The sequence below is a fragment of the Acomys minous genome (genome assembly GCF_964271855.1).
Source record: "Acomys minous genome assembly, chromosome: 5".
Lineage (NCBI taxonomy): Eukaryota > Metazoa > Chordata > Mammalia > Rodentia > Muridae > Acomys > Acomys minous.
In genome coordinates, this window is record NC_140494.1 from 27,024,342 (window position 1) to 27,168,520 (window position 144,179).

General features: G+C 45.1%; 3 protein-coding genes and 1 long non-coding RNA gene across 8 annotated transcripts in view; 2 read left to right on the forward strand and 2 right to left on the reverse strand.

The window, feature by feature from the left end:
- Positions 1 to 8,746: 8,746 nt before the first annotated feature.
- Positions 8,747 to 92,256, reverse strand: LOC311598045. Its single transcript, XR_014779456.1, has 4 exons — positions 92,032 to 92,256; positions 51,492 to 51,657; positions 10,289 to 10,402; positions 8,747 to 9,192 (listed from the first exon to the last, which is right to left on the reverse strand). It is a non-coding gene; the product is annotated as an uncharacterized lncRNA (long non-coding RNA).
- LOC311598044 (large ribosomal subunit protein uL30-like) lies at positions 14,747 to 15,610 on the forward strand. Its single transcript, XM_084782836.1, has one exon. The coding sequence runs from the start codon at positions 14,877 to 14,879 to the stop codon at positions 15,531 to 15,533; it is 657 nt and encodes a 218-aa protein (XP_084638962.1). The 5' UTR covers positions 14,747 to 14,876; the 3' UTR covers positions 15,534 to 15,610.
- A 7,645-nt stretch (positions 92,257 to 99,901) lies between the features above and the next one.
- On the reverse strand, positions 99,902 to 119,694 carry MTPAP (mitochondrial poly(A) polymerase). Of its 2 annotated transcripts, none has more exons than XM_084781515.1 (9): positions 119,503 to 119,694; positions 115,602 to 115,774; positions 114,599 to 114,832; positions 112,137 to 112,361; positions 108,222 to 108,433; positions 105,657 to 105,883; positions 101,945 to 102,037; positions 101,788 to 101,861; positions 99,902 to 101,122 (listed from the first exon to the last, which is right to left on the reverse strand). In XM_084781515.1, the coding sequence occupies exons 1-9, from the start codon at positions 119,654 to 119,656 to the stop codon at positions 100,760 to 100,762; spliced, it is 1,755 nt and encodes a 584-aa protein (XP_084637641.1). In that variant the 5' UTR covers positions 119,657 to 119,694; the 3' UTR covers positions 99,902 to 100,759. The 2 variants fall into 2 exon arrangements, with proteins under 2 accessions (XP_084637641.1, XP_084637640.1); XM_084781514.1 differs by having other exon boundaries at positions 119,491 to 119,694.
- Positions 119,695 to 140,107: 20,413 nt separating this feature from the next.
- MAP3K8 (mitogen-activated protein kinase kinase kinase 8) overlaps positions 140,108 to 144,179 on the forward strand; it is a 24,620-nt gene continuing 20,548 nt past the window's right edge. Inside the window, exon 1 of one of the 4 annotated variants that reach the window (XM_084783683.1) lies at positions 140,108 to 140,179. The gene's annotated coding sequence lies outside the window, so the exon portion shown is untranslated. Of the gene's footprint in view, positions 140,180 to 143,029; positions 143,255 to 143,339; positions 143,975 to 144,143 lie in introns of those variants that run through there. The other 3 variants (XM_084783684.1, XM_084783682.1, XM_084783685.1) reach the window with 3 other exon arrangements.

The window sequence follows — 144,179 nt, forward strand, 5'->3', positions numbered from 1 at the left end:
GGACGGAAGATGGCACTGTCACTTACATCAACAACTGAGCAAGGGTAGCAAGGACCCTAACCCTGAGACATGGCCACAGTGCTGACCCAGTCCTAGATTCATCCAAACATCATGCTGCCCAGAAAGACATTTTTATGATTTGAAAAATCAGGTCATTGTACTAAAAGGGGCAAAGTGCCATGGAAGGCCATGTGTGGTGGTGTTGTGCCCTGCCTGCCTGGCTATGATGCCAGAGTGGCCTTGACTGTGAGATAAGGGTAGGATGGAAAGCACCCATGGGTGCACCACAGATGACTCAGTCAGAAGAAAGAGTATGCTGTGAACATCTCAGACAGCCACGGAACAAAGGTCATTCATAGCCGAACAAAGTCCAGGGTCATTCGCAGCCAAGGGAAGCCCGGGCAGCTCTGTGAGGGGGATGGCGAGAGCAGCCAGAGAGCTGGTGTCGGCCAGGCACCTGTTCACAGCAGTAAGGAAAAGGCACATGCAGATGGATTTCTGGATTTGGAAAAGGAATTGACAAACTGTATTCTGCCTTTTTCCTTTTAAAAATAAGTGTGTTATTTTAGTAGCCTTCCTGAAAAACCAGTGCAAATATAGTGCAGAGTCCCATATGCCTGCACCCAGCAGCTCCTGATGTGAATACTGGTCACATGTTGCAAGACAATACTGACATGTCACCAGTTTTTACCTGATGTCCTTCTCTTCCAGGATCCCACCAGTGAGCCCTCTGTGGTATCCAGTCCTCAGGTCTCTCTGGGCTCCTGTTCACTGTGGTGGTGATTCCTCCGGCTTTGCATGCCTGTCCCCCACAGGATCTTGACAGAGCTGAGGTGCCTCCAGCAAGCGTTTCACAGCACAGCCTCCGCACTGATTCTGCCCAGTGGTAGGAGGCGGAGGCTGTCGGCTTGGGGAGGCTAACCACAGAGGTAAGTATCCTGCTCATGACATCTCCTCTTTTGAGAGAGGCTCTCAGGATGTGGACCAGGCTTCATCCCCACAGCACCCCTCTCCCTGCAGGGACTTTCTCTTGCCCCACTCTGTTTTCAATCTTTTAAAAAGACTAGATCATGTTTATTTACAAAATCAGGGTTTGCAGCAGAAGCAGTCTTAAGCCTGCTCTGTAGCCAAGATTGGAGCAAAGTGTGCAGGATAATTTACTTACCCCACCATGCAGTCAATTGCTATTTTTCATTGACTACAGCTTTATGGTCTCAAGAGCGAATCTCATGGTGGTAAAACTTTTATGACTTACATTAATTCAGTGTCCTCAGCTGCCACGTTTCTCAACTTGCTGTCAAGTCACAGAACTATATTTTTAGGATATTCCTAAGTGAAGCAGTATGCAGACTCACTGGGAAAAATTTACAGCAAAACTTCCTGAGAAACTAAAGCAGGTACATTTACACACACACACACACACACACACAGAGACACACAGACACACACACCACAAGCACATACACACATGTATGCATACATACACACTAGTATGAACACTCATACACTTACATACTCACATCCACACACATCCACACACATACATGTACATACAACCTTACATGTAAGAAACTGGGAGACAAACACTTTAAGAAAGTGGCCAAGAACAGGAAGTGTCCTGTCTGTGGCTCAGTGGCCATCACTCAGTGGCAGAGACAAGCATGACCAAGCAGCAGTGATGTAACGGGGTTGGATCTGAGTCTTGATCACAGACGCCAGGGTCTCCAGGTTCTCATGTGTCTTTAGAGTGAATTGTACAGGTGATGGGATTGTTCAGAGGGGAAGATACAGAGAAGCCTGGAGGTGTGTCATCTCTTGCCTGGCACACAGAGGGCAAACATGCTGAGGCAAAGTCCACAGTAACTTTTATGGGTCATTAGTGTAGTGACACCTCTCCCAGTTGTTGGCAGAACATGCTTTCCCTCTACGCATCATCAGCCCCTGGATTTTGACTCCTCCACCGTTTCCTATTTTTCTGCTTCACTAAGGCAGGAAAGCAGGAGGCAGGAGGAGGTGGGGGAGGAAGAAAGGCAAAGGCAAAGATGGAAAGCAAGGCGAGTGAAGAGGGCTGAGGAGAACAGGAATGGGAAGCTTTGTCTTGGGTTGCCCAAGGTAGGTCCTAGGCCAGCTCCATCACCGCCATTTCCCCACCCACGGGTGTGTGACAAGCAGCCACAGGTGGCTGACCAGGGCGACTTACAGAAAGAGTAAGGAAGCCCAAAATACTTCCCCCCCCAAGCAGCAGATAGGCTCTGCTGGCACTAGATAAAAAGAGGCAAAGAAGAAGGAAAGAAGAAATAGTCATGTCTTTCTGAGCCTGACTCAGAAAAGCAAACAAAGCCAGCAAAACCTTATTGTGGCTCCTAGGGACTGGGCAAGAGGGTGGGAATTCTGGAAAGGAAAAGTACATTATCTCATTAAAGGGACAACTATCCCACCCGCCTCTTTAGCATGGGCTAAGGAGGGACCAGTCCTAGGGCCATCATGACCAGGTGACTGCTCTATCTAATGAGTCAACTCACTCACACCTTCAGTAGCCTGGAATGTTGGTTCTCTGCCCAGGCCAGAGGGGTCAACCTCTTGACCAGAAGAAATTGGTTTCCCCTTAATGAGCCTTTAGTCTTCCCGGGTCACTAGGAAATTTTAAGAAGCCAGAGCAAGACCTCCATTGCTGATGGCTTCTTTCAATGTGACTTATATTTGTTTTATTTATTTATTTTCTCATCCTGAATAACATTTTCTGCCTCTAACACACTGTCACCTGATCACTGAGAGGTGTCGAACTTTATTTCTGTGTTAGTCACTCAACTTCAACTTCTTAGGTACTCTCTTCATGCAGAGATATTTGTATTTGCGGGTTATGTTTGTATAAAGGTAAATATATTAATATTATATTCTAAAACAATGTCTTTTCTGATTGTAAAAGAAACCAAGGCACTGTGTATGAGAGTGTGTGTGTGTGTGTGTGTGTGTGTGTGTGTGTGTGTCCTTTAAAATAACATGGCCTGTACACACATCCAATGAGCCAATCCAGATGACTCAGAAGACTCCCTGTGTCCGTTGATAAGTGCAGCTCGCATGAGTCACTGTGTGATTGCTGAGCTCTGGCCGGATTACTGGAGCAGAGCCGGATGGAAGCTGTGGGTGACCCTGGGTCATCTTTGCAGAGTTAAGTGACAATGCTGACTCCATTCCTTAAGGTCGCACCTCTCATATCAGTGGAAAGCTCTTTGTGCTATGTTGCGAAGTTAAAAGCAGTCCCATGTGACAGAAGCCGGGAATGTCCATGGCGAAGTTTATAGCATAGCTTTATCCTGTGCACCCAAATGCAGTGCTTGGAGGCAGAACAGAGTGACCCAGGATGATAAGCAATCGGGAGGGAGAAGCCAATAGCGGGTCTGTGGGCATTGGGCATGCGTGAAAAAAAAGTAAGATAAGCGAAGCAGAGGCCAGTTCCCAACACTGGAGATTATCACATTGTCTTTCAAAAACTCTCAGCCTGTGGCTACCAACACAGGCGTGCATTTTCCAAACTGATCTAGGATGAAACTAGGGTTTGTATTTTTATAAACCACAGCTCTGTGGAGAAGCTTCCCAGGACAATTAAGATGACTCACTCACCTTCTGATGAGCTACCCATCCGGCTCCACTCCAGAGCTGTGGGACAGGAGGGACTGTGTACTGTGTCCCCATTGAGGGACCATTTCTGTGACCAACGTCAAAGACAGTGACATCCATTTAAGCTCCCTGAGAACAGACAACAGACACGTTCTGTTCGGTGCTGAACTTCCAGGGTCTGAAATAGCCTTGGCACGTGTGGGTTATTGACTGGGCAGTGAACTCAAAGCCTTCTTCCAGAGATCACCAGTAACTAACAACTGTATAGCCATGGAAGATAACAAGGATTAGTTACTGGGACACAGCGTGTTGGAGTGAAGACACTACTGGGAGGATCGGAAGGCACAGATTTCTGCTGGCAGAGTGAGATGTGTGTGTGTGTGTGAGGGGGGAATTCCCGCTAAGGGGGGGGGGGGAATTCCGGCTAATTCCGGTTCCTAAGGCCTCAGACCACCATTCTCATTGAAGGTATCTTGTGGCCAGATAGGATGCAGAATGTAGTGTGTGTTGCCTTACATAAAGCCCACAGAACTGGCATGTGAGGAAATCTGTCCGCAAAGAGGAAGGTTGGGGCATCCCAGCCGCCATCACCCACCACACACACTTCAGACTGTCGGGTGCTGTTCTGTGACTCATTATCATACCGAAATGCACACCCGTGGTGGTGATTTAAGATGCAAGGGACGTGTTCAATGCCCGAAGTGACAAAAGACCTAGCACTGTGATGTAAAAGCCAAAGACCTTTGTGCACTGGGCTGCTGACCTTCCAAACTTTCTCCGGGCTCTTCCTCTTCTTCTCTTGGAAGGCGCCTTCTGACACAGTCTCTCCTTCTACAATTAGCCACTTGGCCTCTGTCCACTTCCTTGTTCAGGGATCTGGGAGCCTGGAAATTGCAGCTCATACCCTCCAAGCCTAATATCCACAAATATCAATATGAAAATCAAACAGGAAAGCAAGCAGTCACCTTCCCTAAGATGAATCACAGTGCGCCTGTCTGCTCTTACTCAGCAGAGCCTTATCAAGATCACCTGACACCGAAGCTGATCTGCCTGCAGAGCCACAGGCTCCAGCTCTGGTTTCTGGCCTCCAGGCTGGCAAACACGCAGAAAGCTGCACGTACGGAAGAAAAGCTCACCTCTGCTCAGCATCTCCCATCCTGCACTGCTTTCCCATTATGTAGAAGGAGCTTAGATGGTTTGCCTGGGGTCACACAGCTAATAAGAGCAAAGTACGGCTGTGATTTTAGGTCATCTGATGCCTAACATTTAATTAAAGGACAAGATTTGCACTGGCCCTACTTGAGACCCATCCCATGGGAGAGAACCAATCCCTGACACTATTAATGTTACTCTGCTATGTTTGTAGATAGGAGACTAGCACAACTCCTGATGGAAAACCCACAGCCAAACATGAGACAGAGGTGTCACATGGAAGAGTTGGAGGAAGGATAAAGGGAACCGGATGAGTCAAGGATCAACAAGAAGACCAATAGAATCAACTAACCCAGGCTCATGGGGGGCTCACAGAGACTGAACCACCAACCAAAGAGCATCATGGACTGGTCCTAGGCACCCTGCACATATGTAGCAGAAATGAAGCTTGGTCTTATTGAGGGTCTCCCAACAACTGGAACAGGGGTCCTCTCTGACTCTGATGCCTCCCTTTGGATCCCATTTCCCTAACCGGGCTGCCTTGTCCCATCCTTAGTGGGAGAGGATGCACCTAGTTCTGTAGGGACTTAATGTGCAAGGACAGTTTGGTACCCATGGGAGACCTCCCCCTTCTCTGAGGAGGAGAGGGAAGAATGGGGAGGGGTATGTGAGGAGGGCACTGGTAGGAGAGGAGAGATGTAATCAGGATGTAAAGTGAATAAATAAATTAATTAAAACACACAATTGCTAACTACCAGTGGTTAGTCCATGACGTTATGAAAGTGTATCATAATTACTAAGATAAATGATAGAGGATGTCAGGACAGATGCTTAGTTGTGAGTGTAAATATAGATACATCTAAGAAATACATATAGTTGTAGAATATCTATGTTATATATACTTGTGAACAGATGCAGATATTAACTGTCTAATGTACAGTATTCCATATAGTATACTTTCACATATAGATATTAAAACATGTAACAAAAACTTTCTGGGGAATGAAAAAAAGGACAATCTTTGGAAGCTAGAGAGATGGCTCAGTGGGTGAAGGTTCTGGCCACACGGACCTGGGGACCTGAGTTTGATCCCCAGACTCACACGGAGATAGAAGGAGATAGCTGACTCCACAAAGTTGTCCTTTGATCTCCACACATGATCTCCATGGGACATACACCCACATTTACACACACATAAAGGAGAAGAAGAAATAGAAGAAGAAGAAGAAGAGGAGGAGAGAAGGAGGAGGAGGAGAAGGAGGAGGAGGAGAAGGAGAAGAAGAAGAGGAAGAAGAGGAGGAGGAAGAAGAAGAAGAGGAGGAAGAAGAAGAGGAAGAAGAAGAAGAGGAAGAAGAAGAAGAAGAAGAAGAAGAAGAAGAAGAAGAAGGAGAAGAAGAAGAAGAAGAAGGGGTCGGAGGGGGAGAAGGAGAAGGAGAAGAAAATAACAAGAAGAAGAAGGCAGCTTTGAGCTCTTGAACTATGATGGACTCTTAACTTAATATTTTTTAATTTTATTTTACTCTGTGTGTGTTAAGTACTTTTATTCACTGAGATATCTTATTGGCTCTTAATTATAAAATATTTTAAAGATTCATTTTATTTTACATGTACGCTTGTTTTGTCAACATGTATACATGTACACCACATGTGTGCCTGATGCCCACAGAGGCCACCAGAGGAGGCCACCAGATCCCCTGGAACTGGAGCTACAGATGGTTGTGGTCACCATGTAGTTGCTGGGACCTGAACCTGGGTCCTCTGAAGAGCAACCAATATTCTTAATTGCTGAACCATCTCTTCAACATTAGAATTTAATTTAAATTTTTTTTATTTGTGCTGTTTGTTTTGTCTTGTCTTTCAAGACAGTGTTTCAGTATATAGTCCGAGCTGAGCAGGAACTGACTCTATAGAGCTGAGCTTGTGCTCAGAGATCTGCCTGCCCCTGCCTTCTGAGTGCTGGGATTAAAGGCCTGTGCCACCACTGCCCTGCTAGAATTTAATTTTAAAATAGAGAATAAGTTCAAAAGTTATATTTGGGGGCCTGGAGAGGTGGCTCAGCAGTTAGGAACACTGACTATTTTGCCAGAGGACCTGTGTTTGATTCCTAGCACCCACGTGACAACCCACAACTATCTATAACTCCACTTTCAGGGGCTCCTATTCCCTTTCCTGGCTTCTACCATTACCAAGCATTCACATGGTGCACACACATATATGCAGACAGAACAGCCATACACATAATATAAAAATAAAATAAATATTTAAAAATTATATATAGGATGTATACGAATGATATAGTGAAATTTAAAAAAAAAAAATCAGCTCTTCCTTTTTCCTCTCCAGATTTAAATATCGTCCCTAACTGAGACTCTCAGCATGAGCTGGATTTTGGAAAAGTGTTAGTTGAGAACATAGTATAGGCATGAGAGGTGCAGGACAACTGCCCAGCCCTCCCATCTTTCTTTGTTATGTTTTTCATCATCTGCCCCAGCCAGCTGCACTTCTAAGTTTACTTTTTTATTAGGTTGTTGTTGTTTGACTAGGTAATATTTACAGATGGTACAAAAGTCAAACAGTCAGGAAGGAGGTTGAGGTAAGATGCTCCCACAGCCCCATCCTAGCCATCCAGGCCTTCTCCCCAAGAAAGCACACTTTGATATCAAACTGTCCTGTAAATAAAAAGAACTACATCACAAGAAAGGAAGGAGGAAAGGAGGAAGGAAGGAAGGAAGGAAGGAAGGAAGGAAGGAGAGGGGGAGGGTGGAGGGAGGGAAGGGCTGAATTCTAGACGCAGAACCTTGTATCCCCATTGCCCATTCAAGTAGAATCAAGCCACCAACAGCCCTGGGATGGAGGGATGGTTCTGCAGGTAGAGATGTCTGCTGCTGGGGCTGAGGTTGAAAGGAGAGAACTGACTCCTGCAAATGGTTCCCCAAGTTGTTCTGTGACCTCCATATGGGCATCATGGCACACTCAACAGCCCTCCTATGTCCCCAACCCCCTGCACTAAAGAAATAATGTAATTTAAAAGTTTATGGGACTGAAAAGATGGCTTGGCAGTTAAAAGCACATACTGCTCCTGCAAAGGATGCTAGCTTGCTTTCCAGCAACTGGGTTAGGAGTCGCCCACATCTAGACATTAACAACTGTTTGTAACCATAGTGTTGGGCATCTGAGGCCTCTGCCTCTGAAGGCACCTGCATTCAAATGCACATACCCCTACAAAGACCCGTATTCATATGTATAATTTTAAATAAAAATAGATCTTTAAAATTACACACACACACACACACACACACACACAGAGAGAGAGAGAGAGAGAGAGAGAGAGAGAGAGAGAGAGAGAGAGAGAGAGAGAGAGACAGACGCATATTTAAAAGATGCCTATTGGTGCTAGGAGTTGAGCATAGAACCATACATGTCCTAGATAATACAGCCACTGAGGTGTGTTTCCAACCTCTCCACAAAACGTTTTTAAAAGAACAATCTCTTCTCAGTAAATGCCAGCGCCCCAGATGTTGCATCACTGCCCCTTGCAGATGTGTAACTCATTTATAAGGATTTCTGGATGGACTTAAAAGATGAAGACTCCTAAAACATTACTAAAATCAATAATATCTCAATCAATAGTCACTGTACAAGTTTCCAATGACTCCAGATAAGTCTGTCTTTGTTTGTTTGCTTGCTTACCTACTTCTTTCCTTACTTATTGAGGCGGTCTTATAAAATACCCCAAGCTACTCGCAGTCCCGGTACCTAGGCTTCCCTAGAGCTAGGATTGCAGTGGGAGCAGCTGTGCTGGGCCAATGTGTTTATCTGAGTCCTGATTTTAAGAAGGCTGTTAACTCTCTCTCTCTCTCTCTCTCTCTCTCTCTCTCTCTCTCTCTCTCTCTCTCTCAACACACACACACATATGTATATGTTTACTGTGAAATCACTTTGTTGAAGAAATCATCAGTCCTATATCATTTCCAAGAGTCTGTATTCTGAAAAGCAAAGCCCCTTGTACCTTCTGTGGATACTCTATTCACAGACACTAACCGAGGGAAGCCACTGTTCTAAAGCCTGGGAGAAAACAAGAACCACAGACAGACAGACGGAATCCCGTGCTGCGCGGGCTGTGTCGGAGTGGGTGTCTCCACGCCTCGGCTTTACGGAAAAATGTAACATTCCCCTTGAAAGGGCAGATTCTGCACAGTAAACAAATTCCTGGTAGTCGATTGCCAGGGTGGATGGTAACACTCACTTCATAGGTAGATACAATTCCAGTACAAGTAAGTCACACCCACTTCCACTCCCAGCAGCCCCCTGGAGGAGGTCTGGCTCTTCACTCTCTCACCTAGGGGGTGGGGCGGTGAGGCCTTCTGCCCTGTTACGTGGAGAAGGCGAGTAACGTTCAGTGGAGTTTTCACGTCCGTTTACCTGGTGAGTGAGACAAAGGCAACATTTTCAAATCTTCGGGACACATTAGAGTTCCTCTCACACACATTTACTGTTTCTGTTTTTTTCTGTGAGCCTTTGGTCTAGACCATGGGCACACCAGGGGCAAGCTCCTTGTCAGCACGGTCCAAGCATTTTCCTTGCTTATCCTTTGCCTCCTACTCTGTCTGTCTTACTCTGACTTTCACCATTTTTTAAAAAGTGTGTAGTCTCATTCAGTGTGCAGGCACAGAGGCCACCACAGGATGCATCTAGAAGTCAGGAGACAACTTTTAAAAGTTGCTTCTCCTTTTTCACAGAGTGGGGCTCGGGGACTAAATTCAGGCCATGAGGCTTGGTAGCAAATGCCTTTGCCCTTTGAGACATCTTGCTGGCCTAAGAATGTAGTCAAATGTATAAAAGCAGATCGTGGTGCACATGTGTCCTATGCTTGGAGGACTGAGACAGGAGCATCACTGCAAGCTCAAGACCCATCTGGTCTACATAATGAGCTTCAGCCCAGCTGAGGTTACACAGTAAGACCCTGAGGAGGAAGAGGAGGAATAATAATAATAATAATAATAATAATAATAATAATAATAATAAGTTATTATTATTATTATTAATGAAAAAGTAGATTAAACTCATAGAACTTTGGCCTCTAAGAGTTGTGTCACAAATTTAAAAAAGCTCACGTTGCTACTCATTGGTCAAGTCCACAGTTATTCTACAGCAGTAAAAAACCCCAGAAATGCCTGTTTGTACCCAAAGCCAGCTTCTTGTTTGCAGACTGTGTCTCATTCAGACCTGCAGAGCCTCCTTTCATTGGGAGACCTCAGCTCCAGCAGCCCCTTGACATAGAAAAGGGATCCTGGAAAAATCTCACAGCCAGCCACACGGGTACTTCCACTCACGTTCCTTCAGGCAAAGCAAGTCTTATAGCGTGTGTGGCGGGGGGGTTGAAGGGGGCTTACAGTCCTGGAGAAAGGGGGCAATGTGTGCGAGCCTCCTTCCCATGAGCCCTCCCTTATGGTCTTCCTACACTACAAGCCAAGTACTGGAATCCAGCTCAGGACCTCTCTCTGCATGGACTGTGTACCTGACTGGAGAGCGATTGAGTGAGATGTTCAAAGAGACGCGGTGTTTCCTCAGACATGACCCTGTGGCCTTCCATGCCTCATCCTTCAGTGCGGGAATCTTCATTCTCCAGGGACTAGAAGAGCCAAGAAGACATAGTCACCCAAGGAAAGGTTAGCTTAGCATTTGTGGGGCACAACATCTGGAAAGATGCATAATTTAATGTTGGTCTTTTGTATAGAAAAACAAATAGTCTGTATCCTACAGATCAAATGAAAGGTGTGGATTGTTTACATAATGGGTCTTCTCGGGTTTTGCAGAGTCAATGGATCTTGGAACTTTCAACATAAACAATGAGAAAATTCAAACAAATCTTCATGGAGCGTAAGAGACAGGAACATTTACTTTAGCATGAATCATGAGTTAATTATGGTTCCTACAAACACAAGCTGAATTCACTGTTGCCCACTCAGCAGAGAACAGGAGGAAGCCAGCTCTAGATCTGCTCTCGGACACAGCATGGTGGTAGGTTAGAGGTGGATGCATCTCTTCTGCCTCTGTCCAGAGGTTTCAGGTAACTGAGGGTCCCTCTTGAGGGGGAAGAGAAGTAAGGACCTGGAAGACACTTGCACATGGAAGACATTTAACTCCCTGGCAGCAGTGGAAAAAGAAAGCCCATGTAAGGAACCCCCTAGTGGCTAGGGTGGAGGCTCTCTGCACAGAGCCCAGGGGAACAGGGGGCTCAAGAAGCGGTGCTCATGTCCTGGTGGTGTGGTCAGTAGCAAGGACTTCCTTTGTGTCCTGAGATAGGATGCTCACAATTCATGATGGGAGATAGGGAGGGAGCTGATCAAATCTTGGTTGTCTTTTGGGCACCAAGTGATATACTTGCTGAAGAAGCCAGGACCGTAAGGACAACTAACAAACTGAAGCATGAGAAAAACAAATCTCAGGCTTGGACTGGCAAATGTAAAGTTTATAATATTTATTTATTAAAGATAGGTGTGGCCTACATGCGCGCGCGTGTGTGTGTGTGTGTGTGTGTGTGTGTGTGTGTGTGTGTGTGTGTTGTGTTTGCCTCTGCATACAGGTATCCATAGAGTTCAGAAGAGAACATTGGATTCCCTGGAGCTGGAGTTACAGTCTGTTGTGAGCCACTCCATATGGGTGCTGGGAATGTAACTTAGGCCTTTGCAAGAACAACAAAGCCGTTCCTTCCTTTTTGACACAGTCTCACTGTGTAGCCTTGACTAACCTGAAACTCAGTATATAGACCAGGCTGCCCTCTAACTCATAGAGATCCACCTACCTCTGCCTCCCAAGTGCAGGAATCAAAAGTGTGCACCATCATGCCTGGTCTAGAGCAGCAAATGCTCTTAACCACCGAACCATCTCTCCAGCCCCATGAAGTTTTGTTTTGTCTTAAAGCAACCACAGTAGACAGTATTATTTATTCCAAACATTTGTTATTTCTTCCTACATTCCAGGGCCTCTCCCTGCAGCCCTGCCTCACTGGCAGAGTACACGTCCATCTGGGCACTGCACAGAAAGTGACTTTCTCTGTTTCTGAGTGCATGCTTGTTCTCTCTGACATGAGAGCAATAGCTGCTCCTTTAGCTTGGTTTACAAAAGGAAAACTGCAGAGCTGGGCTAGAGGGGTTGCTCAGCGATTAGGAGCACTAGCTGCTATTATTACAGGGCACCCAAGCCTCGTTTGATTCCTACCATCCACATTGGGCCACTCACAACTTCATGATGTAGTAACTCCAGTTTCAGTGGCTCTGATTTCTACTTTTGGCCTCTCAGCACACTTGTGCACACTCAATGCATTTCTCTGATGAGTAAGGACTTTGAACATTTCTTTAAGTGTTTCTCAGCCATTTGATATTCCTCTTTTGAGAGTTCCCTGTTTAGCTCTGAACTCCATTTCTTAATTGGGTTATTTGGTTTGGTGGTGTTTAATTTCTTGAGTTCTTTACATATTTTGGATATTAGCCCTTTGTCAGACGTAGGGTTGGTGAAGATCTTTTCCCAGTGTGTAGGCTGTTGCTTTGTTCTGTTGACAGTGTCTCCTGCCTTACAGAAGCTTCTCAGTCTCATGAGGTCCCATTTATTAATTGTTGACCTTAGAGCCTGGGCTATTGGTATTCTGTTCAGGAAGTTGTCTCCTGTGTCATTGAGTTCAAGGCTCTTCCCCACTTTTTCTTCTAACCGATTTAGTGTCTCTGGTTTTATGTTGAGGTCTTTAATCCACTTGGACATGAGTTTTGTGGATGATGATAAATATGGGTCTACTTGCATTTTTCTACATGTAGACATCCAGGTATACCAGCACCATTTGTTGAAGATGCTATTCCTTTTCCATTGTATAAATTTGGATTCTTTGTCAAAAATCAAGTATCTATAAATGTGTGGATTTATTTCTGGGTCTTCTATTCAATTCCTTGGTCAACCAGCTTCTTGCTATGCCAGTACCATGCTATTTTAATTACTGTTGCTCTATAGTATAGCTTTAGATCAGGGATGGAGACTCCTCCAGAGGATCTTTTATTGTATAGGATTGTTTTAGCTATTCTGGGTTTTTTGTTTTTCCATATGAAGTTGAGAATTGATCTTTCCAAGTCTTAAAAAAATGTGTAAGTGTTTTGATAGAGATTACAGAGAATCTGTAGATTGCTTTTGGTAAGATGGCCACTTTGTAAATCAGTCTGGTGTTTTCTCAGAAAATTGGGAATAGGACTACCTCAAGACCCAGCTATTCTACTCCTTGGAATATACCCGAAAGATGTTCCACCACACAACAAGGACATTTGCTCAACTGTGTTCATAGCAGCCTTATTCGTGATAGCCAGAATCTATAAACAGCCGAAATGTCCCTCAGTTGAAGAATGGATAAAGAAACTGTTGTACATTTACACTATAGAATACTACTCAGCTATTAAAAACAAAGAAATCTTGACATTTGCAGGCAAATGAATGGAACTAGAAACGATCATCCTGAGTGAGTTAACCCAGACCCAGAAAGATACACATGGTATATACTCACTTATAATTGGATACTAGCCCACCATGGATGTCCTCTGAGAGTCATCACTCAGCAGGGAATTGGGACAGATGCTGGGACTTGTTATTGGGACTCCAGGTGAGAGAGGTATGGAAGAATGGGAAAACAGAAGGATCTAATGGCTCCTGAAACTCTACAATAAGACCATCAAGGCTGGTGTATCTGGACCCAGGGACATACACAAACTACTGTGTCAAACAAGGACAATGCATGCAGTAAACCTAGACCCCCTATTCAGATCTAGCTATGGACAGTGCATTCTCCACAGTTGGGTAGAGAGTGGGAACTGACTCTGACATGAGCTCTGGTGTCCCCTGTTTGACCACTTCCCCTTGGTGGGGAAGCCTAGTGGCACTCAGAGGAAGGAGAAGCAAACTAGCCAGATAAGACCTGACAGGCCATCATCATATGGTGGCGGGGAGGTCCCCTTCTGTCACAGGCCTAGGGGAGCGGAAAGGATGAAAGAGGGAGGGAGGGACAAAAGGGAAGATACAAGTGAGGAGACAACAATTAAGATGTAATCTGAATAAATTATTTAAATAAAAATTTTTAATTAAAAAAAAGAAAAAAGACTTGTTAGGACCTCAAAAAATTGTATCTTCTGAGAAAGCTTTCTCAAGAAGCCAAGAAAAAAAAGATTCTACCAAATTAAGAGAGTAAGTGAAGAAAGAAGACTTGCAGATTATGCTGAAAACTGGCACACAGGAAGAGACAAAGGGTGTCCTTGGTGTGACGAGGGTTAACAATGACCACAGAGGGCACAGAGTCCAGAGATGTGCTGCCTTAGCTAAGGTTCTATTGCTGTGAAGAGAGACCATGACCACAGCAGTTCTTGTAAAGGAAAACATTTCATTGGGGCTGGTTTACCGGTTCAGAGACTTAGTCCATTATCATCATGGAGAGAGACATGGTGGCATGCAAGCAGACATGGTGCTGGAGAAGGAGCTGAGAGTTCTACATCTGGATCACCAGGCAGCAGAAGGAGACTGTGTGGCACACTGGGCATAGTTTGAACATATAAGACCTCAAAACCCACCTCCACAGTGACACACTTCCTCCAACAAGGCCACACCTACTCCAAAAAGGCGATTCCTCCTGATAGTGCCACGCCCTATGGGCCGAGCATTAAAAAATGAATCTATGGAGGGCACTCTTAGTCAAACCACCACATTGCCTAGAGGGTTGCGAGCAGGACTCTTCCCCTGGACATACTTATTTTTTTAATTCATCTTTTTCATACATTATATTTTGATCATGTTTCTCCCTTCCTCAACTTCTCTGAGACCCTCTCTACCTACCTACTCACCCAATTTTATGTTCTTCCTCCCTCTTAAACAAAACAAAGCAGAAACTCAAGAAGTGAGGAAGCATCACAAAAACACCAAAACAAACAAACAGAAGGCCAATAAGACAATAAAAAGAATGCTAAAAGGCTTCCTCTCTTTTTCCGGCTGGAACCATGGAGGCTGTACCAGAGAAGAAGAGGAAGGTCCCTGCTGTGCCAGAAACCCTTAAGAAAAAGTGAAGGAATTTCGCAGAGTTGAAGATGAAGCGCCTGCAGAAGTTTGCCCTGAAGACACTGCGAAAGGCGAAGAGGAAGCTCATCTACGAGAAAGCCAAGTACTATCTCAAGGAGTACAGGCAGATGTACCGGACTGAGATTCACATGGCTAGGATGTCGAGGAAAGCCGAGAACTTCTACGTGCCTGCAGAACCAAAATTGGCGTTTGTCATCAGAATCCGAGGTATCAATGGTGTAAGCCCAAAGGTCCGCAAAGTACTGCAGCTTCTTCGCCTTCGACAGATCTTCAATGGCACCTTTGTTAAGCTCAACAAGGCTTCCATTAACATGCTAAGGATTGTGGAACCTTACATTGCATGGGGGTACCCCAACCTGAAGTCTGTAAATGAGCTCATCTACAAGCGAGGCTATGGGAAAATCAATAAGAAGCGAATTGCCTTGACAGACAATTCCTTGATTGCTCGGTCTCTTGGTAAATTTGGCATCATCTGCATGGAGGATCTAATTCATGAGATCTTCACAGTTGGAAAACACTTGAAGGAAGCAAATAACTTCCTGTGGCCCTTCAAACTGTCTTCTCCACGAGGTGGAATGAAGAAAAAGACAACTCACTTTGTGGAAGGTGGAGATGCTGGCAACAGGGAAGACCAGATAAACAGGCTTATCAGATGGATGAACTAAGGTGTTGCCCATGGTATTTTTGTAATCTGGTCAATTAATAAACAGTCACAGCTTGGCAAAAAAAAAAAAAAAAAAAAAGCTAAAAACCAAACAAAAGTCCACAAAAATAGCACTGACTTTGTTTTGTTTTGGCCGGCTACTCTCTGCATGGAGCATGCCCTGGACTGTGGTTGATATATCCAGTTACACTCCAATAGAGAAAACAGATTTTGCCCTTTGCCAGCAGGAATCAACTGCAAATCACTTCTTGATTACAGGTGGGAACCCATGCCCATGTCTCCGTCTTGGTGCTGGGATCCCATTGGTCTTAAACCTGTGCAGGTCTTGTGCAGGCTGCCATCGTCTCTTTGAGTTTATGTATGTACCAGTCCTTTTGTGTCTTGAAGACACTGTTTACTTCTTGCTCTTAAGGTCTTTCTGCCTAGATCCCTGAGCCTTGACAGGAGGGGTTTGATGAAAATATCCCTTCCAGGGTTGAGTGCGCCAAGACCTCCTATTCTCTACATATTGTCCAGTTATGGGTCTCTGTGTTAATTACCATTTACTGCAACAAGACGCTTCTCTGATGTTGGCTGGGTGAGGTGCTGACCTGTGGGTATAGAGATATGTCATTGGGAGTCATTTTAGTGCTCTGTTCCCTTAGGAGAGTAATAGTATTGAGTTTTCTCCTAGGCCTATGGCCTATTTAGTCTCAAGTTCCTGTCTGCTTTAGCTGTATCAGGTATGGATTTCATCTCATAGAGTGGGCATTAAATGCATTTTCTAAAAAGTGGTTGATTACTCCCACAATGTTTATGCCATTACACCAGTGTATCTTGTAGGAGGGTCGCTGTGCAGGTTACAGGGTTCGTAGCTGAGTTGATGATTATCTTTCACCTGCGGCAGCAGGAAGAACACCTTCTAGCACCACGAACACTAGTCAATAGAGGTGAAGCTTCTAGTCAGGCACCAGCTTGACTTCTTCACGTTCCATTACACAGGTAAATGTCCTCAGCACTAGGGCTTTACCATCAGATTGTGAAGAGCAGCCAGTAACCTTAGCAATAGCCTTTGAATTTTAGAGAGCTCCATGGGACCTCTTTGGCCAATGACTCAGGTTCCGTACATAATTTTTAATTTATACCCCCTGCTCTTCTTCCTACCCCTCCTCCAGAGCCTCTTCTCCCTTGTATTCACTTCTAACTGTTATATATTTATATTACCATGTGATGTTTTGCTACATGTATACATTTTGTAGTGTTCACATGAAATTTAGGGGTTGAAAACATTCCAGGTCCTTCCTTGTAGCCTTCTGAAGTGTACGGTGCCTTGTCATCTGCGGTCACTCTGCTGTCAGAAGCAAACCAGCATCCAGGTTGCCCTGTCCTTGTAACCTGACACCCGCTTGCCAGACTTTTCCCAACACACCTCCCCCTTGCTCTCCCTAGCCTAGTTTTCTTCTAATTATGTATAAATATTTTATATTGTTATACATGATCTGCTTCATAAGAACTTATTCTTTTAATTTGAAAAGGAGTCAAACAATTGCGAATGCAAAGAAGCTCTGTGTACTGGTGTAAACTGGTCCCTAATGGTTGGGTAGAGATGAGGGGAACACACTGAGCACTGTGTGCACGGTGCCTGTGTTCAGCCCCTGGAGACCCAAACAAGCAAGCAAACCCACCAGCCAATCACAAGTCCAAGGTATTTTGTGAGGTGAAAAGAAGGGGACCAGGAACAAAAGTGTATGTATAACACAATACTTGGGAAATCAAAAGGGACATACACACACATACACCCATACATATGAACACATAAACTCACACATGTGTGCACACTCACACACACTTTCCTGTATAAATATGAACTCATGGGAGGAAACATCAGGAACTGAAAATGCCCAGCTGGAAATGGGTGCCTCAGGTGGGACACCACACTCCACCCTTTTAGAGTTTTGAATTTGGGAGCCCTTAAAATGTCTTCCTATTCACAAACCTTGTCCTATAGCAGTGGTTCTCAACCTGTGGGTCATGACCCCTTCAGGGGTCATCTAAGACCATCAGAGAACACATTACAATTCATAACTGCAGCAAAATTAGAGTTATGAAATAGCAACAAAAACAATGTTATGGTTGGTGGGGGAGGGGGAGTTGTCACCACAACATGAGGAACTGTATTTAAGATCTTCAGCATTAGGAAAGCTGAGAGCCACTGCTCTAAAGGGAGAGGCCTGGGAACAGAGAGTCAAATGCTGTGCAGGATGCCGGGCCATGTACTGCTGAAAAGGCAAGGTGGGAGTGCCTGCTGCAGCCACTCTGTGAGGAAGACTGCTTCCTCCAAGCATGCTGTGACACTCGGGGAGAAAAGGAGAAGGGAAGTGACCTGAAAGCCCTCAAACAGAAGTCTGAAGACGTTCTGGTTCATTCTAAAGCAGAGGAAATGGACCAGCCCAGGCCAAACACCTACACGGAGTGACTTGGCCACGGGGAAAATCTTTTTCAACACCCCCTCCTCGCCCCCTGAATCAGCTCCTTTGGTCACTGTCCTTGAGTCCTCTGATTCTGCATATGTGGCAGGTAGAGACTGCTCACCTTATGGTGGACAAGAAGAGGAAAAAGGAAGCAAGTGATGGAAGGCCAGGCCTCCTTCAAGGCACAAACCCAGTATCCTGCTCCTTGCAGTGAGGTCCACCTCCCACATGGCAGTCAGAAAACAATTCCTTTATGTGGGGTTTGGGAACTAAACTCGGGTTTTAAGACTCATGCAGCAAACACTTTAGCCACTGAGATAAGGCCCTTGTTTTTAAAGAGGAAACAGAGACCCAGGGTGCTAAGAGAGCTGCTTAAGGCCCTTGGACAGATGTCCTGGCGTGGACCACAATCTCCTGGCCCCTGACCCAGGCCTTTGTACTGCACACACTACTCTTATCAGGGAACAAACAGTTTTTTCCCCAAGAAGGTGAGTTTCTGGCAAAGGCATTAGCTGGGCTCTAGTTTGGGCACCATACCAGGAGCCTTTGGTACTGCCAACTATGAGAACAGGATTTCCTGGGTGGGACAAACGGAAGAACATGGGGCTCAGAAGTGACTACAGCGGCACTCTGGGGGATGCAGACAGTGCTGCTACCCAACAGACCACCCACCACAAACACTGCAGCTTTCTAAGAGCACAGGGAGTGTCAGCAAAGTGTAGTGGGGCACGTCCAAGGCCACGTGGGATGCCTGTGGGGCAGTGGCTTAGAAGAGCAGTGGGGAGCATGCATTGGGTGTCCAGCTTGGGTGAGTCCTGGCCCAGCTAGTGACTATGCGCTCCTAGAGTCCAACACAGTGAGTGGTCAGTGGTGAGTATGGCTTTGCTTATGCTCTGAGGAGAGAAAAAGCACTCACTTCCAGCACTTAAAAACAAGGCTATTCTGAGTGAGAGGACAAGGCACTTATCACTGGGCTCAGTCCTAAAGTCATATGTTGCAAATTCAAGGTCAGAGAGGCGTCTTCACAGCTTTCTCGAACAAAGCTTGTGGGTTTGCAGTCTCCCATCCCTCAGCCCAGCTTCTTGGAGGCCAGCAGGAAGGCAGAGGACATAAAATAAGGCAGCTCACTGGGAAGCCACCTTAGGGCACCTTCAGCACTTGGCACAGCAGGCAAGCAGCAGGCAAGGATCCATTTTCTCTGAGGCAGCTCTTGGAAGGCCCAGCACTTTCCACCACCCCCTCTGAGGGCTCTGTGAGGTTTGTGGTGAGAACAGTATACACGAAGCGGTATGAAGAATCAAATTTAAGCACCATGCTTAAAAAGAAGGAGACCCCAAAAGAGCGGGTGGGCATCAAGACTCAGGGTACAGAAGAGCTGTTGAGCCTGTGGGCCTTTGAAAGCGTTGGGTCCTTTCCCCATATCCCCACTTCCCATTACTTGCCTGTTTCCCAAACACCATCTTCGGCCTAGACTTCATGAGAAAGCTCCTTTCCGGTTCTCTGTGAAGCTCAGGATTGCTAGGTGTCTGGTCGTCATTCATAGAAAACCCACTATAGGGTGGTGACTGGCTTTCCTGAATGAGGCAGGAGAGAATTCGATTAGGAACTCAATCCTAACAGCACAGGGTGGGGTGGAAATAAGCTCCAAGATGCTCTGAGAAGCTTGAGGTGACAAGTATGTGGCCTCTCCTCCACCCCCGGAGCCGTGTTGGCAGTGAGGGCACTGGGGACCTGTGCTCACTGAGCCTTGCCACCAGCGGAGGCTCAACACTGTTCCCTAGCCCACCTGCTGAGGAGCAGTTCCAAAGTATTGATGCTTTAGGTCAGGGATTATTCCTGATTTGTTAGTGACTCTTCTACCTGCTTCCTGTGCCCCGACAATCAGCACTCCTTACCGGACCCCAACCCTCTGCCCCTTTCTGCACTAGCAAACTGATCCAGTCTTACGGCACCATGGCACCATGGCCCCCTGTTGGCCTCTGTCATGGAGTCAAAGCTGTTGCTCTGGACTCTAGTTTCATAAGTGTATTTCCTCCCAAGATATATTCTGTGTGTGTGTGTGTGTGTGTGTGTGTGTGTGTGTGTGTGTGTGTGTGTAACTGAAGTTGCAGCTGGTTGTCAGCCACCCAACATAGGAGCTGGGAACTGGACTCTGAGGTCCTGGGCAAGAGCAGCAAGCCCTCTTAACTCCTGAGCCATCTTTGCAGGCTTGGGCGTTTGTTTGTCGTACATACATGGGTGTGGTGTGTATGCATGTGTGTGTATGGGGTTGGATGGGTGCACATGCATGCTACCTGTGGGGATGGAGCCAGAGGCTGCTGCTAGTTGTCTGCTTTCATGTCTATTTGCTGAGGCAGGTTCTCTCGCGGAAGCCAGAGCTTACGGATTGGACTAGTCTTGCTATCCAGTTTGACGCAGAGAGCTGCTCCGTTTCCCTAAAGCTGGAGTTGCAGGTGTGTTGCCATCCCACCTGTCCTGACACTACGACACAGGTGTGCGGTCTCCGCAGATCCGGATGATGCCATGTATGTATACAACGCACTCCAACGGTTCTCACCTACAACCATCTCCTATATCCCTCCCACCTCTACCAAACCTCCTTCTCCTGACCTGTGACCTTCCTAGAGTCAGGGCATTTGCTTTGGCTTGATGACCCATTTAGTTTAACTAGGTCCAGCTGTGTGACCACTGAATTGGGACTAGCCACTGGAGCCTGGACGGTCAACAGTAGGTATATGCCTGAAGGCAAAGGCTCTCCACTTCCCTGAATTGATTTCCCTGATGAAGAAATAGCTCACCGGTGAAGGGTAGGGCTTCCTGGGCCTCTCCTCCGTCCCTGCCTGGCTCTTGACCTGCCTGTTTTTCTGCATACCGAGTGCTGTTAGCCTGTTGTTGAGAGTTCATGATTGCATTGACTGTGTTATACCCCCAAATGGCATTTCACAGCCTTTCTCTCTGTCTTCTGGCTCTTAGACTATTTCGATGCCATCTTCCACAGTGTGTCCTGAGCCTTGGAGGAAATGGCAAAAATTGTCTCGCTGAAGGCTAAGCCCTCGGCCCTTCACTTACTCCCAGCAGCTGTGCAGCTGTGAGTCTTTGCGTTCACTACAGTTCCCTGAAAGAGGCTTCTCTGACTAAGGCTGAGTGAGGTAGTTGTCAATGGGTATAAACATACACACACATACACACACACACACACACAGAGAGAGAGAGAGAGAGAGAGAGAGAGAGAGAGAGAGAGAGAGAGAGAGAGAGAGAGACAGAGAGAGAGAGACAGAGAGAGACAGAGAGAGACAGAGACAGAGACAGAGACAGAGACAGAGACAGAGACAGAGACAGAGAATTTAGCTAAAGAGCAATATTAAGTGTCCCCTAGGACTTATGACCTTCCCCAGTGGACTTTCCACAAGGTATATAGTGCCAGATATGGTTGGGGAGCAGCCCACCTTTATCTCTTTTGATTGTATATTCATTATATAAAAGAATGGGTGTCATTGCATCTTTATACATGTATATCATGTGCTTTGCTCATATATATGCCCTGTTACCCTCTGTGCTTTCGCCACCTCTCACTAGTCACTGTCCTTACCCAAATGGCCTTTCTCTTCTCATATCATAAATATTATGCTAAATATATTACATATACGGTTTAATATGTTTCTATCTAGATTCTGCATATGACAGAAAACATAATATTTTCCCTTCTGAGCCTGGCTTATTTTGTTTCCCATGGTGAGTCCCAGTTCCATCCATCCCTTGCGTACAGTGGCCTCTGCTGTGCAGTACACCTGGGAGCTTGCAGCAGGAACAGAATCTAGGCCGCACTCTGAGAGTTCTGGCTATGGCTTCTCTGATCCCCTGCATGAGACATTTGCATACTGCAGGGCTGTGGTGAGATCCTGGGGTGCTAGCAGGACATCTGCTTGCCACCCCAGGACCCTGTGGGGACAGCTGCTTGCCGGGCAGCCTAGGGAAGCAGTGAGCTCTTGTCTTCCTTTTTTGGAAATGGAGCGATTGAGTTTGTGTTCTTGGAAAGATATGGTGGAGAATATGCTTTTCATTACGTCCTCAGAGGCAGATGAGAAGAAAGGTCAAGCTCCGGTCTGTAAAGCTGAGGCTTTAGCACCAATTTCCTTTGGAGGGCAGCTCCTTCTCTTGCCCTTGCTGCTTTCCTAAGAATCTGACACTGCAAGACTGGGACCTGGGAATGGGAGACTTGGAACAGGGCTCATCTCTTCTGTTGGCTTGGTGTTTTCCTCTCATCTTTTAAGCTCTTCTTTAGCCATTATTTCTATTTTCCATCCTCCTCAGCATCCAGCTTCCTGGCCTCATCTTCAGGGCCTAGAGCCCTGGCCTTGTCTGTGCCCACTTGTCCAGAAGGCTGACAAGTCGGAGGCATCTCAGCCCTGGCGCCTCTCCTTGCACATGGAAGGACGCTTTTGCCATCTGCTTTCAATGAAGTGTAGATTTCAGTACATATTATGGAAACAGAAACGGAAAAACCATCGGGGTCCCTCCTGCAAAAACAATCATTATCCCCTGAAATGAGCACTGGGGAACTTCCGGGAGTGAAGCCCATCACTATTAATGAAGAAGAATTCAGACAGGAATTCTGGCAGGGTAGGACGGAGGAGAGGGAAGGAAAGATGGAATGCTTTGACTCGCCCAGAGTTGAGAAGAGTCCCTTAACAGAGGGAGCAGACCAGTCCCACAGCCAAGGCTATGGAATCTGACACCCGTCTGGTTTCTCTCTGACTCAAGAATGGGAGCTTGCTGGCCCCAGAGCTGAGGCGGTGGGCTAAAGTACAGAAGCCAGACCCGGAACTCAGCCGAGCAGTGGTGGAGGCCAGGGTGGAAAACCGTAGGGGTGGCAGCGCTGACCAGGGCCTTCCTAAAGAGTATGCTGCCCTTTTCTTCTGACAACCCGAGTGCTGGGGGTTGTCTGAGAAAAAAGACACTCCAAGTCTATGGTTCATCTAGCAAGAAAAAGGAGCATCGTGTACTCTGTCCTGGGCAGGGAGGAGTAAGTGCCTCTTTACCACAGCAAGTTTCATCCCTGAGACGCACACAGTAGAAGAAAAGAACAGATCCCACGAGTAAATTCTTAAAAAGAAACAGGAAAGGACTGTGTCCATTTGCTCTAGCACACAGCAAAGATACAAAAGGGAGGACTCGCCACAATGTCGTTGGTTCCGTCCCTCCTCAGAGCAAAGCTAGCACCACCATTGCCAGAGCGCAGTGTAGATTTGCAATTTATGATAATTTACCACAGAACGTGGCATGTGTGCATGCATGTGTGTACTTGTCTGTGAAAATCTCATTTTTCTCACCGATGCCTGCAATTCTCTGCCTACGTCCCATCCCCAGCCTTCCTTTTGGGATGCTACCATTATCTCAGAGAGACTAAAGCTGGCAGTTTTATCAGGAAGCTGCACTGTCACCGCAAGTGGCTCTCAGCATCCCAGCCTCTCCTAGGAAGAGCAGGCTGAACCCCAAGTGCTGATTGGCTCTGAAGCTCCTTGAAGCAGAAACGTGGTTGTGAAGAGGGCTAGGCTCAGCTCCACAGTTTGTTTGGTGACCCACATCAGGTTTGTACTTCTAGAAATAAGTTTGGAGGTCACAAAGAATAAGACCATCACTCCAACGGAAGCGTTTCAATGAGGTAAGCTTTATTCTTTGTCAAGAGGGCGTGTGGCTCACAAAAGCGGGAGAGTACATTGGTTTTTATTCTAGTACAGGGCCGGCTGTGTCTTTTCCCCAGTGGCTGGGCTCTGCCCTCACAACTTTCACCGCTGCCTACTTTTAAAAGGCACAAAGGAAACAACGGCAAGCCAGAAGGTCCAAGAATGCAGCAGGTCCTTTGGGTAAAGAGCGAGGCTACCAGGTCTATGAATGAACGGTAAAAACATCTGCTCAATGTTTTTACAAGATGGAGGATATAAAAGGATTTGAACTCCTCTCTTCATACACACACACACACACACACACACACACACACACACACACACACACCCCTGTGCAGAGTTTGACAGAAAAGATTACTATTTAGTGCTTCTTCTTTGTGCAGCTTGAGAGCAGGGCAGGGGGTGAGCACAGGAGAAACTGCCCTCATCCCAGAAACCACCAATCCCATGTCCGTGCTTATTCAAGGGACCCCTCCGTTGTAAGGCGCTGGCTTTCCAAGCCTGAATGTCTTGTATGTAGGTCCTGCTCTCCTTTTGCTCCATTTCCATGACTATAACAAAACACCAGAGACGGTGTGGCTTGTAACAGAATTTTTAGTTGGATCATCCCGGAGGTTAGCACTAGTTTTTGCTTGGTTTCTTGCTGCTAAAGACCTTCTTCCTGCATGGTGAGGGAGCAAGTGTGCTGTGTTTGCTCAAGTCTCCCTCTTTTGATGAAGCTACCAATGACACCATGGGGCCTGACCTCGTGACCTCATCTAGACTGAATTATTTACCAAAGGCTCCAGCTCCACATACTGCTAACTTATGCGCTGGGAGACACAGGAATTGGCGGGGAGGGGGGGGAACTTACTCAACCCACAGCGATGCCCCACTCCCCAAACCACACTTCCTAGTCACAGGCATTTCAATGTGTCTGGAGCATTTTCTCCTTAACTGTTCTCGGTGTGCTTCTGCGTGATGTTTTTCATAGGGCCCCACCATCACGCTGACACCTGGGGTCACAAGTGAGACAAGGCATGAGTAGGCCCAGCCCCGCCACCCTTTCCCCAGGCTTCATCCACAATGGCACAGCACCCACATACCTGCCTCTGTGTCACCACATCCCAGAACATAGTGTGCAGGAAGGAGCCAACAATGTGGATTCCTGGGAATAGGTGACCCAGATGTGACACTGAGATCACAACCTGGAAGACCAGCCCCAGAAGCAACCAGGCCCTGGCTACTGAACAGTTTCAAGAGCAGGCACACATTAGCCCAGTGTGTGCTGTGTGACAATATCCATCTCCTCCATTGTGAGTGAGGACGCCTGCAGTGTGGGGCTATTGCCACTCACCCCTCCCAACACAGGAAGGATTGCCTGTTCTCCCCCCCCCCCTTTGGCAGTGCCAGTGAAGGAAATGGTTGGGGGACTGGAGGCTTCAGGGAAGGAGTGCTAGATAATTCTACGTCAATTTGACACAAGCAAAAAATCATCTTAGAGGGGGGACATTTTAATTAAGAAAATGCCTCCAGAAGATCAGGCTGTGGGCCAGCCTGTAGGACATTTTCTTAGTGATTGATGGGCGAGGCCCAGCCCATTGTGGGTGGTGTCACTGTGGGCTGATGGATGGTTCTGGCTTCTATAAGAAAGCAGGCTGAGCAAGAGGTGGGGAGCAAGCCAGTAAGCAGCACCCCTCCGTGGCCTCTGCATCAGCTCCTGCCTCCAGGTTCCTGCCCTGTTTGGGTTCCTGTCTTGACGTCCTTTAATGATGAACAGCGAGGTGGAAGTCTAAGCTAAGTAAGCACTTGGCTGTCCACTTTGCTTTTGGTTGTGGTGTTTCATCACAGCACTGGGAACCGTGACTAGGACAGAGGGTAAGGCAAGGACCCGGCTCCTTATTTACTCTGCTTAAGGAAAGCAGAGCCTGGTACCGCAAGTTCACGGAAACAGGGCAGCTTGTCCAAGCCAGGTCTCCATGACTGCAGAGGCATGATGTGCAAGCCTATGCAGAGAGTCTAAGAACCCCGTGCTACAGCCAGTCAGTCCAACAAAGACAAGGGGTATTGCAAACCAATGAGGGAGCCCCCAACAAGTTACCACAGAGCCTCGGAACTCCATGTGACTTGATAAATTGGGAGAGCTAAGCAGTTCCCTGCCACACATGCCCCTCCCTCCCTTTTATCTCCGTACTGAGCATTTGTTTTGACACTTAGAGTTAATCTTGTTGTTTGGAACATGCTAAACATGGACTATAATTTTCATTTTAAAAGATTTTTTAAAAATTATGTGTGGGTCTATGTATAGTTTGTGTATATGAGTGTCCGTGTGTACAGAGGCAGATATCATGGTTCCCTGGAGTTGGAGTTACAAGTGGTTGTGAGCTGCTTCCCAACATGGGTGTGGAGAGCTGAACTCAGGCCCTCAGCAAGATCACTACAAGGTATTTAGTTATATTTACGTGGCTTGGTGCATTGCCTATGTGCATGCCTGGCACCCTCAGAGGCTAGAATAAGGCATGGATCCCCTCAACATGGAATGACAGATGGTTGTTGGTCCTGGATGTCAACCCAGGGTCCTTTGGAAGAGCAGCCGGTGCTCTCTTAACTGCTGAGCCATCTCTCCAGCCCTTCCTTCTCATTTTTTTTAAAAAAAACATAAACGCCAGCAGTTTGTTGAGGATGCTGTGTGCTCATTAGGCCATGTGCATCATTGTGCGTGAGTGTGCCAATCGAGATCATCCAAGGCTGATAGGGAAATGTATGGCTCTCAAACACAGTGCTGTCTTTCTGCCAAAAGATTCTTCTTGTCTTTGGAGGTGTAGTCAACTCGCTCAGAAGCTTAGGCAGTTTGGCAAATCTGCTTCCAATGGGTTAAAGGTCAGCAGGAACTAAGGGAGCCATGTGGCTTTCTGTGGATCCCAGTGGCTGCTCATATGACTGAGGAACAAGGCCGGGTTAATTATTTCAGTTTAGTGACCTGGCCATCCACCACAGAAAAAAAGACTGTAAGTTATACACAGTAATATAAACGACTCACATTTAACTAGGGGCCACCCTGCACCAAGCGTTATTCTAAGCATGTCCACGTCCTGTATGCTCACTGACTCCATCCTCCAAACAAAGGGATGAGGTAAGAAGTGCTATTATTACTTCCACTGTACACGTAAGAAGACTGGGCCGTGAGGGAGCTGCTCTCCTCAAACCAGTGCCCCTATAGTGGGACCTCTTACAGACCCCCAGGAAGCAAGGCCCTGTGCTGTGCTCAGCATCTGAAACTGTCCATATTGTGTATCAATGCGCTCTGATCAATTTAAGCCTCTGATTCACCGTGGCTGGATGTGTGCTGCCACCCTGAGGAGGATTCACAGCCCAGCTGGATCAGTGAGAACAGTAAGAAACCAGGAAAGCCAGAGAGAATGTGCCGCACTAGGTCTGTGCCTGCTGAAGGAGCTAGCGGTAAAGAGGGTGGCCCTTCAGTTCTCTCTCTGCCACAGTGGCCATGAGCCAGGTCAAGGGGAGGGACAGGCCATCTGTACTCTGATGGCCTGAGACCTCAGACAGGAGACTGAGCACTGGGTCTAGCCCAAGGGCTAAACTATAAAGGCTGACTAGCTGGCTGGTTCACCTGTCCTAAAAAGAAGAGCTGGGCGATAAGAATGTGAGTGTGAGGGAGAGGATTTTTGCTTTTGTTTTTGTTTTTGTTTTGTTTTGTTTTGTTTTGTAGCCTTGATTGTTCTGGACTCACCTTGTATACCAGGCTGGCCTCGAACTCACAGTGATCTGCCTGCCTCTGCCTCCCAAGTGCTGGGATTAAAGGTGCCACCACTGCCCAGTGAGGGGAGGGCTTTTAAAGTGAGGAACCTGAAGAGCAGGCAAAGCTGGGGACAACTCTAGCACCAATCTGCTGAGGCCAGTCAGTATAACAAGTTGGCTGTCACAGGAAACCATCAAATCCGGAAGGTTCCTGGGACAGTAAGGTTCGCTTTCTTCTCCACACTCCTGGTTTGGCCAGGCAGGCCCAGTTCTGAAGCATGCATGTGGAAGTCTGAAAACAGCATTTGGGATTTAGTTCTTGCCTTCTACTATGTGGGTTCTGGGGCTCGAACTCAGGTCATCAGCCTTGGTAGCAAGCACCTTTGCAAGCCAAGACATCTCGAGGCCCCGTTATATCTTCTTGACCCCCTCCCTCACTTTACTTTTTGCTTCAGCATGACGAGCCACCATGGATGTCTATTCCAAATAAACACGACGAAGCTAAGCTACTTGGTTTCCAAGTCAAGTGTCTTAATCTTATGAACCACTCATGAAGAGGCCTTGAGCGGATCAGGGCTGCCAACATGGGGCTGTCCTCTCATCCTTCCTGGCTGCCCCCCACCATGGGCCTGGACAGATCACCTGCTGTGTGGCCAGCCACTTTGCATGACACTGCTTAAGCTGCTGTCTTTTAAACTATCTCTTCAAAAGTCTTTTTTCATGTGACAAGTACTTCCTTAGTGGGTTAATGGCAGAGTGGGGTCTCACATGTGGCCACCAAGATCCTAAAACTCTGGGAGCCCCAGTGGAGCTAGGCTTTTCCCCATGGAGTGGCCCCAGCCTCTACCCAGTTTCTTTTCATCAACGAGGAACGGCTGAAACAACTGGCAAAGCTGGACACCGAGACCCAGCTCAGGCAGCCCTGCGGAGCCAGGTGCAGCCTCGGCTAACAAAGGAAAACGTCGGGAGCCTGGTTTTCCCAGCTGCCAGAGAGGGGGAAAGGAAGTTATAGCTCTGTGAGTCATACAATGCCATGCGAACAATTCAAGGAAGGAACTGCTTAAAGGAAGTGACCAAAATAGCCCAGAGAACCACTGCCTGCTGAGGGAACAGAGAACGTGGAAGCCCATATCGCTACCACCTGGGGCCAGGACACATTTCAAAAAGCAAAGAAGAGTTTTCCCAGAGAGGGGAAACTGCTGCTTGTAAATGTTTACTGACATGGAGTTGTCTGTTAACAGGCAGGCCCAGAATGGAACAGTTCTGGAGGGGCAGATAGAGCATCGGTACCGGGAGTTGCCTGGCTTGACGTGAGTGCTGCCTCAGTCCTTGGCTGTATTCACTAGGGAGTGGGGGGTGGGGGGTGATAGGAAGCTTGGTGCAGAGTATGACAGGCAGGTGATGCCCAAGAAGTGAGCGAGTGCCTCGCACTCTCTAACAGGTAGCAGCACACCACGGGGCAGGGGCAGAGACTAGGAAGGCAGGTGCTCGCCAACAGGAGGACGGTGGACTGCAGCCCGGACTGTGCAGCACTCCAGAGGAAGGTGCCTGTTTGCCTTCTGAGGATTTGTTTTCCCTCTCCCTCCACCTAGTGGAGTCAGTTCTAAAAATCTCTCCGCACAGTAGGAGTTTTAAAGACCACAAGAGCTAGTTAACTCAACACAGAGCCCAGGAGAGGCTAAACAGCCTTCTCTATCACACCATTATTCTTGGCTTCAAAGGACTCAGACGTGTTTACAAAAAGAACACGAGATCCTCTGTGTTTATTTGGAAATACAGACTTTAATAAACAGGCTCTTTTTTTTTTTTAAAAGGATTCCAAACAACACACGGGGGAAACAACCTCCTTTCTTTGTTTTCGGCATCAGTCAAAACATAGCACGCCCCTTGGCTTCGGCTTAAATGAGTTTTATTTCTTCACCGAAGTTCACCGTTTATAAAATACACTCGAGTACTGACTTTGATCTCCCCACTGGCGCAGCTTGAGGTTGGTTCAAAGTTCTGTAGCGTTAAACACAACCACATGTGACCGGGGCGGCTCGTGTGTACCAGCTGCCAATGGCTGCTAGGCAAGAGCAGCACTGGGAATTGGAGAGGTAGGAGAGGCCAAGATTAAGGGTGTGCCCTAGCTCCCAGGCTCCGGCCAGAGTCTCACTCCTGACGGCCCATTCCTGGTCAGGCATTTTTGCCCGGGCAGAGTTGGGTAAGCTCTGCCCAGCTCCGCATACTGTCTAGAGGGTAGTAAAGGGTCTCATTCTCCCCAGCACCACTCTCCAGAATCTTCCCTGACACGGACACATTGATGGCAGTACAAATCTTTGCAGGAAATAATAAAACAGAGCCGGAGAGACTACATGCAGAGAGAAGGGTTTGCTACACAATACTGACAGCCTCTGCTGAATCCTGAAATCCATGGTAGGAGAAAACTGACTCCTCCTGAACGTTGTCCTGTGCCCTGCACATGTCAGCTATGACATACACGTGCCTACACACACACACACACACACACACATACACACACACACACACACACACCACCATACACATACCAACATACACAAACTAAATAAATTAAAGATTTAAAGATAATACAATAAAAAAAAAAAATGGAGCCAATACCATGGCATACACTAATAATCTTAGTTGGGAGCTCCCAGAGTTCAAGGCCATGTTTAACTATAAAGTGAGTTTCAGGCCAGCCTGGGCTACATGACTCTGTCTCAAAAATCCCAAAATAAGCAAAAATTACAAACATAAAATCAATCAGATTAAAATAATTTAAAAAGCAAAATCTCATATTCCATAGTTACAAGAAGCTGAAAGTAGAAGCATTTAAAATATGTGTGCACATTCACTCATGTGTTCATAAGTATAGACAGGAAGTCAACTGGGCTGAGAAAAGGATGGAGATAGATAAGCATAACTTCAAACTCAACCTAAAATAGATGAATAAATTTAAAAGTCTGGCTTGAAAAAATAAAAATGAAAATGAAAACTCAGGCTTGGGGGTGCACTCCTGGAACCTAGCATGAAAGAGGCAGGCACAGGAAGATGAGGCATTGGGTCTTGGCTACCTAGCAAAGCTCTGCCTTAATATAAGTAAATAAGCACATAAATAAATGAAGTAAACAATGCCAAGACTGATTCCGTTAAGAGAATTATTTCACCTCTGTAGCTATGGAGGTGCCTGCCTGGCAGCCATGGCCACCTTTCTTCACTCTGAAAGAGCCTGAATCAAAGTCCTGTGTTCTGTCCCCTGCCTGAGACACCTTGACTCACCGTTAAGATGACAGATTAGCTTGGAAACAGCCTAGAAAGTTTTCTCTCAAATTGGGGTAGCAGGGGTGCATATAAAGGAAGTCTTATTGACTATGGCAATACATGTGTGGAACCCCAGCACTTGAGAAACTGAAGCGTGAGAATTGGGAGTTTGAGGCTAGCCTGGGCCTTGACTCAATAGAACAGTATCAAAAAGGTACTCTCCCTTATCTCTCCTCAGAGCTTCTAAAGATGATGCTACTGTGGTACAACCAAGAGGGCAGCTATTGAGTATGAAGAGGCAGAAACAGATGGGATCCTGGATGACATAATTCACCCATTGGTCACTGAGTTCACCCATTGGTAACTGAGTTCACCCATTGATAACCAAGTTCACCCATTGGTCACTGAATTCACTCATTGGTAACTGAGTTCACCTATTGGTAACTGAATTCACCCATTGGTCACTGAGTTCACCTATTGATCACTGAGCTCACCCATTGGTCACTGAGTTTACCCATTGGTCACTGAGTTCACCCATTGGTCACTGAGTTCACCTATTGATCACTGAGCTCACCCATTGGTCACTGAGTTTACCCATTGGTCACTGAGGTCACCCATTGGTAACTGAGGTCACCCATTGGTAACTGAATTTACCCACTGGTAACTGAATTCACCCATTGGTCACCCACTCACTTCACACTTCCTGGGACTGGAGAAACAATTTCTCTTGTTATTCAAGTAAGGATGTTTGGTGACAGCTTAATTATAAAACAATCATTTATTCCATAATTCACCCATTCAGAGTGAACCATGTCGTGGCTTTTAGACTATTTTCAGGATTCTGCAATCATCCCCACAAATTGCTTTTCCACATTTGTACCACCTGCAAACAAAACAAAACAAAACAAAAAAACCCACAAAACTTTAGCTCTCAATCCTGTTACTGCTCATTACTGTGAGGAAACATCCAACAGAAGCATCTCGAAGGAGGAATGGTTTGCTTGGGCTGACAGTTTAAGAAGGGACACAGCCCTGCAATAGAGAAGGCAGTGGCAACAGGAACATGAGTCAGCTGGTCACAGTGTATCTGTGGTAGGTAGTGGGCTGAGCTGTAAGACCTCAAGATAGCCCACTCCTTCCAATAAGCTCCACGCTACAGGCTCTGCAGCCTCTCACTGTACCAGCTAGAGGCTGACCAAGTGTTCAGATACATGAGCCCGTGAGTGGTATGCCACATTAAAACCATAATTCTCATTCTCCCATTCACTCTGTCTCTGAAACACACACATTTCTCTCTTCATGGAATTGTCTATCTTTGAAAGTGGAATCAGAATACACTGGTCTTTTCTGGTTTGTTTCCTAATGTTTTTCAAGCTTATACATATTGTAGTATGCATCACTTATTTACTCCTCCTTAATACTCTGTCTACACCATATTTTGCTCATTTGTTTCATTAGTTGCTGACTATTTGATTGTCATAAATAATTACCTCATGAATATTCATGTGTACAGTTTTGCATAGTCATATTTTTTTCATGTCTCTAGAGTATATAGCTCAGAGTGGAATTGCTGGAATATTTGGATGATTATGAATTGGAAAGTCTGTTACCGGCAGCTAAAAGCATCCTGATACGTACCTAAATGTGTTAGTTTGCTTTTTGTTGCTATGATAAAACACCATGACCAAAAGCACCATGGAGAAAAGGGGGTTCGTTTTACCCTGGAGCTTATAATTTATCATTTGAGGATGTAGGTAGGCAGTAACACAAAGCCTGAGGTCAGGAACTGAAGGGGGGGGTCATGAAGGAATGCTGCCTGCTTTCTTATATACCCCAGAACCCTCTACTTAAGGGGCCACACCACCCATTATGAACTGGGCCCTCTCACATAAATGAGGAAAATGCCCTCAAGGCTTTCCAACAGGTCAATGAATAGAACCTGGTTTCCCATAGAGGCTCCATACTGTCAGATAAGTCGAACATGGATCAAGTTGAAAAAAACTTAACCAGAACACAAAGCAAGCAATACAAATGGTGCCTTGATATCTACACAAGGCCTGTTCTGTCCTTGTTGTTACTAAAAAGAGTTATTTTGCATCAGACCTATCAAGAGTCACTTACGTCGTTTGCCTTTTGTAATACCTGGTGGGACGTGCTAACTATATCAGAATCCTGAGGAAATATGATGGGACCAAGAGTAGGACAGTGCAGCCTCTCCATAGTAATCACGTATCATTCAATTGCCACACTTTGATGATTCCCTTTGTGCATGAGAACTTTTGGTAGCCTCAGAAATATTTTTTAAAATATCAGTTATTCCAAAATGGGTCAGTTCTAGATTCTTTCTCCACAAGCTTTTATCTCTTATTAAGTTTAGAAGTGACTGTCAGGAAAAGGCTAATGATGTAGAAGGGATGATACCCAATATTCTGGAGGCTAGGGATGAAGGAATAAAGAAGCAAGAAGAGATGAGGAAAAGACACAAGACACCTTTTTAGGACCCATAGAAAAGGACCCATGGAAAACTATCCCTGATTTTTTTTTTCAATCCTGGGGCCAGGGAGGGGGTCATCTTTTTCTACCCTTGTTGATTAGATTGAGATAGTTTTAAATAAAAATTTTTGTTTTCCCTTAAGTGTGTGTGTATGTGTGTGTGTGTGTGTGTGTGTGTGTGTGTGTGTGAGAGAGAGAGAGAGAGAGAGAGAGAGAGAGAGAGAGAGAGAGAGAGAGAGAGAGAGAATGTACATATGAATTCAATTACCATGGAGCCATGGAGACCAGGTGAGACTATCAGACCCCTGTGTAGCTGAAGTTACAGATAGTTGAGCCCCACCTGATGTGGGGGGTAAGACTCAAACCTGGGTCCTCTGGGAGACAGCAAGCACTCTTAACCTTAGACATCTCTCCACCACTAGATTGGGATACCTTTCATAGGTGGAAAGACGGCTGATAGATTGATGATGGGTAGATGGGATGGATGGATGGGTGGGTACATGGATGGATGGATGGAAGGATGGATGGATGGATGGGTGGGTGGGTTCCTATTCTAGTAGGAAAAGGAACTATAATAGTAAAGTCCATCTGGAAAACTATGTCATATTAGACAAAGAAACAGGGTTTAATAACATAGGGACTTAGTTACACTGACATACAGATTCTTGAGTACCTCAGAAATTAAAAACATATAAGCAGAGGGAGAGTCTAGGCTCAAGTGTAGCTCAGTGATAGAGAACATGTCTAGTATGCATGAGGCATACTGGAAGGCACGGTGTTACCAAAGATGAGATGACACGAGCAGCCCCCAGGGCTGTTGCTTGACCGCCGGAGGAAAGGCTCAACCCACTAACGTCAGAGACGTGGTATCTGGAGCCTACTGTTTGCACAAGTTGAAGCACTGAGGAGGAACCAGTCGATGGTAAAGAAGTCCACTGAAGGTCTGTACTCCACTGTCTAATTCTCCATCAATGCTATTGGCTGAGAGCCCTAATGGGAAGCTGGCAAAGGAGACTGGAAAATGTAGTTTTCTGTCCCAGGGCCAAAGTCACAGAGCAGGGGATGGGGTTGTCTTCTTACTCATCCTCACAACAAACGGTGGTTAAGTAACAAGCTGTCTGGTCAACATCACGTACAAACTACATTTCCTTCACATTCCACACAGCAGTAACAACTTATTCCTGGGCTATGGCACATAACAAGTTTTCCTACAGATGAAGAGAATCCAAAAGGCAAGAAAGAGAGTCCCCATGGTCCTGTCCCCAGCTCAGATTGCTGCCAATTCTTCTCCCACCTTCCCTCACAATACCACTGTGTTTCTGTAAGCCAGGCACGAAATCATAAAGTTAGTTACCAACAATGAAGCTCCTACAAAACAATGGTTCATCAGGCCATTCCAGAATTCTATTAAGCCAGATGCACCACTTCTTTTGCTATGAAATAAAGTCTATAGCCAGAACTCACGGCCACAGCTAAGATAGTCCAGGTGTTCACAAACAGCAATGCTGGGGAGCCACAGCCATTCCCATCCAGGGTAAGGGTGTGTCCCATTGTTCTGACAGCTCCTAACCTTCAGGAAAGGGTCCAGTGGACTTCCCCTTCCTGCAGGTGCTTTTACAGTTAGTTCTCAATGCCATGTCTCTGCGAGCAACAGAGTAAGGCATTCTGTGTGCTACAGCTTTCTTTACTTTGGCGAGGAAGAGGTCATATCTGGAGCAATGTATGGGGAGCCAACATGGACATATTGCACAAAGGCCGTTGGATAAGGAGCAGAGAGGGTGGAGGGGCAATGTTATCTGCTTACAAGCAGAGTGCACCCTTTATTCATCTGCTTATTGAGAGCATGCTGGAAATGTCACCTCGTGAATAAGCACATGGGGTAGAAATATCTTCACATGCAAAGCCCTTTCTGAGACACCCACCCACCCTGACAGCATGTCTCCAATTTCCAGGGCCTCCAGAGATGGAGAAAATGCCACGCATTTCATTTCCAAAGCAAAAGAGAAGTTGTTGCACCTTGCACCTCCCACCATTGGAATATCTATAGATTCTGAACATGTATAGATCCCGAATGTGTTGAGTTAGTCCACCAATACGCTAGAGCAGAGGCTTTAAAGGCCTGAGCTTGTCATTTTCCATCTGTAAGGTCCCCCATGAGTCAGAGTCAACCTTCCATCTATCACAATGAGCAATGTGGGCACTTGGCTGCAGGCCAGCACAGGTAATGGTCAGTTCTGCTCCCCCTACACTTGACAAAGCTTGGGGTCCTATCTGGATCTCAGTATCCATTTTAACATAGAGACAGGCAGGTCGACACCATACTGATTCCTAAGACATGTTTTATCTCCAGCACCCTGATAAAACAGACTTTGGCAGGGATGACGATATTCTGTAGGCACGTGTGTGTTCATCACTATGAACCCTAAGAAGCCGGAAATTCCTCCCCTCTGAACCTTGTGCTAAGAGACAAAGTCCAAATCCCTGGCTAGCCAGAGAGGGCGTTTTTCTCCTGGAAAGAGATTGACAATTTAACAGACCACCTTACAAATGGTGGGCAGGACCAAGCCTTGACTGGGGACTGCTTAAATATGCATAACTCTGACCTTCTACTTAGATGTCACCCTCAGCTCAGGAGCCCAAAGGTGGGTTGGGGGAGGGCCACTAGATTCTCTATCTCTTCCCAGTGGGAACACATTGAAAAAAAATCTCCTATTTCTGTTTACCACTATAATTTGGCCTTTTAAGTTAGCTTATCGGGGCTGGAGGAGGTGCCCTCCTCCCAGACCTTGGTGGTGGTTGTGATGACAGGGGACCCTATGCAGCTCAGGCTCCACTGCCAATGGCCAGAAACTGTCAGCAAAGCAGAGACAGTGCGATTCTGCATGTACCTGGGCCTAAAGGGGCGAGGGCATTCACAGGCTGAGTCTGTGCTCAGTTAGGACTTCAGGTTGCTGGGCTTTTGTTCCTTAGGGAAGGAGGCCTGGGCATGACTTACTGTAATTTTCATATCATAAGATGCACTTTCCTCCCAAGAGTGTATGTGTGTGTTGGGGGGGGGGGTGGAATTAGGGTGTGCCTTATGGTCTGATTGCTGTTTTTTTCTGTTTTTCTTGTTTTACTGCTCCAAAAACTGGGTGCGTTTTATGGTCAGGTGCGTCTTATAGTCTGAAAAATACGGTAGATCTTGGAGGTAGAAATCAGCTCAGAGAGTATTCAGATCCCCAATGAGGTGGAGGTGTGCCTGACAGATATAAAGTGCCCAGAGGTATCTCAGGGTATGAAAGAGAGAAGAGACCACAGCCTGCTGCACAGCCACAGAGGCACTCCAGCACGGCTGCTGCCACCACCTCTAGACAAGCGCAGCATGGCCTGGGCAACAGCAATTAAGTGGGCAGCCGGGCACTCTTCCTTGGCTGCCAGCCATACTGGGTGGCACTGGAAACCAGGAAAGCTGCCCACCCTGTCTTCTCCAAGTGCCAGCTGGCAAGGAAGTCTGAGAAGGAAAGTGTGGAGAGATTCTCCGGCCTCCAGCAGGGAAAGGCACAGAGATGAGAGACAGCAGGGAGAGTGGAGACACAGCCCATGCCGGCTCTCACACTCACAAAGTGACAAGAGGCTACTTGGCCTTCCTTGTGAGTTTGCTTAATTTAAAGAGGCAGGCAGCATTATTGGCCTTAATAGGTAGTTCTAGACTAGCCAAAGAGTTTGGCCAGGAAAGTGCTTGTGGTACAAGGGTGAAGGCCTATCAGGACTGCCACTGAGTTGAAAAAGCAGCAACAATTTCTGTAGAAGCAATGCCTTTGCCATCTTCAGCAAGTGACTTACTCACTTTTTTTTTTTCAGGACAGGGTTTCTCTGTGTGTCCTGGAACTTGTTCTGTAGACCAGGCTGGCCTCAAACTCACAGTGATCCGCCTGCTTCTGCCTCCTAAGTGCTGAGACGAAAGACTTATTCACTTTTGAAGGATCACTGCTCCTTAACTAACCCAGGCAAGGCATCATGTGCTATGCCTACTGCTCCTTGTCCAGGGGCAGCGAGGGGGAGTGTGATTCAAGCTAGCTTGTCCCCATCCATCCCACTGCTTATTGTAATTGGCTGGTAACTTACTTCAGGGCAGTGGGTGCCAACTAGAAAGTAGGTCTGTGGCTTCATAAGACTCCTGGCCTGGGCTACCAACAAAAAAAGGCAAAAATGTTCTAGTGGATTCCCAAAACACAGTCAAGAATTATCAAACCATTAAAAATTCTGTTCCACCAGATGGAAGCAGATGCTGAGACTCAGAGCCAAACATTGGATGGAGCTCAGGGAACCTTATGGAAGAGTTGGGGGATAGAAGGACCCAAACAGAAAAGGAGCTCCACAAGGAGACCATCAGAGCCAACTAACCTGGGCCCAGGGGGCTTCAGAGGCTGAAACAGCAACCTAGAGAACCATGTATGGAGTGAACCTAGGCCCCCTACACATATGTATCATATGGGCAGCGTGGTCTTCATGTGGGTCCCCTAGTAAATGGAAGCAGGGGCTGTCTCTGACATGGACTTTCTAGCATGCTTTTCAATCACTTTTCCCTGTCAGGGCTCCTTGTCAGGCCACAGTGGTAGAGGATGCACTCAGTCCTGATGCTACTTGAGATTCTGGGATGGGTTGGGGGGGATCCCCTTTTCTGAGGGGTAGGAGAGGGGGACATGGGGAGGAGGGAGGAAGGATAGGACTTGGAAGAGGGGGAGGGGCTACAATTAGCATATAAAGTGAATAAATAAATTAATTAATCTAAAGAAAGAAAATTCCATCCCACTAAATACATCCTTTAAGATAACAGAAGGAGATGAGATCACTCAGTGGTTAGAACCCTCACTGCCTTTGAAGAGGCCATGTTTAGTTCCCAGCACTCACATAGGGCGGCTCATTGTAACTGCCTATAACTCAAGCTCTGGGAGAATCCAAATGCCCTATTCTGTTCTCTGAGGGCACCTGCATGCAAATGAACTTACAGACAAGCAGGCACACATACACAGAAAATAAAGCAAACAAATGAATCTTTAAGACAATGGAGGGAATTTTTGTTTGTGAGACAGTGTTTCATTATGTAATCTACACTGGCCTGAAACTTACTAAGCAGCTCAGGATGACCTTGAACTCATGATTCTCCTGCCTCAGCCTCCTGAGCATACACCACTACAGCTAGCATCCATGGAGGAATTCTGAAAACAGTCACTAGCCACAGTTGCTTCTCACCCTGAATAAACAAAGCAAACCCAGGAGTTTATAAGCCATAAGCTTCGTTGCCTAAACTCTGAACAATCCCACAAATGAGCTCTCACACTCACTCTTTTTACTCCGAGACTGCATGTGCATATAAGAGTGTGCCAGATAGAAGCAACTGGGTGGTTTCAGACAGAGGAGTTGGATGGTGCCCTCGGAGGGAGGGATGCTGGAAGAGAGATGATAGAGCAAGTGGGCTTTTACTCACCTGTCCTTCCAAAAGCCCAGTGCGGTGACAAGGACCAGCATTTTATGGATAGAGAGATGGCTCAGAAAGTAAGAGCGCTTGGTGCTTTTGCGGAAGACCTGATTATAGATGTACTTTTAAAATCTATTTTTATCTTGGTTTCTCATATCTCTCCCTTCTCCACCTCAATCCCTTCCAACACCCCAACACCAGTTAGGAGAGGAAGAAAGTTTAGTGGGGAGAAGGGGTGTTATTCTCTTTGGCTACTTCCTGCTGTTTAAGGTCATTGAGTTCTTTGGGGGCAATACTGATCTCTGTCATCAGAATATTCAGCCAGCAACAGCAAATGCAACAGCAGCCTTCTCTTCCTCTTCTCTTCTCTTCCTCCTCCAACTGCCTCCTCTAAGCATTCTTCTCTCAACCTTCTCACATTTATGTTTGCTATACCTTTTGGCAATTCACTTATAAGTATTTCAACTAATACCCCTATATTTCAGCAGGACTCCTAAATGGCTACAAAACCTCTGTCATACTTAAAATAATCTAAAATATTTTATAAGATTACCTGAGCCTTAATGCCTTTTTCAAATCCTCCCACCCCCCAACTATCCATTATAACTTTTGTTCTGGCCTGGATCCGTTCTAGATTAATGTACTGCATTTGGCTTTGCATCTATTGGTCTCTGTTTGCTGTAGAAATAAAGAGTCTACCCAAGTGTCTGTTGTTAATGGCTTAGTGTTTGACACGTCTGGCCAAGATATTGTCTAGAATGTGTGACACTATGGAGCTCTCTCTCTATTCCATCCCTGGTACCACTTAACTTCCCTGTTTAATTCCAGTGTGTCCGAGGCTGTAATTTTAATCTAGGGGCTAGTTTATTTTCAAGGTACACATTTCTGGCAAGACTAACAAAATAAAATGCTCATGGGGTGAGTGGACTCAGTACAGTAAATAGCTGCTTTCAACCTTTAGACTAAGGCCCACTCCCCTAGCATCATAGCGTTGCACATTTCTGCCCAAATTGCTGGTTTCTCTACATCACAGCCGCTCTGTACTTCCTTCTTCTCTCTTGTTTTAACATTTTTTATTTCATTTATTCATTTCCTTATTTTACATCCCTATCGCAGTCTCCTCCCTCCTCTCCTCCCAGTCCCAACCTCCCACTCTCTTTCCCCCTCCTCTTTTCCTCAGAAAAGGGGAGCCCCCCATTACAGACCCACCCCAGCACATCAAGTCACATCAGGACTAAGCACTTCCTCTTCCACTGAGGTCAGACAAGGCAGCCCAGCTGAGATAAAGTGATCCAAAAACAGGCAGCAGAGTTCACGCCAGATACGACCCCCTCCCCTTTTGCTAGGGGACCCACATGAAGACCAAGCTACCCCAACAGTTACCTATGTGTCATGGGCCTAGGACCAGTCCACGCATGGTCTTTGGTTGGTGATTCAGTCTCTGTAAACCGCTGTGGGCCCAGTTTAGTTGTCATTGTTGGCGTTCTTGAGGAGTTCTTGTCCCCTTGGTGACCTTCTTTCTTTCCCCCCCACTCCTTCACAAGACTCCCCAAGCTCTGCCTGATGTTTGGCTGTGGGTTCTCAGCATATCTTGTGATCAGCTGCTGGGCTGAGGCTTTCAGGGGGCAGTCATGCTAGGCTTCTGTGTACAGGCACAGCAGAGTATCATTAATAGTTTCAGGGGTTGGCTTTCTCCTATGGCGTGGGTCTCAGGTTGGGCCAGTCATTGATTGGCCATTCCCTCAATCTCTGCTCCATCTTTATCCCTGCACATCCTGTAGGGTAAATTTTGGCTCGAAGGTTTTGTGGGTGCCTTGTTCTCCCCCTCCCTCCCTCTACTAGAAGTGCTGCCTGGCCAGGAGTAGCCACTTCAGTCTCCATGTTTCTTGATGCCGGAAATCTCAGCTAGAGTCACCCCCTTTCCTCCCAGGAGCCTACTCTGTCACGAGTCTCCAGCTTGTCACAGAGACGTCCTCCCCACTTGGTTACCCTTCTCTCTCCAAAACCTCTCACCTCCCACACCCCACACCCCCTCACTCCCCACAAACAATCCCCATCCTAGTCCCCCTTCCCAGCCCTTCTCCTGTTTTCTTGTAAGTGTTTTACCATTTTTGTTTGCGTCTTCTTGGCTGCTGAGGAGGTTCATGACCCGGAGGGCTGTCCATTTCTGTGGAATTATATTTCTGTGTTCTGTATTTGAAGAATGTAATTCCATTTAAAAAAAATAATAATAAAGCTCATGTTCTCTGGGGATAAGAATAATAGCAGTTTCTTTTTCGTGCTTGGGACAGTATGATGGGGATGCGTGACAGGCAGGCGATGACGTGAGCACGTGGCTCTGACTGTCTTGAGCTCTTCCTTCCTTGTGCTTCCCAAAGGTGGTGGAAAAGGCAGCACCCTCACCGTAGCCTCCTCGACCCTGGCAACAGCAGTCATTTCCATTACTGAGGCAGTCACGTGACACCATTAGATGGTTTCTGGTTGGACAATCACTGTCTGGAAGGGGCAGGAGAATCCATATCCATCTCTGCTGCTTCCCTATGGCCTTGCTTGTCTTCTCCTGTCCTACAGACAGGAGTTCTGTGTATATGGGAAGGTTTGGCATTCCTATGCACTACATTGCACTACATTTTTGTGACTCTATGTGTTATGTTGAGATTCTATTTAGTATCTTTTGCTACACACTTTAAAAATTCTTATTCAGATAAATTATGTATACCTAGATACTTGCACATATAGGCAAACATGAAATACATACACATAAACATCTAAAATTACAGCATATACTTTCCATTATATTATAGATTTTTCTTTCATTTATTGATTTTGTGTTTTGTTTTATATTTTGAAACAAGGTCTCACATCACCCATGCTGGCCTGGAACTTGCTATGTAGTTGAGGCTGGCCTTGCACTCCTGGTTTTTCTGCATCTACCACCTAAGTGTTGAGACTACAGGGGTGCATTGGCATACTTGAACCTCTTTTTTCTCCTTACCTTACTAAGAAGTTACTCCTAAAGTTTTGCAAATAACATTGAAATTTTTCTTCTAGAGTTTCTATTACTTAACTTTCTGCACCTTAATCTACATGGGCTTTTTTTGTGTGTGTGTTTTTATTTATGTAATACAGATTAAATTCTAGGTTTGTTTCCCTCAACTTTGATAGCACTTTGTTCTCACTAGTTATTAACTAAGCTACCTTTTCTGAGCTGTAGGGCCACTGTTTATATGTTGCTTTGACATTTCCAGATATTCATGAATCTAATTTCAAACTCCATTTTCATCCACTAACTTTAAACATTTACTTTGCTACATAAATTATGAAATGTTATTTATATTTATCTCTAAGAAAATAGGAAGATCATCAAAACTTCACTAAAATGACTTTGAATAACTGACAAGTTTTTCAAATGAAATCTTCCCATATAAGAGTGTGGACCATTTCTCCATTTGCTAATGTTTTTTGATACCAAGAATATTTAACAGCTATAGTCATAAGCATGATGAATATTCTGATAAATTTACTTATTTCTATGTTACAATTTGTTACATGCAAATGAAGTTTACACTTTAAACATTTTTTTTTAGTTTATTCATTCTGTGTGTGAGTGTGTGGGTGCACATGGAGAGGCCAGAGGACACCTCGAAGAAAAGGTGTTTACTTCCTTCTGACATTTTCTAAAGGTTGCATGGTAGGGTTTTCTGTTTATCTGCATGTGCGATGAAACAGCTCTTCCTTCTGCTCCAAAGCCACAAAGCCAGTCAAACTCATTTCCTTCCAGAATGTTCCCTCCTCTAGCACAGTCACCAAAAAATGAATTTTTTTATATTTTTAATTTTTATTAAATAATTTATTCACATAGCATCTCAATTGTTATCCCGTACTTGTACCTTCCCGTTCTCCCCTCCCTCCGTCTTTCACACTATTCCCCCTCCTCTAGGCCTGTCACAGAAGGGGACCTCCTCTCCCACCATATGACCACAGCCTATCAGGTCTCATCTGGATAGCCTGCTTTCCCTTCCTCTGTGTGCCCGCCAGGCCTGCCCACCAAGGGGAAGTGGTCAAATATGGGAGGCAGCAGAGTTTATGTCAGAGTCAGTCCCCGCTCTCCACACAATAGCGTTGGACCAGCCTCTGAGGAATGAAGGAACCTCATGGAAAGAAGTTCATTTTAGTTACTATTTTATTGCTGTGGAGCGACACCATGACCAAGGTAATTCTTATTTTTTTTAAAAAAAAGTACTTAACTGACGGCTGCCTACATTGTCAGAGGCTTCGTCCATGATCATCGTGGTGGCTGCAGACATGCGTGGAGCTGAGCAGCAGCTGACCGCTTTACACTCTGATCTTCGAACAGCAATCAGAGAGTGGGGAGGCTGTAGTGGACTTCTTACACCTCAGAGTCCTCACCCAGTGAAACATCTCCTAATCCTTTCTAGGCAGTTCCTCAACTTGGGATCAGGCATGCGGATAAACGAGCCTATGGGGCTGTTCTCTTTCAAACCACCACTTTCCACTCCCTCGTCCCCATAGGCTTGCAGCCACATCAGTCATGGTGACACGAGCCTGGAATCTCATCACTAGGGAAGGCAAAAGGTAAAGGTTTGAGGTCACAGGGCTACACAAGGAGACCACACTGAAAGAGGAAGGAAGGTAGAAGAGGGAAGCAGAGGAAAAGGAAGGGGGAAGAGAAAGGAAGAGGAGAAGAGAAGGGAGGGGAGGGGAAAGGAGGGGAAGGAGAGAAGATAGGAGAGGTGAGGTGAGAAGAGAAGAGGAGTGCGGGGAGAGGAGAGGGGAAGTGAGAAGAAGAAAGGAGAAGAAGGAGAGGAGAGAAGAAGAAGGGAGGAGAGGAGAGAAAGGGAGGGGAGGTTTGTAGGGGAGGTTATTAGAGGTGCTCAAGGTTACCGGAATTATGCAAGGTGGACACTGGATCATAGTTGTTGAAAGGAAAAGGCTGAGGACATCATGGTCCATCGTCAACTGCTCTTGAAAATGAGAGATAGGTAGACAGGTGAGGTAGAAAAGGTTGGTCTGGGACAAGCATGCAACTGGCCTCTAGAGGATAGATGGTGGCTTTAGCAAATACTGGCTTTTTACACTCTAAAAACAACATCCACATGGAGAGTTGAAAATCGAGCCTCAAATCTCTGGGGATAAACTCTAAATTCACACACTTGGCTCAAATCTGGACATGAGAGAGCATAATATCACCAAGGACGAGAGAACATCTCTAGAGGAAAAAGAGACCCTTGATGAGTGCTCTTTATGTCTACGTAATACTACTTCGGGGAGGATAATTGAACCAGAAAGAGGGAAAGCAGGATAGTGGACAGACATACAGAGCAGAAGGGATGCTATGCTAATGCTTGGAGGTTGGGTGGAGAAGGGTTCAGTGGCTTTGGTGCCTAAAGGATTTAATTGATTCGTACATCAAGGTGCATAAAAAACTGGATTGCGAAGGCCAGAGCAAAGCGCATGTAGCGAGGCTGCACTAGCAAAATGAAGAGCAGCGCAGTGGGGCTCCGGTCCACAGCTTGGCTGAAGAAGGCAGAGCTGCTGGAGAACTCAACTGTACCAAAGATGAAAGAAGGGGAGCCATCTAGGGATGGAGGGAAGGCCCGGAAGTCAAGTGAGAACAGAAGAGTGAGCAAGTGCAGCCGTGGCTCGCCAGTGCAGGCGTGGGGGGTGGGGATGGGGGTGGGGGGGGTGGGAGGGGGTGTGTGGAGGTTTGAGGGGGTGGGGAGGGTGGGAGGCGTGTCTCCTCCACACTTCAGAAAGTATCTTCCCTGGACGCCTGCTCCTTCCCGACTGCCCAGTTTTCCCTGGCTGTGCTTGCTAGCTTCAGGGTGAGACAAGGCAGACACCTTGAAGGTGTTCTCTTGTTCTGCCCTTTAGTGTATCAATAATTCTTCTTTCAAGGAGACCCTGGGCAGGTACTGTTCTACCACTCGCAAAGCCAGAATATCAAAGTCAGGAAAGGTCCTGTGTTCCTGCTGTTCCCAGCATAGATTGGCACTGCTCTGTGAGCCCGTTAATACCACTTAGTTCCTGGGACTGAGAGGGAGAAGCTTTCACAGAAGGCTAACTGTTCCAAGCAAACTTGCTTGAGCTCTTCTCCGTTGCTTGCATCTGACCTTGATGTGTTTCCTTGAAAATGAAGCACAGTTAACTAGCTCCGAGGAGCAGGGGAAAGAGTGGGATGAGCACACAGGTAAGCGGTCTTTGTTTTGTTTTAATTCGGAGACGGCGTCAGCTATGTGGCCCTGGCTGGCCTAGGACTCACAATGTAGAACAAAATACCCTCCAATCACAGAGGCCACCTGTCTCAGGCTACCTGTGCTGGGGCCAATGATGGGTGCCACCACTCCCAGCTGAGGTAAAGGATGTTGGATGTTCTAAGAAGTATTTCTAAACCTTGGGGTATCCAGACATCCCCAAATGTGGGGAAGCTGCCAGTAGTGGACATGAGGGGGGCTGTGCTCCAGCTGAAGCTGATAAAGTCTTACTGTAAGCCTGGGGCTGCTCTGGGCACTTTGTCCACACTCTCTCACCTGATCCTAATTCCGTTCCTATAGGGAAGGCAGAGCAATCCCTCCTTACTCACAGACCGGGAGACAGGTTTATAGATGCTCAGAAGCTGGCCTGCATCTTAAAGGGGAAGGAAAGGAGTGAAGCTAAGATTCAAACTTAAACATCTCCCACCAGAGTCACTATGTGAGGCAGTCTCTGCTTGGGCCACATCAGGTTTTTTGTTTGTTTGTTTGTTTTTGGTTTTGGTGTTTTTTTTTTTTCATCGTAATGGACAAGCAGAAAAAAATCATTTGAATGCTGTACTTTTATAAAGCTAGGTTAACATATGGTTAAGAAACGTTTGTGGTTTTTAAAAGATTACTGTTTCTAAAAGAAAAGATTTGTTATATCTTCTTAATACTTGGTGTAGAATAGTGTAGGTAAGTCATGTAGGTCAAAGAATTAACTCAGTGACCCTCCTGGTGTGGTACCACCATTCCTGACCTTGGTACAGGTGAAGGGTTCAAAGGGATGGGCATTGGGCTTAGAGGTAACATGTGGAAGGCCTTGAAGAGGGAGGGAAGGAGGGAGGGAGGCAGAGAGGGAGGGAGGCAGAGAGGGAGGGAGGGAGGGAGGCAGAGAGGGAAGGAGGGAGGGAGGGAGGGAGGGAAGGAGGGAAGAAGAACAAAACCTGCATGTGATCAAAGCAAAATAGTACAGCCACCATTCATATCTGTTGCTTCTAGCCTGTGGCTACTAAACAGGGTGGTGGACTCCTGGGTCCTAGAGAAGGCTGGTCTCTGAGTCACGGCTGTAAAGGTGCATTCTGGGGACCTGCTCATTTGAGATTCTTCTTTAAAATGCAACCCTGCCCTGCTGACTGCTCAAATCTCTAGTGTTGGGAGGGAGAAGATGCAAGCAGAAGGTATCAATGGTGGAAGCCAAGTAACTTCAGGGCTTTGGCTCCGAGCAGGTTTGAGTGTCCTACAGAAGGCTCATGTGTTCAATGCTCCACTTGACCAAGCCCTGGGTCGCCAGTGGTGAAAGGGCTGAGAGTTCTACATCTGGATCGGCAGGCAGCAGGAAGAGACACTGAGCCACTAGGCCTGCCCCAATGACACATTTCCTCCAACAAGGCCACACCTAATCCTTTCAAATAGTGCTGCTCCTTCATTATTCAGACAGTTGAACCAATGGGCAGCATTCTTAATTCAAACCATCATAAATTCCAGTGGACAAAAAAGTATTTCCCAGGTGTTTTGAGAGGTTCCAGCATCTACAAGCTCTTAGGGTCCCTTTGATTCCCTCAAGCCTATTTCTACCCTTGTGAGGATTTTATGCTGAGCACTTCAGTTGTCCATATCTGTCCTAGAGACTCAGCCCTACTCACAAGGGGGGTACTGAGCTGCAAGGTGACCTTTCTCTGAAGACCTTTCCCACAGCCACACCTCCCACACAGCTAGTAACTTTCTCTTCTTTTCTTCTTTCTTTCTTTCTTTTTTTTTTTTTTTGTGGTTTTTGTTTGTTTGGTTTTTTTTTTCAGTTATGTGTTTGTTTGGGTAGGTAGGTTTTTAAATATTTATCATAGTTTATTCATATTACATCCCAATTGTTATCCCGTCCCTCTTATCTTCCCATTCCCACTCTCCCTTCCTCTTCTGACCTACTCCCGTACCCCCTAGACCTCTGACAAAAGGGGACCTCCTCCCCCTCCATATGACCACAGCCTATCAAGTCTCATCCAGATAGCCTGCATCCTCTTCTTCCGTGTGCCTGCATGGCCTCCCCACCAAGGGGAAGTGTCCAAATCACAGGCACCAGAAGTTTATGTCAGAGGCAGTCCCCAATCCCTCCACAACCATGGAGAATGAGCTGTCCATTGGCTAGATCTGAAGAGGGGGTCTAGGTTCACTGCATAAATTGTACTTGGTTGGTGAAATACTTTTTGCAGGCCCCCTGAGTCCATAACCACTGGCCTTGATGGTCTCCTTGTGAGGTTGCTGAACCCTCTGGGTCCTTCCATCCCCCCACTCTTCCATACTACCCTCAGTGCTCCACCCAGAGTCTGGCCACTAGTCCCAGAATCTGTCCCATTCCCCTACTGGGTACAATCTCTCAGAGGACATCTATGTTGAGCTAATATCCACTTCTTTTTTTTTTTTTCGAGACAGGGTTTCTCTGTGTAGCCTTGGCCATCCTGGACTTGCTTTGTAGACTAGGCTGGCCTCAAACTCACAGCGATCCACCTGCCTCTGCCTCCCGAGTGCTGGGATTAAAGGCATATGCCACCAAGCCCGGATCTAATATCCACTTCTAAGTGAGTATATAGCATATGTGTCTTTCTGGGTCTGGGTTACTTCATTCAAGATGATCATTTTTAGTTCCACCCATTTGCCTGCAAATGTTAAGGTTTCTTTGTTTTTAATGGCTGAATAGTATTCCATTGTGTAAATGTACCACAGTTTCTTTATCCATTCTTTGAGTGAGAGACATATAGGTTGTTTCCAAATTCTGGCTATTATGAATAAAGCTGCTAAGAACATAGTTGAGCAAATGTTCTTGTAGTATGGTGGAGCATCTTTTGGGTATCTGGCCAGGAGTAGTATGGCTGGGTCTTGTAGTAGCACTATTCCCAGTTGATTGATTCACAAAGTGGTTGTACAAGTTTGCACTTCTACCAGCAAGGGAGGAATGTTCCTCTTTCTCCATATCCTCGCCAGCATGTGCTGCTACATGAGTTTTTAATCTTAGCCATTCCGGTAAGTGCAAGATAGAATCTCAGAATTGTTTTGATTTGCATTTTCCTGATAATTAAGGCCTTTGAGCATTTCTTTGTGTTTCTTGGCCATTCTATGTTCCTCTGTTGAGAATTCTGTTTAATTCTGTACCCCATTTTTAAAAATTGGATAATTTGTTTTGGTGGTGTTTAATTTCTTGAGTTCTTTAAATACTTTGGATGTTAGCCCTTTGTCAGATGTAGGGTTGATGAAGATCTTTTCCCATTCTGTGACCTGTCATATTGTTGTATTGACAGTGTCCTCTGCCTCTGCTTCAGTTTCATGAGGTCCCATTTATCAATTGTTGATCTTAGAACCTGAACTATTTGTGTTATGTTCAGGAAGTTATCTCCTGTGCCAATGAGTTAAGGTTCTTCCCCATTTTTTCTTTTAACAGATTTAGTGTGTCTGGTTTTATGCTGAGGTCTTTAATCCACTTAGACTTTGTTGTTGTTGTTGTTTTACCTATTTGCATTTTTCTACATGTAGACATCAAGTTAGACCAGCACCATTTGTTGAAGATGCTATCTTTTTTCCATTATATGATTTTGACTTCTTTGTCAAAAATCAAGTGTCAATAGGTATGTAGGTTTATTTCTGAGTCTTCAATTCCATTATTAACCAGCCTATTTATATGCCAGTTCCATGCTGTTTTTATTACTGTTGCGCTATAGTACAGCTTGAGATAAGGAATGAAGATTCCTCTGGAAGATCTTTTATTGTACAGGATTGTTTTAGCTCTTCTGGGTTTTTTGTTTTTCCATAAGAAGTTGAGAATTGATTTTTCAAAGTCTGTAAAGAATTGTGTAGGTAGTTTTATAGAGATTGCATTGAATCTGTAGATTCCTTTTGGTAAGATGAGCATTTTTACTATGTTGATGCTCCCAATCCATGAGCATGGAATATCTTTCCATCTTCTGATGTCTTCTTCAATTTCCTTCTTCAGAGACTTGAAGTTATTTTCATAAAGTCTTTCACTTGCTTGGTTAGAGTTACACCAAGATACTTTATATTATTTGTGGCTATTGTAAAGGGTGTAGTTTCCGTAATTTCTTTCTCAGCACATTTGTCATTTATATACAGGAAGACTACTGATTTTTTAAATTAATCTTGTATCCAGCCACTTTGCTGAAGGTATTTATCAGCTGTAGGAGTTCTCTGGTGGAATTGTGGCAGTTAGTTATGTATACCATCATATTATCTGTGAATAGTGATTCTTTGACTTCCTCCTTTCTGATGTGGATCCTCTTGATCTCCTTTTGTTGTCTTATTGTTCTAGCTAGAACTTCAAGTTCTATATTAAAGAGATGTGGAGAGAGTGGGCACCCTTGTCTACTATTTTAGTGGAATTTCTTTGAGTTTCTCTCCATTTAATTTGATGTTGGCTATCAGCTTGCTTATATAGCCTTTATTAGGTTTAGGTATGTGCCTTGTATTCCTAATCTCTCCAAGACCTTAAACATGAATGGGTGTTAGATTTTGTCAAATGCTTTTTCAGCATCTGAGGAGATGACCGTGTGGGTTTTTTTCCCTTCAGTTTGTTTATATGGTGGATTACATTTATGGATTTCTGTATATTGAACCATCTCTGCATGCCTGGGATCAAGCCTACTTGGTCATGGTGAATGATATCTTTGATGTGTTCTTGGATTCAGTTTTCAAGTATTTTATTGAGAATTTTTGCATCAATGTTCATAAGAGAAATTAGTCTGAAATTATCTTTGTTTGTTGGTCTTTGTGTGGTTTAGGAATCAAGGTGACTATGGCCTCATAGAATGAGTTTGGTAATGTTCCTTCCATTTCTATTTTGTGGAATAATTTGAAGAATACTGGTATTAGTTCTTCTTTGAAGGTCTGCTAGAATTCTGCATTGAAACCATCTGGCCTTGGGCTCTTTGTGGTTGGGAGACTTTTTATGACTGCTTCTATTTCCTTGGGGCATATAGAATTATTTAATTTGTTTGTCTGACTTTGATTCAACTTTGGTTATCTATCTATCAAGAGAAATTGTCCATTTCATTTAGATTTTCAAGTTTTGTAGTGTATAGGCTTTTGAGGTAAGACCTAATGATTCTTTGGATTTCTTCCTTGTATGTTGTTATGTCTCCCTTCCCATTTACGATTTTGTTGATTTGGATATTGTCTCTCTGTCTTTTAGTTAGTTTGTCTAAGGGTTTGTCTGTCTTGTTGATTTTCTCAAAGAATCAGCTCTTGGTTGCATTGATTCTTTGAATTTTTCTCTTTGTGTTTATTGATTTCCACCCTGAGTTTGATTATTTCCAGCAATCTACTCCTCTTGGGTGTGCCTGCTTCTTTTTTTCCTAGGGCTTCCAGATGTGCCCTTAAGTTGCTTGTATGTTTCCAATCTCTTTATGAGGGCACCTAGTGCTAATGAACATTCCTATTAGCACTGCTTTCATTGTGTCCCATGAATTTGTGTATGTTGTACTTTCATTTTCCTTGAATTTTAGGAAGTCCCTAATTTATTTCTTTATTTCTTCTCTGACCTAGTTATGATTGAATAGAGAGTTGTTCAGTTTCTGTGTGTGTTGGCTTTTTGTTATTTCTGTTGTTGTTGGGGTCCACCTTTAGTTCAAGGTGGTCTGATAATATATAAGATATTATTTCAGTTTTCTTGTATCTGTTGAGGCTTGCTTTGAAGAAGGTTCCATGAGGTTCTGAGAAGAAGGTATTATCTTTTGTGTTTGGGTGAAAAGTTCTGTAGCTATCTGTTAGGTTCATTTGATTCATGATATCTGTTAGTATAATTATTTCTAGGTTCAGTTTCTGTTTCATTGACCTATCCTTTGGTGAAAAGGGGGTGTTGAAGTGTCCTACTATTAATGTGTAGTTTAAGCTTTATTAATGTTACTTCTACAAATGTGAGTGCCCTTGTATTGGAGGCAGTTGCTCAGAATTGTGATACTATCTTGGTTGAGTTTTCCTTTAATGAGTATGAAGTGTCCTTCCTCATCTTTTTTGATTAATTTTGGTAGAAAGTCTATTTTATTAGATATTAGAATCACAATTCCAGCTTGCTTGTGTCCATTTGCTTGGAAGACCTTCTTCCCGCCCTTTACTCTCAGGTAATGCTGTCTTTGTGGCTGAGGTGTGTTAGGCTTGGCACCAGGCATCTATGACCACTGAGCTATCTTGTCAGCCCACTGAGTTATTTTTTGTTGCTATTTTTTTGAGATAGGGTTTCTCTGTGTAGCCTTGGCTGTTTTGGAGTCATATTGTAGACCAGGCTGGCCTCAAACTCACAGAGATCTGCCTGCCTCTGCCTCCCAGAGTGCAGGGACTACAGGTATGTGCCGCTGTGCCTGGCCTCCACTGTGTTCTTTTAAAAACTAGTCTGGCCCCATTGTCATTTCTACTCTGTACCTGTAAACATGCCTGCAACAGGATATTCTATTTAGCCTAAGAAATATGAGTGGCCAAAGTGGAACACCTCAGCGAGCAAAACACAGGGCACAGATGCTCCTGGAGGCCATGTTTGTCACACTCTCCTCTTCAGGAGTCTTGTCAGAGTACATCTTGACATACAGACAGACTTACAGACACACAGGGACAGGCACATCTCCTCACCTCCAGGGTGTGGTAAGGGGAGCACCTTCCTGGTAATGCAGCTATAACACTATAGTAAAGCCTCTTGTCTGTTGAGTAGACAAAGAAAATGCCTCCTGATGTGCTGCATCTGCCCTCCAGGTCCATCCTCAAAGGAAGTGCTCAACTTCAAGAGGAAGTATGTTTCCTAGAGTGGAAAAAAGTAATGAAATGGTGAAAGTCAAACTAACAAGGTTCAAACACTTCTAGTAAACTAAATTTAAGGGCATTCGTGTGAATATTCATACAAATTTAGTTAAATTAGTTCAATGTTTATCAATCAACAACTATAATAAAATAGAAAGATTATAACGTACTGTAAAAAAAGTTAAGTGCGGGTGGTCTATCTCAGAGTATCTTACTATACTGAACTTACTCTTTCTGTGGTGGCATGAGGCACCTACTTGGCAAGATGAAGGAGAGCAACGTTCACTGTAACATCACGTTAGGCCCCTAACTAAAGGTACTTGAACACAAGCACTGTGGTGTCACAGCAAACATTCTGATAACTGAGATGAGCACTAGGTAACTGAGGGGTGGGTAGCACATACTATGTGGATACAGTGGTTGGGGCGATGGATGATGCCTGGTGAGCGAAAAGGAACAAGACAGTTGTGAATAAAGACAGTCCTGAAAGACACAGAAGTGTAATTACAGATTGTTCCATAATAAACTAGAGAGTGCTGACAACCTCTGCAATGTTCTAACCTTAATAGGCTCTTGAGCTAGTGATCCTAATATCATTCAGATAATAACAAAGGAATGGCAACTGTGTAAGATGGAGTAATGACAGTGTTATTAGTGACACTGACTGTGGCTGTGATGTTCACTGTGTAAGAAGCATCCTTTCCATGAGTCTGTAGCCAAGGTGACCTCCAACTTGTGATCTGCCTTCCTCTGCCTCTCAATCCATATACACACATATGTGCACACACACGCAAATGAGAAAGACCACAGAAAGGAAAAAGACACAAGAATACAGAGGAGAGAAAACCAACAAACAGGATCAAATTAGTGAATTTAACAGATAATACAAGCTTCATTTTATTAGTCATTTCTTTTTTTTTTTTTTCATGTTTGAAAATTACCAAAATAGGAAATTGGGGGCAGAGTTGCTAGTTGGGGGAATTTGGTTGAAGTTTGCTGCAAGGAAGAGAGAGAGATGATTGATTACACGTGGGAGATAAGAATAGCAGCATTCTCCTCCGCTGGAACAGGCACCTGTCACTGCGGAGGACTGCACTGGGACTCGGAGTGTGCAAAACTGTGCCGAGCTCACCCAGGTGCTCATTACACTAGTTTCTAGGATGGCCAGGTATTCCAGGTGACACAGCCTGAGGGATGAGGGATCTTACCCTTACCCTTGGCATTAAAAGGTAAAGAGCAAAACATCAGGCACCCAGAAGGGAAGAGAAAGGAGCTAAGAGAGTAAAGACACAGAGATGCACAGCTGGAGGGCCCTGTACTCACCTGTGCATGTGGCGCCACTGTTCCCCGGCTCCTGCCTATTACCTTGACTACTTGTAGAAGACCCCGTGTGGCCCTTCGATTCGTTTTGGCTCCTTCACTTGCCTCTATCACTTAATACTTCCCAGACCTCTACTCATAATCATAAACTTTGTATTATGAACCAAATGACATCTTTTTCCAAGTTTTCTTTCACATTGTATTTTGACTTGCTACCAAAAATAAAACCAAACCAGAAACCTCAGCAACTCTTTGAAAGTATATGATCAAAACTGGCTGGGTTAAGTGATATACATGTGCTGCCCTCCCTTTAAGGTAGAGATGCCCGCACTCTGTCTGTGCCGTGGGATGGATTGGAAGTTTGTATGTAAAGTGAGTTGACGCCAGTCAAGCAGAGAGAACAATCCAGAAACAGAAGGACTGGGCCAGGGAACTCTGATGTGTCATTTCTTCCCATGAAATATGTCCCAAATATCAACTGTGGCTTTCCTAAATGAACTTTCTTTTAAGGTCGGCTTATAAAGACCACTGAGTTCAGGGACAAGATGGTTGCTGTTCCATAGGCCAGCAAGTGCTTTATCCAGAAGAGCCTGAAGTGTGTGACGGGTTCTACGAGAGAGAGAGAGAGAGAGAGAGAGAGAGAAAGAGAGAGAGAGGGAGAGAGAGAGAGAGAGAGAGAGAGAGAGAGAGAGAGAGAGAGAGGAAGAGAGAGAGAGAGAGAGAGAGAGAGAGAGAGAGAGAGAGAGAGAGAGAGAGAGGCTGACACAACCTAAGAAGCTCTGTGTTCCTTGGTTGACTGCTTCCTGAGTGCTATCACAAGCTGGCTAAATCAGCTTCCCTTTTAGGCTGGCTACTAACAGGTTCAGGCTTGCATCAGATTCACACCTGGGACAAAGTCATGTGCCCTGCACCGGGGCTTCTTTTGCATCCTTGCGACAAGGTCTCATGTTGCCTGGGTTTGGCCCCAAGCTTGGTATTTAGTTGAGGATGTACTTGAACTTCCTGCTCCTCCTACCTCTACCTCCGTCTTACCGGGATTACACGCATGTTGCCCCATGCCCAGCCCAGCTTGTGACTTCTTATTCTATGTCAGTTGTCATTCTGTATGCGACATTGACACCTCAGGATGAGGAGGCGTGGGAGTCAGAAACTCCTCAAGGCTGTTCTGCCAGCAGGCTATTCTCAGGCTGCACATGAGCCAGCAGACCCCGGGGTGCTTCCGGATGTAATATGCTGCAGACCACCTGACCCGAGCCCAGATTTCAAGCTAAGAAAGGCAAGCTTACAGAGAGTGCTCTTAGCTGGCAAGGCCAATGCGGTGGAGCTGCCATGTGGGCATTGTGTGATGTGTAGATGGCATGAAGAAAGAGTGTGCTGCTGCAATGCACCGCCTGCCCAAGTGTCACACCTATGTGACTTTTCATGACACATATGCTGAACCCCAAGACCTTGCATTGTAGACCTACTGTCCATTGATGTCTTAATGTATGACAATTCTGCAACAGACATTATTCATTTTCTTCTGCATGTGTGTGGGGGGTTATGTGTATGTGTGTGCAAGTGTAAGTACATATGCACATGCGTGCTTATATCTACCGAAAGCAAGGTCAGCTTGAGTGTTATTCTTTGTCTTCTGAGGCAAGATCTCTCTTGGCCTGTAGCCCTCCAATTAGGTAAGTAGGACAAGGCAGTGAGGCCCTGAGATTCCTCTGACTGTGCCTAGCCCAGCACAGGGGTCATAAGCATGCTCCACCATGCCTGTCTTTTTAAAGTGGGGACTGAACTCAGATCCTCAGCACTAAACTGGGCGGTCCACTTCCCAGCCCCACTGTTCCATTCTGTATATGAAGAAACAAAGGGTCTTAGAAAGTAAGTTGCCTGCAGTCAAGTGGCTACAAGGAAACAGAGAGTGAGATATCATAAGGCATCTGATCCAGGGGCCTGGCTTCCTCCAGCATGCCTGCCATGCCCACTGCTTCTCCGGCCTCTGCTTCCCCATGTGTCTTGCACCTACATGTCACTTTTCTTTTCTTTTCTCCCCCTGGGTAAAAGTGCTGCATAGTCTATAAAACACTTTATTTCTTCAGAGGGGAGGAGCCTTGAAAACATAAAGCCACATGGAATAAAGCAAAGGACTCAATAGGCGATTGTCCAGTTGGATTGAGGGTCCTCGAGAGATTCAGGCAGCAAATGTCAGAGAACAGATGTTGCACCAGAGAGGCACCCAAGAATGTCACAAAAGTTTGTGGAGACAGTAGTTCCTGGAGAACTGTCAGGCTAGGTGACACTTGTAACCCCAACATTTAAATGCTGCTTTGGGGCTGACTGGCATGGAGGGCACACTTTAAAGTCAGCCTGACAAAGAACCCCTGTGAGCAGGTACAGCAGCAGGGTACTGAGAGCTCTCTCCACTCACTGGCCTCTCTTCAGGACCAGCCAGGACCGCCGATGCTTGGGAAGCTAAGCAGTGCCACCAGGAGCATCCGCAACACTCTAAGCTCCCCTGGGAACAGCTCAGCACTTCAGACCACACACCTCCACATCAGAGCAAACACAAGCGTGATGGTCTGAAATATTTATCTTTCCCACTAAGTGAAAAAGCTCCAGTCGCTTTGGTTTTCCAGCATTCTCCTCCACTCCCCCTCCTGAACGGATATGACAGGCAGTGGTTTCCTAGGTTGTCTACTCTTGTTCTTTTCATCACCAAGCCTTGGCACAGGCTAGGCCTTCAACACTGCCTTCCCAAGGTCCCCTCATTGGCCTCTGTCTTCAGGTTCCTTTAATTTAGTAAAGTCATCATTTCTGGGAAGGTTCACGGATGATCGTAGGCATGTAGGTAACTGATATCGGGTTGTCATGCCTTGTGATTTTTTTTTTTAAACTCGCATTTCTGAATTCATCATCAGTCTCTCAGTGACCCCTGGGCTGTGTGAGGATCAGAGCTACATCTCTACTGGTCACTCTGCTGTCTAAATGAGGCCTGCCATAGATCGAGTGTCCTAGAAATGCAGAGGCAGATGCATGTGTGCATGCATGGTTGGGAGATGCGTGCCTGCATATATAGATGGGTGATAAACGGAAGTACGGAAACATAGCTGGTAGATGTGTGGGAGCATGAATATGTGAATAAGTAGATTTATGGATTCCTGATAGATAGACAGATGGTTAGTGGTGAACCTCTCTTCAAGAATGAAAATATAGCTGGGTGGTGGTGGTGCACACCTTTAATCCCAGAACTTAGGAGGCAGAGGCAGGTGGATATCTGCGGGTTCAAAGCCAGCCTGGCCTACAGAGCAAGTTCCAGGACAGCTTGAGCTGTGACGCAGAGAAACCCTGCCTCAAAAAACAAAAACAAAACAAAACAAAAAACAAAGAAGAAGAAGAAGAAGAAGAAGAAGAAGAAGAAGAAGAATAAGAATATAAATTGGTTCAATACTGTGGCAATAACAATAATGAAATAACCTCAAATAGGCCATTCCTAAAAAAAATTTTTAAAAGCATATTCATTGCCTAAGGTGTAGCTCAGAGTCAGGTCACCTCCCTAGAATTCTCAGCATGGGCTTAATCCACAGCACTTCAAAACAGCAATTTATCTTCACATAGACCTATAACCCATCAACAGACATTTTTATTTATAACAAGTCTTGTCCTCTCATCTTATTAGCTTTGCTTTGGAAGGAGCAAGCCATGTCCCCCTTCCTGTCCCTTGTCCCTTGTCCCCTGTCCCTTGGGCAACAACCTTTAGATGTTTTATGGAAGATATCCTGTTTCAAAGTCAAAGAGTTCTCATGAGGCTGATCTCACATCCGGGGAAAAATAAGACCACACGATGGTCAACGTGGACCCACGTGGAGGCTGAGCCCCAGTGTCTTGCTAGAAGACCACATTCGCAGTTAATAACTGTGTGGCTCCTTATTTGCAGACTTCATGCATAAATGAGGTTTCCTTTGCTCAGTCTGGGAAGGTGACACTTAGCAGGCCCTGGTGAGACCTTAGGAATGCAACGCCTACAGCAAGAGCTCACTGATATCACTATATTAATGGACCATTGGAGAGCTGAGGCTAATTCCACCCTCAGTCAGACTCATGCCCCCACATGACAGGAGCATGTTAAATCAGAGGCTCCTCAGAGTTCATGGCACCACACAGATAACATCTTTAAAACCCCGACTGTCAACAGAGGCAGAACTGACAAGAATGAGCGGCGCAGTTGGAACTGTCCTTGGGCAGCCCTGACGAGGTGACTGATTTCAGTAGGGTTGCCTATGGAAAGTGCCATTTTGTGTCCCCAAAGAAACTAGAAACATGGTTTTAACATGGAGATGGAACCGAGATCATCCTAAAAGCAGCTCCCTGAACCACGAGTGGCTGGTTTAGTCATTCTTAGATTGATTTAAAACCTAGGCCAGAATTGCAGTAGAGTTCAGATTCCCCACAAGTGGACCCTCTCCCACCTCCTCTAGCATGGGTCCTTCTTGCAACAGCAAAGAATGCTGGCTCCTTACATGTGACTTTGTCACACCTGCTCACCCAGAGGCAGGGTCACCAGTGACACCCTGAACCCACTCTCTAGTTTCTTCTCCTTAAGTGAAGACAGCCAATGATGGACTAATGCCATCTTCAGCTGCCTGCCACCCTTACGTGGGTCAGCAAGTAAGTCATCGACATTGCAGAGATGGCACCTGAGTGTCATGGTTTAAGAAACTGTCAAGGGTGGCCATGCTTCCTTCTTTTTTTTTTTGAGACTCTATCAAAACAGTAAGGAGAATAAGGAGTAGAAGCACAGCCGTAGACAACTGTCCCTTGAGTCCCAGCTGGGAGGAAGTGTTACCAAGAGCAGCAAAACTCCGAGAGAGGCATGATGCTCCAATGGGCATCACTGAACACAGACTCCCCAGCCAAAATGGCAGCTGAGCTTCTGAGAGCTCGGAGCCCATTCCCAGGGAACACAGCTCTGTCATGGCCTGGAGTTTCAGGAGGCAAAGAAAGCAGCACTGAAGGAGACTAGTGAGAACAGGGCTTCGTGAGATTCAAGCATCCTCCCTTGGGCCTTCCTTGCTATTTATCTTCTTTGGGCCTGTGAATTGTAGTATGATTGTCCTGTGCTATATGGCTTATATCCACTTACAAGTGAGTACATATCTTGTGTGTCTTTCTGGGGCTGGGTCACCTCACTCAGGGTCATTTTTCTAGTTCCATCCATTTGCCTGCAAATTTCAGGATTTCCTTGTATTTAATAGCTGAGTGGTATTCCATAGTGTAACCGTACCACAGTTTCTTTATGCATTCTTCAGTTGAGGGACATCTAGGTTGTTTCTAGGTTCTGGCTATTATGAATAAGGCCGCTATCAACATAATTGAGCATATGTCCTTATGTGGTGGAACATCTTTTGTGTATATTCCAAGGAGTGGAATAGCTGGGTCTTGAGGTAGCCCTATTCCCAGTTTTCTGAGAAAGTGCCAGATTGATTTCCAAAGTGGCTGTATAAGGTTGCACTCCCACCAGCAATGGAGGAGTGTTCCCCTTTCTCCACATCCTCACCAGAAGGTGCTGTCACTTGGGAAATTATTAAAATAGACAATGGAAGTGGTTGAAGAGAGGAAAAAAAGGTAGGAGAAGAAGTGCCGGGAGAAATGAGGATTGACATAAGACCTGTGGGGAGCAGGAGCAAGAGAACAGAGGCCCTGAGGAGAGGAGAGGAACTGTGGGTGGAGGCATCTCTGTGACAAGCGGAGACCTGTGGTGGAGCAGGCTTCTGGGGGTATGTGGGAGTGACTCTAGCTGAGACTCCTAGTAGCAGGGGGTCATAGAGACTCAAAAGGAAGCCCTCTAATTAGACAGGCCTCCCAGTGGAGGAAGAGGAACACCAACCCACTCACAAGAACTTTGACCCAAAATTTACCCTGCCTACTGTCGGCGCCGCACCGTCCAGCGGAAACAAGACACCAACAACCAGACTTCTTCTCGAGATCTTTACTCAGGATTAAGTTTAGTGGGAATGGCCCCGAAGAAGGGAAGGGCCAAGCTTAAGTACAACTCAAGGGCCAATCAGCTCATGCCAGGTGCCACCTCCTCATAGGTCCGCATCAGAGCAGGACTGCTCGTCATCAGATCACCAGTTACCCTTGCACAGCTTTTTGCCATATAAGGACTTGTTTCAGCCTGCGCCTTGTTAAGGTGCGGCACCTCGCAGCTCTCCACAGCCTACAAGACGTGCAGGTTTAAAGATGAAGCAGAGATTGAAGAAATCTCCAAACAATGCCTGACCCAACCTGAGACCCAACCCCATGGGAGACCCACCCCTGACACTATTAACAACACTCCGCTATGCTTACAGATGGGGAGCCTAGCATAGCTGTCCTCTGCGAGGCTCTACCCAGCAGTGGATCAAAACAGATGCTGAGACTCACAGCCAAACATTCGGCAAAGCGTAGGGAGTCTTCTGGAAGAGTGGGGGGATGGATAGAAGGACCTGGAGGTGACAGGAGCTCCGCAAGACCAACAGAGCCAACTAACCAGGGCCCAGACGGCCTTCCAGAGACTGAAACACCAACCAAGGACCATGCAAGGGCTGGACCTAGGCCCCCTACACAGATGTAGCTGATGGGCAGCTCAGGCTTCATATGGGTCCCCTAGTAAGGGGAGCAGGGGCTGTCTCTGACACGGACTCTGTTGCCTGCTTTGTTATCACTTCCCCCAGGTGGGGCCCCCTGGGGGACCCCCCCCCATGTCTCACCAGGCCACAGGGGAAGAGGAGGTGCTCAGTCCTAATGCAACTTAATATGATGGGTTAGGGGTGGGGGCTCCCCTTCTCTAAGGAATAGGGAGGGGATAAGGGGGAAAGGGAAGAACGGGCTACACTCAGGAGGTAAAGTGAATAAATAAATTAATAATTAATTATAAAAAGAAATAACCAAAAATAAACAAACGAAATAGGGTTTCAGGAAGAGTTCACATGGCACATAAACTCAGCATTCCTATTGGCCTGGATCAGGACTCCATCATCCTAGAACTACGTGGGCCCCAGAAAACTCACCCTACCCAGAAATATAACAAAGAAAGGACCTGCCCAGCAATCACACTGGAGAAGCCGGTCCCAGCTCCTCTGACCTGAGGTGAGGCCCTGCCTCCAGCTTTGCTCCTGACCTCTCAGGGAGTGACCTGGCACCAGGATCGCTGTGTGCACCCATAGGGCTGTGGCTCCAGGCCAAGGAAAGCAGAGGCAGCTTTGCTCTGCGTGGAGCGCTTGAATGCATCCCTGGAACTCACTGAGACCACTTATTGGGAGCTCATTATCGCGTTCACTGTAGTAAGGATTTTGTACTCACAGCCAGAAGCATAGGAACTCAAAGTTTTGTACAGTGGTCCACTTGTGAAATATAAGCAGCCAGTGATGCAAATGGTTGTCACTCCTGCCTCTCGAACAGTAGAACAGCGAGTGGGAAACTAGAGAAGAGCCAATACTAGGATAAGGTCCAAGCAGACCTGCTGTCCACTTGGTGGAGTGCTCCTCTACGGATGACTCACGATTGGTATTTCTCAAGGCTAGGTGTGTAGCTCAGGAGTAGAGGACTTGCCTACCACACACAAGGCCCTGGGTTCCATGCCGACAGCATACAACAAACAGCAGCACCCAGCTACAGATGCAAGATAAGAATTTCTCAGATGAGGCCACTGTCTCACACAAATGGAGCTGCTCTGAATTTCAGGACTCAGCCCCAGGCCGCTCCCCGCAAGAGTCTGCCACCCACCATGTCTCCCGGGCTTTGTCCTCTTAGATCTGCATCCCATCTTCTGCCTTCCAGCTTGTATCTCCTAAGACAAACAGTCACCATGCAGGGTCTAGCTTAATAGTCTCCTGCCCTCACTCCTGAGAGGCACAGGTGGCTCCCAGGTCCCCACAGCCCTCTGTGAGTGCAGGGCCCCATGCTACCTCCAGGGCCCTCCCACGTGCTGCTCATTTCTCGCCCCTCCCCCTTTTTTTGTGATGAGATGCAATTCATTTCACCCTGGGCTTACCCCGCACCCCACCAACCACAGGAGGCCGTGGCTTTGAGTTGAATAAATGCATGTCTAGCAATCCAGAGGAACCTCAGGAAACAGAACGGCAGGTGAGGCAAAGGAAGACAGGTCTCACTCAACTGCTGACAGAGCCGCTGTGCCCGGGGAATATGGAGGATTTGCCAATCAGGATCTGTTGTCAGCTACAGGAGACAAGAGCTCTCTCTCTCTGTCTCTCTGTCTGTCTCTGTCTCTGTCTCTGTCTCTGTCTGTCTCTGTCTCTCTCTCTCTCTGTCTCTGTCTCTGTCTCTGTCTGTCTGTCTCTCTCTCTCTCTCTCTCTGTCTCTCTCTCTCTCTCTCTCTCTCTCTCTCTGTGTGTGTGTGTGTGTGTGTGTGTGTGTGTGTGTGTGTGTGTGCAAGAGAGAGAGAGACAGACAGACAGACAGACAGACAGACAGACAGAGAGACTTACTATTGGACAACTTCCAGGTTGGCCTTGGCCTTGCAATCTCCCTGGCTTCCTGCTCCTCCTGAGTACTGAAATTGTAGGTGTTTGCCACCATATCCAGTGTCCTGTTTATTTATTGCTTGTTCTGTTTTGTCAACTTGACACAGCAAGGGTTATCTGGGAAGGGGAACTGAAGCTGAGAACATGCCTCCATCAGATCACCTGCAGACAACTTTGTGAGGCATGGCCTTAGTTAATGATTGATGGCAGAAGGGACCAATCCACTGTGGGTGGTGCCACCCCAGGCAGGTGTTCTTGAGGTGCACTAGAAAGTAAACTAAGGTGGGGGGGAGGCAACCCCTAGGCAGTGTTCTCCGTAGCTACTGCTTCCGTTCCTGACTGAATTCCTGCCCTCACCTCCTTCTTGAAAGCCTGTGAGCTGTAAGGCGAAATAAACTCTTGTCTCCTCCAAGTTGTTTTTGGTCATGGTGTTTATCACAGCAAGAGAAATCTAACTAAGACACCCCAGAAAGATGTGAACTGCTAAACGGGGGAAAAAAAAGTGCCCAGCATGGTTGTAAGACACCAAGGTGCAAGGCTGCCCAGGGCTGAAACTCCTATTCTGTCCACAACGGGCAGGCAATAAGGCTTCCAACTCCCACACACAGGACTCATTGGGGATCTGAGTGAAGGCCTGCAGTGGGGTGTGGGCAGCTGGGAGAGAGCTCTGTGATGGGGAGGGGCCGTGAGAGGCCATACAGAGGCAGAAAGAAAGTTCCCCCCTCATCAGAGCTGCCCACAAGACTCACATCCGAAATCCGCCACACTCCACTGTGGAGCTGGTGTCGGTGGGTGGCGGGCTTCTTTATTCCTCTCTTTTTCTACCCGCAAGGGAGGAGGAGACCTTGGGAAGAGAAGAGAGGCCAGTGACAAATAGTCTGGTACTCTAGCAATATTTAACAGCCCTTGAACTGGGTGTCTGCAGTGTATTGGGAGAAAATATTTGTCTACTGGACTCAAACCCTTAGAGAAACAGTGGATAAATAGAGTGCTGAGTGTTCAGCCCAGCAAGCCAACAGCCCACGGGGAGTCCGAGGCCTTCCTCCAGAACTGCAAATGCTGGCTGCTGTCTCTTTGAAGTGGCAAGCCTGGTCTTTGAAATTCATCCAGTTTTGGACTCTGCCCATTAATATTTATTTTGTTATGAAAATATTGTCCTTTCTTGTGCAGATCGAATCCAATGGCCCGGGAAGGCATGACATGGGAATACACAGCCGAGCTTCAGCTGAACTGGATTGGAACAACCAGGCATCCAACGCTACTGGGAGCATTTAGAAAACTGCTGGCTGGCTCTGAGGCTGCTGTGGAGGACAGAGACAAAGATGCCAGGCCCTGGATGACAGCGAGACAATGTGAATGTGTGTTCATAGTTAACACTAGAAAAACAACTATTTCTGGGTCACACTGATGTCTAGTGGAGCTGTGAAGACCCTCCCTGGCCTTCACACACCTTCCATTAGTTCTGGGGCTCGGCTACGTTACCAAAATAACCTAAATGTGCAACAGCTGAGCACTGTAGCAGGGAGCTGACATCCAGGTAACTGGCTGTGCTTTAGCCACACAGTCATAGGAGAACCCAGGTTTGCGGTGGCTCTGTTGTCTTCCGCAAGCATTTCCTGTAGACTGCACAGTGGCCTTCTAAGTTGGGAGAGGAAATGAGCTTGTTAGAGCATGCGTGTGAAATTTTTATAGGCCAGGCCTGGAAGTGGGGCGTGCACACTGTTCACATTCCGTTCATAAGCCCTTAGTGATGTGGGCCTCCTGGGCAGACAGGAAGTCTGGGACAGGAAGTCTAGGTGGGTGCTCAGGAAAAGACAGGGCAGTTGTAAGAATCAGTATTTTTGCAGTGATAACCAAGGCCAGAAAATCCCATGAAGCGCTGTGTGTGTGTGTGTGTGTGTGTGTGTGTGTGTGTGTGTGTGTGTGTGTGACTCTAAGATAAATTCAATCAAAAGAAAGCCTCTGCTTGGGTCCTTGTCAGGTATCCACCAGAGAAGATGACGTGGCCGTGGGTTCAAGCCAACAGAAAGTCTTGATTAGCCGGTTGGAAACTGCACTTAGGTTCAGGACCCCAGTGCAGTCTCGAACCCGAACCCTTCTCAGGATGGGTTTGTAAGCACAAAAATCCACATGCTGGGTTGACACACCTCAGTTGAACAGTTAGCCAGAAGCAGAAGTACAGAAGCCAAAACCCAAGGTTAATACAGTTAAGGACTTTCCCAGGACCATGGATTGATGGATTAAGGTCTTTGTTCTCATTTAGGCAGGTGGTGCTGTCTGCGTGCTGGCTTTTAAGGCATGAATAGTACATTCATCATGGTGTCAGTTGTGCTAAGGTCTGGGAACCTGTTACAGGCTTGTCCCAGCATGCTTTGGGCGGGTAGGATGGGGTCCTCAGCCCTTGTCAATATCCTAGTTATATAATAGAGCCCAACAATGAGCGGTGGAATGTTTGTTGGAACTGCTTCTGAGCATCCCTCTTCTAAGTTTGATTTACTCAAATTCCAGGCCTACTGTACTAGAATTAATCAAAAATGTGTGCCAGCCTTCGGAGCTTATTAAATACAATGAACAAGTGGTCTGGAGATGGCCACTTTCTACCCAAAACTGGAGTATTAAAACTGTTTTCCACTCCAACCTTTTACAATGGGTTGCTTCTGCCCCTCCTGATAGAGTGCGCTGTTTTGGTTTGAGCTAGCTCATGCTGTCTGTCTTTTACTGGTCCAGACTAGAATGGGGAAAACTTCCAAATGGAATAGCAGGAAGAATATTAGATAAAATCAGCTATTTAACTATTAGCACTTCTCTTGACCAGAGGTCGTATCAAGTCATTATTTCAAAGTAGTAAAGGGTGTAACAATCACTAACACATGGGCTGCTGTTTACCTTCCTGCCTCCATGCACAGACGTGGTTTGTGCCTTTGTGAATCTGAAGAGCCATCACTTGCCATCTAGGGAGCTGTGTTTTTTGGTTGGTCTTCTAAACCCCAGCATCTCTGCTCAGCCATGATGCCAGTACGGTTCAATACTCAAATCCAGGAGCCTGTGGGGCACTTCCCACTTAAACACAACAGGCATTTTTTGAGGAAGAAAATTAAACTCAGAGGAGACAAACTGTTTGGTTGACATCTCCAGTTGCCCTCTCTCTCCTCCACATGGCCTGATAGATTTCACAGCTTTCTCCCACCCAGACCCCTGGGAGGAAAGCCTCTACCCCTTCTTAGCATTCCTGGGACAGCCTAACTGCCTCCCCTGGAGCGACCCAGCACATGACCCTTCACCTGCAATCCTTAAAAACCCAGCCTACCACAGCTGACATGAGACTTCTTCTGGCCTCCTCCCTGGAGGCTGTTGAACCTGCCCAGGATCTTCAGTTCCCAATTAAACCTGCCTTTTTATATTTTTAATCTGGCTCCAATCAGCTTATTTCATCTGTTGGTGGAGAAAATCCACCACAAACATGACCTTGAAACAAGAAAAAGGACTCAGAGAGCTCTGAACAAGCATTGGGTGTTGCTCAGAGTACCACTCTCACTCTAGATGAAGCCGTGGTTAAGTGGAGAGAGGCTGTGGGGATGGAAGAGCAGAACACTGGAAGGGAGGATGCCTGAGGAAAGATTTCACTAACTCAGAAGGTAACACTGAGAGGACAGGAGCAGAATCTAAACTTCCCAGGCAGCAGTCACAGAAGAACAAAGTCATCCCAGGAGAGACCAGATGACGAAAGAAGACTACTGTAGCGAATATGTAGACGTATTTACGGTGAATATGTAAATACGAATGTGATGTAGCTATATCTTAGGTGCATAAGCTACAATGTAGGAATATTTTTTTAAATCACACAAATATAGGCTATATAAAATGTATTAAATGTAAATGGTTAAATTTATGTTAGATTTACTTTCATTCCTGAAAAGGGACAGGGATCACACAAGCTTGGATGCAAGTGAGCATAAACTTGGGGAGACTTCTTGTCTCCCTGAGGAGGCCTGGGTAAAGAAGTCTAGCCAAGTTCACGACACGCTTCAGTTTCCTGTTAGCTTGGAGCAGGACTGAGCCTCCATTTTTCAGAAAAGAGTTCAGTGGCTACTAGGAATACCATAGATAATGGGCCTGAGGAAGATAAGGTTTCTCAAGGTTAGTTTACTGCTGGTCTAGTAATCTCTTGTCTTGTGATTAACTCATCACTGCTGACTAAGGTTGGCCACACCTTTCCAGTCTGACCACACTTTTTCAGTTTGAATGCTCCAATCATATTAAAGGTCACCAACCCCTCCCTTGGAACTCCCCTGCATGCCTTTAAAAAGAGCCTGCAAGCTCACCTCGGGATCACCTCGGGATCACCATTTTGCCTAAATGGTGATTCCAGCATGCTGGACTTCTGCAGGAATAAAGACTCCTTGCTTTTGCATACAGCTTCAGACCCCTGGTGGTCTTTGGGGAATCTAGCGATCTGAGCATAACATCCCTTTCTAGTTTAAGACAGTGGCAGAGAGCTGAGAAGCTTGGAAGGGGCCCTGGATAATAAGGAAATGTTAGTGATTTCCCATTGAGACATTTAAATGTGCTGAAGAGGGCAGACTGAACAGGCATTCTTCTCAAATCTTGGTTTTAAAGTTAATTTGTACAAAATTTCTGGGATACAGTTTGTACTGGCAAGACAGCAGGTAAAAGCATTTGCCACCAAACTAGAAGACCAGAGTTCAATCCCTGGGACCAGTATGATGGATGGAGAGAACTGACTCCTGCAAGCTGTCCTCTGAACTCCACACACATGTGGTTCATGTACACACACACACACACACACACACACACACACACACACACACTCACACAGAAAAGCAAGTGTTTGAAAATGTAAAAGAAAATAGATAATATTTTTTAAAACGTACTCCCAGTAAATAAATACAGTCTGAGAAGATAATAAAACACATGCAAAGATGTATCTATAAGTATCTAGTAAATGTATCAAATTATACTATCAAAGAACTTGCTATCTCAATGTCCCATTATTAGTAGTACTTCTAATACCTACAATAATAATGTGTCTACCAAATCTACTGTGTGCTGAAAGTGTCCCAGACATTTAACAAAGCAGTTTACTGTCCTTTGAGTGCACAGAACTTAGTAACTTGCCTGAAGGTCTACAGAGCCCAGAGTAGACAAAAGGTAAGATCTATAACAGAAATGCAAAGCCCTCTCATGTGGGGCTTGGCAACGGCCAGAGGGGCCACAGAGGAAGAAAGGACTGGGGGAGCATGGACAACGCAGAGATCACAGTGCAAGCACACACTGCTAGGTAGGCTTTATACTATGTCTTATGCTCTAGAGCACACTGTGTTTTCCTGCCCAGGAGCCTGGCAAGCTCAGCTAAATTATAAACCTACGGTCTCCCAGTCAGTTTAGAATTCATGTCTGCGTTCAGACTCAAACCCTGCTCTTCACCAATGGACAAATCCTGACATTTCAGTCTAGTTTTATAGTGTTGCTGACGAGGGAGGGTCCTCAGAAACACCAGCATGTGCTTCCAGCAAGGGCAGCTCTTCTTTATGCTTCATTTTCATATTTCTACACAGGAATGCATTATGTGTGCGTTCCTTTCCTTTCTTTTTTTTTTTTTTTTTTTTTTTTTTTTGGTTTTTTTTGTTTGTTTGTTTTTGTTTTTGAGACAGGGTTTCTCTGTGTAGCCTTGGCTGTCCTGGACTCACTTTGTAGTCCAGGCTGGCCTCAAACTCACAGCAATCCACCTCCCTCTGCCTTCTGAGTGCTGGGATTAAAGGTCTCTCTCTTTTCGACTGGTTCCTTTAGCTGCTTCTTGAAGCTATTAGCCAGGTCATCTGCATACCCTTTGTTCTCAGTGTCCATCCCAAGAAGATGTGAAATTACTTATGGAGGACTTTCGTAGGTATTTCCCCTGCGTCATCTGAGGAAATGAGTGCAGGTGTGCTGTCCACAGGCAAAGACAATGCTCTTCCATAAACACATTTAGCTAATGTTTGCTGTGTGTCTACCACATGACAGGCTGCACTCTTAGGTCAAGCAACCATGAATTCAAGGACATTTACCAGCGAGTTCTTTATATGCCCCTAGTGCTTTTGTTTGTTTATAAAGATGTCAGTGCAGCAGGCTTGACAGAGATAAAGAGCCACCACCCCGTCTTCTGGTGAGGTCATAAACACCCTAAGTAGGCAAGTTGCCCAGCCAGCTCCATGCACCCAAGGAGTTCTCCACTGCAGCTTAACTGAAGCCTTCATTGGATTCCTCAATCCATGCGTTTATTTTTTACTTTTAGTTAGCATCTCACTATGTAGCCCAGCTAGCCTTGGACTTGTGACAGGTCCTCTTTGTCCCATTCACTGGACACGTCTTGCATTACTGTAGTTCTCAGTGTGTCCTGTTGAGAAGACTTATTTTTTGATGATTTGTTTTTATTTGATGTTCATTGGTGTTTTGCTTGCATGTATGTCCGTGTGAAGGTGTCAGATCTTGGAGTTTCAGACAGGCGTGAGCTGCCATGTGAGTGCTGGGAATTGAACTCTGGTCCTTTGGAAAAGCAGTCAGTGCTCTTTACTGCTCAGCCATCTTTGCAGCCCCTGAGAGGACATTTTTATTTCTACTTGTTGAGCTCAGAAACTTCAGTTTTGGGCAGAGGGGCTAGGTGGGCAGTGCCCTTTGAGGTGCCTTCAGATGCACATCTGAAGGAATTCTTCAGCATGAGCTCTTAATTGCTGGCCCCAGATATATTCCAGGATTAGGGGCTCCTCAACACCTCTCAGGAAACCAGCATATCGGTTAGCAAGTACCCAGAACATTCTGCAATGGCCATGCACCTTGAGTTGGTATGCCACTCTTGAAATGGATTTTAGGTTTTTATCTATTATTAGTTTTCCCACTTAATTGTTGAGATGCAAGGCATAGCTTGCCTAACTAAGCAAGCCTTATCAAGAAATGAATCTGAAAAAAATGCAGGTAAAAAATAATAATTTTTCCTTGTCCTTGCTTCCGCATTTAATTAATTTTAAAACTTTATTTGCTTATTTTATTTGTATTTAGTCATTTCATTCTTATTTAATTTAGAAAGCATGTAGGTTATCCTTAGAACTCATACTTTTGTTTGTTTTTGTGTGTATGTGTTTTGTTTGTTTGAGACAGGAGTTCTCTGTGTAGCCTTGGCTGTCCTAGACTCACTTTGTAGACCAGGCTGGCCTCAAACTCACAGCAATCCACCTGCCTGCCTCCCAAGTGCTGGGATTAAAGATGAACTCATACTTTTGTCTAAAGTAAAGTAACTTAAGTCTGGGCCAGCTTATTTAAGAGGGAGGTATATGTCACCATATTCATTAAAGATTTATGGGCTGGAGAGATGACTCAGAGGTTAAGAACACTGACTGCAATTTCTGAGTTCAATTCCCAGCAACCACATGGTGGCTCACAGCCATCTATGATGTGATCTAATGCCCCATTCTGGCCTGCAGGTGTGCATCTGGGCAGAGCGCTGTATACAAAAATAAATAAATAAATCTTTTTTTTTAAAGTTTCATATGAAATGCTTTAATTTTTAAAATAAAATTTTAAAATAAAATAATAAAATTAATATTTTCCTATACAGCAAGGAGTAAGAAAAAGAAAAGTCCCATACAGTTTTTAACTAGATCAAATCAAAGAGCAGGACACAGATTTTCAGAATACTAGTAGGAACAGAAGCTGGGCCTTGGCACATTCTAGGACGGCACTTTATAATTGGGCTACCCTTCCAACCCTCAGGGTTTAGAGACACTTTCTATGTACTGGAGGCTGGTCTTGAACTCATGATCTTCCTGTCCTAGCCTCTTTATTTACACAGTGAATAAGAAAAGAGACAGCGATCTGGATTCTCAGTAATAGTTCATAAGCCACACTGTGATGGTGATGTAGCTTGGGTTCTCCCACATTAGCAGTGGACCAGGAGACCCTGAAAAACAAAAACAAAAACAAAACAACAAACAAAAAAACCAGAAAACCACTGGGATCCCTCTCAGGGTTCACCACCTTTCTAGTCTCTGCTTTCTTGAAGGGATCTAAGGCTTTAATCAAAGCAGCAATTATTTAAAAATAAAATGGACTATGCAGAGGCAAAAAAGTAAAAGATCTTCCTGGTGTGCGTCTTGTGAGAGCCAAGCACAAAGCCAAATTCTGAACAACTATGGAAACCATAAATGGCCCTTGTTATATAGTTTCCTGGACACATTCAGGAGAAAAGGGAAGTAAAATTCTGCTATCAATTAGGAAGGAAAGCCCTGGGGGCTGGGGATGGAGTTGGCTGTAGAAGGAGGCTTAGTACGTACAAGGCCCTGGGTTCACTCCCCAACACTGAAGAAAAGGGCCAGGCAAGGGTTGTTTCCGCTTCCGGTGTAGAAATCCCTCCCTCCTCTTCTATGGCTTTTTCTTCAGGAAAAAAAAAATGCCTCATGAATTCTTGGGAGGCAGTAAAAGATGACAGAAATGTTGATATAGGGAAATAGTTCCCTGACTAGGAAAGTCAAATGAGCGTAAGACTTTAATAGTCCCGAGATCCGCTCAAGATAAAATGCAAGGCAGAACTAGGGCACTACTTTAAACTTGTATTCTCAGAGAAAAAGAAAGCTCACTGTTGGCAAGGGCTTAAAGATTACAGATAATACACTGCCCTGAGGGAGTCTGGGTGAACTCCCAAAATTACAAAGGACTTCGGAAGTCTACTTCTGGGAAATTATCCTGTAGCTACATTAATACAGACACAGATCACAATGTATGAAGACGTGGTTTGAAACACTATCTACAACTGTCAAAGGCTGGAGGCCAATGTCTGCAGTGGGAAGCTAGTCAAACGAATGAGCATTGATTCACTCAACAAAGATGTGTGTGGTTCGAGAAAGAACGAGGAAACGCTTCCGTGACTATCCTAGCTTCTTTTCCTGGAGCTGTGATCGAATACTCCGACAAAAGCAATTTAAGGGACAAGGGGTTTCTTTTGGTATAGTCCATCAGGGCAGAGAAGTCAGGGCAGCTGCAGGAGCGTGGATGCATGTGGCTGGTCAGCTTCCCTTCTCCATGACCTCAGTCCATGATCTCAGCCAAGGAAAGTACCCTCCACAGTGGGAGAGGCTTCCCACCTCAACTAACGAACTCAAGATACTCCTCACGGCCATGCCTAGAAACCTGTCTTCCATGTGACTCCAGATCGCCAAGTTGGTGACACTGACCACCACAATTCTGCCTTTTCTCACCTTGACATACAAATGCATCCTCTTTAAGCCATAAAGTTCACCCCTTGTTCCCATAGGCTCATGACAAGGCTATAATGTAAGAATACAAAAGTTCCTATAGTCAGTCATTAACAGTCCCCAAACTTAAAAATCAATAGTCTCTTAATTGTGGGTTCCTATGAAATCAAAACCAAGTTACATACCCCCCAACATATAATGGCACAGACTAAATGTTCTCATTCCAAAATGGAAGAACCAGAGCACAGCAAGGAACAATCACACCAAAGTGAAACCAAAACCCTTGGGAGGCAGAGGCAGGTGGAGCTCTGTGAGTTCGAGGCCAGCCTGGTCCAGGATAGCCAGGGCTCTGTTACACAGAGAAACCCTATGGCAAAAAAAAAAAAAAAAAAAAAAAAAAAAATTAAATTAAAATTTGTTAAACAGGTTATACATATGAGCAAGCTGATTCAGGAGAAGGGTCAAAGGTGATTATGTGATACACAGACTACACACAGGAAATGGCCCACAGTGCGTTAGGGCACAATGGGGTGATCATCACCCTCTGGAGGACCCTGTGTCTTGTGGCAGTAGCTTGGCTCAGCATGACCGGTCCATTTGAAAACCTTCAGACACTCAGCAGGCCCCTGCCTAACCTCTACCATGATGGTGATGCTGAGCACTGGACAGTCACCTTTTCTCAGCACTTTGGCCAGTTCTGAGTCTCCACGCTAGCTGCTCCTCTAAGCCAGGCCCAAAACATCAGTAACCTATGGGCTTACACGTGTCGTCCGGTTTCCTTGCTTCTTCTATAGGCCTCTACCTCAGAGGCTGTTCGTGTGGCAAAACTGGGCTACACTTGATAAAACTCTCCTTGAATTTGCATATCTCTTTCATATTTCATGTTTAAAGTAGTGTTTTCTTAGTTCTGTTCCCGAGCTTTTGTTTTCCTGCCTGACTTTCTCAGCTAGGGCTTCAGGGATCATAGTCTGTAGAAGTACTAAGAGCAGACATCCTTCTCATAGAATGGTCTAGAAAACACTGTTTCTGTGCCTGGTGTTAGCTGTGCTTGTAGGCTTATCACACACGGCGTTTATCAGATTATGATAATTCTTGTAGTCATTTTACCGAGAGTTTTCATAATGAGTGGGTGGATGAATGCATAATTCGTTTCTCTGATTTACCCTGACTTTAAAATGTAAAATGTCATATTTCTAGAATAAGTACCATTTATTTACAGTGTGATAGCTGCATAGACTTTATCAGTTAAGCCTCCATAATTATGCAGTTTGAAATATAAAGTGTTCTAAAAAAAAATCTGAGACTTTTAGAAAGCTATGAAGTATTTAAAAGCCTTGTTTTGGGTTTGGGGGCCATTGAGAGGGTTCAGCAGGTAAAGGCTTGTCGCCAAGCCTGACAACCTGAATTTAATGTCTGAAACTGAAGGAAAGGACAAACTCCCTGTCCTCTGATCTCCACATACATGCCAGGTGCATGCATGTACACCCACACATACTTAATAAATGCAAAAAAAGTTTTATTTTATTTTATGCTTTCAGATATACAGATAATCTCAGGAGCATGTGATCTAATACTTAAAACTTTATAAGCATATTTCCACATGATCAAGATGAAGATCCCCAGCAAACTTGGAGCAGAAGGCAACATCCCTAACCTGGAAGGCACATTCATTCACAAGCGGCAGGAAAGCAACGGCCATCACAGTAGTGCAAGCCAGCCCGAGACTACAGATAAGACCAGCTGCAGGCCACTGCTATGCCTTCCATGCACTGCTCAAGACATGCTAGCGCCACAGGCCTAGAGAGTGAACTGGGTGTCAACACTGACAAGGACGAAACCAAACTGTCTCCAATGGTGTTCACGGCAAGAATCTTTACGTGGCAAAGGCAAGCCATCTCCAAGGAACAGAACTCCACAAGATCACTGAAAACAGTATTCCAACTTAAACATTCACCTGAAAATTTAGCATATGAAATATTAAGAAGCTGTAACATACATATAAGTAAATCTTTTTAAAGCCCTGAATGGGGGAAAAATGGTTTGTTTTGTAGGTTTGTTTTGTGTTAAAGAACAATCAAAGGTAAGATCGTAAGCCACCCTTGGATAGAAAGACTCAATGTCCTAGAGATATCAGGTTTCCTGGTCTCCAGTACCCATTCAGTGTCGCACTGATTTAAAGAATAAAAGGATGTTTTTCTTTCAGTCTTTGGTGCCCCATTTTTGACCACATCCCCTTGATGGGGAGGCCTGGTGGCACTCAGAGGAAGGATAGCAGGCTACCAAGAAGAGACTTGATACCCTATGAGCATATACAGGGGGAGGAGGTCCTCCTCAGTCACAGACATAGGAGAGGGGAGTAGGGGAAAGTGAGAGGGAGGGAGGAATGGGAGGATACAAGGGATGGGATAACAATTGAGATGTACTATGAATAAATTAATAAAATATTTTTTAAAAAAGAATTAAAGGATGAGGAAATGGACTGCCCTGCAGCCAAGACTAAGGGCCATGTTAATCCTAAAGTCAACTCCCACAGGTGTCCACCGGACTCCATTCAGCATTCATGGAACCCCAAGGAGCTGTGGAAAGGAGAAAAGGGGACCGCCAGCCCTGACAGGGCCACGCTGAGGGCTCCAAGAATCCAGATGTGGAGGCCTGGAGGCATGCTGCACCACCAGCTGTTATGTGGGCATCAAGGATGTCCCTGGGTGTTTGTGTTTCACACAGGCCCTGGGGTGGGCCTGTGAGGCCTCAGTCCTGTCACAGCCTGCCCTGGGAGCTTCAGAGAAGGCACTGAGCTGAAGCAGCAGAGCCAGGCCGATCAACTGGAAGGTTTTAGTTATGGGTCTGGCGTCTTGGCTGTTCTCCTGCCAGTTCCTCCCTGGGGTTGTGTGCCATGCTGTCTGTGCTAGTGCATACTATTACTAATGGCTCTCTATTATAAAACAATGTATGGCTAAAAATATGAAAAGAGGAGCCGGGTGTGGTAGCACACGCCTTTAATCTCAGTACTCAGGAGGGAGGCAGAGGCAGGAGGATTGCTGTGAGTTCGAGGCCAGCCTGGTCTACAAAGTGAGTCTAGGACAGCCAAGGCTACACAGAGAAACCCTGTCTCAGAAAACCCAAAAAAAAAAAAAAAAAAAAAAAAAAAAGAGGCCAGGCAGATGGCAGGTATAAAGGAACCTGCCACCAAGCCTGACAGCCTATTTGACTTTCCAACCCCACGTACTGAGAAGAGAAAAACAACCCACACAAGTTGTCCTCTGACCCTCACGCACATATACACAAGATAAAAACATGTCTAAAAAATGACTTGTTTGTTGCAGGATACTTGATAACATGGTAAACCCCAAGATTGTGTTATTTACTTGGGGGAAAAAACGGTTTCTAGCTGTGGTGTGGCTCAGCCCTAACACCTTTAATTTGAGGGCTTTCTGCTTGAAATATTGTAAACAGGATTAAATAAAGTCAACCACAAGTCAAGAAGTGGAGCAAGCAACCAGTTGAAAAGAAATGAACATAGGATTATTAAGAAAAAACCAATACAGAGGAAGAGGAACTCAGGAAGATGGATAGAGAGATGCATAGGAAGTACAAGGGAGGGACATTCAGTTTGAAGGAGGTTGTTTGAGAAAGTGTGGGAGAGGGAGATTTTCCCTTCTGGGACATTGGCTGTGAGGGAGGTCAGTTGGGTGCTTTCTCTTCCTCTCTGAGCTAGCTGGTTTTCACCCCAGCATCTGGTTCCCATGTCCTTACTGGTCCAATTGAACAACTGGGATTTTTGTTTAAAAACAAAACAAAACAAAACAAAATACTCATTATAGATTTTAACATGCTGATCCTTAAAATTATATGAAAGAACAAAGGGGCAAAATTAATCCAGATCTCTTGACGAACAAGACTGGACAGCTTGGTGGTTAGTTTGGATTGTCAGTTTGATGGGATTTAGAATAACCATGGAAACAAACCTCCTCCAAGTGTATCTGTAGGGGGAGCTAACTGAAGTAGAAGAGCCTTCCCTAAATGTGGGCAGTGCCACTTCACGGGCTGGAATCCCAAACTGAGTGAAAAGACAGTGCCTAGCACCAGCATTCCTATCTCCTGGTCTCCTGACTGCAGATGCCATGTGACCTGTTGCCTCAAGTCCCTGCCCCCCCCCCCCCCCCGTGGTGAAGCCTCAAGTCCCTGCCCTCCATGATGTCTCCACTTTGATAAAGCCATGGACCCAAACAGATCCTCCTCAAGTTGCTTTTATTAGGTATTTTATCACAATAAGAAACCTGACTCCATTCTAAAATTTTGACTGCTGGGAGCTTTAAAGACTCACCCTTTCCCCTTGTATGCTACTTTTGTGATGCTGGTAGAATCTGCAAGTCAAGCAAGCTTCTCCCCATGTGTGTTAGTTTCCGGTTGATGTGACAAAGGCTTAAGATAAGGAAAGGAGGGGAGCTTTGCTGTGCCTTTCAGCTGATGCTCCCTTGGCTTCAGATTCTGGTGGGCAGCATGGTACACCGTGGCGGAAGCATGCCGTGAAGGACCTCCCCACTGCACAGAAGCCAGGCAGTGAAGACCTAGGGGAGCCAGGTCCCCATATCACCTTCAAGGGTACATTCTCAATGAGGCAACTTCCTTCTGCTGGGGTCCACCCACTGTTTCCACAGCCTCCTAGTGTGGTCAAGGGTGGGGACCAAGCCTTCAGCCCATGGGGCTTGGGGGGGGGGGGGGCTACTCAAGATCCAAACTATAACACCATGCTAATCTCACCTTCTGGCCACAGAAGGACCCAGCCAGTGTCCTGCCTGGGAGGGCTGCCTGCTATTAACAGCCTCAGTCATGTAACAGATTTTTCTGTACGTGTGTGTGTGTGTGTGTGTGTGTGTGTGTGTGTGTGTGTGTGTGTGTCACTGCCAGCCTGGATGTCTGAACCAGTCTTTGGAGGGTTAGTCCATTAAGTCCTGCCGGTGACCCTAACAGGGACCTTCCTGTATATCAGAACTCTCAAGGAAGAATTGATGATGGTCTCTGCCTTCAGTGGTTTTATTGTACTGATGGGAACCGTGGCCCTTAGAGTTGTGTGACAAGTAAGACTAGATGATGTGGACCAGGGGTTTGGATTCATCTCAGAGTAATGGGAGTCGGCTTACCCAGGAAATAAGCTTGACCCAATGGGAGTATTTTAAGCATCTTTCTGTGACAAACTGAACCATCTCCAATTCACATACTGAAGTTCTAACTCCCAGGATGACTGTTGAGGAGGGAAAGCTAAGTGAAGTCATAAATGGTGGAGCACCAATGCAGCTGCACTGAAGCCCTCTGAAAGGACATCAGAGGGCTTTTGTTTTGTTTTGTTTTTAAATCTTCCTGCCCACGTGTGGTGGTTTAGTGAAAATGACCCCCATAGACTCACTGGGAGTGGCACTATTAGGAGGTGTGGCCTTGTTGAGGAAAGTGTGTCCCAGCATGGTGGGCTTCGAGATTTCAGAGCTCAAGCCAGATCCAGCGTCACTCTCTCTTCCTGCTGCCTGCAGATCAAGACACAGAACTCTCAGCTCCATCTCCAGTACCACGTCTGCCTGCACGCTGCCATGTTTCTCACCATGATGATAGTGAACTAAACCTCTGGACTGTAAGCCAGTCTCAGTTCAATGTGTTGCTTTGTAAGCGTTTCTGTGGTTATGGTGTTTCTTCACAGCAATAGAAACCAAACTGAGACGCCACACTAAGTAGTCTTGGGAGAGAAGAGTGAGAATGCTTGTGGCTGGCTGCTTCCTCTGAATCCAGCTTTGACCTCCAGCACCCAGACTTCATGTCAGCTCCCAGTCTTTACCTTAAGTTACAGCAGCCAGGGCAGGGGAATTTTGGACTACTGTGTACTAAAGAAAAAAAAGGGGGGGCATATATGTTAGGGTAGAAACAAACTCCAGTCCAGACATTAATCCGTCTGGTGAACAGCTTTGGAAGCAGATCTGTAGGTTTTCAAGGTTCCATCTACTTCCCTGATTGTGTGGCCCACTTCCTTCCTAAGTGATTTTAGGGTTACTTCTTCTGATGGGGGCTGGGGGGATTACAGCAAAGAGTGGCTTCTAACTCCAGGTGGAGATGTGCCATGCCATTGTTTCCTTCCTTAACAGTTAGCCCAGTTGGGCCAGTAACTCACCTGGCAGAGGGATCACCCTCAGGAAGGCAGGTTCACAGTAAACCGTGCTAGAGAGATGGGAGGAATAATCGTCTCTTTAATGAAATAAATGTACTTTTCCTTTGTAGGAGGCCTGCCCTCAGGGGCGGGGGGGGGAGGGGGACTCCCATGGGGCTCTGTTGCTTGGGTCTGCCTTTCTTTCTGAGGTTCAGAAAGGGATAACTGTTGCTTTTTCTCCTTCTCCTCCTCCTCTTCCTCCCTAACCCCCAACCCTCAGACACTAATCAGAGCCTAGTATGCCTCCGCTGGCTGGAACTTCAAGCTCTTCGCTTTCTCTCTCAATCATCCCTCCCTGCCATGTGGCTGCTTGTCCACCATGTGGCTGCTTGTCCACCATGTGGCTGCTTGTCCACCATGTGACTGCTTACCCACAATGTGGCAGTTTGCCCACCATGTGGCCGCTTGCCCACCATGTGACTGCTTGCCCACCATGTGGCTGCTTGCCCACCATGTGACTGCTTGCCCACCATGTGACTGCTTGCCCACCATGTGGCTGCTTGCCCACCATGTGGCTGCTTGCCCACCATGTGGCTGCTTGCCTACCATGTGACTGCTTGCCCACCATGTGGCTGCTTGCCCACCATGTGGCTGCTTGCCCACCATGTGGCCGCTTGCCCACCATGTGGCCGCTTGCCCACCATGTGACTGCTTGCCCACCATGTGGCTGCTTGTCCACTATGTGGCTGCTTGTCTACTATGTGGCTGCTTGTCCACCATGTGGCTGCTTGTCCACCATGTGGCTGCTTGTCCACCATGTGGCTGCTTGTCCACCATGTGGCTGCTTGTCCACTATGTGACTGCTTGTCCACTATGTGGCTGCTTGTCTACTATGTGGCTGCTTGTCCACCATGTGGCTGCTTGTCCACCATGTGGCTGCTTGTCCACTATGTGGCTGCTTGTCTACTATGTGGCTGCTTGTCCACCATGTGGCTGCTTGTCCACCATGTGGCTGCTTGCCACCATGTGGCTGCTTGTCCACCATGTGGCTGTTTGTCCACCATGTGGCTGCTTGCCACCATGTGGCTGGCTTCCATGTGGTCTTAACTAAAACGCCATGAAAGTCTAATACTTATGCATTGCTTGTCCAGGCATTTTTTTCTTTTAGATTCTAATAAAGCTGTCCTTGGTCTTGAAAGAAAGAAAGAAAGAAAGAAAGAAAGAAAGAAAGAAAGAAAGAAAGAAAGAAAATAATAGAAAATGTGGGGCCAGTGAAATAGCTCTGGGATAGAGAGAGGGGTTGCTAAATTCAATCCTTGGAACCCACGTAAAGATTGGGGAGACAGACCTAACCCCATGGTTTTGTCCTCTGTCCACTGTATGTATATTGAACTGTAACATGCGTACTCCGAAAACACTATTAAGTTTTTTAAAAGTGTGAAAAGGAAAAGGGAGAAAGTACTGGAAGTGAAGACGCAGAGATGAGACAAGGTCCTTGATATGAGTGGAGATGGAAAGTTTATACTTCTGGGCTGGGCTGGGTGTGGCTCAAAGGACTAGCGAATGGAAGAGGATGAATTACCAGATCCTAGACACATAGGCACGGAAATAAATCAAGCCAACTTTTCATTTTTTTTTCACTCAGACTTTAAGAAAAAAAATCACTGGGCTTAAAAAGAATAAACTGGAAGGTGCTTCCAAGGATAGTTGAAGACAGAAAGACCCTTGAGATCATATGGCAGGGCAGAGACTCTAGAGTCTAGAGCACCACTGTAGTTCCATGTTCTGCTCTGACCCTCGGGTGTCCCTGTGCTGCTGGACACCAACCCCGGGAAAGATGGAGCTGAGTCCAGAACAGGTGGTGTCTATAGGATGCAGGTCCAGCTGGAAGTGCCAGGGAGCGGGATAGATGGGAGCAGAGGGCCTTCTCTGAGGATTTCAGCATTACAGCTCTCTCAGCTCAGAGCTAACACAATGAAACTGAAATTCTTGGGTGATATTTAGTGAAACAGCATATGTCCATTTATTTCATGATGGACAAGTACTACATGAACATTGGGGAGTAGGAGGGAGTTTGGGGGTGAATGGTTTCTATTGGCTGGAGCTAAGATGCTGGTAATGCTCTATTTGCATCCAGGGCTACATGTGACTACCTTGAGAGTGGGAGGGGTGGCCTGCCAGCCTATGTGCCCTAATACATGCAGGTACAGAAGCAGGGAGGGAGCCTTCCTACTCCTATGGGTCTCAGGATGAGATTTGCAGTCTCAGGTTTGAGATTTTTCACGGCTTGGACAAATCTCTGACCTCAATCTAGCCTCACGCCTGTCTTCTCCAGTTGCCCGGCTTATATGCCTCCCACACTAGCATTATGCTATATGTCCAGCCTATATAATACACTTAAAAATATACTAGGCCTCTGCAATCTCCACATCTGAAAGAGACCCCTGTGACACTAACACACACATGAAGGTATAACCGACCCCACTCCAGACAGCATCCAGACCTGTTCTGAGCGGAGAAGAGTGTGAACTGTGGTGAGCTCTGTAGGTCATCCTTTTCCTGGCTGTGACCAAACAGCCGACAAAGCAACTTAAGGATGAGCATTTATTTAGCTCCAGGGTTTGAGGGCTCAGTGTGTCTTAGAAAGGGAAAGCAAGGACCAGGCCTGGTGGGAGCGGAAAAAGGCTGTGACGTCAGGAGCACGGGGCTCTTAGCTCATCTTTATGGAGGCAGAGACAAGAAAGATAGTGGGCCTGGGAGCCAGGGAGATGGCACATCCAGCGAAAACACTTGCTGTGCGAGCCTGACCATTTGAGTTCAATCCCCGAAACCAACGCGGAAAAGCCAGCTGGGGCAGCCTGCATCTCTAATCCCAGTACTGCTATTTGCAAGAAGGGAGTCAGGGCAGAAGGACCACCTCACAATACAGCACGGCAGCACAGTCGGAGAGACCTGACTCAACAAATGTTAGACTCAGATTGTCAGAGTCTATTCCCAGAATCCCAATGAGAGTCAGAGTCCAGAGTCGATGCAAAAGCAAAGGACTTTTATTCAGTCCCATGTGCTGGGGTCCACCAAGCTCAGAGGAGGTGAGGACCCCAAATAGCTAAAGCGGGGGGTTCAAATACCCTCTTACAGAAGTAGATTTCAGCAACAGTGGTTATTGCAGATCTTACTGGTTACTAAAGTTGCACTCTAAGGGGATTGGGTAGATTAAATGGAGTGTAGGAAGGAGTGACGGGGCAGCCCGAAGGCTGTTGGTCTTGGCGGGTGTTAGGGCGAGATAGGGGTGGGTAGGAGAGTGTGATTATTCTCAGAACTATCTCAGGCTAACAGATTCTGGACAAGGTGAGGTAGAGGCTGTGAGGTGTAGTAGTGGAATTTTTCTTTAATTTGTCCTACGTTGGCCTATAGTTTTGGCAAGCTGAAAACACAATGGCTGCACTCTGGCTAAAGCTGATAGCACTCTGGCTAACTTGAATTCTACACAAGGTGGGGCTGAGAACCAGCTCCTGAAAGCTGCGCTCTGACCTCCACGTGCATGGACAACACATAGACACACAGAGAGCAAACACACTGAATGACAAAAAGAAATGGGAGGGAAAGGAAAGGATGTGACTGCTCCTAGGTATGTGAAGGTGAAAGTTTATTATAGATCTGTGGGAGAGTCCTGAGTGGTCATGCCCCTGAAACAAATGGGAGAGGGGGAAGGGGAGGAAGAGGGAAGAGAGAGGACCAGGTGCAGCAGCCAGGAGGCCAAAGGTACAAATGGGCAGGTAACAAAAATGTCTGGATTATACAGGGAAGAGTCTCTCAGGGCAGCCCAGGCCTTGGGCTGAAGAGTTTAGGGAAGGGGGTGGGGTACGCCAGCCGTACCCTGTAACAGGTAGGAAGTGAAGGATGCTGGGAGGACCAGGGCCACTTTGATATGGCACCTCAGCCATTTGTCCTGGGTTTGAAACTTAACACAAAGAAACAAACAAAGGAGTTTTGTTGTTGTTGTTGTTGTTTTAAGCTGGGTCGGGCAATGGTACAAATAAGTCAGGAGTCACAAAGAAAAAGACTATTCCAATTGAAATGTCCAGACAAGACAAACTACCCCTGATCAACCAGGTCTGGAGGGGAGGCGTGAACAGAGGCAGAAAGTGCATTTGGCTTTTACTCTAACTCAGGTGTTGGCTACTACAGCAAGGATCCAACTGCGCAATCTTATTCAGTTGGCTAGCCTGAAAAGTATTGGCACACAGGAAATAAATGGGGGGGGGTGAGGGGGGGGTGGAGTAAAGAGTCTCTCTTCCAAGGAGAAAAGAGTCACTGCTCCAGGCCATCAGATTCCTAAAATTTGCATCAAATGTTTATGCAAAACATATACATAAAAGTCTTACAAGGTGGAGGAGATAAAAAGATTTTAGATCCTTGTTCTAAATACCAGATTTATAGGATTTGATAGAGAAGACTCATATTTGATACTTCTTACAGGCTATGAACCTCTGGGCCCACCAAAGCAACCTTTCTGTCAGCTAGACCCTACCAGCTATAGCATGCACAACCTTTAAAACAGTGCCACCTGCTGGAGAGACCAAACAGGGCATTTTACAAAGCAACCACACAACAGCCCACATCGCTCTAAGACCACTGGACACACAGGAGGAAAACTGTCATTTGGATGTACTTCTTTCTTGAAACTCCGCGAAACCACTTGAGAGTCAAACTGCAGCTGTGCCTCTGCCTTGTTTTCAGAGAACGTCAACACTCTCTCTTCGGGCAGATTTCCAGAAGGGCAGCACTGCATAGAAAATAGGGGTAACTGTTTTTCAGAGATTAAAAAATTCCCAGTACTACTTAGTCATGGCCGCAGGGAGTGGTTTTATAACAAAGACACCACATAGCCATGCCTTCACCCGCCTTCTCAGCTGACCAGCTTTCTCTGCCTGGAGAAATGTCCCCCTCGCTGGGACTGAAACAAACACAGACCCCTGTGGGTCTGGGAGAATTCTCCTAAATGAGGACTCCTCAGTCCTTTGCTACGTGTCTGGTATGGCTCTAGTTTCCTTCATTCAGCCCTAAAATGTTTTTATGCACCCACACAATCACAGGACATGAATTTCCCTTACTATGACAGACATGATTCTTTTTTTAAAACTTCAGTTAGTATACAAAGTAATGGGTTTCAGTGTAGCGTGTTCAGACATACTTGTCATTATGCGCTGTTCTCATGTGTCCTATTATCCTCTTATGTCCAACTCCCTCCCCCACAAATAGTCCCTCCTGCCTTTGTGTCACACATATTCCACTACCCTTTCACTCTAAAACTTCTTCCCTTCTCAGTCCCCTTATTCTGCATCCCCCCACCCCTCTCTCGCTTGCTCACACTCTCTTGCTCTCAGTCTTGCTCTTACACAGACACAGACAGACACACACATACACGTACACACACACACACACACACACACACACACACACACACACACACACACGTGCACACATACATCTTTAAATCTAGACACGCCATGAGAGAAAATACATGCTTTCTCCTGAGTCTGACTTGTGCTCTCTAGCCCCACACATTTCCCTCACAAGTCATAATGTCATCCCTGTAAGGTGAATAATGGGAGCGAGGTCCAGTGAAGCCATCAAGTTGGGCCACTCCATGGGGGGAGCGCCTCTTGTGCAGAATATACATCTGTGACAGTTCTGCTGTTATCTAACTGGATGACTCATGCGCCTTGAGTTACCATCCTGCATCCTGCTTCTATATTTGGATTCTGAGGGTCATTAGGAATCTTAGTCAAACTCTAGAGTTGCTTAAGCTTTGTGCTCATTTTCTTTATTAGTGTGGGAATGCAGTATTCTTCCAACCTTGTCATCAATCTCGGACAGACTTCCTTCCCTTGGTTGAGTCCACTGGTTGTTTATTATTATTATTATTATTATTATTATTATTATTATTATTATTATTGGTGGTGGTAGTAGTAGTAGTAGTAATATTAATTGAAATTTTAACTTCCAACATTTCTAATTTTTTTTTCAAAATCTCAATTTTCTCACAAATTTTTTCTCCCACGCTGCTGGTATTTCCTCACACATTGATATTCCCACCCATTTTTCTGGCTTTCTGCTCTGTGTTCCTGACTTTTTCCAGGGAATTAATCAGCTTGTTCGTGTTTTTTTTTCACACCGAGGATCATTTTCACTAGAAAACTTTTGAGACTGTCACCACACATCATGAGAGTTGCCAACTGGACAGGACTTAGTTATCTATGAGACAGATCTCCAAGCATGTCTATAAAGGGCTTTCTAGACTCAGCTAATTGAGGAGGGAGGAGCCACCCCTAAGTATGGGCCGTACTGAAGTAGGAAGCGAGCTGAGTGCAAGCATTCATCTCTCTCTGCTGCCTGATTGCAGCAGACACAGTGAGGCCAGCTGCCGCATGTAACTACCACACTGACTTCCCAGTCAGAAAACAAAAACAGAAACAAACAATGAGAAAATTAATGAATGCAGGCATTTAAACACATTCCTGTATCTTTGAATACAAGAATTATAATCTTTGGTGGAACCTCACTGTCTTGCTTTTTCACATTTTCTTCTTATGTTGCTGTGTCATGGTGTGTGTGTGTGTGTGTGTGTGTGTGTGTGTGTGTGTGTGTGTGTGTCACATGCGTTCAGGAGCCTATGGGTGACAGAAGAGGGTGTACTATCTCAGGGAGCTGGAGTTATGGGCAGTTGTGAGCTATCTGACATGAGTGCTCTTAACTGCTGAGCCATCTCTCCAATGTAGAAATTATTTATAAATTAAAATGAAAGAGGACTCAGGAGATGGCTCAGTGGGCAAGAGGACCTGGTATTAGTTCCCAGCATCCACATGATGGCTCACAACCATCTATACACTTCTATGTCGGGGATTTCTTACATTCTCCTGATCTCAGCAGGTATGCACACGGTGCAGACATACATGCAGGCAGAACACTCATACACTTAAAGAAAGTAATGAGCCTAAAGGCAGAAGAAGGAACATCTTTACTGCAGGTGACAATGGAGAATTCTGTGGCATCTACAAAATGCCACAGCACAGTTGAAGGTACCAACAATAGAATTTTTTAAAAGTCTGGTATTCAAAAGCATGTAAACAGACCCTCCTCTCTCACTCACCCTATGTAAAAATCAACTTCAAGCACCAAAGAGCTGAAACTTTGACACATTTGGAGAAAAAAGTAGGGGGTGGTACTTCAAGATAGAGGTGCAGGTAAAGACTTTCAGAATAGAACTGCAGCCACTCAGGAGATAGTGCCAAAATTGACAAATGGGACCTCATGGGATAGCAAAGGAAACAATTGCCAGGCATGGTGGTGCACACCTTTAATCCCAGCACTCAGGAGGCAGGGGCAGGCAGATCGCTGTGAGTTCGAGGCCATCCTGGTCTACAAAGCGAGTCCAGGACAGCCAAGGCTAACACAGAGAGACTCTGTCTCGAAAAACCAAAGACCAAAACAAAACAAAGCAAACAAACAAAAAAGCAAAGGAAACAAAGAAAGAGGTATTGTACAAAATAGGAAAAAACCTTCGCTAGCTGTCTCACTGGCAGAGTAAAATATACAAAGAAACTCAAAAAATTAAAAACCCAAGTACTTCAATCAATAAAGGGACTAATGAACAAACAGTTCTCAAAGAAAAAAAATAAGCATGAAAAAATGTTTACCCCACTGACCATCAGAGCAACACAAATTAAAACTACATTGAGATTCACGCTCATACCAGTTCAAATGTCAGACATTTAGAAAACAACAGCAAAGAGGCTGGCCACTGTGAGTTTGACCCTGTGCCAGTGAGTAAAGGGACAACACAGATTGGACTTAGTTTCCTCCTCCTCCTCCTCCTCCTCCTCCTCCTCCTCCTCCTCCTCCTCTTCTTCCTCCTCCTCTTCTTCTTCTTCCTCCTCTTCTTTTTGGGCATAGGTCTCAAGGCTCTGGGACTGGATCATGGACTACTGGGAAGTGAGTGAGACTGAGCTCATTATGTGAAATTCCCAAATTAATAAAAACATTATGTTGGAAGACAAAGTTAATATTAAAAAGGAAGAAAACAACAACAAATCCTGGCCTGGATGTGCTGGCAGGAATGGGAAAAAGTCTAGCCATTATGGAAATCAATACAGAGATTTCTCAGAAAGCCTAGTAACAGATCTACCATATGACCTGTTTATATCACCTCCTGGCATTTAAATAGCCAGCAAACCCCAAGAGTGGAGAAAACACAAAAGATTTCCTTACTCAGTACAATACGTATAAAGCTATTTCATTTTACATTATGCTTTTAAGAAAACCACCAAAGTGTCTTTCTTCTGGTAAGATCAGCAGCTTTACAAACACTAAAAATACATCCCATGACCCCATCCCCTGGGCTCCATTTTTCTGGCCCACAACTCTCTGCCTGCTTTCCTGGAGGCCACTCCAGCACTAGGGACCCCAGGTAAGACCCTGCCCTATGCCCTATGCTCTATGCCTACCAACTACCTTTAAAACACCCACCAGCTGTAAACAGCACCCCATCACCTGGACTCCATACTCAGGCCCACAACTTTGGCAGAAGACCTTTGTTTTCCCAGAGGACATGCTGGTTCTAATGACCCCAGAGGCAATGTTGGCATCCAAAGCCCCAGTGGAGACACTCTACTGGACCCAAAGACTTGTTGGCCACAAGAACCCCAAGCCACTTAGTCCATAAGACCAGAGAGAAAACATACACCAAAAACAACAAAACAAAACAAAACAAAACAAAACAAAACCCACCCATCCAAACAGCACCTAAACTAATAATAACCCCAAACTCCAGATGACTAGAGGCCAGCATGAGAACACAATCAACACTAGGCAGGGCAATATGGCACCACCAGAGCCCAGGTATCATATTGCAGAAAATCTGGGATACTATGAAAAAAACCAAACCTAAGAATGATAGAAATAGAAGATTCCCAGCTCAAAGGCCCAGAAAATATTTTCAATAAAATCATAGAAGATGGTTTGGAGAAATGGCTCAGTGGTTAAGAGCACTGACTGCTCTTCCAGAGGTCCTGAGTTCAATTCCCAGCAACGACATGGTGGCTCAAAGCATCTATAATGTGATCTGATACTCTCTTCTGGTTTGCATGTGTATATGTAGGCAGAGCATTGTACACATAATAATAAAAAATTAGATCTTTAAAAAGAAAAATATTTGCTTAAAAAATCATAGAAGATAATGTCCACAGATTAAAGAAAGAGATGCCTGTAAATGTAAGAGACACTTACAGAACACCAATTTGGTTGGAGAGAAACCTCACCACCACCACCACATAATAATAAAAGCACTAAATGTGCAGAACAAAGAAAGAATATTAAAAGCTGCAAGGGGAAAAGGCCAAGTAATAAAGAAGCAGACTTATCAGAATTACACTCGACTTCTCAACAGGGATTCTAAAAGACAGAAAGGCCTGGGCAGGTAACTTGCAGACTCTAAGAGACTACAGATGTTACCTCAGACTACTATACCCAGCAAAATTTTCAATCAGCAAAAATGGAGAAAACAGAATATTCCATGATAAAACAAAATTTCAACAATATATATCCATAAATCCAGCCCTACAAAAGATACTAGAAGGAAAACTCCAATCCAAGGAGGTCAAAACTACACACAAGAAAACACAGGAAATAATTTCACATCAGCAAAAAAAAAAAAAAAAAAAAGGGACACACACACACACACACACACACACACACACACACACACACACACACCCCAAAAAAGAACAACAAAAATAACAGGAATTAACAACCACTGTTCATTCGTATCTCTCAACATCAATGGACTCAATTCTTCAACAAAAAGAGACAGTTAACAGAATGGATGCAAAAACAGGATCCATTTTTCTGCTGCATACAAGAAACATATCCCAGCAACAAAGATAGGCATTACCTCAGAGTAAAGGGCTGGAAAAAGGTTTTCTAAGAACATGAACTCAAGAACCCCAGCTGGTATAGACATTCTAATATATAACAAAATAGATGTTCAACCAAAGTTAAGCAAAAGAGATATGGAAGAACACTTTGTACTCATCAAAGGAAAAAGCCACTAAGATGGCATCTCAATTCTGAACACATATGCACCAAATACAAGGGCACCCACATTTGTAAAAGAAACATTACTAAAGCTTAAATCATACATCGAACCCCACATGTTAATAGTGGGAGACTTCAACACCCCACTCTCACCAAAGGACAGGTCATCCAAACAGAAACTAAACAGAAATAATGAAACTTACAGATGTTATGACTCAAATGGACCTAACAGATCTATAGAGCATTTCACCCAAATACAAAAGAATATATCTTCTCGGCACCTAAGGAATATATCTTCTCGGCACCTCGTTGAACCTTCTCCAACACTGACCATATACTTGGACACAAAGCAAACCTCAACAGATACAAGAAATCTGAAGAACACCATTGGTTAGAGCTGGCCTTCAACAACAACAGAGACAACAGAAAGCCTACAAACTCATGGAAACTGAACAGCTCTCTATGACCATTGGGTCAGGGAGGAAATAAAAGAATTGAAGACTTTCTAGAATTCAAAAAAAAAATGAAAGCACAATATACCCAAACTTACAAGACACAATGAAAGCCTTCCTAGAGAAATTAATGAGATCTAGTGACTAAACAGCACACCTGAAAAATCTAGAACAAAAGAAGCAAACACACCAAGAGGCAGCAGAAAATAGTAAAAGTCAGAACTGAAACCAATAAAAAGAAAGAAAGAAAGAAAGAAAACAATACAAAGAATCAATTAAACAAAGTTGGTTCTTTGAGAAAATCAACAAGGTAGATAATCCCTTAGCCAAACTAACTAAAAGGCAAAGAGAGAATATCCACATCATCAAAATCAGAAATGAAAAAGGAGACATAACAGCAGACACTAAGGAAATCCAAGGAATCATTAAGTCTTACTTCAAAATCCTGTGCCCTATAAAGTTGGAACCTCTAAAAGAAATAAACAGTTTTCTTGATAGATACTACTTCCCAAAGCTAAATCAAAATCAGATTAACAATCTACATAAACCTATATCCCCTAAGGAAATAGAAACGGTGGTTTAAAAAAAAATACTCCTCAAATTATTCTACAAAATAGAAACAGATGAATATTGTCAAATTCTGTCTGTCTGTCTGTCTCTCTCTCTCTCTCTTCTTCTCTCTCTCTCTCTCTCTCTCTCTCTCTCTCTCTCTCTCTCTCTCTCTCTCTCTCTTTGGTTTTTTGAGACAGAATTTCTCTGTGTAGCCTTGGCTGTCCTGGACTCACTTTGAAGACCAGGCTGGCCTTGAACTCACAGTGATCCGCCTGCCTCTGCCTCCCAAGTGCTGGGATTAAAGGTGTGCACCACCATGCCTGACTTGTCAAATTCATTTTATGAGGCCACAGTCACCCTGATACCTAAATCACATAAAGACTCAATAAAGAAAGAGAATTTCAGACCAATTCCCTCATTAACACAGATGCAAAAAATATTCAATAAAATACTTGCAAACAAAAACCAAGAACACATCAAAAAGATCATCCACCATGATCAAGAAGGCTTCACCCCAGGAATGCAGGGGTGGTTTCAGCATACAAAATCTATCAATGGAATCCACCTTATAAACAAACTGAAAGAAGAAAATCATACGAAATTCCCATTAGATGCTGAAAAAGCCTTTGATAAAATCTAATACCCCTTCATGATAAATATCTTGGAGAGATCAAGGATACAAGGCATATACCTAAACACAATAAAGGCAATATACAGCAAGCTATAGCCAACATGCCGATGATATGATAGTAATAAAAGAGAGGAATAGTAACAAGAACCATATGGTATTGGCTTTAAAAACAGGTTAGTCAATGGAATTGAATCAAAGACTCAAAAGTAACCCCACACACCTGTGGAAACTTGATTTTTGACAAAGAAGCTGAAATTGTACAATAGGGGGGAAAAAGCATCTTCAACAAATGGTGTTCATCTAACTGGATGTGTGCATGTACAAGAACGCAAATAGAGCCATATCTATCACCCTGCGCAAATCTCAAGACTGAATGGATCAACTACCTCAACATAAAACTGAATACACTAAATCTATTAGAAGAAAAAGGAGGGAAGATCCTGAACTCATTGGCACAGGAGACAACTACCTGAATACACCAATAGCCCAGGCTCTAAGAGCAACAATTAATAAATGGGACCTTGTGAAACTGAAGTGCATCTGTAAGGCAAATGACACTGTTAACAGAACAACAACCTACAGAATGAAAAAAGACATGTACCAACCCCACATCTGACAGAGGGCTGATATCCAAAATATATAAAGAACCTCAGAAACTAGCCATCAGCAAACTCAATAACCCAATTAAAAAATGGATAAAGAGTTAAACAGAGAATTCTCAACAGAGGACTCTCTAACATCAAAAAGCACTTAAAAGAAATGTTTAACGTCCCTAGTCATCAGGGAAATCAAAATGACTCTGAGATTTCATCTCACACCTATCAGAATAGCTAAAATCAAAAACTCAAGCTGAAGAGGATGTGGAGAAAGGGAAACACTCCTTTATTGCTGGTGAAAGTGCAAACTTGTACAACCATGTTGGAAATTGATTTGGTAGTTTCTCAGAAAATCGGGAACAGACCTCCAGACCCAGCTATATCACTTCTGGACATAAGCCCAAAGGATGCTCCACCATACCACCAGGACACTTGCTCAGCTATGTTCATAGCAGCTTTGTTTGTGATAGCCAGAGACCAGAAACAATATTAATATCCCTCAACTGAATAACGGATAAAGAAAATATGCTACATGTATAGAATGGCACATTGCTCAGCTATTAAAAAGAATTACATCGTGAAATTTACAGGCTAATAGATGGAACCAGAAAAGACCACCCGAGTGAGGTAACCCAGACACGGGAGTGGGGGTGGGGCACAAAACAAAACATGGTATATAGTCACTTAGAAGTGGATATTAGCTGTAAAGTAAAGGATAGCCATGCTACAATCCACAGATCCAAAGAAGCTAAGTAAAAAGTAGTGATCAAGGGGTCACTGGTGAGTCTCTGAGAAGGGGAAGTAGAATAGACATCGTGAGTGGCAAGGGAGAGGAAGGATTGATGGGAGGCGAGGTTCGAATGGGAACAGGAGGGATCAGGTTGGGGAAGGACAGAGGGAAAGAGTACTGGGAGACACAACCAGAATTTGGGGGGGGGGAGGCGGAGGCAATCTCTGGGACCAGCTGGAAACCCAGGGCAATGGGCACACCAAGGAACCTATGAGAGTGACTCTAGCTAAGACTCCTCCCAATGGGGCATATGGAGCCTCAAGTGGCCATCTCCTATAGGCAGGCAAGACTCCCAACCCAGCCACAAAACCTTTAACCTATAATTTGTCCTGTCTACAAGATGTGCAGGGGTTAAAAATGGAGCAGAAAATGACAGAGTTGGATGACTGGTCCCCCTTGAGACCCATGCCATGAGAGGGAGCCCACCCCTGACACAGTTAATGATATTCTGCTATACTTGCAGACAGGCGCCTACCATAACTGTCATCTGAGAGGCTTCACCCAACAACTGATGGAAACAGATGCAGAGACCCACAGCCAAACACTGGGTGGAGCTGGGGAATCCTACAGAAGAGGAGGGGGAAGGATTGTAGGAGCCAGAGGGGTCAAGGACATCACAAGAAAACCTACAGAATCAACTAATCTGGGCCCATAGGGGCTCACAGAGACTGAACTGCCAACCAGGGAGTGGGATGGGACTGACCTGGGCCCTCTGCACTATATAACAGTTGTGTAGCTTGATTTTATAACCATGTATTTGTAACAGCGGGTTTTTCTCCCTGTGCCCCAGTTTCAAAAATAATGACTCTGAGACTTTTGTATTTTTTGAATAAATGCCTAGGCCATAAGCTTGATTCGATTGGTTAGCTCCTAACTTAAATCGCCTGTTTATTCTATTCTATGTGTGCCACATGGCTGGCTACCTCTCCTCAGTTCCATGCATCCTTCTTTCTCAGCTCTCACTCTCTCCCCGAGTTCATCTTTCTGCAGGAACTCCAGTTTCCTTATTTCCTGCCTCAGCTAACAGGCCATCACCTTTTTTTTTTATTAACCAATCATAGATAATTGGGGAGCAAAATGTATACAACATTGATCAACGAACGGGACAATGCCCACGTCCAGACTGCAACCAGATTTCAGGGTACAGAAATCAGCATCTGAATCCTCAGCACACCAGACCAACCCCCAACAAGGTCTTCAATGTGGGACTCCTAACAGGGAGAGCAGGGAGTGTCTCTGACTCTGTTGCCTATCTGTGAGACCCTTTCTCCCTCTTGGCCTGCCTTGTCTAACCTCAATCGGAGAAGATGTGCCTAATCTTACTGCAAGTTGATATCCCACAGTTGGTATCCATGGCAGGCCTCTCCTTTTCTGAAGAGAAAGGGAGGAGGAATGAATGAGCAAGTATAGAGAACATGTAAAACACAGTAAAAAAACAAACAAACAAACAAACATGGTAGTGATAAGTGAAACAACGTGCTTGCCATGACAAGAAATGGCGTAAGTTGTCCAGCTGAACATAACAATAAACACAATGTAAAATGAGTGACATAACCCAATAATACCTCATTGGCTAAGAGAGGGTACAACTCCCAACATAGATAGGATATATAAGCTGAGTACAAGACCACTTCAGGCTGGTTGTGATGGGTACCAACTAAGACCACGCCATGGTGCTGATCAAGTTAGACACGTGTCCCAAGTCCAAAGACCTAGAGCAGACAAGACCAAGGCCCAGACCTAGAGAAGTGGCTCTGTGGCCCACTCGGCACACAGGGACAGATCGTGAGCTCACCTGCAAAGCCATCGGCCAGGCTACAGCTGTACCCAGCAGACTAGGAGAGGAACTGGGATGTCTGAGTGAGGTGTGGTGAGTGTTACTATTAAAGCATCTGTAAATCTCAACACTTGTCTCCTTGAGGTTCTTCCTTCCCTCAGTTCTGAGGGGGAGTGGGGGGAAGGACTGGGAGGAGAAGAGGAAGGGAAAATTGCAGATGGCATGTAAAGTAAATCGATTAATTGGTTAAAATAAAAGAATACATGCATATCAATGTTACCTCAGCAGGCCAGGGGAATCAAGGCAGTAAGGAGCGCTTCTCTGCGGTCTCTGCTTCAGTGTCTGTCCCCAAGTTTCTGCTTGAGTTCCTGCCCTGCTTCTCTAACCGGTGATGCAGAAGTGTAAGCCAAATAAAGCCTCTCCCACTCACGTTGCTCTTGTTCATGATGTTTATCTCTAAAGCGAAAGTAAACTAAAAAAGAAACCGGTGTGGGCCTCCCGTGACTTGTTTCCTCTAGCATGGCTTCATTTTCTAAAGGGATCTGTGATTTCCCCAAACAGTCACCAACCAGGGGCCAAGTGTTCAAAACTGTGAGCCTAGGGGACATCACAGCCCTTTCCTGTTTCAGCCAATTCTACCACACTGTGGATCAGATGGCTCACCGGGGTGAGTGTGTCCCTTCTGCATGTCCAGTGAGGACCATGTTGGTATGAATCTGCTTTTCCCTTTTCGCCACCACCACAGACTGGTTCCAGAAGGTTCTCTGTAGGACACCTACTTACGAAAGAAGTTATCTGCCTCAATTGGGCTGTGACTGATACACCTGACTCCTTATTGGACCAAGAATTATTCTTAGCTTTTAGGGGTCAGAAGGATTATTACACAATCACCAAGTGACAGCTCATGTGCAGAGGCTACAATCACACTTGAGGGGAGTTATACGGGCGTATACTACAGGCTGTGCACTACAGGGGCTGGGAATCTCACAGGCCAGCATAAGCTCTGGCTCCCACACTGTGCGGACACTGAATCTTTCTTTTAGAGGCCTAGAGATCTAGAATGGAAGCTGGGGCTTTGAAGCTTTCCTTGGCACCATGTCCTCGGTAATATTAAAAATTGCGGGCTTTGAGTATGGAAAAGAAGGGAGAAGCCCTGCTTATTGCTCACACACACATGGCCTTCGTCTAACCCTCCGCACCCTAGAAAAGAAGTGCATCTGAAGTGAGGAACACGGAATCGAAGCCGAGTGCACGTGCTCATGAGAACACCTCATACTGTGTTGAAAGGCTAGGGCTATTGGTTCTAGAATGTTCCTCTATGTATGACTGGGCATGCCTCTAGTGACCTTAGAAAACATGTGGTCTGTATCTCCCAGTGCCAGCTGAATTCAGTTTTTAAAACAAAACAGATTTCAGCTGCATGGGATCTAAACAGACTGCAGATATGTAACTGCATTTAAAGGCTGAAGTATTTCCTCTTGAATCACGATCCACATATTTTATTAATCTATGAATCAAATTTATTCCAGGATGGTGCTGCACATATTTAATCATAGTCAAATCTTTCTTCATCTAGAATATCAAATCTAGCTAATATGGCTTAGAAATGGCAACTACACAAGGCTTTAAAATGACGTGACATTACATTCAACACCACCTAATACAACTTCCATCCTGCAGCCGCAGGGCTTTGAAGCAGTGCCTTTTCCCAGAGCTATCAAGAAAAGAATGAAATAACTTCAGCTTTCACAGATTTTATTAACTATGTAGACTCGATTGGTCTCTGGCAATCCAACAGTGCTAAAATATATGGAGCACATAATAACTCTGTAGGAAAACTAAAATAAAGACACCATTTTTACTCTGTTGCCACAACAAATGTAGGCTGGTTATATAACTGAAACAAAAGAAGAAACATAAATTAGTCATACATTACAGAACCGACTCATAAAATATACAAACATCTCAAGTATTTTCCCTGTGTAAAATGCACTTAAATCTTCATTGTCGGGTGTTGTAATAGGATGAGGGAGATGGCTCCGTGGGCAGGAGTGCTTGTGTGCAAGCGAAGGGGCCTCAACTTGAGTCCTCAGCACCCATGTGAGAGGTGCCATGGCTGTATACACCTGCAGCCCTATTGAGGGGGGACTGGAGCAGATGGACCCCAGGAGAAAATCAAGCCCTGCATTAGGCGAGAGAACCTGGCCTCCACATGTCACAAAGATATCCCAAGAACTTATGCTAAAAATTGAGATTTTCTAATGTTTCTTCACAGATTTATTTCTCTTTAATTTTACGTGTCTGTTTGCCTGCATGTACATAAGAGCATCACACGCATGACCAGTGCCCACAGAAGCCAGGAGACCTCTGGGCCTGGAGCTACAGATGATTGTGAGTGGCCATGAGGGTCCTGGGAACAAACCCAGGTCCTCTGTGAGAGCAGAAAGTGCTCTTAATGGCCAAGTCATCAGTCCAGTCGTTAACTTCTCTTTTATAAATCAGAACATTTTTACACGAATTTTGAGCTAAAATGCTTCATTCTTTCCAAGACAATTACTTTGAAAAAAACAGAAGAAAACATCTATTCCCTGCTTAGAGTGCCTCAGTGTAGTTGGGCATTTGTACACATTCATAGCACACATTCGGCCTTGAATTGGGACGGGCAGAATCCTGAGAAAAACCACAGACCAGAAGTCAAAGTTTGGCACTGCTGGATTTGTAAAGGAGGGCACGTTCCCTGCTTTCATGGGGAGAGAGTGGGCGTTGCTTCAGTTGGAGGAGCAATGAACAGCACACACGCCTGTACAGGGGCCAGCGGCGGGGTCACAGACCTCAAGGGGTTCCAGTAAAAGCAGAGCAAATAGGTAGCATTTACTGCTACAGTTGAGAAAAAAGTAGGGGGAAAGCCAGCATCTTGAAAGTGTCAGAATGCTACAGGGAATGAAATATCACAGATCTCATCAGAAGTAAGCAGGGGAGCCTAATCTTTGTGGGGAGACACGTGCTGAGTAGCCCACAGCTGTGGGGGCCAGCAGGCAATGATTCTGCGCATGCTAGGGTGGATGTATGCTGAGCATGCCTTCCTGGGACGGAATCTTCCCTGCCAGTGCTACAACGCAGGGTAAACACAAACTCTAGACGCTGCACTGAATCTCATGGCCTTTCTATAGCAAGGTGATCCAAGATCTAAGTATGTCCGGCCACCTTCTGCATGCAAGCGCATCATCCTCCCTCGCAGGGGTGGTGCCACATGAGAGAATGTGAGCACTACTGGGTTCTGCTCGGCAGCAGTCAGTACCATGGAGGAGCAGGTCACTGAGGTTCACAGCTCAGGCCTCAAGCAGCTGTACAGGAAAAGGCGACCAGGTACTTGACTTGTATATTCTAATGAAATTGGAAGGTTTTGGGGAAAAGCATAGAACTGAAAAAGTAAACAAAAAACTAGAATAAAATATAGTTTAATAGATTTAAAGTTAGGTGTAAAAAAAAAGATACATTATAATACAGGTCAGAAGTAAATGGAGAGAGGAAAGGAGAGGCTTAGAAGGGAAATAAAATGGCTTAAGAGGTGTAGCTGAATGCTTGGAATAAAGGCGAATGCAGCCAGAGCAATATTTGAAAATAAAGTCAACGAAATGGGTCCTAGTCAAACAAATGCACTTGCGGCGCCACTGTGCTCCCCAGAAGCCTGGTATTAGCCAAATTTATAGTTTGTTCCTTAGGGTGATCAATGGCACTGTGGTTACGAAGGTCTTAGCCTTTCGGTGACATTGGCATGCTGCTGAAGAAACAGAATGAATGGAGTTTGCTTAGACTGACAGGGAGGTGCAAGCCGGTGGCTATACATTCAAACGTTTGCCACGAGTTAACTGTCCAAACACATGAAGGACCTATGCAGGCTCATTACATTTTTTTCAGTCTGCTTTCACCTTCTTCAAAATGATCCACATAAAATTTGATATAATTATCGGGGAGCCCGCTTCCCCGCAAGCCAGCTTCGAGGATAACCTTCTACTGTCAGTTTTTAAGAAGAGACAAGAGAGATCATGTCTTCTTGCTTACAGGCACAGCTAACACATCCAAGCTTAATGAAACCTCAGCTGCATTCCTGAGCCCAGTACCAGAAACTGTCCCAGGAGGGGCTTCCTGATTGGACCTAACCAGTTTACACACTCACAGTGTTGATGGCAGGGAGCACAGTGCACCCTAAATTCCTGAGGTGTCCATATATCACTTTATTCGATTCAACAGCATAACTGTGGCAAGTTCTCAATGCTCTGTACTTCAGAATAAAGGCAGACAAAACAACAGCCTAGAATGTCATTAACTTAGACTTGATGAGCTCCAGGCTTGGCACAGGTTGATGATCCCTAATCCAAAATGCTTGGGGCTGGGCTGCTTCAGATTTCAGTTACTTGGATGGGAGTGATTACAGAGATTTTACCCGCTGAGCCAGGGTCTCAATGGCTTTGAATTCTCAGTCCTCCCACCTCTGCCGCCCGCCTTCCCCCCCCCCCCCCCCAAGTCCTGGAACTACAGGATTATGCAAAACTCCCAGTCTAAGTATGCCCTTTAACTTCTTTTAGAGCTGCCTATGTTTGCGTATGAGAACATGGGTGCACAAGCCTGTATGCAGGCCCGAGGTCAATGTCACTGTCTTCCTCTACCACTCTCCTTGCTCCCTTCAGATAGGATCCCTTGCTGGAGCTGGAACTCTTGAGCTAGATTGGCTGGCAGCAAATCTCCAGGATCTGCCTGTCCCTGCTCCCCCAAGGCAGTGGCCCCTTCATGGGCCGGGGAATCTCAGGCTTGCCCAGCAAGCCTTTTCTCTACTGAGCCACCCACCAGCAGGATACTCTTCAAATACATATCTCAGCACTACATTCTGAGAAGTTAAGACATTTTGTCATAGTGAAATGTTTTAATATACAAACTCATGTAATAAACATTAAAAAAAAAAAAAGCAGATTTCACCTTAAATGCAGCTTTGGAGCCAGTAAAGGTGTAAAGGCAGGTGGATACACCATAGAGAGACAACATCACATTTAAAAGGCAAAGGACACTTTTAATCATCAGGGATTTTGTGTCTGGGTCACAGACACTATGGATGAAGGATTCTCTGTGCACAGACGCTTTCTGGGAGCTGTTCCATGAGAATTCCTGAGGACCGCTGTCATGTTTGTATCCTTTGTAATCTGTATCCACAAATAACTGGATTCACATGGAAAGCGAAATAAGCATCTTAGACATTTCAAATAAACGTCCCAATGCCATGCCAAGGTGAAAATGACTTCTGATTGTTTCATCCTCTTCCAAGGATCTCTTACAAAGAGGTCCTCATTAACACGGCTTCACGTGAAGTCCGGACTTCCAGACCTCCTGCTGAGGGACTCCCGCAGCTTTCCTCTTCAACAAAAACGTGAAGGAGGAAGAGTCATGCAAAACTGAAGGCCAAACCTCAGCTAAGCTAGTGATGGTTCCTGTGCCACTCCATCTGCTATTAAGACTAGCGAGTGAGAACTAATCATCTACCGCAAACATCGATTTCGCCCCAGCACAAAATTGTTACCATGGGCTATAGCATCATCTTGCAGTTGGCAGTCTTCCAAGACTGTCTTATTTATGGCTTCTATTGCTCTACTAAACGCCATGACCAAAGTCGACTTGGGGAGGAAAGGGTTATTTCATTTTATACTTCAGGAAATAGTGACCACTGAGGGGAGTCAGGGCAGGAGTCCAGGCAGGTATCCAGCCCATGCAGAAGCCATGCATGAGGAGTGCTGCTTTGTGGGGTATGTGGACCATGCCACGAGACACTAGAAATCTCAAACTTGAGATGAGCAGAAAGAAGAACCTCTCCCTCCCAGGTCTGAGCCTACAAACCCCGGCGCATGAAGCAGTGACCCCCCACCCCCACTGTGCAATTCTCAAGGTGGTCACATAGCCTGTTGCCTGGAATTCCTCCTCATGTAAATAGAGCACTGCCAAGGTTTACATAGTCCCTGTCCACCACAATTCTGGAAAAAATCACCAAATTTCCTAAAGATGGGCACTCATCTCAGGAATTACTTTGCTGGACTACAGAACCCTGACAATGCAGAGCTAAAATCAATTTGATCTAGGTAATCTTCTGAAATCATTTTCATATACTCAATAAAGCCAGAATAGTTGAAAGCTATACAACAAAAGCCTGGTGACACACAGGAAAAAGCCTGAGCTCTTTTCCTTATCCTTGTAGTTCTAATTCAGCAAGACCATTGCCAAGTTGCTGGTATATTCTTTTAATGAAATAAAATTAGTAAAAGGAAAGTAGGGGTATGCTAGGGAGATGGCTCAGTCAGCAGAGGAGGCATATGGGCCCAAGTCTGATCCCCAGCATTCACACAGACGCAGGACACGGCAATGTGCATCAGTAACCCCAGTGCTAGACACACAGGAGGATCCTTGGGGCATTCTGGTCCAGCCCAACAAGCCAAACTGGTGGGCATCAAGTTAAATGAGTAACCCTGTCTCAAAACCCAAGGAAGAGAGTGACTGAAGATACCCAAGGTCTGGACTACACACACACATGCACACATGTACACATACACACACACACACACACACACACACACACACACACACACGGGCTGTGATATACTAAAGAAAATACATTATTTGTAGTCTATCCTCAGTGATAGACTCTTTATTATGGGTCTGGGATGAGGCTCAATGGTAGAGTGTCAGCCTAAATGGAATGTGCAAGGCCCTGAGCATCACTTAATCCTAGAATCAAAGAGAAAACACAAACAGCAGCAGCGGCAAAACACATGCCCAGCAAAAACAAAACACCTACTTTGCTGTTCAGGAATGATCCCAATTTTAAAATTGTATAAGATTTTAGCCAGGTGTGGCAGCTCACACCTATAACTCTAGCACTTGGGAGGGGATCAGGAGTTTTTGCTACATAGTGAGTCATAGCCAGCCAGAACTGGCCTGTCTCGGAAACAAAATTCATATACTAAAATTCAGCATATAATCACATTTATGTGTAAATTAAGACAGACTACCAGCGTCAACGTAAAAGAGAATAGGCTTTACATTTCAAAGAAAAAAAGAATATTAACATATACATATACCTTATGTGCTTAAGTTGCTTTAAATTTAAAATCAATACGAAAGAAAATTTCTGATCAAGCATCTATGACTAGGGAAAGAAAATTATTTCAGCTAGAAACTTTCACACAGTTGCCTTTAAAAACAACATCAAGCTCTATCTGAACAAAATGAGCTTCAGAAAAGAGGAAAACAGCTTTTTCTGGTATCACTAGCCTGGCTTTAGGTGTGAGAGCCAGGAGCACATCCCTGTGGGCAGATTCACTTCAGAAACTCGCTGCTGCTGACTCTCTCAAAATATCCCAAGTTCATTAGAACTCTGTCCTAAATCATAAAAAGCTTACCACTACAAGCTCCAAGTTTGAATTTTGAGTAGCAGGAAAAGCCTGATAGACTAGGAGCTCTGAGGAGTGGAGCTGAGGGCTAAATCTATGGTGGAGCGCTTGCCCCAGGGTTCCACCCACAATGTCCCCAAAGTCAAGAGGGCAGCGGCAGTCTGAGCATCCTGCACTAAGCATCTCAAAGAGCTAAAAGCCTCTAAGTGCTAAACCTTCAGGGACTACATGGACTCCATGAGTGGAAAAAGCGGCATCCATCACGAACCACTTTCATGGATAAAATCACTGATAAACTGCTAGCACAGACAGACCTTAAAGATAAAGGTGGATGCAGTGCTTGTACCTGGTTCTGTCTCCAAGGTTTGTCCTTAGGCATACACATACAGAAAGCCAAGGAGCTGTGTCTGGTGTGCCTGGGATGGCAGCTCCTTGGGCGCCAACTCTGTGCCAGGCTTTGACTAGTAGTGTCCTTGTACCTCAGCTAGCTGCTACACATCCTAGGGCACAAGGCATTATCAGCACTCCCATTCTGAACTGCCACCTCAGCCAAGGACAGTGACCAGCCTTGGAGCCAGATTTAAAGCTTTACACCATCTATACCTTACAAGGAAAGCTACTCCAGAGAATACAATGTAAAACAGATTTCTCTGGGGATGAAGTGACTACTTACAGGAGAGACCCCCAAAATAGAAGAAATAACAGAAATGCTTTATCACATTTCAGTAGAAATAGGGTTTTATTCTTGAAAAAAAATTTGATTTGAAAATACAATATATCCATAATTTTTCATATCTGACCTGGAACACAGAATGCAGTGACTGAAGTCTCTGCATTTTTATGTTTTAGAGACATAGTTAGGAAATCAAAACCAACCTGTGTAGCTGTGAATAGGGGAACTTTGCTGAATGAACTTTCCCATCCAGAAAGACAAAGCTGTACCTTTCCCTTCCTGTGTGAACCCTGGGTTTCATTTGTGATGCACATATGGGGGTACAGATCATCAGACTTTGGCTGCCTTGGGGGAAGACCTTCCAGGGAGGGAACGGGACAGAGTGAAGAAACACTCCCTTGAACATGAAGCCAGATCTACCCAAGGGCTAGTGGGGCAGAGGAGCAGAGGGGGCGCTGGAGGGCAGGGAAGGAACGCCGACCAAGCCTGCTGGAAGAACACTGCATTGTATACTAATCAGAAATCACCACCTAAGAGAACTTTGGCTGAAAAACAGAACATATTCTTTAAAGATTACTACCAAGCTTTGGAGCTTTATTGCATCATCAGCTGTACATGAAGATAACTACAAGTGTTCTGAAGTGATTTCCAACTAGAGACTGACGGAAGTGTCCCCGGCTTGCTGATGAAGCCCACTCTTACTGGCCACTTTGCAGCCTTCAAGTAGGTCTTTTGCATATTCTTTGCCACTGATATTTTAATAAAAGTCTACCTGATCGGAAGGAAATATCCAGAACTCCAGATCAAGAAGAAGGGTGTGAGACCGTGACAAATGACATCAGATAGATGCTAAGGCCTGTCGAAGTCTCACGGTCGTTCTTCCCACAAGTCGGAAGTGGTTGCCATCACGCCTGTGTACTGACTGTTCTCTTTCCATGGGTGCCCGTGGAACTCTCTGCGCTGCCACTTTTTATGGATGCTAACAAGCCTTTGACTTTTTCACTCATCGGCTTTTTCTTCTTCTTCTTGGAGAGAGATGTGTGGCCTGCCCCAGGTGGCAGCAGGAGGGCAGCCAGCCCCCAGGGCTGCCTACCCGAGGGGGAAGGCTGATCCTTTTCTTCTTGTTCCAAAATCCAGGCACTGTCTCTGGCCAAATCCACAAATTTCTGTAGCTGGTTCTGACTCACATTTTTGCTTATGTTGAGTGATGTTTCAAAAGGATTCTGGATGTACAGAGGAGAGGAGTCGGGCTTGTTTTGCTCCCTTCCCTACAGACCACAACAGAGAAGACACAGACACATGTAAGTGCTGAGGCCAGCGTAAGTCACAGAGCAAAGAACTGCTTTGCCAAGGGTCTTGGGTACAAATGCATATCTCTGAGTGCAGATATGAGCAGGCTTTTCTTTTTCCCACATAGTTTACCAGTATTCTCTGAACAAAACTGTTTAGCTTTATGATCTACAAATGATGATGCCAGTGCTTGGGTGACAGGTATCTGGACTAGGTAGTACTCAAAAAATTCCTTCAGTAGGTCCTCTTTACATAATACAACTTCTACTTAAAAAGAAAAGGGCTTGGATAGACAGATTGGGGGGTTGGAGGAGGAAAGAAGGGAAGGAGAAATGGGAGAATATAAGTCTTTGAAAGTGGCATGTGCTAAATTAAGGCCCGACCACTGAGAGTGAGGGAAGCATTCAAATCTATCCATCCTTGGGACTTGGAGTCAATGGCCTCTACAGGGTCGGGGTAGTGGCACACGCTTGTAAGCACAGCACTGGGATGTGCAGGCAAAAGTATTGTTAAGTCAAGTGATCCAGCCCATCTCAGCTCCATCTCAGACCTAAGCATTCTTTATGGTGCTTTAAAAATGAATCAAATGAAAACACTAGTATAGCAGACAACCAGTTTATCACAAATGCTCAACATTCTTTACCTGTCGAATGTTTATGGAATTTTTATTGAAAGCAAAATTGCCAAAATACTCAAAAAATTCCTTCAGTAGTAATCCTGCAAGAAAACAAGACAAAGAAATTAAGAGAAAATTCTGTCAGAATCCAAGAAGGAACAAGAAAAAAAGGAAAAAGACTTACCTAATGTCTCTGTGTTTCCAGAAGGTTTAATTCTATTCAAGTCCTGGGTAAACGTACAATTGTTCCCTTCTAGTACGCATCTGTCTTCAGCATCTTAAATACACAGAAACAGTTTTACACTGTGAACTACTTCCTACTCAGATCAGGAATCTATGAATTAACCCAGTTAAATAGTAACGTCCTATTATTAGTCATGTCATATGTAGCTATAGATTTTAAAACTCCACTTAAAAAGGATTTGAAATGATCACACACAGTGAAAACAATGCTGTATTTCCTTCATTATACTAAAGTTATCTGCTAGCAAATTAGTTATTTTAATTCATCTTTTGAACCAATCAGTTTCCTAGTTATAATGAAAACATGTGGTTTCTACTTTCCACTAAAACTTCAGGACACCCTTACTCAGCAATTGATTTCTTTTTCCATCCTTAACACTGTTTTATGCTTTGAGACAATGATACAAACTAGTTGCTCTAAGAGGCTTTAAATTTCCTGTTAATTTATCAAATGAAGAACTCCAGTGATCAGAATTTAGTAATTTAGGGAACAAACTAAGCAAGACTACATTATACCAGGCATTAACTTTCCTACTAGCATCTGGATCTTGAGATGGAGCCCTTTCCTTATTTTTGCTAAGGTCTCAGGCACCATGAAATCTGTCACACGCCCTAGTCCACGTCCTGATACAATGTACAGGATGTTTCTCAAAAGCAAACTCCAGTCTCTCAGGGCTAATCAGCAGCCGCCTCCTGCTTGGATGTTCCCCAGTTCAAGCCATGCTCTACTGAAACTTGCCTGACTGCCTTTGACTACAACAGGCATGATGTCACCAGGCTGTCCTGGACTGGGAACACAAAGACCACGCCCCTGTGATTATCCCTTTCCCAGTGTGACCCACAACCTGAATCTACTCTATAGCAGACACTTAATAATCTGAAAGACTGTGAATGTCTATAATTGCCAGGGGAAAACTAGAAAGAGATAATTCCTTCAAGCTTGTCTCTCTTTTCTTATGGTTCTTACATGCTTTAAAAAATAGGATCCGTGTTACCGCCATTTCCCTCGCAACGTTACGTATTCCACTGCTTCAGTGAGAAGCTGGAGTGTCCCCAAGACCCATGTCTTAGAGACTATTCTCAGCCTGGGGCTCCTGGAAGGTGGTAGAAACATACTGAGGACATGCATGCCCTGGAAGGGAAGAGAGGGACCCACCCTTTCCTCTTCTGCTCATGTCTATAGCCTACAAAACTCCTGTGCATCCTCCATTACAGAGTACAGCCTTACCACATGCCAAAGCTGTAACAGCACAAAGCCAACACATCCACCACACTGCTATGGTGTGGCTATTGCACAATCAAGGATTTCAAGAAAATACTTCCATGATCAGATGAGTAGAGTGCTTTTCTGTGCTAGGCAGCTTGTTTGTGAAGGGCTAGGTAAGTAAGACATGAGGCGTCAGTGTAGAAACGTTATCCGGTTTTCTTGCCTATACTGTCAGTTTTGAAGAGCCCTAGACATTGCACGTTTATTTTAAGAAATCATGTTTAGAAACTTTGACTTAAAAAGTGCGTTGGCATGGGTGTGCTTGATGTCAAGCTTTTACATTGAATTGACTATTGCAGGTGCACTGTGGCGTCCGTTGCTTTGCTATGGGGGCAGGGTTGCTGAGCTCAGGCTGGCCTCCAGCTTGCTTATGGTGAGTAGATGGCCAACTCAAAATGAACTCAGTGCTATCTTTGGAGTATTTCTGTTTCACAATGCTTTGTCTGGGCTTGCCCCCACCCCTACACAGATCCTTTGCTCATATATTATGCTTTCTGATTTTGTTTTTATGTGTTTTCTTTGTGTGCAAATATATGTGTCTCAGCATTTGTATGTGTTTCTTGTGCTTTTTCTTTGGCTTTGTTTTTTTCTATTCATTTGTCTTTATTTTGTTTTTTAAAGCTTGTATTCTGAGACAAAAAAGAAGACGTGGACTTGGGTTGGTAGGAAGTAGGGAGCATCTGGGAGGGGTAAACTATAATCAAAATATATTGTATAAGAAAAATCTGTTTTCAGCTTAAGAAATTACTAACACCAAAATAAGACACATTAAAAACATTTCTATAAATATTTCTATAAAACCCAGAGACTTTCTCTACTGCTATTTGTTTTAGTTAGTGTTTCTATTGCTGCAATGAAACACCATGACCAAAAAAGCAGCTTATACTTTCACAATGCTGTTCATCACCAACGGAAGCCAGGACAGGAACTCAAACAGACAGGCTCTTGAGGTAGACACTGATGCAGAGGCCATGGAGTGGGACTACTTACTGGCTTGCTCAGCCTTCTTCGTATAGAACCCAGGACCACCAGCCCAGGAATGGAACTACCAACAACGGCTACTCCCCTCCCCCACTCCACATCAATCACTCATTAAGAAAATGTCTTCTATCCAGATCTTATGGAGGCTTTTTCTTAATTAAGATCCTCTCCTTTCAGATAATTCTAGTTTGGGTATCAAGCTGCCACAAGACTAGCCAGTGTTCTTTTTCATCAAAAAGATTTCATAGAAAATATTGAAACTCAAAGGCAATTTTGTTTAAGGTAAGGCCATCTTTGGTGTTTCCAGACCTTAGCACTCAAGCAGTCCATCCCTAACACAATCTAGCATCAGTGCTCCACCCACCCTCGAATCCCAAGTGCTCCAATTCAGCTTTCCCTTAGCTCAACTGTGAACTATACTAGCATCTGTTGAGTTTCCAGGAAGGGTTACTTTTCATTTGAATTAGGGAAGGTAGCAGAGAGAGATAATTTAGAGAAGAGAAAACACATTTCAGGCAAAAAAAAAAAATTACAACTAAAGGAGCAGATGAAAATTATTATGAGCACAATCACAGTATAGGTCAGTATGGGAACCCATAAAGAGAATGTCAGAGGACATTGTAGATTAGACAGTAGATGGTTTTAAACATATCTCATTACACGCTAATAAAATTCCTTTAGGGTTATTTTAAATAGAGAAGACCTAAATACACTTAAGAATTACCTTGAAGCAACATGTACAATGGGACAACTATAAAGTTATGTTTTCTACATATGTACCCCTGGATTACTTCCTTTGCAGATTAGAATATTTTTCTATCTCCTCCAGCAAGCTATCAAAATTTAAATTTATTCATAACATAAATTACATGCTGAATTTAAAACACTATACACATAAGACTGATTTTAAACTCAAATTCAACTACACTGAGAATCTTTAGAACACCAGGAAGCAGTTCCAGGCACCACAGTGCTGCCTGGAGAGGATCGATGGGAAGCCTGGGAACTGGGGGCTGTGGTCAGAGCCACAGCTGGACCTACCAAGTTCTTTCTCAGCTTCATCTCAGGCCGGGTCAACTACGTGAGAGGCTCGAGCTGGTCGAAGGCTAGGGTAAGCCAGCTGCCAACTGACACAAATAAGGCACAACTCTCAATTCCAAAAGCCTAGCTCGACAACAGCAGTTCTTACGACTGCTGGTGAACACAGCTCCCAGTCCAACACACACACACACACACACACACACACCACTTAAAATTTGGAATTAGAATTAAAATTTACACCCATTTATTTTTAGATTTAAAAAGAAAGAAATAAATGACACGACTTACAAATATATGTGCTTTGATTATCCATGGTAAATGTCTATCTAGTGTCAAAAGGAAAGAAAGACACTTATAGTCTTACCTGCTAGGGATTTTAGGGAATCCAGAGTTGGAAGAATGGGGGGTGATCTTCTCTGGAGGAAAAAGATGACCATCACTGTTAGGGAGAAGTTTGTAATCCAAGCACCAGGAATACTGCTTGTTAATGAATGTGCCCGAGCCCAGCACCGCACACTGAACACCAACGCTCTTACTCTCGCATCCAGGGAGCCATATGTATAAAGGAGTTCCGCACTTTTCAAAGCAATACTTCAAAACAGAAAAGTGAAGAATAAAAACTTCAAGCCCCAAGTTAGGGTACAAGAGTCAAATCAAAGACACATCTGGGAACAAATCTAAGCAGCTCACTGCTTCTGCCTACATCTGAACACCGTGATTAAACCAAAAGCATTATGCAGCCGGGCCCGGTGGCAAGCACCTGCAAAACAGGCTGCGTGGGAGGTGGAGGCACGAGGACCAGAAGCTGAGGGACAGCCCCAGCTATAAGCAAGCTGGAGGCCAGCCTGAGCTCAGCAACCCTGCCCCATAGCAAAGCAACGGACGCCACAGTGCACCTGCAATAGTCAATTCAATGTAAAAGCTTGACATCAAGCACACCCATGCCAACGCACTTTTTAAGTCAAAGTTTCTAAACATGATTTCTTAAAATAAACGTGCAATGTCTAGGGCTCTTCAAAACTGACAGTATAGGCAAGAAAACCGGATAACGTTTCTACACTGACGCCTCATGTCTTACTTACCTAGCCCTTCACAAACAAGCTGCCTAGCACAGAAAAGCACTCTACTCATCTGATCATGGAAGTATTTTCTTGAAATCCTTGATTGTGCAATAGCCAAAATTGCTCAAACCCAATGTATAAAAACAAAACCAGCTGGAAGCTAAAGCACCTGTTAGGAAATTGCACCTTAGAGCCAGGAATGGTATGGTGGTGCATGCCTGTGGTTTTGTCTTACTCAGGCTGAGGCAGGAGGATCTGTTTAAGACCAGGACTTGGAGACCAGCTTGGGCAACATATCCTACATCCACAAGGAAGGGAGGGTGGTCAGGTTTACAGCCTATTTTTAGTAGATCTCTCAGTCAAAATGAAAATTCAAAGATTATTAATCAGAAATGTTTAAAAATTAAGTTTCTACTGCTCACCACACGTGTGGTGTGTCGTAATTTTTCAACTGACAAGGGGGCACAAGAATCACTGTGTAACATGCATTTATACCAGAGTCTCATGACAGCAGCAGTAGAAGGCTTTACATAATTAAATGAAACTAAATTAAGCTGAAGAATAAACATCAAGTGAAGAACAAACATCAGAGTGAGGCATCTGACACAAAGAAGCCTTAAAAGGATACAGAAAGCTGCAGAAACAAAGTTATTATAAACCGATCTTAACTCAACAAAGAGAATAGAATATTACAAAGACATCACTGTTCTATTTATGCACATAATATAAAGAAATTACAGCATAAGAAGTACAGAACATATGTCTTAACATTAGATTTGGTTAAAAAACACAATGACTTTTTACCAAGTGCACTGGAGAGCAATCCAGAACTACTTAGCATTGCTTACTAGGTGAACTACCAAAGCTGCGCTGCACTGGACTTTCTGAACCTTCAGTCATAATTATTCATATAAGAAATAAGAAGAAAACCAAACTGCCACAATAGCACCAGTGTAAAGAATGAACCCCTCAATTTAGGGTAAGCACAGGAAAGGTACTCGGTGTGTAAGAGAACTTGTCATCCGTGACCACTTTTTCCTAAGCTATCAGGTGGCTAGAAAATGCAACACAAATTCACTGAGGAGAAACTTAAGCTGATCTGAGCACTTTCTAGCCCCAGTAATCAGGCTTAATTAGTGCATAACAAGAGACAATGCCTAGAGACAATCAGAGGTCAAACTAAGATGTGCTTCTATTGTCTAATATAAAGTGGTACTTTTCATACTGTTAGGCAACATAGGTAAGAATACATTTCTGGGGCTGGAGAGATGCTTCAGGGGTTAAGAACACTGACTGCTCTTTCAGAGCACCCAGGATCAATTTCCAGCATGCACATGGTAGCTCAGCACCCTCTATAACTCCAGTTCCATGAGACCCTATGACCTCTTCTGGCCTCAGGTACTAGGCACACATGTGGTGCAGACTGTATGCAGGTAAAACATGCATACGTGTTAAACAAGAATAAATCCATATACAGATAAAAAAGATTTCACTGTCCTATTAACATTGTAACACAATACTATACTCTGATATTTCGTTTAGCAGTATAGTAAGAAGTATTAAGTAAGAACACTAAAAAAAGAAAGCTTTCCTATTTTATAACATAATGGTTCACCTTAAGGAAAAAACGTCTTGCCATAACTAAGATATGTAGCCCAGGAAGGCCTCAAATACACAATCCTCCTGATTTAGAGCCCCTAGTCAGTGGTAAAAGCCATGTGCCATCACACCACACTAAAGCAGACAGATGGCTCATTACTGAAGTATGTCTAGGAGTCCAGGGCCACTGTTTCTAACAAGAAAAGTTCAACTGATGCCCAACACCTTAGGAGAGTTACATTTAAGTGAATACACGTACAAGGTCATACCTATTGTTAGCAGTCAAATCACACTGAAATCCAGAGGCCTGATGGGAGAATCTCACGAGTGGACATCGAGCATTTAGTATTTTCTGAACACCCACACAGCCAGGGCCAAAGTTGTCAAGGCACTCTCCTATTACAGACAGGATCTTCTGGGTTGCAATCCTTTCTGAAGGAACATTTTTCACTTGAAATTCCATCAAAAAATTCCCTGCATTCTGGATATAAAAATATTGATAATTATGAAGGGATTTGAGGGGGAAAGAAAATTTTTTAGACTTTGGGGAAAATATGATTTAGAACCTAAGACTCTAAATCACTTTTGGCCAAACAAATCAGCACAGAGACACATGCAATCATAGCAAATTAGCCTTACGGATGTTTGGTAGCCTTTGGGTTTTGTGAAATACAAAGCAAGAATGGGCAAAACCACTAATTTTTTATAATTAACATACATACCTCAATTGAATATGTATCTAAAGAACTAATATACATGGAGTCACTTATTACATAACTTCTGTGAACATATGCCTGCCCTTTCCTCACCCCAATGAACCTACCAACAGACAACTGTGGGGAAGAGTACAGGCAGAAGAACAGCAGATCAACAAGAGAAAACCAAGACATGGGACGTCCTTACAGAGGTCAATGGAAAAGTTAAAAAAAAAAAAGAAAGAAAGAAAAAAAGAAAAAAAGAAAAAAGAAAAAAGAAATCCATTACAAAAAATAATAACAAATATATTTGAAGTTAACTCATCCCAGGATGGTTTAAAAATATTTTAAAAGTCACTAGCTAGCAGAACAGATATTGAGGAGTGAGGGGGGACTTGCTCTCCTAAGTAAAGAATGCAGAAGAAGTGCAAATGGTGCTGCCAAAACAAAATCAACTGACCAACACAAATCAGTTCTGAGCAGTGGACTTGGAAGCAGAATTGGTGCTGTGAGGAGCAGGCAGGCCAGAGGCAGGTGTTGAAGCTGCTCTGCGCATGTGTACATGATGCTGAGCTCCCCTGTGCCCACATGCGTGTGCTTTTTGCACGTAAGCAGAGGCCTCCGGGATTGTTTTAGGTCTCATCAGAGCCATAAAGGGCCACACCTCAGCTCTCTATGGTCTTGTCACTGTTTTCAGGGACAGAAGAACACAGGCAGAGATAAATGAGTGAGTCTGCCCGGCTGACTAGAGGGCTGTGCTGAGCTGCTCTGGATTCAGCGTCAGCGAAGACACACAGCTGCTGTGTAAAGCCACTGAGATGCAGGAGATTGATACAGAAAGCATGAGAACATGTAGCTAATCAGATCAGTAGCCTCTGCACAGAAATAAAACACTAACTATGTAGGATGCAGATGACGGAAAACACATCACTTATGGACAGAAAGGGAAGAGACTCTCCAAACTACTTTTATCTATGAAATAAAACTTTCACCAAGTGGGGCTGGGAAACCACTCCAATGGTAAAGTGTCTACATACAACCAGTGCTTGCTGGCCAGCTTGCCTAGCCAATCAATGAGTGCTGAATTCAGTAAGAGGTGCTGTCTCAAACGATAGAGGAGAGAGAGAGGGAGACAAAGTTGAAATCTGCCCTCCACAGACAAAGTACATACATGTGCATGCACACACCCACACATCCACATATATAATAATACATGCAGAAAAACTGCTAATTCCATGAGTATTTCTTGTATTTGCTGTTCCTACAGCATTACATAGTAGAAGACAATCTAACGGGGAAAAAAGAGAAAAAAACAGAAACTAAACACACAGCCCAGACCAGGCATTCAAATGACACAGTTACTAATTTTTACTTCTATTGCCTAAATCCTGTAACATGGATGAAATGTAAAATGGAGAAAGTCAAAGGCAGATAGATGTTAGCTTTCTATTTCATTCTAATAGGGCTTTTGTGGCAAGTTCACTGACACATTTCACATATAAATTTAGGAACACTAAAACTTACTATTTCAATTAGTAAGTGACTCCTCATTTATTCATCAGTAATCAACCTGTTAGTATCGGTCCTTCACTGGGTATAGACCTACAGCTCTGAGATGTTAAAAAGGGTCAACACTTGGGCTGGTGAGATGTCTCAATGGTTACAAACACTGGCTCCTCTTCCAGAGGTCATGAGTTCAATTCCCAGTAACCACATGATGGCTCATGACCATCTATGAAGGGATCTGATGCCCTCTTCTGGCATGTAGGTATACATGCAGACAGAGCACTCCTACATTTAATTAATTAATTAATTAATTAATTTAAAGGGGCTGGAGGGATAGCTCAGCAGTTAAGAGCATTCTGCTCTTGCAAAGGACCCAGGTTTGCTACCAAGCACCTACATGATGGCTCACAACCACCCAGAACTTCAGTTGTAGGGGATCTGACTGCAAGGACACGGTATACATACATACATGCACGCAAAAACACTCATTCATACACACAAAAAATAAGCAAATAATAAATCCAAAACAAAAATTTTAAAAGGGTCAGCACACAATTTCAAATTCCCTCACCCTCATCATAATGGAAGAAAGCCTTTTAAGTAACTTTTCCTAAACACTACCATAATACTTCAGAACCATAGAGGTAAAAACTAAAAGCTATCCACAAACAAAGGGGGGAAACAGAACGAAACAAAACAAGCCTCCCTACTTCTAAAGGTGCAGTAGCAGTCCTGCTCAGTAGAGTGGCCATATGTGAGCTCTTAGGTTCAATCATGTCGGTTTCCCAATACTGAACTCAGTCGAACTCAAACCCTGAGTGAGCTTTATGTCCTGATGTCACACAAAACTGGAAAACCTTTACCCAAGGCTGCCCTGCTAACATGCAGAGTTCTCACTCTACCACTGCCTGTAGAGTTCAGGCTGTCTAACCCTCAGCTCCTCCATATAAAAAGCCTAGCACCTGTGACGGTGCTTTTGGGTGCGATAAAAATAGTCTGAACTTTATTTTTCTGATGGCTATATCACTCTACAAATACAGAAATAATAACGGCAATACAAAATTGAATATTTTAAATGGCTGAGTCACATATTCTATGAAATATGTCTAATAAATAAAAATAAAACAGTGTCACATAATTTAGGTGTCCATGTCAGGAATTTAACTCAATTTCCAATGTATGTTAACTTACTAACCCTGATATATTTAACTCTGATGTCCTCTGCTCCTTGCTAATTTCAGCTCAATGAGCACACACAGCTTTGCAGGCTCCATGACTACAACTGTAGTGGAAGTACATCACAGCAAACACCTGTCCCGCTCAGCCTCTGACACAGCAGGACGGCAGGAGACTGCCAGATCAGTCACTCACTAGACATGACAGCAAGAGACCCTAAAGTCAGAAATACCAACAAGGAGGAAAAGATGGTGGGAAACAAAGGATGGTTTCAAGATGGCCAAGGTCCAAGTCAGCCATAAAACTAAGACAAATCTTTTTAAGGCTGTGGTAACAAGAACCATTCTAGAACAGAAAAAACAATCCTAAGATTGTGAGAAAACCAAACTCCACTCTAAGGTAACTCCCTGACAGGATGAGAGCTGGAGCACCAAGTGGCACATAGAAAAAAGTAGAAAACAGGATATTTCAAAGTCTACTTGAAAGTATATAAGGGACTGTGTGACTATCAACCCAAGAGGTAAATTAAAACAAGTAAAAGACTGCTGGCAAAATTAAAATGCTACAAATATCTGAAACATGCCTTTGTGTGTGGACATGAATGTCAGTGCTCTGAACTCGAGGAGGCAAACTTTTCTGCACATGTAGTAGAGACACAGTAAGTGACCCCACATTAGACCAACACACAGGAAGACTGAACAGCTCCAAATAATCACTAGCAGGGAAAGCCTACTCGTGCTCACTAAGCTGGGAACCCATCAGAGGCAAAGCTCTCCCTTCCCTAACGGTGAGGAGGAATACTTGTACCTTGCGGACATCGAGGGTTCCCACTTCATCTAGATCTAAAAACATGTCCAAATCACATCCTAATTTGCCAAACGTGTTCACGGAGGAGCCGAAGGGCCGGATGACACAGCCAGGAAAATATGCAGCAGCTATGTCCTCGATGAGAGAGCAGGTAAGATGGCGGAGCCTAACATTCTCCTCTGTGAGCTGGAAGGTCTTCAGGAGAGTGTTCAGCTGATCGTCTATCTAGCTGGCCAAAGGAAGCAACAAAATACACATGCTTAGGTTATGTAAATAATTGTTATGTTCACTCTATGACTTCATGGCTTTTGAGATCTCCCTTAAAGACACAAATTGTTTTCTTCCAACTTAAAAGTAGATTAAAAATGCATTTGTACATGTGTACTCACACATGCATGTGCACGCATTATCAGTGGTGCATAAGTGTATAAGGGTGCTTTCACCTCTACATTCACAGGGAGATCAAAGTTAACCTTTAACACTGAGGTCTTCCCAATTGCTATCTACCTTAGTTGTTGAGACAAGGTCTCTCCAGGGAGCTGTGGAGACCTACCTGTCTGGGATTACAGGTACTTGCCACTAAGGCTCTGCTTTCACATGGGTGCCAGAGATCCAAACCTGGGACCTCACACTTACACACCAAGCCATCACCTGGCCCGTGAAAGTTGATTCTTTTTCTTTTTCTTTTTTTGAGACAGAGTTTCTTTATTTTTAAAGGAAACTACCCAGGTCATTTTAAGTGCTTATATGCCAGCTCCTCCTCTCCTCCCCCTCCCCTCCCCTCCCCCCCTTCTCTCTCTAGAGACAGGGTTTCTCTGTGTAGCCCTGGCTATCCTTGAACTCACTCTGAAGACCAGGGTGGCCTCAAACTCAGAAATCCACCTGCCAATGCCTCACAAGTGCTGGGATTAAAGGCATGCGCCACCACTGCCCAGCAAAAGTTGATTCTTTAAAAAACTTTACCAAAACACTAGCAAAACAAAACTCAATTATAATTAAATTACTCGTTGTAAGCAATAAGTAGAAAGTATTGTTTTAGAAAAAAAGAAATCACCCCAAAAAAGGGCCAAAACAAGTATCAAGGTCAGAGTTGGAAGGTAACCCAGTGCAAAGGGTGAGAACCACCAGAATCCAAGGATTAAAGGCCCCACATTTTTGTTCAGGAGCTCACTGACTCCTTAGAACGCTGATTATTAAAGGGTCAAGTAATCAGGCTCCAAAACTGCATCAGAGTTGACTATTTAAAGTACAAATCACAGTTTTCAAGGACCCCATTTGAAAACAGCCCCACATGTAAAGAAATTGAGCAGTAACTAAAAACAGTAAGTCAATGCAAGTGAAGGAAATGTTATGCCAGAAGCAAAATTTTAGGAACCGGCAAACCAAACCAAAAAAACCCCAGTATCTAGATAAATAAGTTGATTCTTGTAAAGATCACTAACCCAGCTATAAGTTTGATAAAACTAGGATAGGATAAAACTAGAATTAAGATCCTTTAGCATTTATAGAACACAATGTAGATACTTATTTACATGAGAGAGAGAGAGAGAGAGAGAGAGAGAGAGAGAGAGAGAGAGAGAGAGAGAGAAACATCAATTGTTCAAAAGGGCCCCAAACTCTGGCAACATGTGGTTTACCCATAAGGTGAGGAACATAACAGAATGAGGAGTCCCTGAGTGGAGAAGGGAGACTTTTTTCCCCCAAGACAGGGTTTCTCTGTGCAGCTTTGGCTGTCCTAGACTCACTCTGTAGACCAGGCTGCCCTTGAACTCACAGAGATCCGCCTGCCTCTGCCTCCCGAGCATTGGGATTAAAGTTGTGCACCACCACGCCTGGCTGGCTGACTCATTTCTTACTCAACAAATTCTGTAGTGTAGGTTTCTTTTAATTACATGCATGTGTGTGTGTGTGTGTGTGTGCACACACAGCGCCTGTACATGACAGCAGGTTGACCCAGAGGCCAGAAGAGAGGTAGGACGCCCTGAAGCTGGAGTCACAACTGGATGTGAGCACTGACAGGGATGTTCAGAAGCACCGGGCAATCTTTCTAGCCCCAGGTACAAAGAATGTCTTAAAGCAATTCCACTCGTTAGTAAAATCAGAGTTGTAAAAATGAGCCAAGCAAATACACATTTTATGGTACACCTTGATTAAACAGAAGGATTCTATGAATACAAGAATGGCTTGCCATGAGGAGATTTATGACTGCAATTTACTGCTCTGAAAGAAGGAGGGAAGACGGAGGGAAAGCATACAATGATTTTGCGATCATAAACAGTTATCAAGACATCGCACACTCTAACTCAGCACCTACCTGACAGGCTGTGTCTATCAACTCTTAGCAGAACTGCTACGCACTCATCCCCATCACTCACCTCTAAACCTGTCATCCTGTAACTAAAACCCTTTCCTAACGCACAAATAGACATCTTAAAAAGTCCGAAGTACACATGCAAACTTACGCTTTCTGCATAACTCAGTAATTCAAAGAGCTTCTTGTTTGAAGGGGGTGACTGGCTGTTTGTGTGTGCAAATGGCTGTTCAGAGATCTGGTTAGATGGGTTCTTCAGCTTTAAGTTCAGGAAACGGGACTTAAATGGAATTATAGCCTCTGTGCTCTGGCTTGGGGTATGTGTTCCATTCTGCAATGAGTTTATACTGTCTTTTTGGCAAAATTCTACAACAGCATACAGACCCTATATGAAAAGCATACGGAAAAGAAAAAAAAAGTTTCACAATGATGTATGTATTCAATGCATTAACACAGCATCCTCAAAACAATTATACTGTTACAAAATATTTCATTTTGAATTTTATAAATGATACAATTCTAACACAACGTATTACAAGTAGATTAGAAAAAGGAACATTACAGTGTCCTGAAAAGAACCTTATAATGGGACAGCTTAGAGCCCAGCCCAGCTCCAATCCTCCTTTCTGTCAATATCTACAATAAGTCAGTGGTTCTCAACCTTCCTAAATTAGCTGTCACCCTTTAATACAGTTCCCTAGGCTGTGGTGACCCACAACCATAAAATTATTCTCATTCCTATTTTATAACTATGATTTTGCTGTTATGAATCATACTGTAAATACTTTCAAAGACAGAGGTTGCCAAGGGGGTCGAGACCCACAGGTTGAGAACCACTGCTCTACACTCTTCAGATCATGGAGTCACTCTATTGTAAGTTCCTAACGACTCCTCCTCTTTCTGCAGTGCTGGGGATGGAACCCCCGGTCGTCAGTACGCTAGATAAGTACCTAATGACTGAGCTACACCCCAGCTACAATTCTATACCATTGGAATAAGGGCTTCTCTTCTTACCCCCAAGACAGAAAACCCTCATTAAAGAAATGAAAGAATAGGAAGAATACACAGAGATCTGTGTTCACTGCTGTAAAAATCAACACAAACTACTTCCAAAAACATAACCAACAAGTTAGAGAGATCTTCTGGATACATACAAAGCTTTCATAGAAGAAATGATTGTTAATTGGTCCATGCTGGGATAGATACTTGAGAAACTTTTTCTCACTGATATTATTTGGACAATGTATCAAAACAGTCCGCAGGGCCTGTTCTCTTCTCTCTTTCTGAACCTCAGAGAATCTCTTCTGGAGGGTCCGGTCTTCAGAGCCTATAAATGAGACAAAAACATTTCTACTAATACACATCTAAAATTTAAAATATGTTGATTAAGTTTATGAAGATTATATGTGTAATTAAAACAATTTTATCCTAATTATATATTTTTAAATGTATTTATTATGTGTACACACACGTGCCTATGCATTGGCACACATGTGGAGGTCAGAGGACAACTTTTGGGAGTAAGTTCTTTTCTTCCAATATGTGGCTACTAGTGACCAAACAGGGGGATCAAGCTTGGCCACCCGCTTATTTTGTACTCTCTTCTTTTTGAGGTTTATCAAGATAGAGTGCTTCTAACCTTTGTCTTACTGCTACTATTACTCCTCCTCCTCCTCCTCCTCTTCTTTTTGAGAAAAAAGTCTCACTCTGTAGCCCTGGTTGGCCTTACACTCAGAGACCTCTGCCTTCCAGCTATTTTACTGTCCTCTGTGACTATCGTTAAAAACTGTGGTTTGGAATACCCGAGATGCAATGCTGAAAACAGTTCTGCAAGACCCTTAAAGCAAAAATGAGAAAATAAAACTACTCATTCAGCACTTCCACACACACACACACATACACATAAAACCTGTACAATGCACAATACTGAAAAGCCTAAAGGAAATTTATACAAGTCTAAGTATAATCAAACAATGGTTCTAAGACATTTAACATACTGTATAAGTTACTACAAAGATTTTCTCCATCTAAGTCTTGATCTGGCTCAAACAATTAATAACCAGTTGCCATGGATCAGGCATCTTATCACAGGGAAATTAAAAAAATAAAATCTAAGGCTAGAGATGCACCTCAATTGGAACAGTACTTGCCTAGCATGCACAGGGCCCTGGGTTCAATCCTCACTACGACATAAAATTGGGTATGAAAAGCACATGTCTGCAGTCCTAGCAGTCAGGAGGATCACATGTTCAGGTGATCTTCTGCTACAGTGAATTCAAGACCATCTACAGCTACAACTGCACCTTTCTAGAGACAAGGAGTTTTTCAAAGACAGGGAACGAAGACGGGTGCTGTACAGCCAGGAATTAGATACATACATTGGCCACAAAGGACAATTTGCTTTCCCCTCAAAATATTAACTTTCCATTGGAGAGTTTAAAGTGCATTTTCTATGCTGGAAAGGGTAGACTATTAATTATGAAGCACTAAGTTTGACACCAACACAATTCTAGGGACCAAACAGAATGCGAGTTGTAACTGACACATGAGGATCAAAAGATTGAGCCTAATGAAGGAAGTCCTCTAAATACGCCATCTTGACTTTAGCAAACTCCGAAACACGTTCATGGGAAATAGGGAGATTTGCATGAATGACAACTGAGCTACTGAATCCTCAAACTGTCTTTATCAGCCTCAGTTCAAAGCCAAGTCTCTCAGGCACAACAGAGAACTCTGGGCCGGGACCACTCACCATTTTTAACAAGTGACCAAACAAGTAGAAACATCACTCTTCTCCCTCCTGTACAAGGTGTCAAAGACACATTTCTGTATGTGCCCTCCTACCCACACCGCTCCACTCTTTCGGCTCCAAGAAAGGTCTCAGGAACTGTTGTGTTGTCCCCTCCATCAATGGTCCACACTACTGCCAGCATGACCTTAAACTTAAACTGAAGTCTAAATGCCACAGCCTAAGTTGCTGGCACTCTGTGTGCTCTTTCCTCCTCAGTGTCTATGCCTTCCACTTCTGCTCTCACACTTCTCACACATGGTAACACACACACACACACACACACACACACACCATTACATGCTATGAACTTGCTTGCTTCCATCCCCCTCCTGGAATGCCCACCTGCTTGCTTTCTGTCTAGCCACCTCCCATTCAGCCTTCAAATGTTGCTCATGTATGCGAAGACTTCAGGCACTGCGCAGTGGACTCTCCTCCCCCTCTGTACTCCCTCACGTGGGTACCTATGAAGGTACAGTTCATAGGGGTGCTGTGTATAGTTATTTAGCAGTATGGAAGACTATCTTCTCCCATGTTAGGGACAGAGACTACTCTACCTCCTGTCAATCTGATCTTAGCCACCGGACTGTTCTTCCTCTTCTCAACCCTCATTTTCCTTCTCTTGTTATGCAGCAGGCTCTGCCTGGCCCGCCTCACCACATTCTCCTAATGAGACAAATGTGCAGGAACGCCTCAAAGTCAGGAGAGTTTCACTGTTGTTGCTGCCACTGTACGGATGGGAAAGCCTGAGCCTCAAAGTCAGACTTACTTTTTTTTGTTTTTATTCTCATCTATAAAATAGAGCCATAGGGCTGGGGAGATGGCTCGGTGGTCAAAGTGATTGCCATAGAAGTCTGAAGACCACAATCCAGATCCCTAGAACCAGGTAGGCATGGAGGCCCACCTGCAATAGCCAGAGGGCTCCCAGGGCAACTGCTGACAGCAGTTATGTCTTCCGGCTCTGGGTTTGGTTAAGAGATCCTGCCTGGAACAGCAATGCAGATGGTTTTCCACACCAACCACATACTGGTACCCATGTGTACTTGCACTAATACAGGTGCCCACACAATGCAACTGTACACACACATGCACAACACCACAACACCACAGAGAGAGAGAGAGAGAGAGAGAGAGAGAGAGAGAGAGAGAGAGAGAACGCACATGTAAGAGAGAAAGAATGGAAAACAATGAATGGCCAGTAATAATTCCTTCTGTTTTACTCCACAGGTTTGCTGTATTCCCCAGAGACCATTACGAAAATGCTCTCAAACTTAAGCCACCACACAAATGCTAAATTACAATAGAGTCTTTAGCAGAATCCTTATTTGGATTTGCAGGGTTACTGAAAAATTTTCAACAGTAGCAGCTTCTACTAAACCCAATATAATCACCATTCAACACGCCCCACATGTCTTGCAAAGCTGTTCTAAGAATCCTGAAAAGCACCCGCTTGTTCCTGGGATACAACAAAGGTTAAATGAGGATGTGCTCTCAATAGACAACGTGTATAGTAGACATTCAGAACGCCTGTTAAAACAACCGATGCAAACCTGTCACCTAACAGCTTGGGCTAAAACTCCGAAATAATAAACAGACATTTTCCTAAGCAGAGGGCTGGGGGGGGGGGGGGGGCGACGCAGGAAAATTAGCTGTTTGTTAGGCTCGGCTTTGGTGACATCTTACGGATACCGCACTGGCTAAGTTTATACCGGCATCTGAAGGGGAAACCTCTATTGAGGAACTGGCTCTCCACCAAGATGGGGCTGCCGGCAAGTCAGTAAAGCATCTTCTGAATTAGTGATTGATGTGGAGCGGACCAGCGCACTGCAGGGGGTACCACCTAAGGCAGATTGAGCAAGCCGCGAGGAGCAAGCCTGGGGAGCGGCATTCCTCAACGGCCTCTGCCCCAGAGGCTCGACCAGTTTGAGTTTCTGCCTTGGCTTCCCTCAGTTAATGGTGAGTCGAAATACGTAAGTCAAACAAACTCTTTCCTTCCCAAGTTGCTTTTGGCCATGGCCTTTCCTCACAGCACTACTACCCCTAAGATAGAAGCGCTGGGGTCAGGGATGGAGCAAACGTCACTGGCTGGCAAGAATGGTTATTATAATTACTGCCACTGCGAACGGGATTTGGGGCTGGACTATAAAGCACTCGCCAACAAGTGTTCCTGACCTAAACAGTTTCGCCGCTGTACACGGGAGTCGTACACCGCAGTGACTGGAAGCGACCCGCCGCTCGCCCTCCGCCCGCCTCACCGGCCTTGTCACCTGTCTCCGCAATCCCCGAAGGCTGTTCTTCGCTCCCGATGTTCGCGGTTACAGTCCCTGGACAACTGAGGTGCCTGGGAATAGAGCGTGGGACGCGGCTCCTCTGAGAGCACAGGGGCAAACGGGTCAAAAGCCCCACGCCGCGAGCCGCCATTGTCAGCAGAGCAGGAAGTAGGTCAGCGGGCTGCTGAGCATGCGCGCCGACAGAGTTTGGCAACGGGAAGCCCGTTGGGTCAAACTAGAGAGCCGATGTCGCGTAGAAAGCGAACTATGGAGGGCAGAAAGGGAATCACCGAGGTTTGTATATAGTTTCGTGGTCTGAATTTAACTATCTGTATGCCTCACTGTACTGTGGTGAGGTGTTGCTACTCCATTATACAGAATTTAACTTGTTGCGCTTTATTCATATTTTGTTGAAGAGAAAAATGAATGCGCCTCAGAAGTCATACTCGGGTCAGACTTCCAATGTTATTGTTTTGCCCCCAAATAAGAGCATTCTAATACCTAAAGAGATATCTTTTTAAAGGTGCTGAGTGCTATTAACTATTAAGTTTGTGTGACTATTACGTTGTTGCTTTAAAAAACTAAATTTTCATTAGATTCCCTCTAACGTTCTCCATTTCTTTCTAAGCAGGTTTTGCTACCCGAACTGTATCCCTGCATTCCACCTCACAACAGGGGAAGTTTTTAATTTTTCGTTGTTTGTAAACTATGTGTACTTGTGTACCTACTATGTGTACTTGTAGGTACACATATGTGGATTTGTGCGTGTGTATGCAGTGCTCAAAGAGGCCACAAGAGGGCACTAGGTCCCTGGGGCTGGAGATACCTGGGACTGTGAGGCACCTCCTGTGGTGCTGGAAACCAAACTCTTGCCCTCTGCAAAAGCAACGAGTGCCCTAAGTATTGAAATGCCTTTCCGGACCCTCAATAAACGTTTTATAAATGTCAATTAGGAAGAAAGAACAAATGAACAAGATGTAAAGTATAAAAATAAATATAATACCTAATATTTAAAATTATTAAATATAGTATACTTAAAATAGCTACAAAGAAAGCTGGATACAGGTGCAGGCATCAGGCCTGTAATCCCAGCAGTAGGAGAGAGAGGCAGGAGGATCAAAAGGCGAAGGTCTGGGTGCAGAGACAGACAGTTCAAGGCAGGATAGGCTAGGTGAGACCATGCCTTAAATAAATAAAACAGTATTCCATGGAAAAGATAACTTCAAAGGTCTCATCATATGTGTGTGTATAAATTCTGTGTAGATACTTGATACTCCACGGTCCAATATATGTTGGAGTAAGATATTTGCACAGTGGCTTCTGGGATAAACAGCCAAGCAGTTTTCGTTTCTATTTCCAGACATTGTTCTAATCTGCATTTACTCTTTCATTCTTTACAACACAATGAGGCGAGATCTACTGCCTCCTTCCACTTCCTATGGAGGAGTAAGGCAGGGAGAAGGCAGTGACACTCCTGAAGTCACACCCAGTGGGGAGCTAAGTGTGTGTGATCCACTGCAGTGTTTCTCCTCCCCTCCTCCTCCTCTTCCTTCCCCTCTTCCCCCTCCTCTTCCCCTTCCTCCTTCTTCCTCCTTCCTCCCCTTCCTCCTTCCCCTCCTCCTCCTCCCCCCTTTTTACTATGCACTGTTCCGTGACTTCTAGCCGAGTCATGTTTAGAATGTCCTTATCATCTAAGGCCTTCAGCTCTCACTCCCAGCTGCCTGTTCTGCCTCGCTACAACCTTAAGCATCCACTTTCTTTCTATGTAGAGTGGCTGTTTTGGATATTTTGCTTAAATTAAATCTCAGAGCATGTAAGCTCTCCTGGATGGGCTCCTTCATATAGATAGATGTTTTTAAGCTCCCTGGCCCCCGCCCTGCTGTAGCATCGGTCCATGTCGTGGACTAATGATGTCCCTTAATGTTGATGTGCCAAATGTGCCTCTCCATTTATCAGTTTTTAGGCCTTGGGTTGTTGCTACCCTTTGACTACAATAACTGATGTAGCTAAGACCATTCATAATTAGTTTTTGTGTGCAAGTGTGTGCATCTGGAGGTCAGAGGTCAACATCAGGTGTCTTCCTCTATTTCTTTCTGTACTCCTTTGTTACTCTCTACCTTATCTTTGGATAGAATGCCTCTCAAGGGCCTGGAGCTCACGGTCTTCTCTAGACAGGCTAGTCCGTGAGCCTCTGAGGTCCACCTTGCTTCACCTCGAACAACTGGACTAAACTTGGGTCCTCTGCAAGCATAGTATGTGTTCCTAATTGTTTTGCCATCACCCCAGCCCCTGTTTTAACACTAAAAATATAATATTTATTTTAATATATATTTATGCATGTATGTGTGACAGAGAATGCACACACACACACACACACACACACACACACATACACACACACGTGGAGGCCAAAGAAAGCATAGGATCTCCTGGAGCTGGAATTACAAGCAATCATAACCACCCAGTGTGGATACTGGGAACAGAACTTGGGTTCTCTGAAAGAATAGCATGTCTCTGCAGTGCCTATTTTAATTTTTTTTTGTGTGTGTGTGGAATTCCTAGGCTTTATCCCAGAGAGACTGTACCCTTTTCTTCGCCACAAGAAACCCATGAGGTTTTGGTGTGTTGCACATTCTTGACAATATTTGCTAGTCTTTGGTTTGCGGTACTAGTGTCTTTTCTGTTGTGGTGATAAAACATCATGACCAAAGTAACTTATAAAAGAGTTATTTGGGCTCACAGCTTCAGATAGTTAGAGCAGGGCAGAACACATAGGCACGGCAGCGACTAGAGCAGCATCCTGAGAGCTCACATCTTGAATTGCAAGCACAAAGCAAAGAAAAAGCTCTGGAAATGGCTCCAGTCTTTAGAGACGTCAAAGCCCACTCCCAGTGACACACTTCCTCCTGCAAGGCCACACCTCCCAAACCTACCAAAACACTTCCACCAAGTGGGGCCAAATAAGTATTCAAGCATCTGAGCCTATGGGCAACATTTTCAATCAAACAACTACAGATTGGTTTTTGTTGTTGTTTGGTTTTGTTTAATTTTGTTTTTTATACCACCCATCCTAATGGATGTGAGACAGTGTCTCAAGTTTTTGACTTGCACTTCCCTGACGGAAGCTGAGCATCTCTTAATATAATTATTAGCCTCAGTGTAATCTCTCTGAGGAAAGGCCTATTTCTGTGCTTTGCTTTAAAAATAAAAACCAAACACACAAACACAAAACTTGATTTATCTTTCGTTATAGAGCTAGAAAAGGTGTTTGTGTTGGGGATGGGTAGAGTTTGGCCCTTTGTTTTTAGGAGTTAGAATATTTTCCCACAAAGGTCAGGAATCCAAGAATTGGTACTTTAGGGAAGTGCTCTACACTGAACTGTACGCTCAGCTCCTGCATTGTTCTTTACTTATTCCTGATAAAAGATTTGTTCTGGATACAAGACTCTTATATTTTTATTTGCAAATATTTAAATCCATTCTGTGGTTGTTTTCTCTTGAAAAACAACTCAGTATACACGGTGGGGGAACATGTGGAAGTCAGAGGACAGCTTGCAGGAGTTGGTTCTCTTCTTCTACCATGTGGGCCCCAGGGATTGAACTCAGGTCGTCAGGCTTGGCAGCAGATGCCTTTCCCCACAAAGCCTCTTACCCACCTCCTGTTTTCACTTTCTTTCTTATTTTATTTTAGTTGTTCTTGTTGTTTTGTTTTGTATTTTGAGATGGGGTCTCGCTATGCAGCTCTGACTACCCCAGAACTCACTATGTAGACCAGGCTAACCTGGAACTCACAGAGATCCACCTGCCTCTACTTCCCAAGTGCTGGGATTAAAAGCAAGCACCACTACTTCTAGCTTCTGGTTTTGCTTTCTTAATCACCACATTGCTGTAATTCTACATCACAATTGCGTACAAAAGCCTCTAAGAGGGATCCAGGCATCTCCATTCTTCCTGAGAGAAAGTTTGTAGTCATATCCCTGAATATCAGGAAACCAGGGTCATGAGTGACTCCCCAAAGAGCTAAATAATCAGAAAGTCCCTCCCATCATGAATGATTATAGATAGATAAGTAGATATATAGATAGGTAGATAGATAGATAGATAGATAGGTAGGTAGATAAGATAGGTAGATAGATAGATAGACTCACTAGTCTAGGCTTTTCCAGGGGAGATATGAAGAAACATCTATTCATGCCAGATAGGGCACCAACAACAATCCAAGTCTGGTTGAGTGACCCAATGACTTTGTTATGACTGACAGAGATGAGTGGGGAGTCACAGGAGCCTGGGTGGCCCCGAAGCAGTCACATCACCCAGAAGCCCCATGCTAGCGTGGATGATGACTTCTCCATGGCCCCCTTCGTTCAGTCTGTACACACTATAACTCTAGCACCTCCTGAGACTGCAGGCCACGTGCAGCAAGGCAGTATTATATACAGCTGGCAGCAAGGGCTGGGAAGGGGTGGCTGCGGCCTCAGGTGAGGGTCTAATAACACTTCCAAACCCATCCTCTATGAGAGATGCCAACAGCCCCAATCTTGGGGTATCTTGTGAATCATTACAGCTGATCTGATGAGATGATGCCAACTGTTAATCTCAGAAGACCGTATTTTAACACACACACACATACACACTTATTTCCTCTAAACATCGTAGATCTTCCATATGACCTTCTATGTGTGTTATACCTTGTTTATGTGGGCATATGTGTGCCACAGCACCCATGTGGAGGTCAGAGGACAATTATGGGTGTTGGCGTCGGCTTCCACCTTGCTGGTGATGGGATCTCTCATCATTCATCACGGTGTACTCTAGGCTTCCTGGCCCCCAAGGTTCAGAGAATTCTTGTGTCTCTGCCCTCCGTCCTCCCAGAAGAGCACAGAGATCCAGTGCCTTCAGCTTTCACATGGCTCTAGGGCTTTGCACTCCTGGTCTTGAGCTGAGGACATAGCTTGGTGATACAGCCCATGCATATGTGTGATGTGCTGGGTTCAAGTTCACACTAAGTAAGCAAGCAGGCAAATAAAGATGTGAGTACATAATGTGCTCAAATTACATCTTAAAATCATGACAGCTTCGAAGTTATGCATTTAATTTGCATCATTACTTTGTGTGGTTCTGGGTTTCCTCCTAAGTTTTTAAACTTCCACTTGAAGCTGTCAGCTTTAGATATCCATGTACAGACTGAGCACCCAAACCCAAAACTCTGAATTTGGCAATGTTCTATATATGAAACTTTCTGGCCTTTGGTGTGACACAAGTGGGAGTTCCACATCTGACCTCACAGGGTGAGTCACAGTCAAGTTGCAGGCACTCATATGCTGTATTGGATGAGAAAACTTACAGGCTGTTTGCATGAAATTTTATACTTAAGTCTGGGTCTCCTCAATTATCTCATCTATGCAAGTTCTCCAAACATGAAAAAATAAATAAATAAAAATACAAACCAGTAATGTCCCCAGGCATTTCAAATAACAGACATGCAAACTGTACTTTAAAAGCACAAATTTTTTAAAATAATATTTTATTGTTCTTGTTGGGTTTATTAGAGAAACTGAAATGGTTTTAAAATGGACATGGTATGCTCTACAATAAAATCTGTGAACTGTGTCTGTTTACCACCTGGCAGCCATTTGCTTCATGTGTTCGAGTGCTCAGTATGTTTACTGCAAGTGGCACCATGACAGCCTGGGCCTCCCGACTCCTGTAGCACCTCAACCTGGAGTCCTTTCTGGTTTTTGGGTTTTTTTGTTTTAGGTTGTTTGGTTGGTTGGTTGACTTGGTTTTTCAAGACGGAGTTTCTCTGTGTAACCCTGGCTGTCCTGGAACTCTCTTTGTAGACTAGGCTGGCCTCGAACTCAGAGATCCACCTACCTCTGCCTCCTGAGTTCTGGGATTAGAGGCGTGCGGTTGGGTTTTGCTGTGCCAATTCCAATCACACAGTAAAATCAGTGAGGGGAAATAGCAGCAAAAAGAGTATTCAAGTTGCCAGGCCCTATGTCCATGCACTCTGGGGCCATTTATAAGCGCAACAAGGCTTACGTGAATACAGCACTGCCATGACACCATGTCGTGCAACCCTATGCCAGAGCTACAGGAAGCTAAGGGAGCTGAGAGGGCAGGAGGTCTTCCCAGGGACAAGTATGCCAGTTGGCACCAAAGGGGTGTATGTGTGATATTGCATATATTATATATGTAACATAATTATGTAGCACATATATTATATATACATTTATGCAGGCAATAACAACTAATAAAAAAAAAAGGCTATGAGTTTGAAAGAGACCAAGGAGGAGTGTATGAGAAAGTTTAGAGGGAGAAAAGGGAAAGGGAAATGATGTAATTATAATCTCAAATTTTTAAAACGATTTTAAAAAACCCAATATTGAGTGAGTACTGAGTGACTAATGGGGTGGAGTACAGAGTCTGGAGGCGCCAGACAAACAGATGCCTCATGTCCAGAGAAGATAAGACTGGGTAGTGAAAATGGTATGAGATTTCAGAAATAACCCGTGATTTTTAAATTAATGAATTGGGTGCTTCTAGAACTTTCCATTTAATATTTTCAGCCTGAGATTGACCATGGAGCAGAAGAAAGTGACATCATGGGTAAAGGGGGACTACTGTCTGTCTGTCTGTCTGTCTGTCTGTCTGTCTGTCAAGAGTGATTGCCCTGCTTCTTTAACAGTGGCTTGGACCTCCTTATGCAGGTTTTCAGGGCTCACTTTCCATTTCTTGAGGTCTGGGTGTGTCAGATTATTTATGGACCTCAAGCACAGCTTCTGCCATCTAAATGGACCATCCCTTAAATCATGACCAAGAGAAGGAATGAAAACTCCCATCACTTCTGCTAACATACCTATCTCTGTTAGGGCCACATGGGGTCACTGTTGGCATGGTGGTTTTATTTGGTCCCATCCCAAGCTGGGATGGAGTTCCACAGGACTGTCCTAATAAAAACAACTTATTTTCCCTTTAAACTTAATATGGCCAGTGCTGTATTGGGTCCTACTATGCCTGCAGGTGTTATTATGCACCTCGCTTTATGGAGGCAAAAATAGAAAAAAAATTAGGTAAAATTATCAAGGTTAAAGAGAGTTCTAAACCAGCTTTGACTGGATTTCTCAAACTGTGCTTTAAGAATGTTCATAATTCAGTAGTTCCTCCTATAGAAACCTGCCCAATTAGAGATGCTTGCACAGATTTTCAGTGCTAGAAATAACAGTAGAAAACAGTTGTCCACACATCAGAAGACGGATTACACTTAGTAAGTAATGACACTTGTAGATCACACATCTAGGCATTTCGCTTTCTTGTTCATTTAACACGCCACCCCCAAACAGTAGTATATTTCATCTATCTCGGACAACAACATTATTTGACACTCATTTTTTTTTCTGAACCACTAAGGAAATTCTGCGGCATAATTCAGGTGGAGCATGTGTCCAAGCATGTACAAAGTCCCAGGTTCAATCTCTAACATGGTAGCTATCTAAGGAAATAAACATGTTGCTGATTAAGAAACAATGTGGGGCTGGAGACGTGGCTCAGTGGTAAGAACACCTGATGCTCTTGCAGAGGATGGGCACACAACAGTGCTAACAACTCTGAGAAACCCCAGTTGTAGGAATCCCGATGCCCTCTTCTGGCCTTCAAGGGCACCTACACACAGGTGATGCACATACCAACAAGCAGAGTGCATTAGTTGCTTTTTGTTACTGTGATAATAACACCGGACAAAAGCAACTTAAGGGAGAACATTTGCTTTGACTGACACTTGCAGAGGCTAGATGTCCATAATGGTAGGTAGGCATGGTGACAGGACAGGTAGCTGAGAGATCACATCTCAACCACATACAGGAAACAGAGAGCAAACTGGAGGTGAGTGAGGCTATAGCCCCCAAAAGCCTGTCCCCAGTGATGTGCCTCCTTCAGCAAGGCTCCCATCAGAGAAGTTCTGTAGCCACCCCAACAGCACCACCGACTTGGGACCAAGCATTTAAATACATGAGCCTGGGTGGGGGCATTCCTTTTTAAACCACCACAGAGGCGGCACACGCAGATACACATATAAGCTTTAAGAGAAACTGTCCTTTTTCTTTTCTTTCTTTCCTTTTTTTTTTTTTTTTTTTTTTGACTTTTGGTAATAAGACATTTAGAGTCATTAAAATGTGAAAGCACCCATGTCTTGGGATGGATAATTTCTCTCTGTCTCTGTCTCTGTCTCTGTCTCTGTCTCTGTCTCTGTCTCTCTGTCTCTGTCTCTGTCTCTCTCTCTCTCTCTCTCTCTCTCTCTCTCTCTCTCTCTCTCTCTCTCTCTCTCTCTCTCCCCCTCTGTGTGTGTGTGTGTGTGTGTGTGTGTGTGTGTGTGTGTGTGTGTGTATACATATTGATGAGTGCCCCCATGTGGACACCAGAGGAGGACACTCTCCTGTATTCCAGCGGAATGGTGTAGGGACTCTCCTTGACTCTGAGGGCTGCTGTTTCAGCTAAGCTGACTGGCCAGTATGCTCCAGCGACCCACTGTCTCTGCCTTTCACTCCCAGCAACACGGCCTAACTTTTACATGGGTACTGGGAATTCAAAGTCAGGTCTTGGTATTTGCTCAGCAAGTGCTCATACAATTATTATTGCAAAATTGTAAATATCTGTGTTTATAAAATAATTATATTATCATTCAGTTAAAGCACACAAAGATCAAATAACTTGTCCAAAGTAAAAGCTTTTGAGTAGCTCTCGGGTCCCGAGACCTGCTTCTCCGAGGCCCAGCAGAAAGCTCTGCTCTGCGATTCCAGCCTTCTCCTGAGAGGAGGCTGGCCCATTGTCTCCCTTGCATCTTCTTCCTGCCTCTGAGATGCTTTGTGCTGACAAGCAGGGCTCTACGTTTGAGGTGCTGAGGATGGGACCCAGGTACATACCAGGGGAGTATGTAGTGGGGAGCCGACTTATAATAACGAGTGCTTTCACTTAAACCGCCAAGTCACATGGACTGGACACACCAGGAGGGACACAGCCACCAGGAAGAAATTACACATTCTTGCCACGTTGATATTTTGTCATGTCTTTTCTTTAAGGAAAAAAAAGTGTATTACTTTAAATTTATGTACAAATCAATGAGCTGCACCATGGCATTTTTGTCATTCATTTCCCCCCAACACACACACAACTGCTTTCCTCAATGTGTGCTCCCCCACACCCTCTGTCTGTCCCCCTTTCTTTCCCAGTCAGTCCAGTCTCCTGATTTCACATCACATGCATTCCATCGCTTTCTTCCATTTCCCTCTTCCCTGAAGATCTCCTCTCCAACCACAATCCCCTTTCTACTTTTGTGAACTATATACATATATTTACACACACACACACACACACACACACACACACACACACACACACAATTGACTATGTAATCCAGGCTAGCCTCAAACTATAAATTCTCGAGTCTCATCCTGCCAAGCATACCTGGTGTGCACCACCACACCTGGCCAAAAGAAGGTCCTCTGAGGACAGGATTGAGGTCTAAAGCTATGCTAAGCCCCTTTCCTCTGCAGCTCTGAGCCCCTGGCAAAGGCACTGACTTCCTTAGAAAATGTTATGGCCAGCAAGCTGCAGTGATGCTGGCTCCTGCCATACCCAGAAGATAGGCCTCTCAATAGTGACAGCCATCTGGGAACAGTCTAGGGTTGCAGTCTGTGACTGTGTGTGTGTGAATGTGTGTGTGTGTGTGTGTGTGTGTGTGTGTGTGTGTGTGTGTGTGTACATGGCTGGGTATGTGTGCATTTGTGTAGTGCATATTTTTTCATCTATTTTATTTGGGTTCCTTATGCTTCTACCTCCCTCCCAACCCTTATCTACCTAATATCTTTCAACCCTCTGACACTAGGTAGGAGAGAAAGGTTAGTGGGGAGATGGGATGTAGGTCTCTTAGCTATTTCCTGCTGTTTAGGATCGTGGTCCTCAGGTCGTGGTCCTCAGGGCCAGTCCAATCTTCATTTCAGGCTATCACCAACTTCTTGTAATCAAACTGTATCAACTGCAAGAGGGGGAAGGTGCATCAGCATCCATTTTCTCCCTAGGAGCTCCCCGTTTCTCTCCGGGCTCTGGCATTTATTCCCTCTCCAGAGTCTTCAGAAATAAACTTTCTGAAGCTGACAAATACCATGCCCCTTTTAGACTCTGCATGAGACAAATAGCCTACTACTGTGGACGGTCTGAAGAAGCCTCATATCCCACACCTGGAATTAAAACAAAAACATAGTTGCATAACATAACTGAGTTTTTAAAGAAACCAGAACTTCCACTATACACAGGCATGCCTCCGTGCATGTAGAAGTCAGAGATTAATGCTGAGTATCTTCCCTGATCATCATCCACCTTAATTTTTTTGTTTATTTATCTGTAATGGGAGGGGCACCTGCTGCAGTATGATCAGAGGACAACAAAGTCAAGTCTTTCCATGTGTTCTGAAATCAGGCTTAGGTCACCAGACTGGTAAACCAGGTACCTTTGCCTGCTAAGCTAGCTTGACAGCTGTCTCCCTGAACCTAAAGCTCAATGACTGGCCAGCCAGCAAGTGCCAAGGAGCCTCTTGTCTGAACATTCCAGCCCCGGCATGGTCAGTGCTCAGAGCTAAGCCCAGATATTTTTGTGGGCATAAGGAATTGAACCCATGCCCTCCTATTTGTACCACAGGCACTTTGCTGGCTGAGCCAGCTCCCCAGCTCCGAGGTCACAGTTTTACGCCAGCTATTTTAAGTATACTCACTTAAGCTCAGCTACTTCTCCTTGCTGCGTGGGGTCCTAGCAGGGTTAGGACAAGAGAAGTGTACTTTAGAAGCCTCATGAAAAGGCCACGGATATTAAAAGCCTGGTTTTTTTTTCCTTAGCTGTTCCATGGTATAAAACAGTATTCACTCATGGAGGGCTCTGAGACACAAACACATGGTCTTAAAACTGACCTTTTACGATGTCCCCGAGGCCTCTGCAAACTATGTCAAATGCTGAGCATTTTTCTTAGTTGCTGGGTATTTCCTTTAAAATGTCCAGCTGCTTATCAAGCTCACGTATTTTCTTCCAAGAACTCAAGGGAGATTTGCAGTGGGATAATCCGGTTCACATGGCAAAAGCGAAACCCCCACAGGCCTCGTGATGTAATAAAGAGAGTGCAATAAAAGCGGCTCCGAAGGAAACCGGAAGGTTGGGTATCTTAAAGAGAAAAACCACACTGTTGCAGCCGTGGCCCGCTCAATTGCTGACCAGGTTTCTGCACGCACAGAGCTGGGGTTTCTGTTAGTAACTGTAGCCCTGATGTGTTGAAAGGAAAAGCAACCAGCATTGACCTACTGCGTTCCTGCATGCGAGAGGTTAAAGGTCTTCTCAGTATGACATTTTAAAAACTTCAATCTTCCGCCTTTTTTTTTTCATAGTTAACAGTGAAACAGCAAACATGCCTATGGAGTGTCCTGTGACCTACACAAGAAATCCAGAAGCCAAAAGGAAGAAATTGCTTTCCCAAAGCACACAGTTAGTGGAAGGCAGACAGATATCTGCATCATTGTGGGGTTCAATACAGAAAGCTGTGTTTTTCAGGGTGGTGCACGTGGGGCGCGGGGTTATCAGGAAAACTAGGTGGTTGGTCAGATTGTCTCTCTCTTCCTCTTCCTCCTCCTCTCCCTCTCTTTGTCTCTGCGCATGTGTGCATGCATGCACGAGTTTGTGTAATTGTGGCATGCATACTGGCCAGCAACTGACACCAGGTGGGTTCCTTTATGGCTCTCCATGGGTCTATGAGATGGGCTCTCAGTGAGCCTGCCGTTCTGTCTAGACCGGTCAGCAAGCCACCAGGATCGACCCAGGTTCTTCCTCGCCCTAGTGTTACAGGCACCTACCACCTCATGCAGATTTTGTCCGCATTCTGGGGATCTGAACTCAGGCTCCCACACATAGCAAGCATGTGACCCATTGAGCCATCACTCCAGCCACAATCCTGTTGTTTGCTAGTACTGGGAATCTAGCGGCTTCCCTCTCGGCCTTGGTTTAATCATGTGTAAAGTGAGGTTACTGACTTAAATCATCTCTGGGTCTTTGCCTACTGTGGAGTTCTTGCCACAGCAACTAGTAATAGAACGGACACAGGCCCCGTCATGCAGTGGCTTTTCACCAGGTTGTGTCATCTCCAAACATTGTCTCTATGGAAGGTTGTCCCAAAAAGATTCGCTGTGACCTCAGGAAGGACAAGAGCATCGGTCTCCACCCCTTCACTTTCTTCCCTTTGTCCATGTCCTCCAGAGCACTTGTCTCCAGCTGTATAGTCTCACATGTCCAGTGGCTCTCTATCCCTGATCCAGCTGTAGGCTACTGGCATTTGTGCACTGCTGTCCCCAGCACCGGGCGTGGTGGCAAGCTTGCAGTTCACCCTTGACTCTTTATTGCATCCATGAATAAATAAACAAGCTACTTTTAAAATGGCAGGGCGGGAGTTGGGCTCAGGGGCACACCTGCAGTTTCTACAGTTGAGAGGCAGAGAAAAACAAAATCAGGAATATGAAACCAGTGTGGCCTCCATACAGGACTCTAGGTAAGGGAGAGAGCTACATGGTGAGAACTCGTCGATCTATCTGTCTGTCTGTCTGTCTGTCTGTCTGTCTGTCTTGATCTCTGTCTCTCTTTTATATTCCTGTGGGAATTTTGCCTTCATGTATATCTGGGCACCACATTTGTGCCTGGTGCCCACAGAGGATAGAAGAAGGTGTCGGTTTACCTGGGCCTGCAGTCACAGCCAGTGGAACAGCTATGTAGTTTCTGGGAGTTGAACTCTCATCCTCTAGGAGAGCAGGCAGCATTCTTAAACACTGAGCCATTTCTTCAGCCCAAGACCCTGTCTCAAAAACAAAACAACAACAACAAAAAAAAAACTGAATAAAATAAAGTAGCACAGTGGTAATTCTTATTTGCAAAGTTAAATTTATTTATTTTAATAACTTCTTTAACACTTATTTGTGTGTGTGCATATGTGTGTGTGTGTGTGTGTGTGTGTGTGTGTGTGTGTGTGTGTGTGTGTGTACTTGCGTGCATGTACGCCATAGCACTGTCCTGGTGGCCAATCTGTTCTCTCCTTCATCCACGTGGGTCCCAGAGATTGATCAGGGCTTCAGGCCTGGTGGTAAGCGCATTTTTTTACCCACTGAGCTATCATGCCAGTCAGCAAAGTTCATTTTAGAAGCTACAGCTAGGACTATGGATAATAAAATGCTAATGTTTGTGCCTAGTAATGATGATCAGAATGAAATTGATGAACACACTAAGAGTGGTTTTCACTGGCCACAGGGAGGGCTGGGAGTAAGTTAGCATCATCATTTCAATTTTCCAGAACGTCTTTATAACCACAACTGTTTTGTAATCAGATTCACATTTCTAAGAAAAAGACATGAACTTATGGTGCGCTCCCTAACCTAACGCAGCGCCCCACTGTTAGCATTTATAAAGTGACTGTGTTAAATCACCTCGGAGACCTTTGTCTACCTTGCGTCCACATCAACTCATAACAAAACTGAACGTTGGGTGGAAATGATGAATTGCATCTGGGAGGGAACCTCAGCAACTTCCCCCTTTTAATTAACTGGAGTCAGGAAAGTGCATTTTATCCAGCCCTGCCCAGACATCTGTGCCCCCACAACTGTGCTCAGGGAATCTTGGGTAAGAGGGTGGTTCTGGTAGGAGCAGATCAATGGCTAACTTCGCCATGGTGGGGTCAAACAGCAAGGCAGGAAGGGCAATCTGCTGTAACTGACAGCAAGGCTGTACACAGGCGTGGGGAGGGAGGGCAAAGGTGTCTTCACAGTCTAAAACGGTCATGCAGGACACAGCACTTCCTTGCACTGACACAAAGCCCTGGGGCCTGGCACCTGCAAAAGTCCATGATGATTTGTTTTTAGTGGCCACACAATTTTGAGCTCAGTAAACATGGGTTGGAATTTTGGCTTTGTATGTTATCTGAGTACTCTCTGATACTTAACACTTCTAAAATTATATTACTCAAAGATGAGACGGGGTTAGCAAATAATTATATGCTAATTATCATCTTATTAATAATTAGCCAGTAAGTGAAAGTACTGTACTTTTAAAAAGCTTCATATGAAAGTGTATAGAACTGGTTTCCCTTCCTTCCTGCTGTTGGAGCTGTAGATATTACAAAAAGAAAAATGAAAACAAAATCACTTTTGTTTTTCCCTTTAATATAAACAAAGAAAGCAAGGTTTGATGAGAACAAAAGGGGAGCAGTGATGTAGATTGAAAGAGCTCTTTCTGGCTAGAGGTTTCTAGTTCTAGCCCCCCCCCCCCAACTTTGTAAAATCCCTGCTTCGTGATCTCAAGCCTACACTTGGTAAATCGCTGTCAAAACCCAGAGCAGACACTGCTCAAGTGCTGCCCACCTGAAGGGTCTCAATCTCCATTCTCAGCTGTTAACTCTGGGATCCCCGCTGCTCAGGAGACACAGACAACCCTACCCTGGGCCTGCCTATGAGTGCACAGACTCCCCAGATGTCAAAGGCTGCTGGCTGTGACACACTCCCCAACCCTATCATGGGTACAGGTCGGTTAGATGTGTCCCTCTTCATACTCTCAGGACCACACGTTCCTCCTCCTGAATTCCCTTTACTTTCCCAGAAGCCTGGGCCTCGGAGACAGTGTGGCATGGCTCCTCAGTAGAAACCCACACCTTTCCTCTGAGATCTATAAGAAGGAATCCCAGACTCTGCCTCCTGGGCCAGAACCCTCAGCAGCGCCCCTGCTGTGCTGCTGTTCTGTCCCTCTATGTCTTTACTAATTCTTCTAATAAACTTCTTACCCCAAAGGACAGTGTGTCGCCCTCAACTCCCAAACACAAAGGACTCAGCCATAACATGGGGTTGAGTCCTGAGTGGACGCGCCTCCATCCGTCAGGTTCTTCCTGAAGCAGCACCTCTGAGGAGCGGCTGGAGAGAGGAAGTCTACTTGGGCTCACAGTTGGCTGCGCCAAGGAGCAGCTTGATTGGTGATGGCAGGTGCTTTAGGTACAGCTCCGTTCACATCTTCGTGAGTCTGGCACAGAGTTTAGGGTGTGGGGCTAGTCTGTAACCCCAAAAGTCTGGTTCCAGTGATGCAGCTGTGTCGTCTAACTAAAGGTTCTACAGTACCTCAGACTGTCCCTTCCTGTTCACGCAGGCCTTGAGAAAGTAAAGCAGGTCTCCTCTTCCTCCTCCCCTCCCCCTGCCCCCCTCCTTCTCCTCCCCTTCCTCCCCTTCCTCCTCTTTCCTCCAAGACACGCAGAACCAGTGTTCCTTCAGGGTCCCTCTGTTGGAAGAGCAAAGTAGAAGAGCAGCGTGTGCCTGAGAGCCCCAGAAAGGGAGAGACAGAGGAAGAGGCTCAGAGGAGCCTTAGTAGAAAGAGGCTCCTGCCAGCGCCTGGAGCTGGACGCTGCTGACCTTGGAGAGTTCCCCAAGCAAAGCAAGGCAGCCCTGTTTTCCTCCCACAGCTGCTGTTTACCTACAGTAGCTGTGCAGCTGCACTGTCCCACGTGCCTATGGATGCAGGAAGTTGTTTGATTTTAAGGTCAGATGCACATGGTTTCCTTTGGATGCGTCTTTAAACTCACTTAAATCCCACAGGAAAGTGGAGGTGACACTTCACACTTGAGGATTGTTGAAAGGGTCAGAGGAAGCCCACATGCCTTCTAAAGTGCTTACGAGAGCTCCTGGGGTGGTCAAGTATTCAAAATGTAACATTACTTTAGTGATTGTTAAGAAAGGGTCTTGCTTTGCAGCCCAGGAGAGTTATTCTTTGCTGTGTGGCTCAGGCACACCTCTCACTCCTAACCCTACTTCTACCTCCAAAGTGCTGGGAATGCAGGCATGAGCCACTACACTTAGGAATGCTACTTTAATCTGGATGGCATCTATAAAGACACCTCCTTCTTGACTGTGAAACAGGCATACTGAAGCATCTCTGTTCTAAGGGGGAAAATGGTCTGCCAGACATTAAACCATCAACTTAATTTGAAAAAGAAACAGGCTGGTTAAGGCACTTGCCACTCAAGTGTAAGGACCCAAGTTTGGCTCTCCCTAAGCCCAGGTAAATGCCAAGAAGGCATGCTGGTCCACTTCTCCTTCCAGTCTCTGAGGTCCTCAGAGCAAACTGGCTAGCAAGACTAGCAAGCTCTGGGTTTGATTGACACACCCCAGCTAAGTGAACAAGATGGAAGGGGCATCAAAGGAAGATTCCCAACACCAGTCTTGGGCCTCCACAACCTTGCAAACGCATACACATACACACTCACTTGCATGTGCAGGCATGCAAAAATATGCATAGAAAACATGCACCACACACACCCACACCCATTTGTACACACACATGCATGTGCATGTACACACTCATATACACAAACACATGCATGCACACTTGCGGGAAAATGGAAAATGGAGGGAAGCAGATATAATATCTCCCTACTATTAGCCTCAGGTACCAGAATTTGGCTGGTGCTTACCAGGGTCTCCAGGCTCTTGTGACTCTGAAAAAAAAAAATAGACATTAGATAAAAACAATTTATCAGAAAAGGATGTGGTCCAGAGCTGGGAAAAGGTTCGAAACTCAGTAGCAAACGCTGTGCATAGCATTGAGATTATGTGTGAGAATGGTAGGGATGGATCCATAGATGGAGCATGTGCAAATGTGTGTGGAGACCAGGCGAGGATGCCAGGTACTGCGTTCTGCTGCCCCATCATACACTTCATTTCTTTGAGACAGGGCCCTTCACGGAGTCTGTACTAACTCAGTGGGTCTCAGCCTTCCTAATGCTGAGACCACCTGGTACAGCTCATCATGCTATGGTGACCCCCACCATATCACCCTTCATAACTGTATTTTTGCTACTGTTGTGAATCATAAATGCAAATATCTGTGCTTTCTGGTGGTCTTAGGTTGAGAACCACGCCACGAAGCCGTCTCCCAGCAGCAAGGGTTTCAGGGTGTTGTTTCCCGCCATCACAGGCTTTGGCTCTCTTACATAGCAATGCACTTTTTTCTCCCATGCTCTTCCTTCTCTTCATTGCTGTACAGCCGGTGTTTTAATTTAAATGTTATTATTGTATATGTGTGTCATGGCCAAGGGTCAGAGGTCAGAGTTCACTTGAGGGAATCTGTTCTCTCCTTCTGCCATGAATAGCCCAGGGATTGAACTTGGGCCTTCAGCTTTAGCAGCGAGGCAAGTGCTTTTACCCACTGAGCAATCTTGCTGCATCCTAACTAGGTTTTTTTTTTTTTTTACATGCCAGTCCTGCTTTGTCATGGTCACCTGGCTTACTACTTATGTTTCCAACATGATAGTGGGGCCTCTGAAAAGCAAATAGCCTCGAGGGTTCCTCACAAGCCCTTACAAGTGGGATGGAGATCCTCATAAGAAGTGTCCTGCAGTGTTTGGCTTGCTTGGTCCTCTTTTTTTTCATCCACGTGTGGACACAGCCTTAGCTCCCTCCAGTAGAAAGAAGGCTCCAAGTTCTGTTACACTCTTGTACATTTTGTGTATGTGTGTGTACCATGATGCACCTGTGTGTGGAGGTTAGAGGACAGATTTTGGGAACTGGTTTTCTTTCTCCACCATGCATGTGAGTCCCAGAGACTGAAGCCAGGATGACAGGCTTGGGGAGCAGGCACTTTTATTTCCCAACCCAGCTTGTCCGCCCAAAGTGCTGTCTTGGAAGTAGATGCCAGGCCCTCAATAAGCACAGTACATACATCCTGAGCCACTCAACATCAAAACTATGAGAAAAAGAGAAATAGGGAAGTTTCTTTTTCTTTTCTTCCTTTTTCTTTTCTTTTTTAAAATCTCACTCACTTGATTTAAAACAAAGCACCCAGGACTGGAGAGATGGCTCAGTGTTTAAGAGCACAGGCTGTTTTTCCAGAGGACCTGGGTTTGACTCCCAGGAGCCACAGGCTTCTTGTAATCATGTGTAACTCCAGTACTAAGACCCAATGCCCTTTGCTGGCCTCCTTTGGTTCTACACACACACACACACACACACACACACACACACACACACACGATGCACAGAACACTTCCATACTTAAAAGATTTTTTAAAAAGATCTTAAGACAAAACAAAACAAACAAATCAACATAAAAAAACCCTGAGACTCAAAAGGCTTGGCACATCAAATCCTGAATCTGTTGAAATAATCACAGATGCTAATCACAGATGCCTCTTTTCGTGATGCACATAAAGAATGGCATTTGATAAAGGCTTGATACTTCATTGCTTTTGAAGGGCAGAATCAGTGGTTGGTTTGTTTGCTTGTTTTTCTTCACTGACCATTTATGCTTGCATGTATGGAAGCAGGATCAAGTTGTACACAGTCGTTTCTTGACCAGTTCCTCCCCATACCAAAGCCATACATCCAGGTCCCTCACATTGCGAACACAGCTCTATGCGTTTATTGGTTGCAGGTGCTGTAAACACTGGAGCAGGGAAGGCTGTGTGGGCAGTAAGAAGAGAAGTGATAGCAGGCAGTTATGGCTGCAAGCTCAGAGTCTCCACAAACCCAAAGAGGGCTAGTTTATCATTCCTGGGCCCAGGCTGTGCAAGGAGGTAAAGCTTGGGAGGATCTCCACTGAAGTTTTCCTCCCTCTCAAAATGTGACTAATGAAAGCTCAGGCAGAGGCTGAGGACAGAGCCTTCCACAGTCCCAGGGAGCAGCCTGTACTCTGTGCTCATTTTAGAAGGTCATCAGCAAGAAATAAGGCCCAGAGGTTTCCGTTTGGGAGACTGACTGAGGAGCCCCAAAGTAATAGTTTCTGTTTTCCAAGTGTGGCTCCAGGAGCTCAAATTTAGGGACATCCCAACAGTCAGCAAGTAAAACTTAAATTTTGATTAAAGCCTATCTTGTAGCTTTCTGTAGCTAACAGGTGGTCTCCACTCACACCCAGGCCCAGTTCTTAAACAGGTTTCATAGCCAGATAAGAGCCATGGCCGAGAACATTCAGGGACACCCCCTTTCCTTCTCATGCCAACCCTCAGGACTCCCCTTCTAACCTCAAGACTCCATCTGCTGAGGCCCCAAGTCCCCTTCCAGTGCTTCTTCCTACTCTGCACACCAAGGGCAAAAGCTGATGAGTTCATGAAGGAAAAGACAAAAGCAGAAGGGAGGACAACAACTGCCCCTTCCATCCTGTCTCCTCTCTGCTACAGTCACTCCCAGGGCATGGCTGCAGGGGATGAGGACAAAGCCTCCCAGGCTTAGGAGCTATGACTGTTTCCATATAGACTCACACTGTTTTTCATCCCCAAAGTGGGGCAAGTGAGAGCCAAAGTTCTAATCCCAGTACCTTTTGAAGAATCTTAGAGAGCCATAGGAACAGAGCAGAATCTACCCTAAGATGCAGACTGTGGCTGAACAGATGCTACATTAACCAGCAGCTGTAGAGCACACTACACACTACACACTTCTTGCAATGATGGACAGGGGGTGGGAGGGTAGGGGGTGGGGGGGCGGGGAAGACACACACACACACACACACACACACACACACACACACACACACGGAGGACAGGAACAGGACAAGACACACACAGTGTGCACTAGGGGAAGAAGTTAATAATTTGGGTTTTGGGTGCCAGAGGAATATGGCCAAAACCAAGGAGTGGGGTACAGAGTGGAAAGCTTTGACTCTTAGCTAGTATTCAGAGGAAATCCCATCCTTGGTGCTGTTGTGTGGGGCAGAGGTGTCACAGCTAACTGCTCTGACAGCACTTACCTGTTCTGCATGGAAGAGCTTTGTTCTGTTGAAACACTAAAAATGAAAAAGTTCAACCATAGCTTAAATCCCCACAGGGCCACAAGAAATTTACATATGCTAATGAAGGAAAAAGAATGGCTTCTGTTTTAAAAAGCCCAGGTCCAAGTGTTTAAACAATTTTAACAAGATAATGCTTTTTACCTGCATGTGCATGTATCTCCCCCTCAGTGATGGTGCCTGTCAGAAGTGTGATGAGAACTTTGCTGAAACTGCTTCACACAGAGCAACACAGGAAAAAATGTTATACTTACAAATTAAGCTCAGCTTCCTCTTAATCTAAAGTATCTTATTTAAAGCCTTTTTTCTTTCTTTCTTTCTTTTTTTTTTTTTTTTTTTTTTTGGGTTTTCGAGACAGGGTTTCTCTGTGTAGCCTTGGCCATCCTGGACTCACTTTGTAGACCAGGCTGGCCTCAAACTCACAGCGATCCGCCTGCCTCTGCCTCCCGAGTACTGGGATTAAAGGCGTGCACCACCACACCTGGTTCTTAAAGCCTTTTTAAAATTTAGCACTTAGTCTACTTTCCTCAATTGTGGGAAGGATTGTAAGCTTTGTCACAGGTGAAAGCAATCTTGACAGGCTTTGCCCTTGGACACACCATGGATACTCCCTGAGATTAACCTTGAGATAGACTGGGTGGAGCCATCCTGGACCTGGGGACTCCACCTGGACTATTGTGTTTCTGCACTTGACAGACGGCAGAGGGAGAGGACAGAGAGGAGCAGCAGATTGAGACTGGGCTTGAGTGGCGCACCTCACCTGGATTGGGAAGAGGATCAGGGAACAGGCAGGACCAGCCTGCAGGCCAGAGACACCAAGGGACCCGTACCACAGAATGGATACCGGAAGGTTCACTCTTTTTTTCTCTTTAACCTTTTTTCCCTCTTGTGTAAGCTAGTTGGGCTGTATAATAAAGTTTAATTGTTAAGAAACAGAGCCAATACTCAATATCTTGTGTTTTTGTTATAGTTTTAAGGAGACTCCTGAACCATTGTTTTGTTTTGTTTACCAGAATGCATGTAATCATCTTCCAATTTAGTCTAGTTTATTTTGTTCACAAAAGTCTATATTTTTGCCCTTTTGAGACAGGATCTTGTTATGTAACCCAGAATGTTATTGAGCTTTCAAAAAGATTATTTTTAAAATTTTAATTACTGGTACTATGTTTCTCTCTCTCTGTGTGTGTGTATGGATGTGTGTGTGTCAGTACAGGAATAATGGCTGCAGGGGCTAGGAGAGGGTGTTAGATGTTCTGAAAATAATTGTAAGCCACTTGATGTGGATGCTGGGGATCAAACTGGGTCCTCTGCAAGAGCAGGAAGCATCTTTTTCATGCCTCCAGTCCTTGACAGTGAACTTCTGATTTTCCTGCTTGGCTATGTTTTATACATATAGAGAAGATTAGAAAGCAGTGCCTCACAATGAATATACTAAAATATAGTCATGGAAAGATAACTTTTATTTGCTTGATTTAATTGTCATCTCAGAGGCTTTCTGCTTCCGCTCTGCTGACCTAGACCTAGTCCTGGAAGCTTCTAGCCTCCATATTATCTAATCTAGGCCTAGCATGCTTTCAGCCTCTGAGACTTACTGGTGAATAAGCTCACCCTTTCTAACTCTTTTTGAACTCTGCCTGGCTGGTTCAACTCAGCTGTTCTGGCTCAAACGCCTCTCCTAGCTGACTGATTTAAACTGGCTTCTCACTTGACTTCTGACTAAATTACCCTGCTTGGCTTCAAACTATCTCTAGCAATTTGTTCTAATCTCTGGCTTCATCAGCTTGTTCTGTCTTCACCTGTGTCTAGCTAGTTCTCCCTCTCTCTTTCTCTCTCTGCAACCTATCTCTATATAACACCCCTGGTAAAACTGCCTCTGAATTCCATGAACTGAACTGCCACAAACTCAACACTCCTGTACTACCTCTCAACTCACTGACTCAGCCAAACTGACTCCACAGAACTAATTAGAACTCAGAGATCTGTAAGCCTCTGTCTCCTGCATGCTGGGATTAAGGGTGTGTACTACCAGGCCAGACCTAAACAGTTCTTTACCTGAAACTTGCTATACCTGGATGACCTTGAACTCAGAGATCTATAAGCAGTTCCCGCCCCATTTCCTGGACTTTAAGGCATGTCTGCATTCTTCCTGGATCACACAGTCCTAGAAGGGCATTGGATGTGATCTCTTGCCAAAACAGCCATGTTCTGAATTAAAATTCCTTTCATTACATAGATTAGTGGGCTGTCAGGCTAGTTGTTAATCATCGGTCTTTTCTGAGTGCGTAAATAAGGAAACAAATTCAGATTTCCTAACTGCAGAGTCTAAACTCACTATTGTCCCAACCTGAAGAAGAAAGGACTTCTCTAGGTAAACTGCAGCTGGTTGCATCCAGGTTTGTAAGTGCATTTGTTCACTGGGTGTGGTGATGCACGCCTTTAACCCTAGTACTCCAGAAGCAGAGACAGGTAGGTCTCTGAGTTCAAGGTTAGACTGGACTACAGAATGAGTTCCATGACAGCCAAAGCTACACAGAGAAACCCTGTCTCAAATAACTAAGGAAATAAACCCTAAATGTTTGAAAGAAGGTTTTCTAATTCACCTCACAACATACAATCAGCTGCTGCTTAAGGCAAAGGCATTCGGTTCATTAAAGTACAGCTGTATTGGGGAGACTTCTGTTGGGAAATCCGAGGTTTACTTCCTAGTGGTGCCATGAGCTCATCCAAGGGGGCGTGGCAGCGTGGGGCGTGGTCCATGGTCCTATTTTTAAAGTGTTTATAAGCCCATCCTTTATTGCCAAAGACAGCAGGCAAGGGTGAGAGGAATCATTAAGTAGCAGGCAGAGGCCAGCTCTGTACTAGACTGGGCTTCTGCAGAAAAACTAAAGGGTAGCAGTACTTTAGTTTCTTTCTTTCTTTCTTTCTTTCTTTTTTTTTTTTTTTTGGTTTTTGTTTTTTTTTTTTTTAATTTGGTTTTTCGAGACAGGGTCTCTGTGTAGCCTTGGCTGTCCTGGACTCACTTTGTAGACCAGGCTGGCCTTGAACTCACAGTGATCCACCAGCCTCTGCCTCCCAAGTGCTGGGATTAAAGGCGTGTCCACCACACCCAGCCAGTACTTTAGTTTCAACAGAGACTGGCATGGTAAGCTCTGGCTAATTCTAAAATTCATGGAGCTAGTCCCCAGGACAGCCCAGTGCAGGCTGCCTTTTTTTTTTTTTTTTTTTTTTTTTTTTGCCGGCGCGGGCGGGCTATGCTTGCTCGCTCTCTGCTGCGAGAAGAGAAAGGCTTGAAGGGGGCGCAGCAGAGATTCCTGCAACCACCAAAGCATGTCCAGCGTCATTCAAGTCAACAACACTCACATGGTGTTCTCACATTTAAAATAATTGCAGCCGGCCAATGGTTTTTCCCCTCCTTGTAAACCTATTCTTGCTCGTGTGCACCTTAAGGTTCTATAACACGGGCACTGTTCCTCACCCCAGCTTTCTGTTCTACCTCTGCCAGCAATGTTCTTGGGGCGCCCTTAAAGGCAATTCACAGAGGAATCAATCGTGGCGACAACAACTTAAGGGGTGTTTTGAGCCTGGGTGCTGTAAAGAGCAGACAGGGCAGCCCAGTCATGTGGGCATTGGCTTCACAGCTCAGCCTGGGACCCCCCAAGTCTCATCGGTGGGATGGAGATTATTACGTCAGCGTGACTTTTCCTTTTATTCTCCGGGATCTTGCAAAGTACGTGGGTCCTCCTAGTACGTTGTTGGTGCTTGGGGTTTTTAGGGGAAAGAGCAGGATAAGCGGTGATGGATTGGAGTTCTTGGAGGCTGTTTCCTCCTAGAACTGTCTTTGGATCTCACCTTCAGTAAACTTTCTAACAAAGGAGCAACCCGCAAGATTGTTACTTGGAGCTAAGAGCCAGAGGGATCGTAGCAGGTAACTCTTAGTGGAGCGGTGTCACCAAACAACCGGTTCCAGTAGGCTAAAGAGCAAAACTAGCTGTGCTGGCAGAGAATACCACAGGCGACTTTCGCCGAAACTTAGAAGCAAGCGCAGCCTAGAGTCGGAGTTTGCGGACTTGGACTAGCCGCCTGGTCCTGTGCATCTGAATAGAATCTGGGCGAAACCCGTCCGGAATACCCGCAACTAGACAGCCGAAGAGTCTCCCGCAACAACTGGGAGCGCGCGTCCTCCAGGCGGGTACTGGGGGAAGGTGTGGAATCGCAGCCCGGGCCTGGAGGACGCACTCAGGCTGCTAGTTGGGCGCACTGGTCCGGGGCGGGGTGGGTCTGCACCCGCGCTCCGCCCGCCCGGTCCCGCCTCCATCCCCACCCCGCGCCCTGGGGCCTGAGGGTGGGAGGACGGAATTTCCCAGCGCGGGGGCTCTTGTGTCTCCCGCCAGCCGGCAGGCTTTCTGTTTACGGAGAGAAAGGGGAAATGGAAAAGGCGGGGAGGAGGCTGGCTTCGGCTGTGCCGCCCCGGGGCCGGTTCAGAAGCCTAGAGTCAGGGGCGCGCAAAGCACCGGTCCTCCCGGGACCGATTCCCCTGCCTCTTGTCCGCTGCTCGCCCACGGGATGCCTGCACGCTAGGCTCCGGGAGGCTGGCCACTCGCTGCCCGCCGAGCCCTAGCTCCAGGCGGGCACACAGAATACTCAGGTAACAGGGTTTGGGGTGCCTTGCGTGTATGTCTGGCGGGGGGCGGGTCCCACTCTGAAATGGAGCGAACCTCCCACCAGGGGACACGAGGGTAGCCCGCTGCACGCAGGTACAGCTGGAAAGCACCTTGCGCAAGGCCGCGGGAGGTGTGGACTCGCGGCTCCTCCCCCTTCCTCCTTCTTCCCGGATCCCGGGTGATCAGTCA

Excerpts from the sequence above, each read along its gene's own strand:
- LOC311598044 (XM_084782836.1), top strand. The coding sequence starts at position 14,877 with ATGAAGCGCCTGCAGAAGTTTGCCCTGAAGACACTGCGAAAGGCGAAG.
- MTPAP (XM_084781514.1), bottom strand. The coding sequence starts at position 119,656 with ATGGCGGCTCGCGGCGTGGGGCTTTTGACCCGTTTGCCCCTGTGCTCT. Across the intron at positions 115,775-119,490 it reads GGAGACAGGTGACAAGGCCG|GCTCTGAAGACCGGACCCTC; the intron begins GTGAGGCGGGCG and ends TCTCATTTATAG. Across the intron at positions 114,833-115,601 it reads ATTTCTTCTATGAAAGCTTT|GGTCTGTATGCTGTTGTAGA; the intron begins GTATGTATCCAG and ends CTTTTCATATAG.